The sequence below is a fragment of the Urocitellus parryii genome, unplaced genomic scaffold, assembly GCF_045843805.1.
Source record: "Urocitellus parryii isolate mUroPar1 unplaced genomic scaffold, mUroPar1.hap1 Scaffold_71, whole genome shotgun sequence".
Classification (NCBI taxonomy): domain Eukaryota; kingdom Metazoa; phylum Chordata; class Mammalia; order Rodentia; family Sciuridae; genus Urocitellus; species Urocitellus parryii.
The window spans coordinates 13,989-158,167 of record NW_027554142.1 but is presented as its reverse complement, the minus strand read 5'-3'; positions in this window follow the sequence as shown (position 1 = coordinate 158,167).

The following is a 144,179-nucleotide window of genomic DNA, read 5'->3' as shown; positions in this document are numbered from 1 at the left end:
TCAATTTTTACGTACTTAAAATTTTCCCATGATCTTGCTGATACCTCGTTTTGTTCCACTGATTAAAGACCTCAACATAAGATGTGAGACTAAAACTTCCATAAGAATGCATAACAGAAGCTTCCCTCATTCCCTTGCTAGTTATTTTTTAGATACAAACAAACAAAACCCCTCAGGCTATAAAAGTAAAAATGAACCTTTGAGAGTATATCAAACTAAAAAGCTCATGCACAGCAAAGAAAATAGTCAACAAAATAAAAAAGAAGCCTTTGGAATGGGAGTAAATATTTGCAAAGCCATGTAGGGTTAACATCCAAACTATGTAAGAAATTTCTAAAACTCATTGGTAAAAAAGAAAACAAAAAAAAATTAAACTTATTTTTTAAAAGTGGGCAAAGAAGTTGGACATGATTTCCTAAAACAAATATACAAATGGCCAAGAGGTATATGAAAAGGTAACATCACTAAACCAGGAAAATGAGAATGAAAACCACAATAAGATATTACCTTATACCTGTTAGGAGAGTGATTATGAAAAAGATAAAGAGTTGAGCATTGGCCAGGATGTGGAAAAATGGGAACATTTGAGAAGTTGATATGGAAAATAGTTTGGAGGTTCTTCAAAAAAAATAAAAAATAGAACACCATATGACCTGCAACTTCTCTGTTGAGTGTATATTATCATCTATGGGTCTTGGGTTTGTTATTTCCATTCAGCAAAGAACTGAAGAACAGGACACAGAGATAGCAAGCAAACAGCAGGTTTATTGCAAAAGCGACCGTAACAGACTTCTCAGAAGAAAAGGGGGGAGTTGTGAGTCTGGTGGGGAAGTTTTGGCTAGTTCTTTTTATGGTCTCTGGAATCTCCTTTCTTATCTTCTCCTCTTTCTGTGTTCTCCTCACTATTGTTCATTGGTGTCCCCTGTGTCCACTCATCTATTTTAATTTTTCTACTGGATTTCCTGCTTAGGAGCACTAGTACAGAAGTGTCTGTCTAATTGGGCCCCCCATTTGTGTCCACAGCACTTTCCTTAATCCAGAGTTGACCTCATTGGAAGACTCTCTCCAGACTCCTTTAATCCGGACCTGCCCTGAACTTCCTCACTCACCATCTTGCCCTGGCTACCTATGCCTTTGTACATGCCCTTCAAATACATCCAAAGGAAGTGAAATTAGTTTTTCTGTGGTGATATCTGTATTCCTGTTTTCATTGTAGAATTATTCTCAAAATATGAACACATCCTAAGTTTCCATCAATGAAAGAATGGATAATTGTTGCATATACATGTATGCAATAGAATATAATTCAGCCCTAAAAAAGAAGATATTACCATTTGAAACACCCTGGATAAACCCGGAGGACTTCAACTAAGTGAGATAAGCCAGACACAAAAAGGACAAATTCTCTATTATCTTTCTCATATCTGCATTAAAAAAAAAAGAAAAACCAAATAAAAAGAAACAGATTTGAACAGTGGTTGTTTTGGAGCAGGAAGAGGAAGGAAAGGGTGAAAAATAAATCAAAGAGTACAAATTTCCATTAAGACAGAAGGAATAAGTCTAGAGATTTAGTGTGTAGCATGAGAACAATAGTTAATAATACTGCATTGTTTACCAAAAACTTACTAAGGGAGTAGATTTTAGGTATTCTTACCATAAGTAAAAGGTTAACTGCAAAAGATTATAAATATGTTTATTTGTTTGACTATACTTATAGTTTTACTATTTTTACATAAAACATCATGCTGTATTTCTTAATATACATATAAAAGATACATTTTGAAAAGCTGCACAAGTCAGAGTCATTTAATTCATTGGAGGTGGTGAGATGACTCATAATACAGAACAATGTAAGACTTTTAAATAAATAGGTCTTTAAAAATACTGCTGAGTAATAGCCTGGACAGTAATCTTGTCTTTTAATCTGCATGACATTACCTGGTGTTTTTATGCAGATTCTAGTCAATCATACCAAATGTGGAAGAAGCAGGCAAAGTTTAAAGAGAAAGGTAAGACTTCTATTTACACCACAGGGTTGATGGACATGAAGAGCAGTCTCAATTTACAGATTTTAAAATTTATATTTTAATGATGCTGTATGCTTAGTTGCTTTTTTTTTAAATAGAGCTACCTGCATTTTAACATCTTTACAGATGTGAAGGCATATAAAAATAATATGTGAGACACAGGCATTTTCCTTTACACTTGTTTTCCCTGATGCATTTGCTTTGTTGAATAAGAACAGGGAAAATACCAAAAGTTACAGTGTTCTAAGAGACATCACAAAACCAACTCATAAAGTCTCCAGGGCTGTATTAAAAGATAGCTGATATAAAAAGCAAAGAAATGGAGTCATTATTGCCACAATATCTTCACCTGTGTATATTATGGACCTTTTGAAGCAGGATTCTAAAAACTATAAAAGATAATATGGTTTTCTAAAAAATGTGCTTTCCAGTTTCAGACTAAAGTAGCACTTCTCTTTCATTTCCAATTATGCCACCTGGTGCCATGGCATCCATACCCACTCTTCCCAGAAGCAATGAGTCATTCTTCTTCTTATTTCTTCATCAGGGGCTGGCCTCTCCTAGGTTTACTCTCCAGCCTCACCTTCTGGATTCTCTATTCATTGTGCACCACTTGGATTCCATCTATGGTTAAGATTCAACTGATCCATGCATTCTCTTGATATGTCCTATTCTCCATGCTCTTGCCCTTGGACTTAGTGTCAGTGAATGATTCAGAGCCCAAGACTGTAAGACCTAATTTACACTTCTGAGCTCTCCTGATCTTTTTTTTTTTTTTTTTTGTGCACACCTTACAATACTTTGATGTCCTCTCATAGAAGCCAAAGTCTTGCCTGTGTTTTACAATGTTCTTTCACAGATCCCTGTGGACCCTTCTTCTCTCAGTTCATGGTTTTCTCTTAATTTGGAGGTCCCTGGACACACTGTTCTTCCTTCATTTTCTCATGAGCTAAGCATCAGGGCTTATGTCGGTTCCATTTTTTCAACATGGAACTAGCACAGACTGTCTTCCTATTCTCCACTTCTTCATTTTCTATTTATCCTTGGGTTGTCAGCTTTAAGTAGACTTAAAAGGAGCTGATGGAAATATTCAGTAATTCATACTCTTGAAAAAATTGATAATTTTATGTCTGAACTCTTACTAGAGGTTTGACCTTAAAATACTGCCTAATCCCTAAAGCCCAACCTTCTCTTCCACAAAATGAGAATGATAATGTGAAGTAGCTAGAAGAGTGAAGAATAATAAATAACTCAAGGATTTTCTCAAAAATGGAAATAAAAGCATAATTTGAAAATCTTTCTCATGACCTGTCTAAGCAGCAAGAAAGACATAAACAATATAATTACACCAGAAAATATTTGTATTCACACTGTTTAATATTATTAAAAACATAGACCACAAAATACAGGAATGTGAAGACAAGCTTTCACCAGCCACAATACCCATGGTGCTGTGAAATCTGCAGGGTGATGCCATGGGAAATGACTAGATAGCTAATGGTCAGGATAATTCCTTAAGCAAAACAGAGGGACAGGGGCTCACTGGAAACCTCAGAAAGCCAACTTAAAACTGCAGGCTGATTTTGGAAAGGACCTGCAAGCTCTAAAAGTGAGTGAATGCAGAGAGTCGGTACCAGCCCTAAAGAGCATGAAAAGTTTGAGACACATAACTAGGACACCAAAGTGTTCTTTCAGAAAAATCCTCACACCAGGGAGCTGTGCATTACAGATAAAACAAGAAGTAATCCTGGAGGAAAGGGAAGGAGAGAAACAGGAGCCATCCAAAAGAAAGAAATCATATTTTGAATATCACACTGAAACAATAGAAGTGGGTATTCTAGAAATACAAAAGGAAAAGAAACAACAAAATCCCCTAATTTCTTATATAATGAATAACAGAAATATTAAGATAGAATTTTATATCATCTTATAAGAAAAATATGTGACAGAATATACTTCTCCATCAAAGGAAACTTGCCAGAAAAAAGATGACCACAAAAAGATGAGAACTATAATGTGTTTCAAAGAAAGAGAAACTACATAAAGATAACAATGCTAGATATTAACTATGACAAGTCATAATTGGACATGGGTTAGATCTCAATATACCATTATGAATAAAATTCAAAAATAATTTCAAAATTAAAATTAAGTATGAAGAAACAGAAGAGTGAATAAAACAGCCAAAAAGAGATGAAAAACATAAAAATGATTTGGGAGGCAGTTGTACATTTAAAGATATGCAAGGAGATTTATCATTATATAGTAAGTGTCTCAAAAGAAGAACACAACTATAGAATTATAGTGAATAGTAAATTCTAAGTATTTTTTTCCTGAAGAAAATAGGTTAAAATTACATGTTTTAAAATAGTTTATTACATACTTAAGAAAAATTGTTCCACATGGACCAATATTTAGACATATTTAATGAAATTTGTAGACTTCAAAGAAAAAAGACTCAACCAAACATTTCAGTACAGTTACCACACTGTTCTTAAGTGAAAAAGGTCAATTAATCATCAATATTTTCTTTACTTTTGCAGATAAAAATGTGGTGATACTTTTAATATCCCCTAGAAAAGAAAACAGAATCCAAGGATTTTATATCCATCCAGATGGACTTCCAAGTGTAAAAATGGAAAATATATTGGTATTTATAACTCATAACTAAGGGCATATTGTTCCCATGAGTTCTTCTGGAGACTTCTACTACAAACAAGCTTTAGATCATTAAAGCAAATATATAAAGATACATTAGTATAAAGACATGTATACAGAAAATTAATTTTATTTATTTTTATAAACAATGTTCACTACTGTGTGTGTGTAACTATGTTTGATTTTTCAGTAGGTGGGGAGAACTTTAGGCACTTCCTTAGTGTGAGCACTTCCTTAGTGTGTGCCTTTTGTCAAAGGCAAAAGTGAATTTCAGGAGACACTGGCAGGAGCAGAGTCTGTGGGTACTTGGGATGGCACCAAGTTTGAAGGGAAAACAACAGACAAATAGAGTAACCAGAATAGCCACGAAGAACCATATTTTCAAGTGTTAGGAGAAAACAGGGGGCCATCAGAGATTTTCTGTAGGAGACCCAAAGGCCTACTTTCCCCATTTGGGTGCCCTGTCAGTCATTTGTTGAGATCCCAGGGGCTGACTGGAGTAGAGAATCCAAAATATAGGCAGGAAGCCAAATGGACAGTGGAATAAAGAATATGCAGCAGAGTTTAGGAACTAGGCAAACCAGAAGAGATCTAGTAAGAGTTTCATAAGCAGGTTGGAAGGGTTCTTGATACCCCTTTCCTTTGTGTAAGTACACAAAGTATGTGGAATACCAAGCTGCTTGCAAGTTTCAGAATTAGCTCCAAAATTCTGGATTGATTGGTGTCTAAAAAGAATTGAAGGCATCTGTATTGGCACAGGGTTCTTTAGAGAATCAGAACCAACAGATTTTGTATATATGGAGGGAGGTTTATTTTAAAGAATTGGCTCGTGCATTCTTGGAGGTTGGCCAGTTCTAAATCTGCAGAGCAGGCCACCAGCCTGGAGACCCAGAGGAAAGCTGCCATGTGGGTCTGAAGGCAGTCAGCTGGCAGTGCACAGTCCTGTGAGGGAGGTCCTGTCTGTTTCTATTAAGACTTTCAAATGATTGGATGAATCCACTCCATGCTATAGAGTGTGATCTGCTTTTTTCAAAGTACACTGATTTAAATGTTAATCTTATCCTTCCCTCTATTCCTCCTAATCTCCTTTCCTGCTGCTTTTCCCTATTGTTCACGGTGGGTGGGTCCTTCTGTTAGCTGCAGTGTACCACACTTGTACCTGGGACCTGGGACAGCTTTTCTTTATATCCGGAGGATTTTCCTTCTAGACATTAAGTTGGAACTTGAACAATAACAAACATCAATCAATAATACCAACTTCAAACTTCCATCCTCAAATAACTGATCAAATGATGTCAGTAATAAACAAATGGTCAATGCCATAGGGGAGTGGCACATGGTTCTGGGAGCACCCAGGGTAGGGAGACCCGACCTGGTTTGAGGTGGCGGGGGAAGATATCAGGAAGGACTTTGAATGACACCTGAGCTGAAGATGTCCAACTGAGCTGGGTCAACTATGAAAAGAGCAGCAGAAGAGTCTCAAATGGAACATGCACACTGATCAGGTGGTGTGGTGTTAGTAGTGTCCCAAGTAGTAAAGCCAAAGTGAGGGACCTGAGTTCCGCAGAGGACCCATAAGAAACTGAGCACCAGCTGTTCAATGCACTGCCTGGAGCCTCAGGTCCCAGGCCAGGGTCGCCTCTGCCTGGCAGAGCTGGAGCTCTCTGTGGCTGTGCACTGGCTTTGCCAGGCCTCAAAGCAACAGGAACCTCTCCCAATCCCCCCCTGACCTCATATCAGGTGATGTTGGCCTGCCTGAGACGGGACCCCAGGAGGTGCAGGGTAGCCAGAGCCCATCCTCTACTGTGGGGCAAGTAAGTCCCCTCCAGCTGCTAAGGAAGGTGCCTCTGTGTGGCAGTGGGCGCTGAGTGGCGGCCTGGTGAGAAGCATTGGCAGCTAAAGCCAGAGAGCCTGCAAGGGCAGCTCAGACACCAGGTGGGACAATGGAGCCCTGCAGGTGCGCAGCTCTGGGTCATAGGGTGACAGCTCCATGCCAGTTGGGTGAGACCTCACCTTGTCCTGATAACATGGAACAGAGGCCTTAAGGGGCCCACAAGGTGAGCAAAACCCTGTTGACAATGGGTGGACAGTTTGCGACCTTTGGGCCAGTGGTCTTGATTCCATGAAGGAGAGAAAAGAGTGATTCGTGCCACATTTGGCTAGTTGAAGATGACCACCACCCTAGAGGAGGCACTTACTGGCCATTTATAGAAGGCCTGTTTCCTGAGCAAGCTATGCCATTAACAAAGACCTAACACCTTTGTGCCGACTTTCCGCACTGTCAGAATTTCCTGAATAATAATCAGTTCACAAGCTACACTACTTTCAGGAGATGCAATTCACTGAATACTGGTGGGTCACTGGGCAATCTCAAATTCTTTTCTTCCATTCCAATCATAATTTCTGATATCTGTAACACTCAAATTACACATTGTACTTCACACACACACATACGTCTGTGTATGTGTGTATCTCATATATATATATATATATATATATATATATATATATATAGAGAGAGAGAGAGAGAGAGAGAGAGATAGATATATAGATATAGATATATAGAGATATATAGAGATATAAAATCTCCACTCAAACTATATATCATAGAAAGATTAAGAAAGGGTTAAGGGAGCCACAGAATGCTGTACCAAAAGCACAGGCAGCTGGCAGATATGAATGCAAATACGATGTAGGTGGTCAGATAGGGTTTTAATGAACCAGTTCTTCTGAGTTGTCAAGACAGAGGATCTGGACTGAAGGGAATTTCAGAAGATCAGCTTAAAGGGTCAGCTTGATGTGCAGGCTTGGAGTGAGCCATGAATCTTCTTTACAGGCAGGAGAAACCTCACTGTGCTGAACCCTTCAGGGGCAGAACCAAAGGATCATTGCTGACACGTTTTTTCTTTCCTTGAACAAGACTCAGGAGGGATAACCAGGTGACAGGGTCAGGGAGCCCTCGTGTCCAGTTTTGGGGACTTCCTTCTTTCATGAGTCTCAGGCGAGTGGGTTGTATCCAGTGAGGTTGATAAGCTCCTGTGTTTTAGTTCCTGATATGATTTGGTATTTCCATATAGCCAGGAGCTCCTGATTTAGTTTGATAAATTGGCATGAATAAGTTGTTCATCAGTTTGTACCTTATGGTTTGCAGGGCAGATGGTGGTTGTTTACTTGAACAAACAAGGTGTGGAGTTATGCTTCTTTGGTATTTGGATTCAAAGTGGAGTAACTCAGGGCAAACTACTGAGTTTACAAAAATGGAGTAAAGCAGGGTTAGGCACAGCCTGAAAACTCCTGTTCTATACATTCCTGGAGTAACTCAGAGCTCTGCTCTCCATAGCCTATGTATATGACATGTAAATGCTGTTTTTAACTTTACTCCCCACCTTTTAAGAGAAAACTTCCTGTATCTGGACATTGCAGATGTAAAGAGTTTTCCTATGTATGATAGAAGTGACACTAGCAGTGTTACTGGTCCACATTTGTTGACTGGATCAGAGGACATGGGTTAGAAGCCCCAGAGAAGAATGAAAAAACTGTCCTGTGCCAAACTGGCCATATGTAAAAGATGTTTTTCATATTAAAACCATTGTTGTGTGTGTGTGTGGGGGGGTATGTGTGCATTTTATTCCTCATTACCGAATTTATAGTTGACAATGCTAAGTACTCTTTTGGAAATATCAAGCCTTCCTAGATACTCTGAAGTGCCTGATCTTCAAGTTGAAAGTAGAAGTTGTAAATATATAACACATTTTATAAATTTCCTTTTGTTAAAATCCATTTAAAATGTTGTTTCAAGGGTGCATACACATTGTGCACTGGTTCTCTGAAGAAGAGGAAATGCAGAGTTCTATGCCAGTGTGCTTATGAGAAAAAAGTAACCATTGTTCCTAATGTCTGTGCATTTTGTTTTATTTTGATTTGTATATAATGTACACAAGGGACAAATGAGTACTATTCTACACTATGTACTTTTTCTAGATGTTAAAAAGATTGCCAGTGTATGGCAAGTGATAGTTAACTAGTAAATTTTTACATTTTGTATTAAAATTCCTAGGAAAGATTGTTTTCTGAAAATGTGAGAATGAAAGCCCACTGGGTTGGTGAAGGGTGGGAATGTTCATAGGTAGACCCTTTAAAATTAAAAGTATTGTTACATGTGTATAGTTTATTCAAGATTGCACATTGGACCAATTTGAGTTCTTACTTGAAATACCTGGTCTTTCCAGATATTTAGAAGTGCCTGATGTACGTTAAACTTGAAGGTAGTAAAATGTCACCTTTAAAATATCTTTTTTTTCTAAAACTTATATGAAATATTATCTTTTTGGAATGGAATTATTAAACCACCGTTGTGAGCAGTATTGTACCATCTGTACTTGTTTAGTATTTTGAAGAAGGTTGGAGGGAAGCCATTGCAAAAGGTTTTATGCTAGTGTGTTCATTTTCAGACACCATTTTTTCTGTATGTTTATGCATTTTGTTGTGATATGATGGAGAAATGAGTCCCAAATTTGCAACAAGTAGTCTACATATTAAAGAGGTTGCTAGTATTTGACAAAGTAGTAAAATTAGAACATTTTTTACATTCTTGTTGAAATTCACAAGAAAGCTTGTCCTCTGTAGACCACTTTTAGATATGAATTTGTTCAACCATCTCTAAGCATCACAATATGTTCACTAGACTGGAGATGGAGAGAAGGAAGTAAGGAGGGAATTATTCAAGGTCAAAATGTTCAGATTAGAAGATAACTATATTGTAACCATTAATATGTGTGCTGTATGCATAGCAGACAAGTTCTTATATGAAGTATCAAGTCCTTCTAGATATTTAGAAGTGCTTGATATATTTAAGAGTAGAAGCAGTATAAGAAAAAATTTTGTAAATAGCTTTAAAAACTGGAGTCACTAAATCTACTCTGTAAAAGAGTATACTATCTATGTTTGTTCTTTAGGGGCCACTTCTCACTTTAGTCTCCATAGAGTGCTCGCAAGAGAGAAGAAAGGCAAAATGTCTCCCAATTGCTCCTATTTCCCAAAAGTCTCCCAATTGCTCCTATTTTCCAAAGTCTTTCTCCAGTCTGAAGGGCAAAGAACTCACCGGTCAGACCCGCAGGTCAGGAGGCAGCATATAATCATCTCAGACCTGCCTTGATGTGGTCAGGAGAAAAATCTGGTTTTCGGGCCAGTGTGTCAGGAAATATCTGCAGAGGCCTGCTGTTCACAAACTACTGGATATAGAAAACAGCTGTTGCTTACAGTTCCACAATATGTGAAAATAAAAATGATAGTATATTTCACCCAAGTTAACCAGACTACAATATTAATTTATGATTCTAGATTTAACTTCCTCTAACTTTTGGGTTCTGTTTTAGTCAGCTCTTTTGCTGCTGCACCTAAAAAACCCAACAAGAACAATTGCAGAGGAGGAAAAGGTTGGGGATTCACAATTTCAGAGGCTTCAAGGCAGGGACAGTAGGCTCCATTCCTTGGGGCTCAAGGGAGGCCGAACATCATGGCAGAAGGTTGTTGCAGAGGGAGGCAGTTCACATGATGAACAGAAAGCAAAGAGAGACTCTGCTTGCCATATACAAATATGTACCCTAAAGCCAGGCCCTAGTGACCCACCTCCTTCAGCCATACTGCACCTGCTTCCAGTTACCACCTAATTAACCCCATCAAGGGATCAATTCACTGATTGGATTAAAGCTCTCACAGCCTGAGCATTTCCCCTCTGAATCCTCTTGTATTTTCTTACATGTGAGCTTTTGGGGTATACCGCACATCTAAACCATGACAAGTTCCTTGGTTAGAAGTACAACATTTAATTTTTTTCTTCAGTTCCTCCTGTCCTTATTTTACCCTTCTGTTTCCTTCAGTCTGCCTTCTGTCTTTTTGCCATATTCTGAAAAGAAAAGGGATGGGTACTTGATGCTCACTGTGCATTTTACAGTCCCTGAACTGACCATTGACATCATGTTTCCAAATCCTTTTTTAAAAAGTCATTCTTGTTTATCCTTTGTAAATTTATTTTGTTTAATTTTTATATGGTGCTAAAGATCAAATACAGTGCCTCACATGTGTTAGGGAAGCACTGTACACGGAGCCACAACCCCAGCCCACGTTTCCAAATTTTATAGACTATCATTATCTACACGGATAAGGGTCGCTTATGTGCTCAGGAATGGCTAGAAGATTCTTTACTCCAGTTATTCCTAGGGAATATAAACCTCCTTTTACTTCATTTAATCACCTCAGACACTTTTCCAAAACCGTGCTCCTTTGGGCTTTAGGATCATTGGTGCAATGACAAAACTTATAATCGTGCTCTTAAAGCCAATGGCAGAGAGAAACCATCCCACGCCCTTGGTATAGACCCTCTTGTTCAACTGGATGGGCTGGAAGGAGGCCAAGGGCTCACTTTAATGGGTAGGATGTATCTTCTGGTGATTGATCACCTCCTCTGTAAATTAAGAAGATGACCAATGACTTATTGAGAAGTTTTTCAAGCAGTAAATCCTCTCATTCACCATTCTCTTGGGCAGTAATGGTATTTCTTAAGTCACAGAGAAATACAGCTGAGGTTACACATTCCTAAGAAGCAAAACTTGACTTGCAAAAGGCACAACTGGTAGGATTTGGGGCAATGTCAGCAATGCTGATCAGCAGCCATGCCTTCCTCAGTTCTCATTTAGCAGGCAATCTTGGGGGACCTGGAATGAAATCCGGAGTAAGCCTGTTTGGAAAGCTAAGCTACAGAGAAAGGACTCCTTAAGACACCCTGTTATAGAAATTGAAATGTGCAAGGTTGGTCTTGTTAGGTTTTAATTTGTGTAGAAGAATATTTGGTTGTTGATCTATACAGGAGGGATGGAGAAAAAAAGAAGAGGCAGACAGAAATGAGGTTTGCATACCCTGTTCAGTCCTCCAGAAGACCAAGATTATGGGAGACCTAAATCTTTTAGGTCTAATTTAATAGAGACTTTGTGAGTCTGGGGCTTAAGGAGTGCCATTTATAGTCCAGAAGACAAATGGCTCTGTGGAGCCAGGAAAGGACTATTTTCCCAGTACTTCAGGAAACTTCCAGTCCCCTGGGTAGACTTTGGGACCATTGGTATTCTCTCAAGAACTAAGTGGAGAGGAAAGAGAGAGAGAGAGAGAGAGAGAGAGAAGCAGTATGAAAAGATTAGACTGGACATATGGCTAATAATGGGGCCGTCCCACAGACTCCTATAGATGCTTGTGAGGGCTCTGTTGATTTATTTTATCTACTTTATTCTCCTATAACTCAGCCTTGAAGCCTTGGGTGATATTAACCAAAGTTTATGGCCCTTGAATAGAAAGAGCATAGGCCAAGAGACCAAAGTTCTGATTTCAGGTCTGGCTTGTACTATTAACAAGATGTGAACTTTTTGAATAAATATTTCTCTCTGTAGATTGAATTATTTTTCTTTATCCAAAAATGAAAAGGGGGGATTAAAGATTTATTAGCCCTTTTTAGCACCAGGTGTAAATATTTTTGCCTTCTCAGCCAAAGGACTTTGTGAAAATATTAAGAGCATTCAGGTCAAGTTGTACCCATGCTTAAAACTGTTTGCTCACTTTCTGTTGCCTATGGATGGAACCCATGCCTTGCTCATGGTCTTCAGGTTGTCCTGACCTGGTCTTTGCCTCCTTTGATTTCCACTCCTACCATTTGTCCCGAGAGTCTCCATGCTCCATCTACACTGCCCTTCCTTCTGCTCATTCGGTTTTGAAGTTCATTCTCACCCCAAAGCCTTTGACCTTGCACTCCTCTCTGTCTAGAAGACTCTTTCCACAAAGTGTCACAGAGCTGGATTCCTCTCATCATTTAAAATAGTTCAGATTTTTATCAGAGGGACTCAGAAATAAAATGATCACCCCCACCCAACATTGTAGCTCACATTTCCCTTTTTCATTTTATTCCCAGCATTCTTGATATCCTGTAATTATCTTGCTTGTTCTCTTGTTTATTCTGACTCTTCATTAGAATTTAAATCTTTTGAGAACAGGAAGCTTGGTTGCTTTACTCAGCACTTAGAATAGTGGTTAACCCATAATAAGTATCAAAAATCCTTTACTTCATGCATCAAATAAATGAATAATAAATAACTCAGCGTCCTGCTTATTGACTGGGCACAAGAGTGTCTCACCAGAGCTAGAGTCTATGAAGGCTTGAAAGGGTACCTTTTTGACAACAGCTCAGACTGGGGAATATTGTTTCCTTTTTCTATGTTTAGAGACTGATGTGTAAAAGAAGTGATTTATTCACCAGATTTTAGCCAGAGTGAAGTTTGAAAAGAATATAGAAGTTTTTGAAATCACACAAATAAAATTACCATTTATAGATGGCTATTCTGAGCCTAGTTCTGCATAAAGCACATCATTAATGTCATCTCCTTTAATTACCACAACAAATTATCATGTAGTTATTTTCATCTCCACTTTTGAGGTGAGGAAGCTGGAACTCAGAAGCAGTAGGTCACCTGTCCAAGCCTCATGTATATTAATTAGCAGGCTAGGAAACCCACTCTGTGCCTCTCTACCAGATGGCCTCCCACATGCTTTATAATATTACTGCTACCCCTGAAACAAATTAGTCTTGTGACATTTTAGGTCCATGTAATTGCTGAACCTAAATCTTGAGGAACCTGCTTTGCCTTCTACTTCCTGCAGGCAACTAGGAGAAAGGAGGTGTTGTCATTTAGAGGACATATAAAATCAAGGACTTTGCCACTAATAGTCAATAAAATCTTCATGATGCATTTTCCATAGCTGTTCTGGATAAATTCCAGTTGGAGCAATTAGCTTTAATGCCCTTAAATGTCCCCAACACTTTAAGTTGCTTCATGCACTTCAAGTGTCCACCTAATTTGTAGGACATTAGTGACCATGGACTGTGAATGTCAACTTTCCCCAAACTTGAGACCAAGGAGGAAAAACTAATGTAATCAATATACTGATTAAGCAGGAAGGACAGAAACTCATGAGTAGGATGAAGGTAGAAGGAAAGAAGGAGGAGAAAAAGGAAGATACAACACAATGGTAGAAGAACTAAAGAAAGTATAAAATACAACCATTGAAATTGTAACCACAATCATAGTAACACACATTAATCGAATTTCTAATGCTTGTTATGTTCTAGGTCCTATTCTGTGAACTTTCAAATATTATTTCTTTCATTTTTCAAGGCAGTCCTATCATATTAATGATAATATTTGCATTTTGCAGAGTGAAACTGAAGCATAGAAAATATAAGTAACTTGCCCAGAGTCACAGGCCTATTAGATATGTAAACAAGAATCAGAAGTCACATGCACTGGATTTAGAATCTGCATTTTTAAGCAAAATGACACATAACATGATCACAGGAACAAACTTAGTAGGTACCATTGTATAGAGACACTGGGAGATGGTTGTTTGCTGTGTCTATGATGCATTAAACAAGTCCCCTAGACTCAAATATATTTTATACTGGGCAATGATGAATTAAATCTTAAGAGATATATTTCATTTTGATAAATAAGGTATAATGTACTATTTCAATGCAATCATTGTATAGATTTCTGACCTCATTGAGTAGTTGTGAGTATCTCTTGGGTTAAAAAAAAATCAATGAGAAATAGGGAGAGGCATTATTAGTAGCTCTGAAATGTAGAACCTGGCTTAGACCAGAAGACTAAAGAAGGCTTTTATTTTTTAGATGAGGTCTCGGACTGGCCTCAAACTCCTGGACTCAAACCATTCTTCTGCCTTAAGCTTCCTAAGTTATGGGACCATATACATGTGCCACTATGCCTGGTTTTTCTGAGAAAAGCTTTTTCTTTCTTTTCCTACTGAAATATACAGCACTCTGAGCTAATGGCAAGATGAGAATATGGGAGATGGTGGGTGAACTTGCTGAAACAGATCTATCCTGGTGCAGTCGCTGAATGGGAGACACAGCCAAAGAAGATCTCCAAGTCTTGCTTCTCCAGTATAGGCAATAAATGAAAGGCCAGAAAACCCGGCTTACCAAGTCACATCAGGCATTCCTCTTATAGAAAGAGTGAATAGTAGAGATGAGAGCAATGAATGAACATCTCAGAGATGAGAACAATGAATGAACATAGAACTAAAAGAAGAATGTTGACATTAGTGAGGAGGAACTAGAGATATTCTGTACGTGGAAGAGGACTGGTCTGAGCATGGGTCATGGATTTTTTTTTAACTTATTTACTTTTATGTGGTGCTGAGGATTGAACCCAGGGCCTCACACATGCTAGGCAAGTGCTCTGCCACTGAGCTACAACTGCAATCCTCAGAGATTTTTCTTTTAGGAATTTATATACTTTTATTATTTTGAAATTATTCATTTAATTAAGGCCACTTGTACCTTTTTCATATTGAAATTATCATACATTTCCTTAAAAAAATCAATATGATCAATATGTACACCTTGATGAACTCCTTTGACAGTAAAAATAATTCCAGATAACAATATATGAATGGGCTGCTGTGGTCACTCCATAAACTTATGGTAATGTATTATGGTAAGTATAAGCTCACAAATGTTGACAGATACCTGTTGGCTTTTCTTTGTGTTTTCCTTGCTTTATGTGAACAACATGAATTAATCTATACTTGAGTATGTGTGTTCCAGGTGATGGATTAAATGGAAAAGATGGAATGGAACATTTTTGTTTATTCAATATGTAACTTCTAAATGTTCATGTCATAAAAAAACAATGGGATGATTAAAATCATTTTATTTTACACATATTTTTCATTGTGAAATTTGACTCTTATTTTTTTTTGCACATGTATGACTTCTGACACAGAGAAATTAGACAGTTGGTAATTTAGGAAATTTTGAGACAGCTGTTTTTCATGCTGCAAAACACTCTAAGTGCCCCACCATTGTACAGTAAGTTAGAGGCAGAGTAGAAGCTAGGACTCATTTCCCTGAATTCCAAGATATTCCCATTACATTGTCTTTTTGGATTTATTTACCAAACTTAAAATAGGTGAACATGCCTCATTTATATGACTAATTCTGTAATGTGATAGGAACTGCACTAAGAGATTGGGATACAGTTGTGAACATGGTAGACACATCCCTGACCTTGCAGAAAGAGGTAAGACATTGAAATTCTTATAATAAATGCAATAGGATCTGAAGCAAAATTGGACAAGTCAGAATTATATATTAATAGACTTCTGCTACCTTCAGTGTTCGTAATTGAATGGATGGACAAAAAGTGTAGTTGGAGAGGGTAGGAAAAACTTAATCAGAGTTTTGCTTTTTTTGTATAAAGCTTGAAACTGTTCGCCTGGCATGCGTGCGGCCCGGGTTCGGTCCTCAGCACCACATACAAACAAAGATGTTGTGTCTGCCGAAAACTAAAAAATAAATATTAAAAAAAAATTAAAAAAAAAACAATTTAGGACTATGAAATCCTAAACTAATATGTAGTTGGGAATGGGGAATGAATAAAAAGAGAAGTCATATTATGCACGCAGCACTAAAAAATGCAAAATCATGGAATTTGCAGGGAAATGGATGGCACTAGAGCAGATTATGCTTAGTGAAGCTAGCCAATCCCTAAAAAACAAATATCAATTGTCTTCTTTGATATAATGAGAACAATTAATAACAGAGCAGGGAGGAAGAGCAGGAAGAAAAGATCAACATTGAACAGATACACTAGGTGGGAGGGAAAGGGAGAGAAAAGGGAAATTGCATGGTAATGGAGGGAGACCCTCATTGTTATACAAAATTACACATAAGAGGTTGTGAGGGGAACGGGAAAATAAACAAGGAGAGAAATGAAATACAGTAGATGGGGTAGAGAGAGAAGATGGGAGGGGAGGGGAGGGGGGATAGTAGAGGATAGGAAAGATAGCAGAATACAACAGTTACTAATAGGGCATTATGTAAAAATGTGGACATGTAACAGATGTGATTCTGCAATCTGTATTGGGGGTAAAAGTGGGAGTTCATAACCAACTTGAATCTAATGTATGAAACATGATATGTCAAGAGCTTTGTAATGTTTTGAACAACCAATAAAAAAAGAGAAGTCAAAGGTAGCTTCTCACTTTTCCGAATTGGGCAGCTTTGTTAATGTTGATAATATTCATTGTTGAGAAAATTATGTATCCAATATTGGTGACATACTTGGAGAGGCATTGCATTAGTGGGATGTTAAAATTTTGTCATAGAAGGTAGATTTATTGGATTGTGGTGGTTAATGGAGTCTAAATAGTGGGAATACTCCCAGTGAGTAGAGTGTGGGATGCAGAGCAAAGGAGCAAAACACTACTCTCAGAGCACAAACAAGGGATGTGAAAAGGAAGAAAAAAGGGTACAGGTTAGGGACTAAGAGGGAAAATCTACAGGAGTAGTTCATGAAAGAGGTAATAGTCAACATTGTGAAATAATACAGAAGATAAGAAAGATAAAGCCTGAAAGGAGTCCACTCAGATTTAGCAGAAAATATTACTTTTGACCAAGGAGTAAGAAGTTTCTGTGACATTATGGGGGAAAAGAGCTAGATTACAGAAGGTTTGGTGCATAAACTAATACTTTAGAACTTCTTTTTTGAAGGATAATGGAGAAATAGGAGTTCAGAGGGGCTTAGATTAAAATTCCAGGAAGGCATTATACATATTTAGAGGAGAAGGTAAAGATAAAGAGTGGAGAGATAAACAAGAAAATTAAGGCCTAGAAAAGGCAGGTGGAGAAGATTTTAAAAACATATGTGGAATAATTAGTTTTGGAGAAAGAATGAACACATTTCTTTCTTTCTTTTTCTTTTTTTTAAATATTGTTTAGTTGTCAATGGACCTTTATTTTATTTATTTATATACAGTGCTGAGAATCCAATCCAGTGTCTCACACATGCTAGGCAAGTACTCTACCACTGAGCCGTAGCTCCAGCCCCTTTCTGAACCAAGGAAGAGAAGATGTATGCTTTTGGGGAATGTAGTGTGGCAGTATGTTTATGCTTTACTAAGGACTTCTATTTTCTTTTGGGTTCTAGGCTAGCAGGAGCTTTGAGAATGGGACCTATATTTACAGGGAATTTCTTGTGGAAGGAAATTATATTTGTAACATATCTCATTTCTATGTGTATGTAGTTTCTCACATCACGCAAAACCAATTCTGTCAAAACCAACCTGGAAGACAGATGTCACAACCAACAATAAATGCTACACCTACCATTAAGGAAACTTTCTTTGATAATGTAGTCATTAGAAATCTTTATAAAGATATCTGTGTGTGTGTGTATACATGATTTTATCCTCCTTGATATAGTTTTATGCTTGAGATGATGCTGAAGGTGGGCCATCTACTTAGTAACTTTTTGTGCTCTTCACTTAAATTTTCTGATTCAGAGTTCTTACCAACAAAATGAAACTAATACATGCAGTACATAGATATTATGATCATCAAATTAGAAAATAAATGGAAAATTTTAGTTGGTATATTTCAGTTGTAAGAAAATAAACCTGAGATCAGTCTTAAATAAGAAAGGGAAATTATAACTAGGGGGTGAGGCTGTCTCATGGAATTCAAGGACAGGAAATGTGCTAGGTTTTGGGCACAGCTGGAACTAGGAACTTCAGCACCACCGGAATTCTCTCCATGTTCTTTGAGCCTAATTGCCTTTCCATGGGCACTGCATTCATCCCCCCGCCTTTTATGCAAAAATGTTCCTTCTATTTCTCTGGTACATGTACAGAAAACATGATAACTAATGTATACAGATTTTTATTATATCTCCCTTGGATATTGGAGCCCTAAGGATTTTTTTTTCAGTCTAAAAAATAGGAGCAAAGGAATCTGGTTTGATTTTTGTGCAAACCTCTATCAACCAACTATGAGCAGGGGTCAGAACAATGCTGCAAACTTGTGCTTTCCCTATGGTTGCTATGAGGCTGACTGATGGGGGGAATAAGGAGGATGGGGATTATTTCTCAACAAAGCACAGATTTGTGCAGATGAAACAAAATATGACTAGATAGACAAAGATGGACCATATCAATGGATGATATTGATGTGATCATAATGAAAATGATTGCTTATTGTAACAGTGGACAATATAATCTTTACCTTCTAGGCCCTGAACTTTCCTGGATTGTTTTCTTTTTCATCTCAAAGTAAATGAATCTCCCCAAAGCTTTCTTTTTTTTTTCTATTTTATGTTTCATTGTGGAGTTTCAAAACTGACATTCCCTGCTATTGAACTGACTGCTCCCACAATTCCTCTGTCTCTCTCTCTCACACACAAACATTCCCCCAAAACACACATGTGTACCCCCAGACACTTTTCTGTATTCTCTTCTGATGAAAAGGCTCCTTTTCACAAATGTCGACCACTGGCTAGGGATGCCCTTGGAGCTCCTTGCTAAGAAATGCCAAATTATCCATAAGTGTAATAAGATTATGCTGCCTCACTGGCCAGCAGGGGATCCCAAGAATTTTTCTGCTTGCTTCCTTAATTAAAAATGTAAATAAATTGTAGATATTAAGTGTAATTCTGAAGAAATAAGAATAAATTCAAGGGATTTTTTCATAGAAGGTCTTAATTAAACCTATCACTTCTTAAGTATACAAAGCTCATTCCCTCCTGTAAGCCCTTGGAATCTGTGTGGATTTCACCTGGCATACTCTCCCCTGAAGTTGGGCACAGCTCCCTCCCTCAGGATTTCAGGTGTTTGCTCCACTCTTACTACTCAGAGACAGTTCTTGGTTATGGAGCACTTCTTGCCCATCCTGTTGGTTTTTCTTTATGGGACTCCCCCCGTAGAATATAAACTCAATCGGGGCCATGTTGTCAATGTATCCCAAGCACTTAGGAAAAGTCTAGACACAGAGGAGCATTCAAAACATTTTATTAATGTAAAAATAAATGAATAAATAAATTTGAGTTTTTCAGAAACAATGTAAAAAATCCTGATGATATAGACAAATGACTTGATCTCAAACAGGTTTTTCAATAGGTGTCAAGCCATGTTTAAGGACTAAAAGAGAGCAACCACTGATAATGCACCATTTTCTTTTGACATAGCATGTGCAATAAAAGCTAGCTTATGGAGCCTCACTGGGATTCTCTAGTCAGTGTGCATAGGAATTGGACTGGTATGTGGACCTCTGACTCACAGAAATCTGTGTCCCAAGCGGAGGCCCCATCAAGAGCAGGACCATTACCAGTTACCTAACTTATCTGTTGATTTCCTGAAATGGGAGTTGATTTCCTGATATCATATATATATCAGAGGTGAGTTGCAAGGCCTAAGTAAACTGGAAGATGTAAAGTGGTTAACCCAGAAAATGGTCTAAGGAAGGACTTACTGTTACTCCAATCCCAGGGATGGACAAGAGACCCAAGACTGCTTGCTTTCTCAATGAGTTCTAAGATAGATCTGATAGGCCTCAGAAAAAAGTAGAGGCCAAGTCACTCATATCTTTTGCTTGGCAAGAAAATAGGAGAGGAGAGAAAAAGTTCCTTCTAACCTAGTCATGACCAGGAAAGTACAATGGGATAAAAGATTTGTCATGTTATCTCAAAGGCCAAGCTGAACATGTCTCCTATTTTGGATTGTTTACAGTTTGCCTATACAGGGACTTTGTGCAAATTAGAAAAGGTTACCTTCTCTAGGAAAGTAATTAGAAAAATCTTATCCTACAGTGGGACCACTTTAAGGAACAGGGAGAAAAGCCTCATAGCTTGACAAGCAGAGTCTAAATTTTAGCCGAGGGATGCCTTGTGTGATGTGCTAATCCTGGAGCCTTGCTCAGAGCTGGCATTGATTGCCCCATGGGCCCAGCCTATAAGATACAGTGCCATATTCCAGAAAGCCATCTATTTCAGTGCTTCTGAAAGGTTAGGGTATGACAGGGAAATATAGAAACAAAAATCTTGAGGTTATTCCTCTGCCAATCGTGTCTTCAACAGTTTCCTCTTAGATGGAGGCTCCAGAATTTGTTATGGAGAGAAGCTGCACTTTGTTTCAACAAATAGCTTTTTCCCCCAAAACCTGCAGAGAACAAAGCCTTTCTTTCCTCTCAGATTATGCAGACCTATATTTATTCTGCATTATTTCTTCTTCCATACAAGATGGGAGGCCTTGGTTGGGATATGGTGTTTACCTTCTGGATGCTTTTTGATTTTCTTGTAATCATTTCTACCTTCCCTAGGTCTGCACCTGAAGGTTAAGGGAGTGATTTAGGAGCACAGAAATTTGAGTTCCACTTTAGATATTCAGCCAGGAAATTGTAACTAAATTTGGATAAGAAGAGCTTCTGCTTCTGCATATCTACTACCACTTTTTGATGTCTTTGGGGAATCTGGCAAAGATCTTGTCTAATTTTCTGCAACTTAGGTTTGTCATGATGTGTGATGTTTCTGCTTCTGCTCAGCAAACTTTATGCATGCAGTTGTCAACTATACCCAGTGTTCACTATCTGGCTGAAGGTCTAGGTTCTCCTTTGTTTCTTTTTCCTACCCAATCCACCACTTTTTTCTCTCTTCTTCAGGTAACTCTTTTCTAGGCAGTCTAGTCTATTCATTGCCAATTTATTTGGCATATTATTTAATTTCTTCTTTTTTTGTAAAAAAATACAGCAAATAATACACAAATATTAGATGTAGGCAAGATCTAAAAGATTAGAGAACCTGTATGGTTGAGACAGGCTGATTGCTAACCAAATTGTTTTTATCTTCATAGCTCACTTCCTTGCATCTAATTCACTCTACATGAAGCATCTTACAGGCAGTGGTATTGAGGAGTGGGGGTTTCCTCCATTTCTTTTTTATTCTCCCATCTGCCTGCTATAGGATGAAAATGTTGTTTCCAAATCATGTGGGGAACATGGTGGAATCACAACTGTGGTTTGCCTTGATCGCTTGAGTCTCCAGCTGGTTGAGAAGAACTTCTCAAGAGAGCTACACCATCATGGTCAACAACATTAGACATTCCATGTAGGATGCAGGAAAAATTGATTTTTTTCATAAGACTCTGAGACTTGGGGACAATGGCTACAAAAATAGCCTATTTTACATATTGCAAGTAATTTCAAGGTTAAGAAGGTGAAGCCATGCTATATCTTAGACTTTTATCTTTAATTTATGGAGAAAAATGTAATCCTGACCCATAGAATTGATGAAAAATATCAGTAAAAAGAGATTAATATAGAATAATGCAGGTGCTCTCAAACTCATCTGAGCATTAGTATTTCACAGGTAACTTCAAAAAATAAGGACACCTATATCCCTCCACAGATCCATTAAATTAGATTTATAGGTTAAGATTTGGCATACAGACCTATGTGTAAGCATTTTAAAATAATAAATGAATTCCTAAATGAGTCTACTGTGCATCTGGGATTGGCCACTGCATTTGATGGTCTTCAAAATCAATGCACAGATGCCTCTGGAGTGAAGCAGGTGTACAGAGGGACTTTGCCTCTTACCTCTTACCTACCACACCCACACCAGTACTCCTGTGTCAACAACATTCCATGGAGTCTCACTAATGCTCCTTATTGGGAGAAAAACATGCTTAATGTAAGTTTCACCTTTTATTTTTGGCTTAAGAGAATTACAACCTGGTGACAACGATAACAAACCATCAGCGTCTGACAAAGGTTGAGACTTCAGGGTGACACACTGAAATGTGAAACTGATGTAATTTCCAAGGGCACCTGTTGTCAAGGTAACACATGTGTGGAGAAGGAAGAACAAAAAAAAGAAAGAAAGTAATCATGAAAGTAAGAACAATCAGACCTAAAAGAAAAACATATCCTCATGGATAGAAGGAAATTCTTCACAACTTCTCCATTTATTATTACTCCCTTAAAATACTTAATTACCTGGTGATTCAGGTGGCTAAAGTGAGAGGATCACAAGTTTAAGGCCCACAACTTAAAATGAAAAATAAAAAGAGCTCAGGATGTTACTTATCAGTAAAGTGTCCCTGTGTTCAATTTCCAGAATAAAATAATAATAATAATAATTACTTAATAAAACAAAAACTGAAAAACAAGAAAAAAAGACAGAGAAGGATATAGAAACAACCTTATAAACATTGCAGATCTGGGTGGTAAGTTCAATTCAAGACCAAAAATAACAAGTGAGTGTAAACAATAAGGGCCCGAGTCTATGCACTGAATGAACAACAAAAAGGAAAGATTTAAGCTCATCAGAAAATAATTATGTAAAAGAGAAAAAAGTGGATTGATAAATAGACTCCAATGTAGGGATAATTGGAGCATTTGAATAAGTACAAATTTTTTTGTTCAAATATAGAATAAAACATCCTAAAATTAAAAAAAAAATTCTTACAAATATTGAAAAATTATTAAATCCTCCATGAAATTTTGAGATCCAACATTAAAACAAACTATCCATACTCCTGAAGGGATAGAACTCCTCCAAATTCTGTGAAATCAGTGTCACCTGATACCAAAATCAGATGAGGACACATAAAGAAAACTATACAATATCCCTGATGAACTTTGATGTAGAAATACTTAATAAAATATTAGCAAATCATATTATGCAACATAAAATAAATAAAATAAATATTCAGCAACACAAATAAAATGTTATCAACATCATAGTAAGAAGATTGTACACCATGGCCAAGTTGTTTTATTCCAGAGATGCAAGGATGGTTGAGTATATGGGAAACAATTAATGTAATTCATCACATAAGTAGATTTAAGGACAAAAATCATTTAGTCATCTCAATACATGCAGAGAAGGCCTTTGACAAAATTCAGCACCCATGATAAAAATACTGACGAAACTAAGGATGGAAAAAATATACCTCTACATTGTGTAGGCTATATATGAAAAACGCAAAACCAACTTCATAATAAATTGAAAACTGAAAGCATTTCCTTTAAAAGCCGGGACAAGACAAGGATGTCTACTCTCACTATTCCTGTTTACTATTGTGCTAGAAATTCTAGCCAGAGCCATTAGGCAAGAGAATAAGATAAAAGGGATTTAAACAGGAAAGGAAGAAATCAAATTATCACTGTTTGCAGATGATATGATCCTAGACCTGCAATATCCAATGAAATCCACCAAAAGACTGCTAGGATAAATAAACAAATTTGGCAAAGTCACAGGTTACAAAATCAGTGTACACAAAATCAGTATCTTTCCTATATACCAAAAATGAACCTTCTGAGAAATAAATCAGGAAAACAATTCCATTCACAACAACCTCAAGAAAAAAAAATAAAACAAAAAAAAAAACCCAGGAATAAATCTAACCAAGGAAGTGAAAGATCTTTAATGAAAATTACAGAAAATTAAAGAAAGAAATTGAAGAAAACCTCAGAAGATGGCAAGACTTGCCACGTTCATGGATAGGTAGAATTAATATTGTTAAAATGGCCATACTACCAGCAGCAACATACAGATTCACTGCTATCTTTAACAACTACCAAAGATGTTCTTCACAAAACTAGAAAAAATAGTCCTAACATCCATTTGGAAGACTAAAAGACTCAGAATGGCCAAAGCAATTCTAAGCCAAAAAAGCAACGTAGGAGGTATTGCAATTCCTAACTTCAAATTTTACTACAGAGCTATAGTAACAAAAGCTGTATGGCACTGATATAAAAACAGATACATAGACCAATGGTAAAGAATAGAAGATAGAGACAAATCCATATATGTACATTCATCTGATCCTTGATATAAGTGCCAAAAACATACTTTGGAGAAAAGACATTAATAAATGTTGCTGGGAAAACTAGATATCCATATGTAGAAGAATTAAACTAGCCTCTTACCTCTCACCCTGCACAAATATTAACTAAAAATGCAGCAGGGGACCTAGAAATTAGACTAGAAACTATATAACTCCTATGAGAAAATATAGGATCAACATTTCAGCTTTTATTTTGTTATTTTATTTTTTACCATTTCAGCTTTTGGATAAGGTTAACTGCTTTCTCAATAGGGCCCTAAATTTCAGGAAATAATACCAAGAGTTAATAAATGCGTGGCATCAAATTTAAAAGCTTCTGCACAGCAAAGGAAACAATTAGGAACATGAAGAGGGAACCTACAGAATGAGAGAAAAATCTTTACAAGCTATTCTTCGGACAGGATTATTATTTAGAATATATAAAGAACTCAAAAAAACTTTACACCAAAAAATCAAATAACCAAATTAGTAAATGGACAAATAAATTAAATATACCTCTTAAAGGAAGAAATACAATGGCCAACAAATATATGAAGAAGTATTCAACATCATTAGCAATTAGGGAAATGCAACTTGAAATTATAACAAAATTTCATCTCACACCAGTCAGAATGACAGTCATCAAGAATACAAATCATAATAAATTCTGGAGAGGATATGGAGAAAAAGGAATGCTTTTACACTGTTGACAGAACTGTAAACTAGTACAGACACTATGGCAATCAGTGTGGAGGTTGCTCAAAAGGTTAAGCTTGGAACCACCATGTGACCCAGCTATACCACTCCTCAGTACTCATCCTGAAGAATCAAAGTCATCATAGTCATTATACTACAGTGATACATGCATACCCATGTTTACAGCAGCACAATTCACATTAGACAAACTCTGGAAGCAGCCTAGATGTCCATCAGTGGATCAAGTAAGTGTGATATATATACCCAATGGAGTTTTATTCAGCCATAAAAAAATTGAAATCATGTCATTTTCAGGAAAATGAATGGAACTAGAGATAATGATGTTCAGTGAAATATGTCCAACTCAGAAGGTTAAGGATAATATGTTTTCTCTCATATGTGGAAGCTAGAGAGGAAAAAGGAAAAGGGAGACGAGAGATCTCATGAAAATCAAAGGGAGCACAGAAAAGGAAAGGGATGGGAGGTGGGAGGGAGGGGGCAGTGCTGGGAACTGATATTGGCCAAATTATGTTTTTATATTGTGTATTGTGTGCATGTACAAATATTTACCAGCAAATCTCATCAGTATGTACAACTATAATGCATCAATAAAAAATGTGGAGGGAAATAAAAAAACTATCCATTTGGCCACTTATCATCAAGAACAAAGAAAATATTTCAATCATCCAAAAAATAAAATAAAAAAATTTTTAAAGTCATTACAAGGTGAAAAAAATCATATGGTTCTCAGATTTTTTTAATAGCAACTCTGTTCTAGAGGCAAAAAAATATGTGTGATTCGAGGAGATTATAACCACTGAAGCCTTAATCCAAAATTAAAGGTAATAGGCAGGCAGTGGAAAACATAACTATCACAGGAAAGAATGTATCCATGAATCCTTGTGATTTAAGTTACTAAGAAAAACACTAAGAATTGGATCCCTCAGGAACTGATAAACTATGCAGAAATGGAGTATATAATGAGCTTTCATATATAACTATATTAAAATTTGGTTACGGTACAGACTATTTTTTTTAAAAAAGTTGATGTTGTTAAATAACCATTCAACTTAAAGCCTCATAAGGTGAGGTGTACAGAGGGGGAACAAAACCTTGCCCCCAGTGACCACCTCCTCCAGCCACACTCCACATGCCTATAGTAATCACCTACTTAATCTGTTCAAGTGGATTAATGCACTGATTATATTAAAGCTCTCATAATCATTTCACCTCTAAACTTTCTTGTATTTTCTCTCACATGAGCTTTTGGGAGATACCTCATATATAAACTATAACAGTCATTTTTATAAATAATACATTAAAAGCAAAACAAAGTAATTAATGATGGTTGATGAATTATCTGTATGTATGCTTATTATTTTCTTCCTGTTTCTATATATTTAATTCTCCTTCTTTCTCCTCACCCCAAGTTTCCTTTGATGACATTTAAAATCTTATTCCCATTCCAGAGGCATCTGTTATCACCAGTTTGTCATATTTTCTCCAAGACTCTTTTTCTATGAATATTCTAACATACCTACGAAGAGATTTTCATTTTCACTTGTGTTTACGTAATATTTTCATACTGCATATTTTGTTCCGCTTTCTGTTTTAAATTGCTAAGTTATAAATATCTTTACATGGAAACTAAAAATCTTTCAACTCTAAACTATTTCATAATATAGATGCATCAAAATTTATTTAGCTATTCATCCATTCCTTTTATTTAGTTTACTTCCAAATCTTTGCAATTTGAATAAATGTGAGACTAAGCATCACTGTGAATGTTGTCAAAAGTGTATCTCTCTCTCAGGTAGATACTGAATAGTAAAAATGATAGATATTAGGAACATAGTTTTTCCTTTTCTTTTTTGTCATCTTCAATTGGTTATACAAAGTTTCTTTACAAATTTACATTCCCTTCAGAAAGAGTGTATATTTCTAAGTAAGCATTTCTCGTCTTCAGTGCTAGCCCATATACTTCAACTTGTGTCTAACAAATATGATATTAAGAGTGAAATGATGATCCAGTAAATTAATATTAAGAGTTAACTTCTCTCTTTCTTCCCATCTCTCCCCACCCCACTTCTTTGTCTATGTGTCTCCTGGTGTCATGGGGGATAGAGAAATATTAATAAATAATTGAACCATTATGTGATGAATGTTTTATGGATAAGCAGAGAGGAAAAAATGTAGGGAACAATCAACTCGAATTTTAGAGTGTGTCAATAGGATATTTGAGTCATCGTAAAAGGCAAGAAATTGTTCTCTGAGTGCAGTACAAAGATGGGCCTTCCTGGAAAATATACCAAAAAATATTTTAAAACCAGTGTTTATGATCTCAAACTCTTCTTAGAGACCAGGCAGGTAATATAAGCAGGATAAGTTCTTCAAGGGTAAGAAAAATAGCATAAGAGAGAAGAGAGTGTTCTGGCCTCATTAGGTAGATACTAGGGAAAGTGGAGTGGTGGCAACCCAGGGGTGCCTCAGTCTGGCTGGGCACAATTCAGGAGCCACTTGTCAAAAGAAACTAACTTTATTTTTAGAACCACACAGGCCAAACAAAACAGCTCCTCAGGAAAAACCCTCAGAACCCAACTGCCACCACCGGCTTCCCACAAGCCTCTCACCCCAAACCACAAGCCTCTCCACCTCCCACAATCCTCCTGCTCTTGAGGCCGATTGGCTGGGTCATGTGGGCGGAGCCAAAAAAGTCCCCCAATGAGCAGCTCCGTGGTCTGAAAGGGCAGGGAAACAGCCCAATGAGCATCACCACAGAGAGGCCAATCAGCTAGATGTTGCTACGGCCGCTGTGAGCAAATCATCAGCTGGCAGTCTGAAAGGGCAGGGAAACAGCTCAATGAGCATCTCCAATGAGCATCACCACAGAGGAGCCAATCAGCTAGATGTTGCTGGGGCCGCTGTGAGCCAATCATCAGCCGACAGCTGGAAGTTTGCTGGCAGCTGGAAGTTTGCTGGGGCCCCTTCTGCTGTGGCTCTCAACACAGGGGGCTCAGGCCCCATCCACAAAGGTCAATGTCTATGATTCAATACTCACAGCTCTGAAGCTTTGAAGAGCCATTGTTGTTAGGTATGAGTTTTTTTTCAAGAGAAATTTAAATCCTGAATAACTGCATTATTTCTTAATTTTTAAATGTGGCATTTTGATTCAAAAATATATATTTTTTAAAATACCGTGTAATTTAAAGAAAAATTCAAGAGTGAAAAACTCCTGATGATTTGCCTGGAACTACCTCCGTTTTAAAATGAAAAGTCCTGTCTCCCTGGAAAACCGAAAGTGTAGGTCACCATCACTAACAAAATCCTTCTGTGGCCCACATCTGGCCCAGGGGCTGCCATTTGGTAACTCCAGAAAAATAAAGTTCTTTGTTTTAAGGAAGTGTAAGAGATCCCATCTCCATTATGAAGTGTTAGGAGAAAGAATTGCAGACTGGAGTTGGAGACACTGATAGGACCATCTGTACTTTGACACATAAAGAAAGTAGAACAACGCTTATGAAGAATTAGCCAGCCTGAAATTTCACTGCAGCTTTAAACCTTCCTGGTATCTCCGAGAAGCCAAATTCCACCGCCTAGCTAATTGGTTCATTGCTGAAATAAGGTCAAGAGGTGCATTCTCTGGAGTCCCAGTCAATTACTAGCGCTTTGTATGGTTTTATTTTCCAGTTATTAAGGGCTGCTACCTTGGAATCCTCTATCCTTCTAGTCCCCCTATTGCGGAGGATTCCAGCACATGTCAGATTCTCAAGTACCCTCAACAGCCAGCACTTACGTTTCTCCATAACCCACAAGTTGCAGCAGGAACAATGAGTATTATCTTTGACAAGAACAAAATTCAGCATCCCTATGTAAGGATTTGAGTGGTGCTGATCACCATAGTAACCAGATGAAAATATAATTTATATAATACATTTAAAAATGATGTGGTGCAAAGGCCATGCCTGTGAAGAATAAGGGAAAGAGGGAGGAAGCAGAAAAACATAAAATTTCAGTATTTTTATGGAATAATGCAAATAATTATATTTTAGCATACCAGTGTTGAATTCCTGAGTTTGTTCTGGGGCAGAAGAACATGAGATACAGAGAGGTTATGTCACTTTTTCATTTTCACTCAGTAGCTATAGCTGGGGATTTACACCCTGTCTCTTTAATTCTATACTTTAAAAAATAAGTGTGTGGAGGCTGAGGCAGGAGGATTACAAGTTTAAGTTTGAAGCCAGCCTCAGAAATTTGCGAGGTCCGAAGCAACTTAGCAAGATGGAGACCCTGTCTCAAAATTAGAAAACAGCCGGACAGGGTGGTGCACGCCTGTTATCTCAATGGCTCAGGAGGCTGAGACAGGAGGACCGTGAGTTCAAAGCCAGCCTCAGCAAAATGCGAGGTGTTAAGCAACTCAGTGGGGTCCTGTCTCTAAATAAAATAAAAAATAGGGCTGAGGTTGTGGCTCAGTGGTTGAGTGCCCCTGAGGTCCATCCCAGGTAGTCCCCCAAAATAAAAAAGGGCTGGAGATGTAGCTCAGTGGTAAAGCCTCGTGGGGTTCAATCCCCAGGATCCAAAAGAAAAAAAATAAAATGTTTGCTGTATAAGATAAGATAATTTAATTTAATAACATATAGCCTTTTCTCATTCTCAAAAATATAAAGACCAGTGTAGTATATTGTACTCTGTTTAGTACTCTGCATATTCTGTGCTCTGTGTATTTCCTCCCCAAACCAGCTTTTTCACAGCAATTTTATTTGGAGGTGACCCTAACACATGCTGGCAGTGAAGTGGTGAAAAGTATAGGTGAGGATGCATTGTCAAGCAATGTCACACTGATTGCACATGGCTCAACCCTTTCAGAGAACTTTAAGCACTTTGTTTTTAATTGGTGCATTATAATTATACACAGTAGTGGGATTCATTCTGCCCAACCTTCTAGAGAGCTCTTGAAGTCAGCATCACATAGGTATGCCTGAGTTATTTCATGTGAGGAATATGGAAACGTGTATTTGCATGCTCCTACTCATTATTCCTTGGTTGAAAGTTGCTCCCAGGTGGTACTAACCCTTTTGAAGGATGCCCAGCATACTTCACATGTAAGCAGAGGAAGCATAGATGACCAGAGAACATGTTAGGCAAAGAGAGGCATGCACAAATGGTTGGAAGACTTTACCATGCTTCTCAGCACTGAATTAAATTTACCTCTTCTTATCATTGATGGGAAGAGGGCAAGAAGAGCTGCTGTAGCTGTTGCTGAGACACGGACTGCCCTGTGAGATCTCCCTCCTCTATAAACCCTGGCAAAAACCCTTTCCAATTTTACAATGCTTTGGCCAGTCCAAACTGATAATCCCAAGGAATAAGCCAGGCCTATCTCTACTTACTACCTCCTCATCAGGCTCAGGCTGTTGTAATGACACATTCCTGGTTATTACTGAGAAATACAAAAGCATATTCCAATGAATACCCTAACTACAGTCATACCTCTTCCTTCCCATTTTGTAGCGGCCATCATGATAATTGGGTAGATCACCACTCTCAGAATAGCAACTCCTTTCTTTCCCTGCCTTTCTAATGACATAAGAGATGAATTATCAATGTTGTCTATTTCTTAGGTTTTTTTATTTTGAATTTTTGGAATTTTTTTTTTTTGCCTCACCTTGGAAAATTGGACTTCTTATACAGCAGAGAGCTGCTGTGTTAGTCTCCAATGCATCATTACCAGTGATAGATGGGTTGATTCCCAATTCTACTTTCTGTTCTCCGCACCTACATGTTTTACCGAGTAGGGAAATTATATAATGGCTTTTTTTCTGAAGGTATGAACCAAATTTTAAATAAAACCACCTTAACCATTCAGAGAGTCATCAAGATCTGGTGCCTTAGATGTGTTTTTATGAGATAATTTCAACAATGTACTAACTGGTAACATCTAAGAAATATGGTATACTGTAGGATGGGTGGATTCCATGGTCATTTACATTTCTCATATCTCCTTCCTGGGAGATGAATTTCCTGATACTCAGCACATAATGGGCAGATCCATTCATGAATTCACTTGATATGCTGTGGTTAGGTATTTAATATATACAAGATTAGGTAGCATAGAAGATGCTGTTTCATTTACTCAATCCATTAATTTGTATATTACTACTTCCTTTATTCATTCATCTGATTAAGTGTAATTTGCACCACAAACTACTCCTATGTAGATAGCTTCGCATGTGCTCACCTGGGTAAACCACAAAACATTAAGATACAGACTGCTTCCAGAACTCCAGAAAGTCTCCCATGTTCATTTAAAGTCCATATGTCCATAGAGGTAATATTCTTGAGATAAACATAGCTTATTTTAACCTGCCTTCTTGAGAATCATGTAGGCAAAATGATGTATAGGATTCTATACATCAGAAATTCTATACATCAAATTGATGTATAGGATTCTATACTATTGGATTATTTCTGGTTTCTTTGGCTAAATATAAAATTTTGTGACTTTTGTTCATGTTAGATGCGTATCACTAATTTGTTATTTTTATGAAAATATTATAATTATCCTCCTAATGTGGATGAACATTTGTAATATTTTTTGATTTGTGGCCACTATGCATAAAGGTATATTTTATTTTATTTATTTTCTCATTTCTCTTGGTTATGTTCTCAGGAGTGAAGATGCTGGGTTATGGTATAGGTCTAATTTACCTTTAATGAATTCTCCACAATAGTTTGCACAATGAGTGAAGTAATTGACACTCCCAGCAGTGCTTGAAGGTTCTAGTTTGTCCCATTTCTGCCAGCAATGGCATTCAAGTCTCTGTTTTATTCACCTGCCATAGGCCATTATGCTAACATAGGGCATTTCTAGGATAAATAGTGATGTTGAGCAATTTTGAAATGCTCATTAGCTATTTGGTTACCTTCCTTTATGAAAAAAAAGTTGTCAAAATGCTTCCCAAGTTTTAATTAGATTGGGAGGTTTTATTACTAGCGTTTGAATTATTTATGTATTCTGAATATACGTGTTGCCAAGATATGTTGTGTGATCAAACATATTCTGTAAATCTGTAGTATGCCTCTTCACTTTCTTAAAGATGTACTTTGATAAATGTTGTTTTGTTTTATAAAATGTCTATATTTATTTATTTATTTATTTTTATGTGGTGCTGAGGATTGAACCCAGGGCCTCACACATGCAAAACAAGCGCTCTACCACTGAGCCATGGCTCCAGCCTTTGATAAATGTTCTTAATAGATTTTATTAAATTTAAGAATGATTATTTATCAAAATACATTCTTAAGACTGAAAAAGCAAACCATAGACACTGTAGACTATTTGAATGTTTTATTTCCCCATTTCTCTGCTACATTTCGATGAATTATATTCTTCCAGCCCTTTCTCCTCTCTTTTCCTCCTTCCCTATTTCTTCTTTTAAAGATTTTATAGGCTTGTGTTATTGCCTTTGTCCTTTCAAAAAATGAACTTGGATTTGTTGATTTATCTAAGGAATCTTTTTTTTAAAGGTAGGGGATAGTGCATTCCATTGTGCCTTTAATTTGTAGCTTTCTAATGACTAATACTGTTGACCACATTTTAATGTGCTTATTGGCTATTTTATATCTTATTTTGTGAAGTATTTGTTTGGTTATTTTTTCACATAATAATTATTTTATAGATTGATTTTAATGTAAAATTGGGTTGCTCTTATTTTAAGAATATTCGAAGAGTATACACATCTTGGATATGTATCCTTTGTCATATTTTCTATGCAAGTATTTTTGCCAAGTATGAGTTTGCTATATACATTTTCTTCAGAGTGTATTTTCATGAAAAAAAATATTTTAACTGCATATTGCTTGTAATTTTACTTTTATGATTATTTCTTTTTCCTGTCTTTTATAGTTTGGATGTGAGGTGTCCTCCAAAAGTTAATGTGTGAGAGAGTGCAAAAAGTTTCAGAGAAGTGATTGAGTTGTGAGAGTCTCAACCTAATCAGTGAATTGATTCCCTGATGGAATTAACTGAGCAGTGACTGAAGGCCGGTGGGGTGTGGCTGGAGGAGGTGGGGCATTAGGGGCATGGCCTTGGGGTATATATTTGTATCTAGCAGTGGAGTCTCTCTCTGCTTCCTGATCATGGCTGCTTCCCTCTGCCACACTCACCCATGAGGTTCAGCCCCATCTCCTGCCCCTAGGAATGGAACCTGCTGTTTGTGGATTAAGACAGCTCTTAAACTGTGATTTAAGACAGGATGAAGTGCTCTGAAACTGTGAGCTCACAAGTAAACTCTTCCTCCTCTGCAGTTGTTCTGGTAGGGTCCTTTAGCCACAGTGGTGGGAAAGCTTTGATTAAAACACTGTTTAAAAATACCTAAGGTAAACCCCAAACCATAAATATGTCCTTTGGTTGTTGATAATGTTTAAAATGCTCTATGGTGTTACACAGTTACATCTATTGATTTCTTAAAGTCTGATACAAAACATGGTTTGAGTTTTATGTTTTTCCCAGGTAAACATAATGCACCATTTCTGAAAAGGCTCTCCCTTCTACTTCCACTTAGCGTATTTGTAAAATATCAAGATACTCTGTTAAGTGTATGTTCATTTCTAAACAACATTCTGTTCTGTTTATTTACTATCAGTTTCTACTTCAGTGTCGGCATATATCACTTATAGTAGCTCTTTATTCAGTACTGAAACCTTTTAACTTTGACATTTCCTCAGGATTGCTCTACATATTCTGGGCCCTATGTATTTCCTTATACATTTTTTAGTAAGTTGTCCAAATTCTGCAAAAAATTCTGCTGAGATTTTGATTTTGATTTTGTTTACAGATCAGTTTAGGGACAATTAGATACTAAAATAATGAGTATTGGGCTGGGGTAGAGCACTTATCTTGTACTGACGTGTGCAAGACCCTAGGTTTTATTGTTAAGATCACACAAAAAATGAGTTTTTGAATATATGAGCCCAGTCTATATCTCCACTTCTTTAGGCTTTTCAAATTTTAATTTTCAATAAGTAGCATTTTATAGTTTTTATTTCTAGAAGTCTAGTCAAATTTGGTAAATTTATTCTTTAGCAGAGCACAATAGTAAACACCTGTATTCCCAAGGTGTTCAGGAGGCTTATGGAAAAGGATTGCAACTTTGAGTCCAGCCTATACCACTTAGCAAGACCCTGCCTTGAAGTTAAAAACAACAACAACAACAAAAACCACATATATAACTATATAAATAAAATATTTATATATATACACATATGTGTGTGTATATATGTATGTATATATATGTTTTTCCATTTTCTTGCCTTATTCTAAGATCTCTAGGACAATACCGAATAGAAGTGATGGGAGAGGTCAGTCACCCTTGCCATATTCATGATATTATCAAGGAAATATTCAGTCTGTATTATAAAGTAGCAAGTAAGCTCTAGGTTTTTTATAACATTTTTATAACTTTATGTAAATGTAATTATAAATCATGTACTATTTTTTGTCTGCTTTTCTCCCAGAGTATCATACATTGAGATTTATCTAGGCTGTTGTGTGTTTAGTTAGTTCATTTCTTTATATTTTCAATGTATTTAATTTATTGCTCATTTTGTTTTATGGCTATATATATATATATATATATGTTGATTTATTATATACAACTTGATGTTTTGATGTACATATGCATTGCAGAATAGTTACAACCAGCTAATTAGGAAATGCATTGTTATCTCATATAATTATCATGTCTCAAGAACAGTTAATATTCATTCCTTTTTCATTTTCAAGAATATGATATGTTGTCACTAACTATATCCATGCTAGCTCATAGATCACTTGAACTTATTCCCTCTACCTAACTGTAATTATCTATGCTTTGACCAGAATCTCCCCAGAATTCTCTTCCTCCTAACCACTCTAGCCTCTGGTAGCCACAATTCTATTCTTAATTTCTATAGGATCAAATATTTAAAATCCCATATGTAAGTGAGATCATGCGATTTTTGTCTTGATATGCCTGGCTTGTTTCACTTGGCATAATGTCCTCCAGTTTCACCTATATTGTCAGAAAAGCCTGGGTTTTCATCTTTTTCGTGGATGAACAATATGCATGTGTCTATTTTTTTGGTCCATTCATCAGTTGATAGGCATTTAGGTTGATTCTAGATATTGGATATTGACAAAAAATGCTACAGTAAACATGGGAGTGTAGTATGACAGTATGTCTCTTTGACATACTCATTTTATTTTCTTTAGCTGTCATAAGTGTTAGAATTATGATTTTAACTTGCAACTCATTAATGGCTATTGAAGGTCTGGATTGTTTTCTTGTGCTTATTTGCTGTTTATATAGCATATTTGGTGAGGGATCTTTTCAAATTTTATGCTTTTCATTTGTTTCTCTTATTGAGTTCTTATGTTCCAATTACAAGTCATTTATTTTATATAAAAGTGTGTATATGTGTTCGCACACTTTTCAAATATTTTCTCACAGCCTGTGGGTATGTTTTCTTAATAGTATTTTTGGTAGAGTTTACATTTTTATTAAGTCATCTATATATATGCATGCATATTATTATTTGCATTTGAATTTATAATCACAATATTGTCTTGTAAAATGATCTTTTTCCTCATGAATGTTCCTTTTCTTTGTATTTTCCTATACATTCTAAAAACATATCATTTGCCTAATATTAATATAATCAGACCATATTTATTTTAAGGTTCTTTGTTGGCATATAAATTTTCCTATCCTTTTAAACTTTAATCTGATCTTTTAAGATTTAAATGCTCACTTATGCAATGATAGATGTATGGTCTGGTCTGATAACCTTGTTTTTCATTTGTAAACCTTATTTAATTTACATTTAAGGTAAATAATGACATATCTGGTATTATGATGGTCATCTTTAAATTTTAAAAATTATTTATTTTTTCATGTATTACTTTCTTTTGCTTGATCACCTATTTAAAATTTTTATTTAAGTACTGGTCTCACTGCATGTTACCTGAAAATATTTATTAAAATCCATCTTTCACTCTTATAGTCTATCTTTGGTTAGTACTTTTACCATGTCTCAAGCAATTTGAAAATTATATGAGTTAGAAATACATTTAACTCTCTTGTACCTTTTTTTTGTAATTATATTATACATTTTAGTTTGTTATATGACTCTCAAGATTCTGCAATTTTCAAGGCTGCAGATATTCAATACTTTTATATTTACATTTTTATTTCCTATTATGTTTATTCTTTATTGCTTTACCATTCTTTCAGAATGAAAAGAAGGGAACATTACTACAAATTGCACAGGAATAAAAGAAAAAATCTTTTGTCATGAAAAAGTATGCCAATGTACTTAACATGTTGATTGAGGCAAAGTGAATAATCAAAAACATAAAACTATGTAAGTCTTACAGCAAATAAATAGAACATAGAAGATTCTTGCATTTGTTAATGAAATTAAAGATGCTATTTAAAAAAATACACTTTCACAAAGGAAACCCCAAACCCACATGAATTTGCTGGTGAAATTTTCTAACATATATTTATGAAAAGAATATCACTAATCTTAAATAAGCATTTCCATAGCATTAAAAAAGAAAGGCAAATTCCTAACTTTTCTCTGAGGCCAGCCTAATTATGATTCCAAAATCTGACAAGGACATTGCAAAAAAGGAAATTGCAAAGCTGGACTGGACATTCTGATGCAAGTCCTAAGACAAACAAATGAAGGAGAAGGCATATCATTGGTATAGAGGAAATAAAACTGTCATTATTCTCAAATGATTTGAGTTTCATGCCAAGAAAATCTAAAAACAAATCTTAAAAATATTAAATGTAATAAGAGAATTAAATGAGATCCCTGGATTCAATGTCACTGTAAAAGCATACAACTATTCAACAGCAAAAATAAGAAAAAGAATAAAAAGGCTCAAATTCATTTTTAAGTAAAATTTTATTTTATAAGTTTTAGAATTACAAAAATAGTAAAAAATACAACTTCCCTCTATTATTATTAACATTGGTGTGATATATTTTGTTACAATTAATTAGCCAACATTACAACAATTAGATTAATTAAAGTCTACCTCTTACTCAGATTTCCTTACTTGTTGATGGACCTTTATGTTATTTATTCTTATGTGGTGCTGAGGATCGAACATAGTGCCTCACACTTGCCAGACAAGCCCTCTACCACTGAACTATGGCCCCAGCAGATTTCCTTGATTTTTAAAACTACTTTTTTTGTTGTTTTGTTTTAGATTCCTATCCAGTGTAACATATTACCTTTACATATATTTGTCATTTCTCCTTAGGCTTCTTTGGGCAGCAAATGTTTTCTGGACTTTCTTTGACAATTCAAGAGTCCTGGTCAGCTATTTTGTATAAAGTCTATTGATTTGGAGATGTTTGATGCTTTCATCATGATTAGACTGAGGTTATGAGTTTTGAGGAAGGCAAAACACATAGAGATGAAATGATAGTCTCATCATGCTATATGTAAGAGGAATATTATTGACATGACTTTGATGTTGATGTATGATCATCTGGCTGAGGTAGTGCTGGTCAGGTTTCCAATTGTAAAGTTGCTCACATTTTCTCCTCCCCTCTTCCCATACTATACTCTTTGGAAGAAGGTCACTATGTGTGGATCTATTTGAAGAGTGGGGAGTTCTGTTCAACCTCTTTGAAGACAGTGAATATGTATAAATTATTTGGACTTTTTTCTGCAGACTAGGTTTCTCTCTTCTCTCCCATTTATTTATTCATTCATTTTTGTACCTCACTATGGAATCATGGCTATTTATTTTATCCTTTAGGTTATTCTTCAATAGTATTTTATTTTGTTGCTCATATTGTTCTAGCTTTGATCGTTGGACCTCTTTTCAATTGGCTTCTGTTTTTTGTTTTCACATTCATTACCATTGCTATGTTTGGGTTATTTTTTCTTGTAGTTTAGAATACTAAAAGGTGCTCTAGGTTCATCTTTATATTTCTATTTCCTGATTCATCCTATAATGAGCCATTTCTCTTTGGACATGGTATGAGAAACCAAGTTCTGCCTAATTGCCAGGCTTTTTATTCTGGAATGCTGTTGATAGATCCTGTAAGCTGATAAAGCAAAGAAATAGTGTGTGCACACCTAATTATCTGGAAACAGTTCAATATGCAAACATCTGTAATGATATTAATCTAAACATGAGTTCATACTAATGTCTCTAGCTCCACTGGATTACCACTTAAGTAATTCTAGCTTCCTCAATTTTTGGTTATCTGGAAATTCCCACTTCAACAGTAAGAAATATGATTCCTACTTTTCTTTGTCTAATTATAGTAAATACCTGTAGCTTTGAGTGTAATTGACCTACATCTAGGTGTGGTGTGTACCTGTAATCCCAGCAGTGGGGGACTAAGGCAGAATTGCAAGTTCAAGGCCAACCTCACCAAATTTGTGAAAGCCTTTGTCGAAATAAAATAAATAAATGAATAAATAAAAGGAGCTCTGGATGTAGCTTACTGGTACAGTACCCCTGGGTTCAATTCCCAGTACTGAAAAAAAAGTTACCCAACACCTCCATGAGGAACAACTGTGTGTGTTAGAATGTGGTACCTAACTATGGTTTCTTTCGCCTTCACTATCACACACAATCTCAATTCAAAAGCTACTTAGATTATCATCTTTCCCCCACTCTTTTCAATGAAGTCATTTCACACATTTATAATAGAGTTAAATTGCTTTATTACTTATTTCATTCCATCTTGGGATCCCCAACCTCGTAAATGATTTTTAAAACTCCTATGAAAACATCAAGGTTTACTGATTGTGTGGCAAAATTGTATGAGTTTCACAAAATACATGGTATCATATATCCAGTTTTACAAGGTTATAAAGAATAGTTTCATGCTTACCAAAGTCCTCCTTGACCGACCTTTTAACCCTTCCTTAGGCTTCCCTTCTCCCAATACAGATGCTTATCATTATCCTAACAATTATTTTGAATTTCATAAAACTTTATATGGTAGTTGTTACATTATTAGATTTTTATGGTTAACTTTTTTCTCCTAGCAATATACATTTAATATTCCTCTTCATCTGTGTGTGGCTGGCTAATTTCATTGTGTGAGCATCATGGAGGAAATGATAGTGCATCATTTCTTGTAATCACTGAACATTATTCTATCATAGGTGTGCACCCCAGCTTGCTCATCTTCCTGTTGAAGGCTTTTGGGTTTCTTCACAGTCTGAACTTCATTTTTGTAATAAAAATCAAATCACTTAGGAACAACTCTACTGATACATGCACAAGATCTCAATCTGTGCTATAAACTATGAACCTCAGTGAGAGAAATTAAAGATTTAAATAAAATGAGGGATAGGTCCTGTTTATAGATTGGCAGGATCTATCCTGTAAAAAATGCTAATTCTCCAAAAATTAATTCATAAATACAATGCAATTCAAATTGAAATCCCAGTAGTCTTCCCAGAAATCGATCAGTTCCTTAGAAAACTTTCATTGAAATGTAAAGGGTGAAGTATAATCAAGATAACCTTGAAGAAAAACAAAGTTGATGGGTTTACATTGCAAATATGAAGACTTTATAAATCTAGAGTAAATAATACAGCATAGTTTTGGCACAAAGATATAAAGAAACAAACAATGGAACACAGTTTCTGGAAATAGATCCACAGTTATTTTGTACCCTGATTTATAACAAAGTGGGAAAAGGTGGTCTTTTACATAATGAGAGTTATGCAAATTAGATTTCCATGCTGGAGAAAAAATGAATTTCTGGAGTCCTACCTCAAACCATATATAAAAACAACTGCCAGGTTTTTTTTTTTTGCAACCCTAAATTAAGAAAGACAAATGACATCTCTAAAGAAAAATATAGGAGGAAATGTTTATTACCTTGGAGTTGACTAGATTTTCCTCAACAATGACAAAGCATTAATCAAACAAGAAGGCAGCAATAAATTCTGATTTTGAGAACTTTGATCAATTAGAAGATGCAAATTTCAAATGGAAATGCAGGGAGTAAGAAGATATTTGTGGTCAATGGAGCAAAGGAATTCAGTAAGAAAAATCACAGTCATGGTTTAGAAAAATGAACAGAAAGAGGATTAGACACTTCACAAAGAAGGATGTACTAGTGGTCAATGAAACTATGGAAAGTGCTTAATCTCATTTATCAATAGTAAGATTCACATTAAATCTATGATAAATATCAGTATAAAACCATTGGAATCACTAAGATATTAAAATGAGAAATACCAAATTTTTGTCAGATCAAATTTCTCATCACTCTCACAGTGGGAGGGTCATTTGGAACAACGGCTTTGAAAACTGGTGGATCTATTCCAGTTGGATATACTTGCCGTGTTTTGTACTGACAGTTACACTCTTAGTTCTATACCTAAGCAAAATGTGTTCAAATGTTACAGAAAAAGACATGAGCTGGCAGGTTCATTGTAGTACTATTTTTAATAGACAAAACTAATCACTAGCTGAATGGATAAAAATACTGGGTTCTCCTCTTAAAATGGCACATACTATAGCAATGAGAATGAATTATCTGGGAATGATGCTACTATGATAGGGACAGATTGCATCTTATGAACGTGAATGGAAGGAGCCAGACACAGAAACTTAGCTTTGGGAAGACAGCCTGAGCAGAGTTTCTGGGTATTATGGTGCTCATTACCTATTCTGGTTGGGTTTAGTTTGTAAAATCTTCACTAGTCTATAAGCTTATGTATTATACTACATGCCAAAAGTTTAAAAACATACAAAAAAACTCCCATGTTTTTTCTTCTGTCCTGATTTCACACTTGTGCACTCCACGTCTCTGAGATCTTTGGGTTCCTGCCATATCAGGTATCCATCAACTGTTGCCTCTCTAGTGCCACCAGTTGTCCTCTGTGTTGCTGGTGACTCCCTTTTCTGCACTACTGGCTTTCAGAGTTTCTTTCTTGCCTCTCATGTACCTCATCTCTTTCTTAGTTTGCAAACCGTGAAAGAAATGCACTCTTTTTAGTCCCTCTTATTTTGTTTCCTATCCACACATCACCCAGAGCTCATCTTCTTGGTACTGTTCCTCTCTACGTGAGTGACAGGATTTTGCACATTAGGTAACCCAGCATGCTCTAAATAAAACCACGATGTTCACAATGAAGTCCAGAGCCATGCAAATTGCCATAGAGACACAGAACTAATAGATTCCCCATTGGATTGTTGGGACAGGACTCCCTCCAAGGACCAGGAGGGAAGTAGGTGTTGGCAACACCTGGTTTTACTCAACCCTTGTAGTCTGGTGGAGGAATCCTTCCTTTTGAAGTCAGAGTCTATTTGAATTTGGGAGTGGGTGTGATTCCAGCTCACCATCTCCAGGCCTTCTGATACTTACCCCCTAAGATCCATGTGGTGACAGACGAAGGATGTCCCACTTGCTCCCTCAGGAAGCCATTTCTTCAGACCATGAAATATACATCTGACTCGCATCGTCTCTGCTAACACAATTCATCTTACCCACACTATTTATTAACAATACAATGTGTAATTCCCAAATGCTTCAGATGACACTGTTCTGACTGAAAGTTATTTGAAAGCGTTCTTCAGAAAAAAAAGAAATTCCTCTTGGTTATTTTAATTTTCTTTTATTGCGTCTTGGCAATGTACACAAACATTCATTGAAAAAATGAGACATTATACAGCAGAGATTAATTACTACAATATTAAGAGATCCTGTGGCAGTGCTTTTGGAGCTAACAATGTCAGACTCAGGCAAATTTTGAAAAGATTATCACCCTGCTTTTTATTTTCCTAAACAAAACATAAATTATAAACATGTTGCAAAGATTTTTATTTATTTTCTTTATCATGCATTTTCTTTAGTTCTTTTAAAGAGAATAACTCTTCTGTTAGACAATAGAAAAGATAGGAACTGATGACCTCCTACTGTTGGATCATGTTATTCTAGAACAGAGAAGCTGTTCAAAGGGTCACTACACCAAGTGTCACATGCATATGTGATTTATTTTTTGGTGATGCTCTTTTATTCTTTGGCAGCAAAAGAGAAGCACTGAATGTCTTTTTTAGTGCATCTTTGACATTTTTTTTAAATCTGCATAGTTCTTCTTCAAATGTTATCTTTACTTGTCCTGCATTCTCTTCTGAAGTTTGTGAGCCTCTATGTGGCCAGAGGTAGAAACAGACTGAAATGTAACTGCACAGTGGTTAGTTACTTGCACTCTGGAATCAAATTTATTTTAAATTCCATTTTTTCTGTATTCTAACTGTATGACTTCGGATGTGAGCTTGTCCCTTTTAACTTTAATTTCCTAATTTTTAAGAGTAGGTATTTTAAATGGTTACTATGGGTGATACATGTACATATAAGTATATATGTGTATATATACAACATATGCATGATATATGTAAACATTAAATATAATATTCATCCATGTAAGTATATATGTAAATGGCACATAAATATGTATACAGACATATATTCAAAATATATTAGTGATAATTATCCCTTTTTTGGGGGGTGGTACCAGGGATTGAACTCAGGTACACTTGACCACTAAACCACATCCCTAGCCCTATTTTGTATTTTATTTAGAGACAGGGTCTCACTGAGTTGCTTAATGCATTGCCTGTTGCTGAAGCTGGCTTTGAACTCGTGATTCTCCTGCCTTAGCCTCTAAAGCTGCTGGGGTCACAGGCATGTGCCACTGTGCCTGGCAGTGATGATTATCTTATGGTACTGCAAATTTAGTCTTCCTCAATTTAGAAAGAAGTCTCCATTCGCATGTATGTTTGCCTACACATCCCTAAGGAAACCATTCTTGGTGAGTGATGGAAAAGGCCCTGCATTGATCATGGTTCTCCAGAGATACAGAACCAACAGGAGAGGCAGAGGTAGAGACAGAGGTAGCTATAGAGAGATATATGGAACAGAATTTATTAGATGAATTGTCTTACATGATCTGGAGGCTGAGAAGCTTTACAATAGGCCATCTGGAAGCTGCAGACAGGGGCCTCGCTTAATCCATGTCTGAAGGCCTGAAAATGAGAGCTACTGACAGTTGAAGGCCAAAGACCTGAGAAACTGTGGGGCTTCTGGTTCAAGACCCAGAGTGTGGAGATTGGAAAATCTGGATTTCTGATGTCCAAGGGCAAGAAAAGAGGGTGTCCCAACTTTCAGAGAGAGGTGGGGGTGAGGGCATTCAATTTTCCTCTTTATTATGACTCCTTAACCCATTAGATAGTGTTTGCCCCAACAGTGGGTGAGGGCTGATCTTCCTTACCCAGTCCACTGATTCAAACGCTAATCTACCCTGGAACAATCTCAGAAGCATAATCCAGAAATAGTGCTTTATCAGAGACCTGGACATCCCTTCATCCAGTCAAGGTAGCACCTGCCGCTAGCCCTCGCAGCTGTCCTCAAAGCCATTTTGATGTTAGTGTGTAAACTCACTTATGTCACTGATTACTTTCTTGTTTACTGTTTTAATCCAGATGCCCACTGAGGGGCCTCATTGTCACTGTATATCCAGGTCAAGCTAATTTAAATTAATTTAAAAACTACCTGCCCCTCCACTGATCAGATATATGAGATATTCTCCAAGATTTAAACAAAATGCTATGGGATTTCTGACTTGGCATTACATTTGTTTCTGCATTATGAATCAGTACATTTTTTGCTTTGCTTTTTTAAAAGTATATTGTTAAATAGGTGATGCATTTATTTTGCTTGTTTAAAATTAAATTTACTTTTTAACTGATACATATCAAAAAATTGTACATGTTAAGAGGGTATCACAATGTTTCAATACATGTATGTATTCTGTAATGTTTAAGGTTATCTGTCTCAAATATTACACAATTAATTCTTTATGGTGAAAACATATATATATATATATATATATATATATATATATATATCTCAAATAGTTGTTACCTATAGTCACAATGCCACACCAGAGCTTTACTGCTTTTCTGTGTGCACCCTTTCCCTAGCAATAGCTAACTTGAATGAAACTCAGGGCTTTTATTTGGACTCTGGTTGAACTTTCATGGAGGATTTTTGGAGTTCCAGTGGATGGAGACCCAACAGGGATGACATTGTATCTTGCATGACTTTCTACATCTTTCTGATTCTTCCTTTCTCTACTTACCAATTATATTTCTTGCCACTTCTTTATGGATTATTACCAAGAATTCAAAATCTGCTCTATGATGCAGTTGATCCTTGATCTGATATCATGATACTTTGATGCCTACTCTTCCCTTCTATCCACCACCATTATTTCAGTGTTTCCTTACAAGTGAAATACAGTTCTTGCCCTGAAAAGATTTCAAGCATCAGCTAATATGGTAATTTCACTTTTCCTTTTGCAAACCTATACCATGTTTCCTATGAAACCTGTCACTCATGGATAGAAATATAACCTGGAAAAATGAAGATTCTGGTTTTGGTTTTCTTAGCACTTTCAATATTTTCAAAAGTTTAGTTCTCACTAAATAATTTTTAACTTTTGTGTGATTCTAAAGGGAATATCAACAAGGATTTTATGAAGTGAGGGAGTTGATTTTAAGGTCTCTATCTAAAGCATGTAATCCCAGCAGTTTTGGTGGGTGATGCAGGAGGATTGTAAGTTCAAAGCCTGGCTCAGCAAAATCGAAGCACTAAGCAACTCAGTGAGACTCTGTCTTTAAAAAATACAAAAATGGCTGGGGATGTGGCTCAGTGACTGAGTTCAATCCCCAGTAGCTCCCCCCACCCAAAAAAAAAGTTTCTATGTTAAAATAAATAAATAAAAATAGTTAGAATAGTACCCCAAAGGAAGAGCTAAGAAACAGTATTAGCTCTCTTAGATATTAAAACGTATTTTAAAGCTTCTCTGTTAACACACCATAATTCTAAAATGTGAATAGGCAGAATGATGAAATAAAATGAAAGAGAAAAGAAAAACTACCTAAGAATTCTCTGATATAATTAATGTGGTAACTCAAATTAATGAATCAAAAAGGACTTCAATGGAAATAATGGTGTAAATATTTTAAAGTATACAATATTAGATGTACTCCTCTCATCATATGCAAACAAATAAATTATACAATTCTCAAGGAAACTCCAATTCCTTCCATTTATGGAACATCTTTCCAAATAAATCAAAATATAGATTTGATTCAAAATTGGTAAAGTTAACTATACAGAAAGAAAAGCAAGTTTTTCATGGCAAAATCCAAATAAGCAAAAATTAGAGATAATTGAAAACCTAGGAAAAAAACATTTTAATATGTCAAAGACAGAGGCTAATATTATTAATATAAAAAAGAACTTTCAAATTTGAAAAAATTACCAAAACTTTCATCAAAAGCTAGGCAATAATTGCAAAAAGTAGACAATCAATGCAAACAGGAAATTTACCATGAAGATATTAAAATGGACTTTAAATTTGTAAGGTGTTCAATACAAATTCAAACTAAATTTAGATGTAATTTCTCATCCACCACATTGGCAAGAATGGAAGTTAGTGTAGCTTGGGGAAGGAAATTTGGGAATGTCAAACAATACTACATTGAAGTTTCACTCTTTCAGAAATGACTCTTCCAGGAAATCATTCTGAATTTACTCTCCCAACAATACAGAACTCTGATACAGACATTCCAACGTTGCTTCTAACTGTCATATGCTGGATTTCTAAATATGCAAACTATAGAAGGAAGAAAAGCAGAATAAATTATGTGATATTCAATAAAGATATAATGAAGAATAAAGAAAATTATAAACTAAATAATGTGATTTCCAGTATGAAGAAATCCATATACTGAAAAGTATTATGTCTAGTGCTTAGGAAACTAATAGAGATAAGAGCATTGTGTAGATATCTATATCTGTATTGTATGTGTGCATATCTGAATAAAAGAAATGAAGGGCAGCTAAAACAGAAAATAAGCTAGTTTTTACAAAGTGTTCAGAAGACGGATGGTAGAATGAAGGAAAAGATTATTATCATATAATAAAAAAGTGAAAATATTTATACAAAAGGATACCATAAATATTTTTTGACTTAAGGGAGTATATTAATATTATATATTGTTATTAATATATAATATTAATATATATTATAAAATAACAACAGCAACACACAAACACACACATGTGTGCTTGTATACACACAAATTCCATAAGAAGAGATAAACAAATCTGAAATAATAGCCAAAACAGGATATTTATGAACACCACTTTGTCTGATGTGGTAGATTATAATCTGATACATGGAGATCATTATTTATCCTTTCTCAAATAAAATATAGAAAAGGGTTGAGGATGTGGCTCAGTGGTTAAGTGCTCCTGGGTTCAATCCCGGTTCCAAAACAAAGCTCTCTTATGCCTTCCTTCTGATGTCTCCTCTCTGTGCTGCCTTTCTCTGCCACAGTCATGCTCTTAGTGTCATGAACAGTGAAAGAAACAACCACTGTTGCTGGGCCACTAAAGTCTCATACTGCTTGTCCCTGCAGTTGTAAAATTTTGCCAGTAATTATTCCTGAACAGGTTCAACAGAATCCATGAAATTATATTAATTTCCTATAAATTCATAAAAGCAAAATCATTAAATTTTCTTTTTAAAAATTATTGTGGAGATGTGTTGTTTAACTCTACAATTCTATGATTTAGAACCTTAGAATATTTTTCCTATTAAATTAAAAAGTGAAAAAAAAAACAGAGTTAAAAAAAATCTTGGGCCTGGGGTTGTGGCTCAGCAGTAGAGAGCTGGTCAAGTATGCGTGAGGAGCTGGGTTCGATCCTCAGCACCACATAAAAATAAATATAATGAAGGCATTGTGTCCAACTGTAATTAAAACTATATTTAAGCAAGTACTTTAGGCCTTTTTCAGTCTGTAAACTTGGGATGCATTTACATTTATACCTTTTAAAATTTATTTAAGTATGTTTTGTAGTTTTTATTGTACAAGACTTTCACCTCCTTAATTTTTCACCTCCTTAATTCCTTAGTGCTATGTTCTTGTTGGTATTACTGTAAATGGAATTATTTTTGTAATTTCTTTTTCATATGATTCATTTTAAGCTTATAGAAATATAAATTATTTTTGCATTGACTTTGTGTTCTGCTGCTTTACTGAATCCATATATTAGTTCCAACAGTTTTGTTGGTGGATCTTTAGGATTTTCTGTATAAAAGATCAAATCACTTATGAACAGAAATAATTTTACTTCTTTTTTATCGATTCCGATGTCTTATTTCTTTTTCTTGCCCAATTCTCTGTCTAGAACTTTCAGTTCAGTGTTGAAAAAAAGTGGTGAAAATGGGCCTCCTTGTCCTCTTCCTGATCTTAGAGGAAAAGTTTTCAGTTTTCACCATCAAATATAATATTTGCTGTGGTTTATCAAATATATGACTTTCATTATTTGAGATAGTTTCCATCTATTCATAAATTGTGGGGGCTTTTGTCATGACTAGAGTATAACTTTGTCAAGTGTTTTTCTGCATCAATTGAGATGATCTCATGGATCTTTTCACTTCTCTATGTTAATTTCAACCAAGTACAAAGACAATGCACAAAATGAAAGAAATTATTTTCAAATCAAATATTGATGTAGAATTAATAGAGAATTCGATAAATACCAAGCTCCTAAAAGTTATAAAGAACAACAATAAAAAGAAAACAGATTGAAAAATGGGTAGGATTTTTTTTAAGAGAGAGAGAGAGAGAGAGAGAGAGAGAGAGAGAGAGAGAGAATTTTTTAATATTTATTTTTTTAGTTTTTGGCAGACACAACATCTTTGTTCCTATGTGGTGCTGAGGATCAAACCCGGGCCGCACGCATGCCAAGCGAGCGTGCTACCACTTGAGCCACATCCCCAGCCCGGGTAAAATTTAATTGCTATTTTTCCACAGAAGGCACAGAAATGTCTAATAATCACACTTTACAAATACACACACACACACACAAACAAGTGTTGGTCAGTGTGTGGAGTAATGGGAATTCTTGTACACTGTAAAACTGTACGTTTGCTATGGAAAACAGTGTGGCAGTTCCATTAAAGAAAACAGATACAATTCTACCTCTGGTGATGCATTACTAAAATTGAAAATGGGGTTTCAAAATCATATCTGTATACCTGTGTATTCATAGCAGTATTATTGGTAAGACCTAAAATGTGGAAGAAGCCCTAGGCTCGTTGACCAAAAAATGGATAAATAAGACATGGCATATACACACAATGGATCATTATTTAGTCTGAAAAAGGAAGCAAATTTTCACCAGTGCAAATAAAAATGATGAATCTTGAGGATATTCTCTTTATTTTATCCCTCCTTATAGTTTTTCCCCAAAATATTTAATAGCTTGACCAGGACACCGCTTAAATATTTGAAATGTATTTTCTCAATAATTTTGTTCATATCATCTTATTTAGTCCATAAAACTTTACAATTAGGTATTATTAAGTCACATGTACAGTGGTAAGAAGAGGTTTATAATGTGCCACATTGTCAACCCTAAGTTTCAGCATCATGGAAGTCCCTGCTCCATTTTAGTGCAGGTAAACCATAAAACCAAATCTGCATCTGATAATGGATTACATTATGTCAGAGGGTAGGGGGAAGCAGTTCAGAGGGAGGAAGGAAGGGCAGGAGAGAGATTCACTCAGTTTACCAAGCCATACTGGTTGGAATTTTGGCTGTTTGCAATTATTATATAGTCTGAGGTTACCTCCTTTTCTCTTTCTCCCTCTCTTTCTTTCTTTTCTATTTATTTATTTATTTATTTTTGTGGAGCTCTAAGAAGACTGGGGAGAGAAAAAAAAGTATGAATTGATTTAAAGTATGTGAGTATTTCTGTTTCATGATAGCTTATTTTCAATTTAATCAGTTAAGTATTGAGTTGAAAGAGAACCCAATACTTATTACAGGGATTCCTGAGCCCTAAGTTTTATTTATTCAACTTCTTCCCCAATGTTCTAAAAACTGTTTGTGTTTGGTACTTTCTATCCTGTTCACCTGATCCCAGTCTCTGATTTCCTAATATAATTTACTTCTCACTTTCTGTTTCCAAAATGAACAGTTATATCTCCAGTGCCATCTTAGTTTTCCATCAAACCACATTATATGTTTAGAAATAGACACTAATTATACAACACACAACTCTGTTTTCATATATAGGGAGAGGAGGAGCAGGTGACATGGATCTGTAAATTTATAAAAGGCAGGCTTATCAAGTTGGGCAAAGGTGAAAATACTGATGCTTTGTTTGTTTGTTTGATTCATGACAATGAATCTGTAGAAGACAGATACTATCTCTTATGAATGCCACTACATAGAGAAAATTAACCTTTCACCATCCAATAGTATATAATATACATATGGTCCCCAACTTCTGATGATTTCAATTATTTTTTTTTACTATATGATGGTGCCAAAATACTCCCATGTAACCATTTTGTTTTTTACCTTCACTCTGGTATATAGTAAATCACATGCAATATTCAAAACTATTATAAAACAGTCTTTGCCTTGAACAATTTTTGCCGAACTGTAGGCCGAAGTGTTCTGAGTGTGTTCACAGCAGGCTAAGGTAAGCTGAGATGTTTGGGCGGGTAGGCATATTAAATGCATTTTGATCCATGATATTTTCAATGTATGATGGTCATTTTAGGAGGTAAACCTACTGAAGGTCAAGCAGCATTTGTAATGAGGCTTTAGGATGTCTTTTGGAAGAATTTTCAAGTGATGCAGAAATTTTATTTTATAATCATAGCAGATACTTTAAGGGATACTTTCAAGTTATGTACTTAACTACTAGAAACATCTTCAAACTTTCTGGATTTCTTTAAGTGTATAAATTATCACAGATTCATATTGAGAGGTTTTAAGTATAAGAGACCCAGTTATCTTTTCTTAGGATAATATGTATTTTAACATCCCATCTTCAATAATATGATGTATCAAAAAACTCATGATAATCCTGTGAGTGAATTAGCAAATTAAAGGTTAAAGGTTCTTATAATCAATCAAACTTCCTTCCTAGAAAAACTCAATGCTTTCTTTCCGTATCAAAGATCACTGTTAAGTAAGTCTGAACACCACCCCATAAAATAACACTTTTTACATCAAAACATTGCCCCCAAAATGTTTTCACATTTTATCAGGGAGTATTTTCTAGAAACTCTCATATCAGATTGATCCTTTTTATTGAAATGGGTCATATAGGCTCCAATAGCTTCAACAAAGGATGATAGAATATGTTATTTTTTTTTCAGTCTCTGTAAACAACTAGCTCAGAAGTAAAATTTATAGAGTGTGACATCAAATTTAAAAATTATCAGGCATGGAAAGAGGCAATAAAAAGATCCATAATAAGAAGTAAAATTAGTATAAATATACCCAGAAATGAAAAAAAAAATGTATACTTGATACACAATGACATTGCAACAGTTATTAATAATATTACTTCTATTAAAGTGCACTTTATACTTTCAAGAACTAGGGCAAAGTTTGCATGTATCAACTAGAGGCATGGAAGACACTTTTAAAAAGATACAAATGATATTTCTAGAGATGGAAACTACAATATCTGAAATGGAAAATTATACTGGAGGTTTGTTTTTTCTTTAATGTTATTGTATTTTTTGTACTTTATTTATTTATTTGTATGTGGTGCTGAGGATTGAACTAGTGCCTCACATGTGCGAGGCAAGCATTTCACTAGCTATAACCATGGCCCCTAGGTTATTAATGGTATACTATGACTGGTAAATTGAAAGGCATAGACATAAAAACTCTCTGAAATAAAACACATCAAAAAAAAATCTGGTCACTTTTTGCTATAAGACAATCTTAAGCAATCTAATATACATGTAATTGATGTCGCTAAAAAAGAGAAGTGGGACAAACAAAATAACAGATGAAATTTCCAAACAAAATTACATGTGAATTTTTTTTCAGATTTGGTGAAAACTATAGCTGTGCATCCCCACTAACCTCAGTAGAACAAAATGCATAAATACGAAGAAAACTACACAAAATTACCACATAATTACTCAAAACCAACAATCAAGAGAAAACCGTAAGACAGAGAAACACAAAGACAGACAGACAGATAGACACACACACACCATACATACACATATAATGCATATATATTGATTATATTAAAGTTTGTGTTTTATATATGTGTATACTTTTATACATATATATGTGAGTGTATAAAAATACACACACATACACACACACACACACCCGTGTACACACACATATACACACACACTCACACACACAGGAACTAATGTCAAAGTAGGAGACTTGTTTTTGGAAACCATGCATGCCAGAAAATAGTGAGCAACATTTTAAAACCCTGAAAAAAGTCAGTCCAAATTGAATTCTCTACAATTAAAATATTTCAATAAATAAGGGGAAAGTTTTTGTATGTCCAAAGTTGAGAGAATTGCCAACTAGTTAAATACAAATGTATTATAGGAAATCCATCAGGCAGAAGAAAATTCTATCAGATGTAAATATGGATTAATAAAAAAATACACAAACTATCAAAGCTTAATTCAATGACACACTCATCACTTGATTAGCCTGATACCTATTAAAATTTAATATTTAGTTTAAAAATTTTCCCAAAAGGAAATTCCAGGAACATAGGCTTCACTGGTGAATACTATCAAATATTTAGGGAAGAATAATGTCAATTTATTGAAAAAGAAATGGAATCTAGATAAAAAGAAAAGAGAAAGTACTTTATATTCCCCAAATCATTAAATGAGGCAAGCATTCAACATCATTCTGATACTAAAACTACATAATATTAGAAAATAAAACTACAATTTTCCTCATGGGCACAAATGAAAAATTTCTTAGCAAGATATTAACAAATGTAATTCAACAACAATTATAAAATAAGCTCACATCATGACCATGTATAGTCATTATACAAGATTGCATTAAGATTAAAATAATACAGATAATTTATTATTTTAATTTTAAAAAACACATCAGTGGAGAAAAAAAATTTGAATCTAATCCTGATAAAATCTCTGATTCAAGTGGTGATAGAAAGAAAGTTCCTCAACCTGGTGGTGAGCATCTTTGACCAACCATTGAGCTCTTATTATATTTAGTGGTGAAACTTAATGATCTCTTTACTTTTATTACTAGAGGTTTGAACTAGTATTATAAAGCAGTGAAATGAAATAGAGAAATCTGGGTTGGAAACTTAAGAATTAAAACTGACTTTATTAAGAGAATATATGAATTCCTATGTTGAAACATTTATTAAATCTAAAAAAGGGCTACTGATCTAAAAGATGAGCTTAGAAAGACTTCTTAATACTAAATCAATATACAAAAATATCTAATTGTGTTTTATATAATAGAATGGAAAATTAAAGTTTGACATTCAAAATTCTATTCAGAATGACTGTAAGTATGAAATGCTTAAATCTGATAAAAAATGTGCAAAATCTATACAATGCAAACAATAAAATATAGGTGATTGAAATTATACTAAATAATAAATGAAGAGATATACCACATAAATAAATTGGTATAGTTGATGATGATGTTGTCAAGTCTCTGCAAATTTATCTGTTCAACACAATTCCAGTAAAAATCCAAGAAAGCAAGGGTTGCTAGAAATTTAAAAGTTTTTAATTTTTTTTCCTGAAATTCAGGAAAAATGCAAAGGGTCTAGAATAGCTTGTACACTTTGAAAAGGGGAGACTTTTTTTGTTTGTTTTTGGTGACTTTACATCACCTGGCATGAAGACATTTTAAACATAGTTAAATAATCAATGTGTTAGCTTTTTGTTTCTGACAAAATACCTGAGAACAACAACTAGAAGGGAGAAATATTCATTTTGGATCATAGTTGTAGAAATTTTTCATCTGCATTTCACAGGCTCCATGCTATGGGCCTGTGGGGAGGCAGAACACTATGGTAGAGAGGGCATGGTAGTGGTGAGCTGCCTGCCTCAGAGTTTTCATAATCCAATCATTTCTCCCAAATACACTGAATATTGCTGCACCAAAAGTGTAAAAATTGAGCTTTTGGGGGACATTCTCCATACAAACCATAACAATCAAAATAGTTTTTTGTTAGCCTAAAGTTAAAAAGATAAATAAAGCAAAATAGAAAAAAAGTAGAGTTTTGAAATCGATTCATACTTATTTGTCAATTGATTTTTAGTAAATGTACAAATTCAATGAGAGAATAGTATGTCAACAAATGATTACAGGGTTATGTTCGTGTTTAAAAAGAGAATGTATAGCCCATACCTCATACCATATAAAAATTAACTCTAGATGGAAAATAGATATATATGGGAAATTTTAAAATTATACAAATACTAGATGAAAACATAGAGATAAATGTATGTCAGGCAAAGATTCTTAGATAAAACATTAATAGTAAGATCAATGATAAATAAATAAATAATAGAATCATAGAAGGAGAAAAGAGAGGGTAGGGATAAATGTTTGAAGATCTAATATTTTAAAAGTTATTAAAACTGATAAAAGAGTGGATCCAAGATGGTGGGCTACAGAGAGGCTGCATTCTGTGTTGCTCTGGGACCTGGGAATACTGTTTCTCTTTGAGTTATTAGAGGACCCCTGACAGCTGCTTCCATGTAGGAATCATGGCCACCATGCCCCACAAATCTCCAGGTCTCAGAGTCAGTGCAGGATTCCCAACCATTCACCCATGCATGTCCTCCAGGTGGCTGAGCAGGACCACAGTCATCAGTTCCCTCATAGGACTCCTGACTGCCCACCCACACAGGAACCCCCGCCACCTCTCCTAAACAGACACCTGACGGTTGTCTACACACAAAATCTCCAGCCTCCACACCTGTGTGGACCCTCATCTACCAACATGGGGCTCCCCTGGTTGCCTCCATCTTGGGACACGGCAACCACTGCCATAGTCCCCTACATGCAGTAGCCTGCACCTGGGGACATGGCACAGGTTCTGGAGACAGCTGCCAGCCATAGCACTGCACACCACAGAGCTGCATGTCTGAAGATGAGGCCCACTGCCACTTCCCCTGGACCTGACCCAACAACCCATTGCTAAAAGCAGCCACCTCCATCTTGGGACACATTTGCTGCCATCTTTAGTTGGAGCAAGCCCCAGCTTGGAACACCAGCTGGGGCTTAGAAGAAATATCAAGGAGAAGTATTGGAACCCTGCAGGGACACTATAGGCCTATAGGGTAAGAACTGTAATGCCTCAGATCCATAGTGCTAGAAGGGAAGACACATGAACAACATGGAAAAACAAGGGAATAAAGTGTCTCAATAAACTAAGATCCTACATTATTAGAATCCGTGGTCAGCAAAACAGAAGAAATGACAGAAAAGGAGTTCAGGATGTATATAGTTATAGACTTCTGTGAAGGGTGACAGAGCAAATATAGGCAGCAAAAGACCACTTTGATAAAGAGCTACATAAGCAAATACAGGAAGCAAAAGAACATTTTAATAAGGAGCCAGAGGTTCTTAAAACAAAACAAAACAAAACAAAAACCCAGAAATCCTAGAAATGAAAGAAACAAAAAAAACAAATTAAGTATTCAATAGAAAGCACCACCAACAGATTAGATCACTTAGAAGACAGGGCCTCAGACAATGAAGACAAAATATATAATCTTAAAAAGAATGTTGACCACACAATGAAGATGGTAAGAAACCATGAGCAGAACATTCAAGAATTATAGGATAACATAAAAGACCAAATTTAAGAATTATTAGGATAGAGGAAGACAGAGTTTCAAACCAAAGGAATGAACAATCTATTCAATAAAAAAATCAGAAAATTTTCCAAACATGAAGAAGGAATTGGAAAATCAAATGCAAGAGGCTTACAGGATACCAAATGTACAAAATCACAACATTATAATGCACATTATTATGAAAATGCCTAGCATACAGAATAAGGAGAAAATTTTAAAAGCTACAAGAGAAAAGAATCAGATTACATATTGGGGTAACCTATTAGGATATCTGCAGATCTTTCAACCCAGACCCTGAAAGCTACATGATCCTAGGAAAACACATACCAAACTCTGAAAGAAAATGGATGCCACCCAAGAATCTTATATCCAGCAAAATTAAACTTTAGATTAGGTGACAAAATAAAAACCTTCCATGATAAACAAAAGTTAAAATTAGTTAGAAAGTTAGAAAGCCTGCACTATAGAACATCCTTGGCAAAATATTCCATGAGGAGGAAATGAAAAACAATTAAAATCAGCAAAGGGAGGTATTACACTAAAGGAAAAAAACAATCAAAGGAGAAATCAAGTCAAGTTAAATACCAAAAATACACAAAAGTGATCGGGAAAACAAATCATGTCCAAATAATAACACTAAATGTTAATGCTATAAACATACCAAACAAATGATATAAACCAGCAGATTGGATTGTCATTTGCAATGACATTGCTTGAAAGGTGACCTTGATCAAGGACCAGGGCAGATCCTGGTTTAGGGCAGATCAGGGTTTAGGGCAGATCAGGGTTTAGGGCTCTCCTTGGGTTTAGGGCGGTTCCAGGTTTAAGGTGTATCCTGCTGGGAATAGGGCGTATCCTGCTGCCTCAGCTGCCCCGCCCACTCCTTGAGTTCCCATTGAGTTCTCACAGGATTCAGAGAGTATTTTGGGATACAGAACCCAGTGGAGGTGTGAATTTACCCAGAACGTGTGTGTAAAGTGCCAGTGACAGTTTGAGAATAAAGAATTGCTCGTGATTTTGTGCCCAGCCAGACTGCGGCACAATGGGTTGCAAAAGACATCAAAAAGGAGATTAAAAAGTTCTTAGAGGTAAATGAGAACACTGATACAGCACATAAATATCTCTGGGACACTACAAAGGCAATACTAAGAGGAAATTTCATTGCATGGAACTTCATTCCTTAAAAGAAAAAGTTAACACATAAATGACTTAACATTACATCTCAAAGCCCTAGATAAAAAAGAATAAATCAATACTAAAAGCAGTAAAAGACAGGAGATAATTAAAATCAGAGCTGAAATCAATGAAAGTGAAACAAAAGAAAAAATTGACAAAACAAAAAGTTGGTTCTTTGAAAAAAATAAAATTGACAAACCCTTAGCCATGCTAACAAAGAGAAAGAGAGAGAAAACTCAAATTACTAACATATGTGATAAAAAAGGGAATATCACAACAGACACTACAGAAATACAGAGGATAATTATAGGGTTGGGGCTCTGGCTCAGTGGTAGAGGCCTCACCTTGCATGTGTGAAGCCCTGGGTTCAATCCTCAGCACCACATAAAAATAAATAAATTAAATAAAGGTATAGTGTCCATCTACAACAACAACAAAAAAGACATTTAAGAAAAGATAATTTTATTTTCAAGATGTGTACTCCAGTAAAATAAAAAGTATTGAATGCATCAACAAATTTCTAGAGTCATATGATTTGCTGAAACTGAATCAGGATGATATGCACAGTTAAAGAGATCAATTTCAAGCCATGAAATAGAAGACACCATCAGAAGCCTACCAACCAAGAAAAGGCCAGGACCAGTAGGCACACAGCTGAGGTCTATAAGGTCTTTAAAGAACTAATACCAATACTCCTCAACCTTGCTGGGTTCCCCTGCATGGAGTGGTCTGGCTGAGAAACATGGTGAAAAATCACATGACACAGAAAATAGTTTTAAAGAGCAAGGAGCAGGACAGCTCTTCAACTTTAAGGGTTGAGCTTCCACACTGGAAAGAGAGTGAGAGCCCCATTTGCTTTATTTATGTGGGGGAAATTCAAAGGCTTTCTACAGAATGTTCTTAGCCAATTAAGGTAGGAAGTGAACTGTCCAGTCATGCCCAACCCCAGAGCTATGAGATCAGGCTTCCTATCTAAGTGAAGAGAGAGGTCACATGCATTGTGCAATCCATTAAGTGGGAGGAGCCACAAAATAGCTTGCAATGCCAAACCAAAATCTCCTTGACTCCAAGGCCAAGTGAAGATGCTCAAATAGCTCAGGGGTGGCTTCCCACAACCTCAAATTATTTCATAAAATAGAAGAAGAGGGAACACATTTAAAATCATTCTATGAAGCCAATATCACCCTGATTCCAAAACCAGACACATCAAGAAATAAAACTTCAGACCAGTGTCTCTAATGAACATAGATGCAAAAATTCTCAATAAAATTTTGGTAAGTAGAATACAAAAACATATCAAAAGATGGAGCACCAAGATCAAACAGGGTTTATCCCAGGGATGCAAGGTTGGTTCAACATACAGAAATCAATAAATATAATTCCTCATATTAATAGACTTAAAGATAAGAATCGTATGATCATTAAAATAGATGCAGAAGAGCATTTGACAAAATACAGCACTCCTTCATGTTCAAAACACTAGAAAAACTAGGGATAACAGGAACATATCTCAACATTGTAAAAAACCAAAGCCATTTCACACCTTTGTATTTATTCAAAATAACTAAAATCATCATACTGCAGTGATATAAGTTCATTGATGCTTATAGCAACACAATTCACAAGAGCCAAGTTGTGAAACCCACCTAGGGGGCACATCAACAGATAAATGGTTAAAGAGAATGTGACACAATGGAGTTTTAATTAGCTATAAAGAATGAAATTATGGCATTTGCTGGTACATGGATGGAACTGGAGAATATCATGAAATAAGCCAGGCTCAGCAATTCAAGGATCAAATGTTTTCCATCATATGCTAAAAGAAAGGGAACACAAAGCAAAATAAGGGAAAACAATGTGTGGGGAGCCCTTGAAAATTGCAGGGAAATGAGTGAAATAGGGGAAAGGAATTAAGGGGGATGAGAGAGAGACTTGAAAAGTGAGAAATTACAGAATGAAATTGACCAAATTATGCTACAAACATCTATGAATAATGATATATAATAATAATGAATATCCACAGTGAATCTCACCTTTATGTACATCTATAAAGCACCAATTATAAAAAGTAAATAAATAAGGATGGCCCTTAGAGTAGAGGAAGGGGAATAAGAGGATGGAGGAAGAGAAAGAGGAAGTACTGGGGATTGAAGTGGAGCAAATTTTATTCCATGAATGTATGATTCTGTCAAAATGAATCCCAATATGATATAGAACTATAAGGTACTAGGAAAACATTTAAAAATAATTATTAATGTTCGGGGAGACAAATGTATAATGTGGTTTAAATATTACACCATGTATACATGTATTGAAACATTACATGGTACCCCATTAATATGTAAAACTTTTATGTTTGGCTCTAATTAGTAAATTCTATAAAATTTTAAAAAATGAAATAGTCAAACTCGTGGAAACAGACAGTAGAATAGTGTTTGCTGAGAACTGGGGATAGGGAGAAATGAGGAACTGCTGTATAAAGTTACAGTTGTACAAGAAAAGTAGGTTCTTTTGATCTGCACCCCAAAATCATTGCCATTGCTCAGCAATACTTTTGTACACTTAAAAATTTGCTAGGAAGATGAGTCTCATATTAATATTCTGACCACAATAAACAGAAAAATGGGAGTTTCAAACCTACTATCTTTAATAGCATTAATTGTAACTGGGTAAAGTATTCCAAGTGTAAATTTAAGATATTTAGAATACATACAAAATACAAACTTAAAATCGTATTGCAACAGTTTAGAGATGAAAAAAATGCCCACTTCACTCCATGTAGGCTAATCAATATAGCATTCAGTCAAGGTGTAAGAGGGGTCTGGCGGAGCGTCAGAGGGAGAGACCACACAAGAGACTTACTCCATGCAATTGGCAAAAGGGGATTTATTGGGGATCCATTCCAGGGCGCTGGGGCTCTGTGCTTACTCAAGAAGGGAGAGCAGCCCAGAGCCCAGAGCAAAGGTCAAGCAGAGCTTAAGTACACTTTTTGGAGAGGGCGGTGGGCTTTGCATACATCAGAACAAATCATCATGAGGCGCGGGGAAATTGAACAACAACTCTGAGAGGTGATTGGCACATTCATTGGTGGGAACAGGTCGGGCGAGGGTGATTGGTCATTTGTAAGCAGGTTACACATTCGAACTGATTGGTTCGGGCCCTGTGACGAACTGCACAGGGCCCTAGGCTAAATGGCCAGTAGGGCGTTGTTTTAACTATCTCAGGAATTTCAGGTTCTGGGTGTAACAGAGGAACTTAATAATACCTAATCTTTTACATTCAAGCTTTCCAGCTTAGAAACTTTACCCTTTCAAAGGCAAAGCAGAATAAACCAAAATGTACAATACAAGTTGAATATGCTTTTGTTTATCTAGAGCAATAGCTGCCATATTAAGCTTTGATTAATTTTCTTTCAATACTCATTCATTTTCTTCTTCAGTATTTATTTATTTCGATATTTATTTCTGTGCTCCTTTTAAGCATTTCAACCATCTCATCTCATAGGAAAACCTATGAGATATGTCAAGTAGGCAGACAGGTCATGTAGGCAGAATATTTCCCTCACTTATTTCCCAAGTTTTTTAATAGGTCCTTCATAAATATGATTTATTTTTTGTTCTATTATAAAAATAATTAGAGAAATAACTTGAATTTCATACTGAACTTATATGAGTAGCTCAGATATCATATGGAACTCAGAAACACAGGTGTCCTATCCAGGAGGCCAATCACAGAGTAGCTTTCAAGAAAAAACCTGGCCATTATCCTCTACCACTATCCCCAGATCAGACTTGTCTGTATGATAGAGGACTTAGCAGGAGGAATCAAATCTTATCACATATATAGGAGAGGACTGACTCTTCTTAAGCTTATCCATGCAACTGGTTGCAAATGAAACTATTTTTTTAAAAAGTCTCTGAAATTCTAATTTTAGCAATATGGAAAGAGTTAGATGCTTTTTGAAACATGTTTTTCTTACTAATGCTCTAACATGTATTAAAATTATGCTGACAAAAAATATTGCAATAGCTTTTAAACGAATGATAAAATCCCATGGATAATTTCCTCTAAATAGCTCAGAGATGTGAATGAACGAATCATATATCATTGCAGAAGCAATTTCCCTCTATGAGTTCTACCTGCTGGAATCTCAATTCATTACAGATTGAGTAAAAGCTTTTATTTGAAATAAGACTCTCAAACTGGCTATGGAACAAAACCTACACCCTGAGCTGGCTGGGGATATATTTAGAACTCTCCACTTTCTAGGAGCTCTTGTGATCCAAATGTTTCTCTTTTGTACACTGAAACTTGGTGAAATATTCCAATGACATAAGGAATTTCAAACAAATCTGCTTAGTTTTCATTCTCCTTAATGTGATTGGCTTTTTCCTGATGGGTTGCCAGGTGCAAATGTCTTATCAATATTCCCCTCTCATTTTATATCTGTCTGCTCTTCAATATGGCCCAGGTGTACCTGTGCATGTCAGTTAAACAAGAGCTCTTAACAAACCAAACATCAGACTCTGGGGACTTGCAAAGAGACATTAAATACCACCTGTTACAGTTTGGATGTGAAGTCCCCCAAAAGCTCATGTGTGAGACAGTGCAAGAAGGTTTAGAGGACAAATGATTGGTTTAGGAAAGCCTTAACTTAATCTGGGATTAATCCTCTTGTTGGGATGATGAGATTAACTGGGTGGTAACTGAAGGCTGGTAGGGAGTGGCTGGAGAAGGTGGGTCATTGGTAATTTGCCTTTGGGTGTATATTTTTTATCTGGATACATTTTTTATCACACAAGTAAAATCTTTCTCTCTGCTCTCTGATCATCATGTGAAACTTCCCTTTGCTACACTCTTCCACCATGATATTCAGCCTCACCTCAAGCCTGGAGGAATGGAGACAGGTGTCTGTGGACTGAGAACTCTGAAACTGTGAGCCCCTAAATAAACTTTTCCTTCTTAAAATTGTTCTTGTCAGGTCTTTAAGTAATAGCAATGAAAGAGTATTTACTAAAACACTAAAGATTATTGACTAAAACACAACCCAATTCCAGATAGCTTTTCAAATCTTTGGATTTTTTTTTAAATAATTTTTAACAAAATTATTTGGAGAAATTGGCATTCAAAAGAATCATGTTAACCTCTCTCCTAAAGTTAAAACAAAACTTAAATGGGTAATACTGTTTATCTTTGTTGACTGACTGCTCCCTCTGCTTGATTTAGCTTTCAGCCTGAGGAGTGAATGAAATATCTCCTATGAAGAACTTATGATTCAAGGAGAACAAAAGATTAATGCAAAGTTACAACCTAGAGCCTGTGGACTCAAGATCCCAAAACAGGCCTTCTAATGTTCCTTCTTTACACAAGATTCAAACTTGCAATCACCTTTATGTCGTGAGCGTTGATTTTGAATTTCCACATAGGACATATATTAGTTTCCAGGACTGCCATAACAAAGTACCACAAATGTAATAGATATTTATCATCTGACAATTCTGGAAGCTAACAGTCTGAAATCAGGGTTTTGGCAGAGCTATAATTCCTCTGAATTCTGAGATTAAGACTCTCTCTGCATCTCTTCTGGTGGAGGCCATCAATTCTAGTTTGCCTTGGCTTGCAGAAGCATCTGTTGTTATGTCTTCACATGGAATTCTCCAGTGGTCTTTCTTTACACAGCTATAATAATGAGAACCCCACTCAGACTGGATTAAGGCCCACCCTGAAGAGTATTGACTAAAACACGACCCAATTCCAGATAGCTTTTCAAATCTTTGGATTTTTTAAAATAATTTTTTAATAAAATTATATGGAATTATATCTTAATTTGATTAATTTGCAAAGACCCTATCTCTGATTAAAGTCACAATCACAGGTATTTGAATTTAGGTCTTCAATATCTCTTTTTGAGGACATAACCCAACTCATAATGGATATAAGCCCTATATAGAGGGAGATAGTGCTCTTGTCCTCTTGGGAGTCACTTGTGTCTTCTGGCATATTGTTGATCACATGAATTTTCAAAGCTTGTGATAGAATATTGACTTTGTTGAAAATTGACATGACAGGTAAAAATATCATAGATTAGGAAGCTTCTTTGGACAGGTGAATAACAAGTTTTAGGAATGCTCAAGTATATAATAAGGCTTACTAACTGATTAGAAAATCAGCATCTTGCACAATCTGGGCTTTGGTCCCATCTGTGGAAATTAACTAATTCAAAGAGCTTTTAATAATGTTTCCTCCTTATTAGAGATAATGTCTATTCTGCCTACCTGACTTGGATACTGTGAATAGCACAGATACAATGAATGTGAAAATTGTTTGATGGCATGAAAATTACTAGACATCAGAATTAGTCTGAAGGTCTGGTGCTCTCTAGAGTCTTGGGAAATCTATGGAGGAAGAGTAGATGGTTGGTGCTCCTCCCAGATTCACTTGGATTCCCTTTCCTTGTCTTCCCCAGCCATATTTCAGCTTCTATGATCGTTATTCTTAATGGCTTCCATCCATGATTTTCTTCAGAGTATGCCCTTTGGTACTGGATGCACTTTGCTTTTATGAAGATCCTGAAATTATTTTGGGTCATACCACTCACTCTGTTCTAAGGCAGTTCATCATGGATAAATTCTAGGTAAGGAAATACAAAAATCCTAGTTTTCTTTTATCAAGATTGGGTAAGCTCTCAGGAGCTTAGACCCTGGAAATTTCCATGTGATTAGATTGAGGAAAGAGCTTCAGGGAAAAGTGGGTTCTAGTTTGTTTGTTTGTTTTCTTCCTTTGCTGTATGATCCTCACTTAATTGTTTCACCAGAGACCAAGAACCACTTAAATATGTCCTGTAACTCTGGAGGGTCCTTTAGAAAATGTGACCCAAGACACTCTAAGGGTCAGATTCTCAAGTTGGATCACTCACAGCTGGTGAAGATGGCACTGCAGAGGAGACTGAGTGCTGATAGTCACTGGCAGGCTATATCCTTTGTATTGTGGAGGTTATTTATGTTGAAGTGGCATGAGATAATGATGGAAGAGGTTGTACAGTTTCTCTGGAATGTATGAGGTGCAAAGAAAATAGCAATTATAAGGGCACTGGAGTAAAGTGATTATTATTGCTAAAGCACTAAAGAGGGAAAATGGCAATGTGATCAGTTTTCGATTTAAGAAATCTATCAAATCCTGGTGGTTTACATGGAAGCATTTAAAGTGTTCTCCATCAGCAACCAGAGAGCAAAACATAGTGACTACCAGGACAGGACTTGCTTGTAGAAGTAGCAGCATATGAGAGAAGGCTGAATTTGCAGACTTGATCAGTCCTTCAAACCAATGTCAGGGCCATGATAAGGAATAAGTGGAATATTTAGAATTGGGATGGGGATATTTGGTTAAATTTCACTGTGAACGTTCATCTTTCTCAATTCTTCTGAAGCCTATGGGTCCGGGGAAGCATTGTGCTTCTGTTAATCTATTCTTTATCTCTTTTATTATATGTGCAGTACATATGGAATTCCTTGTCAGCAACATAGCTGCCTAGATTGAACCCAAGAATAACTACATGCTCTATCAGCCACACTAATAATGATCACAACACCTTGCCTAGATTCTAGATCTAAGCCAATTCTCAGTTATGGAACACACCATTTGAAAGAGAGGCAAAGCCAACATAAGAAAAACAATAAAAGATAAAAAGCAAATGGTGCAGCAAATGTAACAGAAGTTATTCTCTCAAAAAAGAGATATCCTTTCAATTACCCAATTGTTGTTCAAGAATACTAGACACAATGGTTGGCTTCACAAATACCTATGGAAATAAAATGGCATAAGGCTCAGTGGCGGTCAATGTTATGTGTCAACTTTGCTGGGACACAGTATCCAAATATGTTAGCATTATTCTGGATGTTTCTATGAGGGTGTTTTGGGTGAGATTAATACTTAAATTAGTAAACTTAATAAAGCAGATTGCCCTCCATAATGTGCATAGGCTTCATCCAAACAGGTTAAAACCTAAATAGAACAAATGAATTACCTCCCTGGAGCAAAAAGGAATTTTCCAGTGATAGCTTTTAGACTTGAATGGCAACATCATCTCTTTCTGGGGCTCCAGCCTGGGTCTGAGTCTGTTGGCTTACCCTGCAGATTTTGGATATCCGATTGATTCTGTGTTTTTAGAGAGCCTGTCTATTAAGGCTCCTTTTAATCTAGCAAAGCAAATGAGGTTTATGTAATAAATAGAATTCAGGCCTCAACTCCATCTTAGCCATTTCACTGGTTTACAAATATTGACTTTCAATGCTGGGAAATTGATGCCATATGACAGTATTTTAGGTTGTTACACAAACTCAGATGTTGGGAAAACCATAGTACCATTAGGGATTCCTGATAAAGAGCACATAGAAGTCAAATAATTAATGGTTTCTGGCTCAGATAGTAACACAATACCTAATTGCAATGGACATAATTAAAAATTGGCAGAAACCTCACATTGGTTCATTGACATGTTGAAGTAAGAGCTATTGTTATAGGAAAGGTGATCCCTATCATGGTCTAGTAGCCCTCAGAAGCTGGTATTTGATTTAATGTAGCTAAATATGTGAAAATATGTTTTAGCTACATTAAATCAAATGACAGAGATTAACGTCATTTTCTAAATAACTTAAAAGGTACAGGAATGGTGGTCCCCATTATTTCTCTTTTTAAATTCATCTGTATAACTGCCCCCCAAACCAGGAAATAGTTAGTACTAACAGACAACCACAAACTTAATTAATTAACAGCTTCAAATGTAGCTGCTGCACTACATATGATTTTTTTTTAAATGAGAACTGATGAGCTCGACCTTTGATATTTAAAATGTGTCTACTGATTAATGTATTATATACAACACTCATCATAACAGGGTATTATCAGAAGAGGATCACACTCATCTGGGATATAAAATGATAAACATTCACTCTATGAGCTAGTTTATACCTCGTCTCTGTTATAGTGTAGCTCAAAAAGGCCTGAATGACTTGGCTTTTCCAAAGACCTTATGGTGATCAACTATATTAAAAATCTTAGACCTACTGAACCTGAAGTATCAAGTTCTCTAGAGGCCCTAGTAAGACACATGTACTACTCATTTAGGGCCTTCCATACTATGTAAGGTTTTAGGGCTCAAGTCATTTGGGACATGAAGACCATCTCTCCAAAGTAAGCAACAAGTTATTGCACTTGGCTTCTTATCACTAAAAAAAGGAACACAGAACTTGTTATAATAATTGAAGTTGCAAATCCTGCATTTAGAAATACTGCTGTTTTATTTACAAGGTGAGACTGATAGCTTCTATTTTGCTGAGGGCTAGAGAAAGAAAGCTCTGCATTAGGTCCAGACCATAATAGAATCAGCCTTATCTCTTGAATAATATGACCTAAAAGATACCATAGTAGTTGATCTACATTGTGTAGATAAAGATAGTGTGCAGGAATGGAGACCCAAAAAGGAAGTCATACCCTTAGGTTCCTGGGGAAAAGTCATGTCTTCCTTCAGAAAATCAGTCATCATTTAATACCAGCTCCTGAGGGCTACTAGACCATGATAGCAATGAATTTACTGACCATGGTAGATGAAGTGAATATGCAACCAGTGCTCTTCATCATGGCTGAGAGCTTTCATACCCCAGATCTTAAGATCAGGCAGGGCCAGTATCAACCTACTATAGAATTTAAGTGGTATATTGAAAATTGGCCCTGAGCAAAACAAAATGGTATAAGGAAGCTACATGAATAGAGGTCTGCTCACCCATGTGACCCACCATCCTCACTATGGTTTTCCCTCACAGCCACAGCTCCTGGGAAAATCTGTATAGTAGATGATTCAACAGTGGAGGAAATGGTCTGTCTAGGTAAGTTGTTCTCAGGCAGCAGTAGATTAATAGTGCCCAGCATCCTACCCATGAATAGCCTTGAAATATCATAAGAGAAGTAGTTAACACAGTGGGTCAAGTCTAGGCAATGCAGTTTGTCAGGGGAAAGAGGGTAGCCCAAGAAATCCTGGATTGTGACAAATGACTCACTTGTTTGCTAAGAGAAATTAAAGGACTATGATTAAATATTCAATAATAAAAAGGTTCTGGAAAAGAAGTATATGGGTGGGTATACAGGGAGGACACAAAGAATAAAATTCTGCATTCTCCATCTGAATTTCCACCAGAAGAAATGAGTTTTGGAAGAGGGAGCCAGGAATGTGGGTGGATTTATCATTGTGTATTCCCTCAAAGGTTGAGAAGACAGGTCCTTCACTTAGCAGTTGGTAAACATATTAGTATACAGAGTACATTCAGCCTTAACATACTGTATGTTCCCAGGGCAGGTATGCCCATGGAAAATTCCTTCCATTTAATGGACTTTCTCATTATACTGGCATTGATGGTGACCTGAAGTGGCAGAAGCAGGGTAGCAGCAAGTAAGTGCCTCAGACAAAGTAAATGCACTACTGCTAAAGGAAAGGTGCAACAAGTACCACTAATCAGGATGATTTGGGACTTCAAAGATCTATGGCTGTGGCTGTTTGATCACAGTTTTCCTGGGAATTATATAGATGGAAGCCTGATGGAATATATTTTAAAATCCACACAGCGGAAACATTTCTTGTTGATTGGCCAAAACTCTGACTTAAATTGCCACAATACAGCCATGACCTCTGTCCTCATTCCCAGATTTAGCCAAGCTCACTTATTTAGGAGGCTTTGTTAGTATTGCTACAACTTTGTACTTTATATTTCAAAATGTATTACTGATATTATTTTTGATTGACAAATTATAATTGTATATATTTATAAAATATAGTGTGATATTTTGACACATGTAAACAGTGTGGAGTGGCTAAATCAAGTAATTAACTTATCTGTCATCTCACTTGCCAATCATTTGTTAGGGTGAGACATTTCAAATTTACTTTTAGTTATTTTGAAATTTACAACATGTTATTGTTGACTGTAATCTCCCTGCTGTGTAACAGGTCTCAGAGCCTACACCTCCTGTGGTATTGCTGGATCATATAGTAGTTCTATATTTAGTTTTTAAGGAGGTGCCATACTGTTTTCCCTAATGATCCTACTAATTTGCATTCCCTAAAACACTGTGTGGGAGTTCCTTGTCAGCATCCTTACCAGCGTTTGTTATTTTTTTTTCTTTTTTGATAATAGAAATTCTGTGAGGTGAATTGATACTATTGTGATTTTTTTTTTTATTGTTGGTCGTTCAAAACATTACATAGTTCTTAATACATCATATTTCACAATTTGATTCAAGTGGGTTATGATCTCCCAATTATACCCCGTATACAGATTGCTGAATCACATCAGTTACCCTTCCATTGATTGACAAATTGCCTTTCTAGTGTCTGATGTATTCTGCTGTCTGTCCTATTCTCTACTATCCCCCCTCCCCTCCCCTCCCCTCCCCTTTTCTCTCTCTACCCCTTCTACTGTAAATCATTTCTTCGATTTGTATTATCTTGTCTTACCCCTCCTTTCCTCTTATATGTCCTTATGTATAATCCTGAGGATCGCTTTCCATTTCCATGCGATTTCCCTTCTCCCTCCCTTTCCCTCCCACCTCTCATCCCTGTTTAATGTACATCTTCTTCTCAAGCTCTTCGTCCCTACCCTGTCCTTGTTTACTCCCCTTATATCAAAGGGGTCATTTGGTATTTGTTTTTTAAAGATTGACTAGCTTCACTTAGCATAATCGGCTCTAATGCCATCCATTTCCCTCCAAATTCTATGATTTTGTCATTTTTTAATGCAGAGTAATACTCCATTGTGTATAAATGCCACATTTTTTTATCCATTCATCTATTGAAGGGCATCTAGGCTGATTCCACAATCTTGCTATCGTGAATTGTGCTGCTATGAATATCGATGTAGCAGTGTCCCTGTAGCATGCTCTTATTAGGTCTTTAGGGAATAGACCGAGAAGGGGAATAGCTGGGTCAAATGGTGGTTCCATTCCCAGCTTTCCAAGAAATCTCCATACTGCTTTCCAAATTGGCTGCACCATTTTGCAGTCCCACCAGCAATGAACAAGAGTGCCCTTTTCCCCGCATCCTCTCCAGCACTTATTGTTGTTTGACTTCCTAATGGCTGCCAGTCTTACTGGAGTGAGATGGTATCTTAGGGTAGTTTTGATTTGCATTTCTCTGACTGCTAGAGATGGTGAGCATTTTTTCATGTACTTATTGATTGATTGCATGTCCTCCTCTGAGAAGTGTCTGTTCAGGTCCTTGGCCCATTTATTGATTGGGTTATTTGTAATCTTATTGTCTAATTTTTTGAGTTCTTTGTATATTCTGGTTATTAGGGCTCTATCTGAAGTGTGTGGAGTAAAGATTTGTTCCCAGGATGTAGGCTCCCTGTTTATCTCTCTTATTGTTTCTTTTGCTGAGAAGAAACTTTTTAGTTTGAGTAAGTCCCATTTGTTGATTCTAGTTGTTAACTCTTGCGCTATGGGTGTCCTATTGAGGAATTTGGGGCCCAATCCCACAGTATGTAGATCATAACCAACTTTTTTTTCTATCAGATGCCGTGTCTCTGATTTAATATCAAGCTCCTTGATCCATTTTGAGTTAACTTTCGTGCATGGCGAGAGATAGGGATTCAGCTTCTTTTTGATGCAAATGGATTTCCAGTTTTCCCAGCACCATTTGTTGAAGATGCTATCCTTCCTCCATTGCATGCTTTTAGCCCCTTTATCAAATATAAGATAGTTGTAGTTTTGTGGATTGGTTACTGTGTCCTCTATTCTGTACCATTGGTCCACCCGCCTGTTTTGGTACCAATACCATGCTGTTTTTGTAACTATTGCTCTGTAGTATAGTTTGAAGTCTGGTATCGCTATACCGCCTGATTCACACTTCCTGCTTAGCATTGTTTTTGCTATTCTGGGTCTTTTATTATTCCATATGAATTTCATGATTCTTTTATCTATTTCTACAAGAAATGCTGTTGGGATTTTGATTGGCATTGCATTGAACTTATAGAGAACTTTTGGTAATATCGCCATTTTGATGATGTTGGTTCTGCCTATCCATGAGCAGGGTATATTTTTCCATCTTCTAAGGTCTTCTTCTATATCTTTCTTTAGTGTTCTGTAATTTTCATTGTATAAATCTTTCACCTCTTTTGTTAGGTTGATTCCCAAGTATTTTATTTTTGGGGGGGATATTGTGAACGGAGTAGTTTTCCTCATTTCCGTTTCAGATGATTTGTCGCTGATATACAGGAATGCCTTTGATTTATGCGTGTTGATCTTATATCCGGCCACTTTGCTGAATTCATTTATTAGCTCTAATAGCTTCTTTGTAGACCCTTTTGGATCTGCTAGGTATAGAATCATATCATCTGCAAATAGTGATAATTTAAGTTCTTCTTTTCCTATTTTTATGCCTTTAATTTCTTTCGTCTGTCTAATTGCTCTGGCCAGTGTTTCGAGGACTATGTTGAACAGAAGTGGTGAGAGAGGGCATCCCTGTCTTGTACCAGATCTTAGAGGGAATGCCTTCAATTTTTCTCCATTCAGAATGATGCTGGCCTGTGGCTTATCATAGATTGCTTTTACAATGTTGAGGTATGATCCTGTTATCCCTAATTTTTCTAGAGTTTTGAACATAAAGGGATGCTGTACTTTGTCGAATGCTTTTTCTGCATCTATTGAGATGATCATATGGTTTTTATTTTTAAGTCTATTGATGTGGTGAATAACATTTATTGATTTCCATATATTGAACCAGCCTTGCATCCCAGGGATGAATCCTACTTGATCATGGTGTATAATTTTTTTGATATGTATTTGAATCCGATTTGCCAGAATTTTATTGAGGATTTTTGCATCAAGGTTCATTAGAGATATTGGTCTGTAGTTTTCTTTCTTTGAAGTGTCTTTGTCTGGTTTCAGAATCAGGGTGATGTTGGCCTTGTAGAATGAATTTGGAAGTTCTCCCTCTTTTTCTATTTCCTGAAATAGCTTGAAAAGTATTGGTGTTAGTTCCTCTTTAAAGGTTTTGTAAAACTCTGCTGTATACCCATCCGGTCCTGGGCTTTTCTTATTTGGTAGTCTTTTGATGGTTTCTTCTATTTCCTCTATTGTTATTGGTCTGTTTAGGTTGTCAATATCCTCCTGACTCAATCTGGGCAGATCATAAGACTTAAGGAATTTATCTATGCCTTCACTATCTTCTATTTTATTGGAGTATAAGGATTCAAAATAATTTCTGATTATCTTCTGTATTTCTGAAGTGTCTGTTGTGATATTGCCTTTTTCATCCCGTATGCTAGTAATTTGGGTTCTCTCTCTTCTTCTCTTCGTTAGCATGGCTAAGGGTCCGTCAATTTTATTTATTTTTTCAAAGAACCAGCTTTTAGTTTTGTCAATTTTTTCAATTATGTCTTTTGTTTCAATTTCATTAGTTTCAGCTCTGATTTTAATTATTTCTTGCCTTCTACTTCTTTTGCTGTTGTTTTGCTCTTCTTTTTCTAGGATTTTGAGATGAAGTATGAGATCATTTATTTGTTGGTTTTTTCTTTTTTTGAGGAATGAACTCCAAGCAATGAATTTTCCTCTTAGAACTGCTTTCAATGTGTCCCATAGATTCCGATATGTTGTGTCTGTGTTTTCATTTAACTCCAGGAAGTTTTTAATTTCCTCCTTAATGTCTTCTAAAACCCATTGATCACTCAGCAACCTATTGTTCATTCTCCAAGTGATGCTTGATTTTTCCTTCCTTCCTTTATCATTGATTTTCAGTTTCATTCCATTATGATCAGATAAGATGCATGGTATTATCTCTACCCCTTTATATTGTCTAAGAGTTGCCCTGTGACATAATATATGGTCTATTTTTGAGAAGGTTCCATGTGCTGCTGAGAAAAAAGTGTAACTACTTGATGTTGGGTGGTATAGTCTATATATGTCAATTAAGTCTAGGTTGTTAATTGTGTTATTGAGTTCTATAGTTTCCTTATTTAACTTTTGTTTGGAAGATCTGTCCAGTGGTGAGAGAGGTGTGTTGAAGTCTCCCATGATTATTGTATGGTGGTCTATTAGACTCTTGAACTTGAGAAGAGTTTGCTTGATGAACACAGCTGCACCATTATTTGGGGCATATATATTTATGATTGTTATGTCTTGTTGGTGTATGGTTCCCTTGAGCAGTATGAAGTGTCCTTCTTTGTCCCTTTTGATTAACTTTGGCTTGAAATCTATTTTATTAGATATGAGTATGGACACTCGTGCTTGTTTCCGCAGTCCATATGAGTGGTATGATTTTTCCCAGCCTTTCACCTTCAGTCTATGAATATCTTTTCCTATCAGATGCGTCTCCTGTAGACAGCATATTGTTGGGTCTTGTTTTGTGATCCATTCTACTAGCCTGTGTCTCTTAATTGGTGAGTTTAAGCCATTAACATTTAGAGTTATTATTGAGATATGGTTTGTTCTTCTATCCATATTTGTTTATTGATGTTACTAACCCTGATTTGTTATCCTATTTGACTACTTTCCCCCCTTTACTGTCCTATCTCTCATTGTTGGTTTTCAATGTTATTTTCCATTTCCTCTTCCTATAATGTTTTGCCAAGGATTTTTTGAAGAGATGGTTTTCTAGCTGCGAATTCTTTTAACTTTTGTTTATCGTGTAAGGTTTTAATTTCATCTTCTAATCTGAAGCTTAATTTCGCCAGATACATGATTCTTGGTTGGAACCCATTTTCTTTCAGTGTTTGAAATATGTTATTCCAGGATCTTCTAGCTTTCAGAGTCTGTGTTGAGAGATCAGCTGTTATCCTGATTGGTTTACCCCTAAATGTAATCTGCTTTCTTTCTCTTGCAGCTTTTAAAATTCTTTCCTTATTCTGTATGTTGGACATTTTCATTATAATGTGTCTAGGTGTGGATCTCTTATGATTTTGCACATTAGGCGTCCTGTAGGCTTCTAGGATTTGGGAATCTGTCTCATTCTTCAAGTCTGGGAAGTTTTCTTGTATTATTTCACTGAATAGACTTTTTATTCCTTTGGTTTGGAGCTCTGTACCTTCCTGTATCCCAATGACTCTTAAATTTGGTCTTTTGATATTATCCCATAATTCTTGGATGTTCTGATCATGGTTTCTTAGCAGACTTGCTGAGCTGTCTATGTTCTTTTCCAGTTGAAATACTTTGTCTTCATTGTCTGATGTTCTCTCTTCTAAGTGATCTACTCTGCTGGTAGTATTCTCAATTGAGTTTTTAAGTTGGTTTATTGTTTCCTGCATTTCTAGAATTTCTATTTGTTTGTTTTTTATTACCTCTATCTCCCTGTGAAATTGATCTTTTACTTCCTGGATTTGTTTGTCAATGTGATCTTTCATTGTCTGATTTTGCTGTCTCATGTCTTCCTTGAGACTCCAGATCATCTGAATCATATAAATCCTGATCTCTTTATCTGACATTCCATCTGTTGCAGCTATTACCTCTTCTAAAGTTGAGTTGACCTGCATTGCTTGTGGTCCTTTCTTTCCTTGTCTTTTCATACTGCTCGCGTTTCTTTCTGCTTGGTGCAACTGTTGTGTTTTTGAAATTTACCCCCTATTTATTTATGTTGCTCTTGTATAGTTGGGAAGTCTCCCTTTCAGGGCGGGTATTGGCTGTGCTCCTCCTCTAATTATGGTGGTCTGTCTACCCCGCTGATCGGTCGCAGGTCTGCCCCCGGTGCGGGCACGGGTGGTGGCTTTGCTCTGCCCCCACTCCAATTGTGGTAACATAACTACCACGCCCTGGGGTTGTTGGTCCTGATCTGGATGTGGGTGGCGGCTCTGCTGGGCCCCCACTCCAATTGGTGTGATGAGTCTACCGCGCTGGCAGACCTCTAGGCCGGTGGGTGGCAGTTCTGCACAGCCCCCACTCCCAATGGGGGTACCTGACTACCTCTCCTACGGGTCGCTGAGCCCCCTCCGGACCCGGGCGGCGACCCTGCTCCACCCCCACTCCAACCAGTGTGACGCGACTGCCTCAGTGTTACGTGTCCACCACGCTGGCAAGCTACCTGGCCTGTCTTGCCAGTTGGCGGCAGGTCTGCCTGCCCTGCTTGCTCGGATGTCAGCTCTGCACAGCCTCTACTCCAAATGAGGTTACTTGGCTACCGCGCCGCGGAATCGCTGGTCCTATTCTAGGCGTGGGCGGCTGCTCTCTTCAGCCCCAGCTGCGTTTGGGGTGTCATGGTACCACGCCGGCGGGTCACTTGGCCTGCTCTGGGCGCAGGTGAAAGCTCCACTCTGCCCCTACAGCACCCCGCCGGACCCTGATTGAGAAGCAGTCACCGCCGGTTCCCTAGCCTTGGGCCAAAGCAGCTTAGGTAGCCGGAATCCCGCCTCTCCGATCCCGATACACTCTCTGCTGGGAGCTGGCTCCAGGGAGCGACCCCCACGGGTTCCCCAGCCCCAGGCCAAAACTGTTCCGGGAGTCAGAACCCAGTCGCCCCAAGCTCAGCGCACGCTCCACTTGGAGCTGGCCTCCACCGGCAGTCTCCGCAGTTTCCTCAGACCTGGGCCAGGTTAGCCCCGGGAACCAGAATCCAGCTGCTCAGTGCCTGGCGCATGCCTTGCCCAGCACGCGCCTCTAGGAGTATTCTCCACAAGAACCCCCACCCCAAGCCTGAGCAAGAAATCTGTCTGCTAGACGCAGGCAAATACCAGCCTGATATCACCTGTTCCATAGTTGAATGGGCTGAGATCAGTAGAACACGGGGATGATTACATCATCTCTCCGAAATGGCGGCTGCTGTCCTCCACTGTGGTCCGACCGGTGTCTGGAACCAAACTGGGCCGCTTCTCTCCTCTGTTTCAAAGCCGGAACTCAGCACTAAGGGCTCCGATGTACCACTGGCGGGAGCCCCCCAGATCCGTATCGCTGTTCCCCCGCTCTGGCACCCTGCCTCTCCCCGGCACGCACCACAGATTCCAGCCTCAGGGCGATTGCCTGTCAGGCTATGCGACCCTCCGTGCGGGGAAATGGAGCTCTCAGAGCCGAACTTCTCATGATGGAAATCTGTCCACTAGATTCTGGAGCACCTCAATTTCACTGGAACTTCCCAAAGATATCCTTCAGCCGTTTTGCATCGTCTTTCTCCCACTTAGTGATGCGGTGCCCTGGGGTGATGCACTCCCTTCGCCGCCATCTTCCTATTCTCCTTGAGTTATCTGTGCTCCACAGGAAGGAGGATTACTTTGATTTTTTCTGCTTGCCCCTCCCCCAGCGCTGGCTAGCCAGGTTTCCTTTTGGCTGCTACTGGGAGGAGGGGTTGGAGGTCAGGTGTCTCTAGTTTCCCCCTAGTCTTTATGGAGGCTCAGCTTGATACTCCCTCTCCCGGCAAGCCTAGGAGAGATTTTATGCGAATTCCCTATGTCTGGGGGGTGAGCTGATTGACACAAACCTGTTTTGATGCTGCACTCTGTGGGAGAGTGGCGGTGTATCCTTCAGCTTTACTGGATGGTGGCCGCTGACTGCCTCGGTGGAGTGTAAGCTGTGGGGGATCGCCATAAGAGTTTAAATCAAACACTTCACAAACTGTCCAAATATAGGCTTCTCATTCTCACTGATTCAACAAAACAATTGTACTTAAATCAGAGGACACTAAGATATTCAATATTTAAAATATTTTAAAGAAGCAAGTTTGAATTTCATTTTAAAAACTGGAAAGCAGTTACTATATAAAGACATGTCAAAATGTGAAACATTGTTCAAATATTAACAAAATTTTCAATATATTTTTCTACAATGAGGGCATGAGAAACAGAAATTTTCTCCAGATTTAGAAATATCACATTTGCTTATATTTGTTGGAGTTAATATTAATACAAACTTAAAACAAAAAGGTAAGGGTTCACTTTTATAAGAGCATTCATTTAGCAATAAAATGACATTTAAGCTTTGTTCACAACGTATGTAAGAATAAGACCTCCATTAAGTATTATCATTATCAATTTTCATCCTCTGTATCCATGCTGAATATCAAGTAGCTGCACCTAGATTTAAAGTCAAATTACCTTTTTTTCCTGTTTTTCCAGAATCCCTTCAGGACTTGGCTTGCCAGGTACTTTTTTGAAGGGGTGTTGGGACAAGGGGGTCAAGGAGCCTAGCTGAAAATTAGCCCCAGCTTCCATTGGTTTTTGCCAAATCGTGACAGAGTCTGAGCTGATGAAAGAAGTTAACTCATCTACATGTAATGCACTGCAGATGAACTCCCTAAGAAATTCTCTCAAATGTCACAGTAAGGATTGGCAATTGTCTGTGAATCACTCTGGCTCCTTTTCAGGCCTTAGCATTTATAGAGAGGATTGGGGGACCTGTAATCAAGTCAGGGAGACCTCTTTACTGGAACAACCAAGTTAGGTGCGGCAGGATGAACTGTGTTCTGGTCACAGACAGCTCTTGGCTCTGCTCAGATCAGGTGTGTGTATGTGTGTCTGTGTGTTGGGGGTGGTGGTGACTAGCATGTCTTGGCCATTGGTTCCAGTCAAACAAAAAGTCCGAGTCTGCAAAACTCCTTTCTTTTAAATAACCTTTCAGAAAACTCCCAAAGAGACTCTATGGTTAACTCTTTCATGGATGTCGCCTGCGGGCTTCCCCACCTCGGGAGATTTTACAGCAGTGATTAATTGGGAAGTAAAACCTAATCAAAAGCATTGCAAACACGTTCTCAGTTAAAGTTAATGGTGAAATACAAATCTGATCGCAATTCTATGTAATTGGAGCAGTTCAATTTCTGCCTACTGGTGCCGCCAAACAACCTCCCACCCCTGGAGAGCGGGCATTTATAAATCTTACATCTTCCTACCTCCAAATTTAAATTCCTTAATGGAATTTAAATTCCCTCCCTCCCTCCCTTGTTTATTCAAAACCGAATCTTTCTTTATCAGATAAGGTGTTTGCACCTAAATCACACAATCATCCCCCCCAGCCCCCCCCACACACACTGTAAATGCATTTTTCCTTTTATAATCAGATCTCCCTGGTGACTATATTTTAAGTTGTGGAACCTATATCAAAAACTTCAAAACCCTACGTCTCCCTACTGCAAAATGAGACCCTTTTGAAGCTGTAACACAAATTCTGCACTTCAAACCTCTGTTTGTGACAAGATATATGGTTCTCCATGCCTTTTCTACATATCCTAAATAAACTGGACATGAATCAGTAACAGTCCTCCTGTCAAAAAATTCAGATGGAGAGACTTTCCCATGTCTTTAGAGGATTCAGGTGAAGTACATATAAATCAAAAGATTACTGGAAGCCTAAAGACTACAATAATGTTATGTATCTCAATTTGAATTATTAGCTATGTCAGACAAAATTATATCTTTTAAAGGTCTGATCTTTGACAAATGCTTGTAACTTCCCTAATTGCAGGAAATATTTGAATAGCAGAATGCCTGCTACTCGTGTACTCCAGTTCAATATTAGATGATCCTTGCACAACATTTTTCAAATTAATATGGAAATCAAGCAATGGTTATTAATTTCTAACTTTAAGTATAGAATTAAAATGAATGTACAATATGAAAACTAAAGGAAAGCAAATAAATTGCTATTTTTTAATTTAGGAAAGATACTTTCCTCAATTCCCCCAATTATACTGTGATTATGCCTGTAAGGGGGGCAAATCACAGAATACAGGATTGTAATTCACAGAAGTCCTGATTGACATAATCATAGGATGATAACTTTAAGAATGCTAATGTATACTAATTTTCCAATGATAGGTATTGTTTTAGCCTAGTTCCAAAAAGCTTTTCCATGCATTTTAGTACATTTTGAATTCTGGTTTCATATGCCATTAAGATAATAGTTAGCAGGTCCTTCCTCCATCATTTACCATCACTTCTTCCTGCTCCTGGGTTGTTCAGTTCCTCAAACGCCCTTCTTCAGTTCTCTGCCTCAAAATCTAAAGAAATGTTTTCTTCTTAATTCAAAAAATATATATTTCATAATGTTTTAAAATCTCACCCTTAAAATTTAAATCTAATGGGAAAACACAGAAATTGTGCCTTAGATGAACCCCTGATGCCTAGCAGACGTTAGTAATTTTTAAGAATCATCTTCTAACCTTTGTAACCTACCTCTAAAAAGGATGTATACTATTTGTTGCAAACTATTTGATAAGAAATGATTCTCTGACACTCCTCCCCTGCAGCATTCATTATACATTTTAGCATAATAAATGTCATCTAAGACTCACATGACCAACTTCAGATTTATGGGAGCACATATATTTATTTTATACCACCATTTTCCTTCAAAATACACATATTTCATTGCTGCTGTGAGCACGTTTACAGAATCTTTTCACAACTAGCTTTGACCAACAACTTTCCAAAATGCAGCTCCACACAGAACTACTTCAAAGAATGAAAACTTGCTAAGAAACAAGCAATAATAGCTATACATATCTTCAAGAGAAAAATCCTCTAATATTTCATTAAACTCCACATCTGCCTGAATAGGTTTTAAGCACAAATTGCAAATTTGAAATTCCAGTCAGAAGATGTAGACCATGCCTCTTGATTTGCTCTGATCTGGTAGAGTACAGCTCCCCTCTCCACAACTTACAAAGCTCCTTTCACCTCTCCTTTCAAAGTCACTGTTGTTGTCTATGCTAAGCACTGGGCATGTTGGCAGTGAGAGTAAAAGTCCACCAAGTGTGAAGTTGTAAATCACAAAGATGTATTTCCTCTCAGTTTCCCTATATAATTGAACAACTGAGTCATCAAAGAGCCTGCTTTCAACACTGAAAGACTCCTGAGAGGATTCCACTTCAGTCAACACTTTAGTTACCACTTCACAACTCAGTGGGGATTAATTGAAAGCTTGCTAGGAGCAGCACACAGCAGGGATAATACAGAAGAGTATTAGGTGGGAGCTAAGATATGAAAGCAACAGTTAGGAACCTTACAAATCAAGGCGGGTGGGTACCTAGGGAAATACTTCAATAAAGGCTTCCCAGTTTTATTAAGAACTATTCTAGGAAAGTGGAAAGTTGGAAGAATGAAAAAAAATGGAGCGTGGTATGTAGGAGGGTTGGGTCTATAAAACTAAGTTGGGAACACTGGAACTTGATTTTTATGTTGCTGGTCATCCTTCCCAAAAGCACCTAGGAAGACACAGGTTTTCAGATTCCCAGTCTCCTTTTTGTCACTTCATATAAAATCATATATATAATTATATACATATATTATAAAAATTCATTACTAAGGTCACTGTTAGGTTGGACTTTACTTCTAAATTTTGTTATTGTTTTATTTTTCTACTGCACATTTATTTAATCAATCCAAAACTGTTATTGAATATGTGCAAGACATTTTGGTAACTTTTTTACTTTTTAGTCCATCTCTTCTCTAACTCTTCAGATTTCCCAGAATTCTACCAAGACAAATCTAACCTTAAAGATGACAGGGTGTCTTTGAAGAACTTAATAGGACTCCATTTCTAGCTCATTTCTATAAATGCACATACACACACACACACACACACACACACACACACGATCTTTCATAATTACTTTCTGTTTCACCTACTGTTAATATATGCTTGTATCACAAGGGTAGGTAAGAAAGGTCCACCATATTGTACCTCTTCCCTGTGCCAGGCACAGAGCCAGTTCTGCGCTTGATGTATATGATGTCTTTTAGTCTTCACTACTTGTCCCAAATCTCATAACTAGTTTATATAAATGAGTCATTTTGAGCCTTGTGTTAATCAGCTTTCGTCACTGTGACCACAATACCTGCCAAGAGCAACTTAGAGGAGGAAAAGTTTGTTTTGGACTCACAGTTCAAGATATCTAGTACATGGTTAGCCAACTCCACTGTTTTGGGATCAAGGTGAACTAGAACATCATAGCAGAAGGTGTAGCAGAGGAAAGCTGTCCCCTCACAGCAGCTGGGAAACACAGAGTACGTGGACTCAGGGATAAGACAAAATCTTTAAAGGCAAAAGTCCAGTGACTTACTTTCTTCGCCCACACACCAGCTGCTGACAGTAACTATACAGAAATTCATTCAGATTTATTCAAATTATTAATCTACCAAAAGGATTATTCCAGTGGTGAATTTACAGCTCATAATCTAACCATTTCACCTCTGAACAATCCTGCATTGAGTAACATGAATTTGGCTGGTGGGGGGGATACCTCAAATCCCAATCAGAACAAGAGTTTATAAAGTTCTTGAGAATGATCTTCCTACTTTTGAAAATGATCTTACTACACTACTTCTAGAGTTTTCTAAGTAGAAACATCTCTGTATCATCATTTGTTTACCATCATCAGTTCTGCTGTCTCCATATTGTTCCTTTCCTACCAGTTGCACATTAATTTAACTCATCTCTATTTCATTTAGAAAAAGATATGGTTAATTAAAGGTGAGAAGACATAAATCATATATATTAGTAATAAATATTAAACTGTGATGGAAGTCACTCTATTTCCATACTAGGCACCTTAGCAGCTACCTGTTGAAAATGATGACCTTGTCTATTTGATCCTGAGTTTCAGCAGCAGCAAGACAGGAACCTAGAAAGCAATCTAACTGGTTGGCTGTAAAGGGAATTTACCAAGCCTCACTCCCTCTCCTTATGCAAAAATATTTACCAAACAAAAATTTGCTTTCCCATTTCAGCTAGCTAGAGATGGACATTAGGGGACTTCCAGAGTGTCTGACATTACCAGTATAGATGGGTTAATGATAAACTATCCTAAAAACACAGCATGGCCATTTCTGAAATATTTCATTATAAAGTTGGAGAACAATAACTGACCTGTAAACATAAACCACATGAATTGGAACCTTATATCAAATCCATATATGACCTTAATTAAGCATATTAAAAGGAGGATAAAACAAAAACCTAAATATTGGGAATTCAGGACTCAATAGATTAAGACCCATTGATAGCATCATAAAAGCATGTCAAGAAGCAGTCTTTTCTGTCCTTATTTTGGAAATTTATTTACAGAAACCATGTAAATCTTACAAGTCATTTTTACTTAACTTAATAGAAAGTTGTAGTAATCATTATGATTTGCATTGAGTGACTTAAAAATTGAAAGAAAAAAATTAAAAGAACAGAATGGAATTGCTAGAACAGAAGGTTAACAGACTTTTGTTGTTTTTTTTTGTTGTTTTTAGAGGTGACCCTGCTTAAGGAAACTCAGCATATATTAAAAACCTAATTTGACAAACAGGTCCTCTTGTGATTTAATTTAATGTAAAACACTCAGTAGATAAACAAAATTTAAAAGATATAAAAAATATGAGAAATACATCAATCAGTTCATATGCCATGATTCTTAAGAAGGCATTTTTTGATACTTTGAACAGAGGGGAATCTGATTAAATTAATTGATTAGCAAATATATGGCACTGGGAAGTATCCACTGAAGCAATTAGAGTTTATCTTTAACTGAAACATATGTCTTTTTTAAAGAAAACTTTTTAAAAATTTCAACAATGTTAAATTATGTGTAATTGTGAGGGCTATAAGGCACTGACACAAAAAGAGAAGATAAAATATTTCAGAATATTTTAAAAATAATTTCTCAGAAATTTCTCACAGATTTAAATACATGCTTATGTTAATGTCATTAAATTTAAAAATCTTCATGTCAACAAAAGATTTACATACCTGTCCTGGAGTCTCATACCAAGATACTTTTAAATTTTATTGGATATACATGTTTGTTAACTCAATAATCCCAATATAAGATTGCATGTGAAGTAAGTTTATTCTTTAAATAAGAATTGGGCCTGACAGGGTTTTATGTTCCAGAATGGCTAGAAAGTTCTAAATCTAGATCTACAAAGAACCTTTTGTGTTTATCTTGTGAATTTTTTGTCATTTGCCTTTTTTTAGTTGACTAGTACAAACAGGCTTCACACATCATTCTCTATTAAGTTATTATCAAATAACTACTTTCAAAGAATAAAACTTTCCCAAATGTTAACACAAATTCTCACTACTTAATTTTGTCTTCTGGAAGAAGTTCTTTTCAAGTAGGCAGTTGTACTACGAATGAAAAGGTCGTGATTACTGTTCATATGGACAATGTCAGGAATCCTGTACAGGATAACTAACATAAAGGAAGTATTTACTAAAATTAAACAGAAATGTGGAACAATTAACAAATAATGTACATTTTCTCTCTCAAAGCTAAAAAGCTGTTCAGTGCTACTTACTTTAAAACTATTTGTTGTTAACACTCTAAATATTATGCAATAAACTTAATAACTGCTACATAAGCTCATTACACAAAAGTCTGATGCAGTCTTGTCAGAGAGGAGACAAACACATAAATTAATAATTTAATTAGAGTCTGGTGAGTGAAGATAGCAATCATGTGGTTTCTTCCTGAACCAAAAGGAGAACAGTGAAATGTGAATTAATTACCACATATAAATGGAAAGTTTATATATATAGATTTGACCTCAAAGAAACAGTTCAAACAGAACCATTGGGTTTCTCAATCATCAGCCAGGTTAGTAATGGGTTTTTCAACATGAGACTCTATCCCAGAAAATCCAAGTCTTTCCCAGCCATATAATGGCCATAGAACTTACAAATCTCACATTTTCCAAAGCAATATTTTTCTAAGACTCCTTCATGAGAAAAGCGGGGATTCTCTACCTTAGTAGTCTTTTCCCTGAATCATATTGGTTCTGATCTGGTTACATATCCAATCCTGGAAAAATCCCTGTGGAAATTAACAAAAGTAAACATGATAAGTCAACACTCCAACAGTGAGAGGCTGCTCTCCTGATCAAATCTGGGATTTGTAAGTGTTAGAAGACCTGGATCTCCAAAGGACAAAAAATCAGAGCATTGTTTTAACAATGGCCGGATCTAGGGTAGCAAATGTAATAGGTATGTACAGAGGATAATATGGGAGCAAAGAAACAGGTCATTTAAAAAATATGAGTTGTCTTTTGGATCTGGAGACTATCATATTAAGTGAAATAAGCCAATACAGAAGAAGAAGGAGGAGGAGGAGGAAGAGGAGGAGGAGGAGGAGGAGGAGGAGGAGGAGGAGGAGGAGGAGGAGGAGGAGGAGACAGAATACTCTCTGATACACAGATGCCAACACACAATAAGAAGTGGAGGGAAGAATAGAAGTTCAGTGGTGTAGACAAAGGGGGAATGAAGGGTAGGGTGTGGATGGGAATAGGAAAGATAGTAGAATGAATTGGAAATAACTTTCCTATGTTCATATATAAATATATCATGAGTGAAAGTCCACATCACCTACAGCCACAAGAATGGGATCCTAATTAGAATAAGTTATATCATGTATGTATAATGTGTCAAATACACCCTATTGTCATGTATGTCTAAAAAGAACAAAATAAAAATAGCTTTAAAAAGGATATCACACTAATAGTAAATAAAAAATGGCTCTGAATCCTGTGCTGTGGTATATAAGTAAGAGCCTATTTCAATGATTTGGCCATTATATGAGTGTATAATTTTGTAATGTCAATCCTTATTTCTTAATTTATAAAATTAAATTACAAATCCGTATTTTGAAAAAAAATGGGATAACTTGTAAACTTGAAGGATAAAAGAGATTGGGAATGTTTGGTAGGAATAGCATGCCTTGTAGAAAGAGGAGCATGGGTAAAATCAGAGAGCTGTGAACTAACATGGTGTTTATATTTTATATTTCTTTATGCTTATTTAACACATCATTGATATATGAACAGGAAAAGAGTGGGCAATGATATTTTGAAAAAAAAGTCTAAGTAAAAACAATCTTTCTTAAAACATACCTTCAAAGTGTATTTCTAGTTAACATGCCTCATTTAGTTGCAGAAAATATTCCCCATTGGTCAGTGATATTCAAGTACTTCCCCTGTTCTTAATTTTCAGAATAAAAATTCATAAGATAACAAAACTCCTATTTAGTTGTTGTGTAGGGGAAATATTTTGATATTTTGATATTTACTTTAAACAAGCAATGCTAATGCAAAAGATTCAATGCACTAATTCAGCTTGGGTTGCAATTAATGGCAGCTCAATTTAACTTAGGTTGTATTTGGATTGAAATATTTTTCTTCAGTTTGGAGGGTTCAGGGAGCCACCTGTTAACTACTTGAGCATCTTCATTTGGCATCTAGCAAGCGAATCTTAGTTTTGGTTTTGCCAACTGCTTTGTGGCTCCCTTGCTCAATGGATTGTGCAATGGATTGCACAATGCTCTGCCTTCTCTGGACTAGGAGACACTCTCTTGGCTCCAGAGTTGGGCATAACCTGTTAGAAACTGGACAGCCCACCTCCTACCTTATTTGTTGAAGAACATTCCATGGAAAACCTTATAAATAAAGCAAGTGTGGCTCCATAACTCTCTTGCTTTTTAGTGTAGAAGTTCAATCCCTAAGATCAGTGAGCCATCTTGCCCCACCTAAATTTACTTTCTGTGGTTTTTTTTCCCACAGTTTTCTCTTTTTTAACTTTTATTCAGCAACCAGCAAACTCCACCAACAGGGATCTTCACTCCCACTGCCCATGCAGTACAGGGACGGTAGGCTGGGGATTTTTAATACAAATTAATAAATTTTACTTGGAACGGATTTATTTGGGTCTCCCCCCACCTTATTTTTTGGGGGGAAGAGGTTTTTCACTTGGGATCTTTTGAAAAATTGACTCATTTCCTCTAAGTTTTAAAGTATCAAGTTATTTGTAGTCTGTTCTTCTTATTCTTTAAGTGGCTGTAGGATTTATCATAATAGCAACTTTTTTATTACTAATATACATGATTTATGTCTTCTCACCATATTTACTAGCCTTGCTAGAGGTTTGTCTTTTTTTTTTTGATAAACCAGAGTTTTGTTTCATTGATTTTTCTCTAATATTTTATTTTTTATTTCATTGATTTTTTCCCTTATATACTTTATTTTCTTCTTTCTGCTTATTTGAGGTGAATTTGATCTCCATTTTCTAATTTCTTAAGGGAGAACATTAGCTCATTAATATGAATATAAAGGCTTCTTTCTTTGGATGCTATAAATTTTTCTCTCTGCTCTACTTTAGCTTCATCCTATTTATGTTGCTATTTTATGTTCATTTTTCATTTTACCTGCATTTTTAAAATTTTCTTCCAAACTTCTTTATCTCTTAGATCATTTAGAAATATGCTTTTTTAATTTTGCAATGTTTAGGTTTTATTTGATGCTTTTTCTGTTATGAATTTGTACTTTTATTCAATGTGTTCAGAGAATATATGCTGGGAGATGTCAGTTATTTTAGATTTGTTGAGGTATATTTTATGATCAATTATATGATCTGTCTTAGTTGCTTTAGACATATGTAACTTATAATAGTCTATTAATGTTGAAGTTTTACATCTTTGAACAAATTGATGTGAAAGAAAACTTCTTCCACTTAGGTTCATTTTAAAATGTAATTTTCTTAAATATTTCTTCTCCATACATTGGGCACCACATTAGATGTTATGATTTTTCTTCAACAATCAAATACAATTTTAAGAAACTCACAAGGAAAATAGTGTATTTATTCTTCTTTTTATCCACTCCAATGTTCTTATTTCCTTCTGAATCTCCAGGATTTATTTTGTTATCATTTTCTTTTTCTTTATAAAACTTCCTTTAGCCATACTTCAAGGGTAAGTTTGCTAGAGACCTTTGTTTCTAGCTTTCTTCCATCATGTAGAATTCATAGGTGACAGTTATTTTTTTTTCCCCATATTTGAAATTGGGTGTGCCCTTTCCTTATATCTTTGAATTTGTTAATGTATGTTTTTCACCATATTTGAGGAGTTTTCACCCACTATTTTTTCAGGTATCTTGTCAGTGTCTCTCCTTCTCACTACTCTCCTTTGACTCCAATATTATTCACAATAGCACATTTGTCATTGTTCCTTGGGTCACTGAGATTCTGTACTTTTTCTTTTCCAATCTAAATTCTCTCTGATGCTCAAGCTAGGTAATTTCAATTGATACGTTCACTAATTTCAAATTCATTATTCTATCCTCTCTCATCTTTGCCCTACTCTTGAGACTATCCAATGAGTTTATTTCATTTATATTTTTCAGGTCTATACTTTATATATTTCTATCTGTATCTTTTTATAAATTTCATATCTTTGAAAAATTTTCTGGTTTTCCATTTGTTTCAATAGAATTTGCAACTATTGGTTAAAGCATTTTGCTTTGTTTCAATAATCTTTGTCAGTTAATTCAAACAACTGTTTACCTTGATCTTGGTATCAATGTATGTTGATCATTGTTTCTCACTTTGGATATCATTTTATGACTGGTTCCTATTTTTCTTTTTGATAGAGACCTGTTGTTGAAGTATATACCTTGTTAGGTGGATATGTAATTCTAATTTCTCAGTTGGATTCTGCCAGCTGAACTTGGGGCAGAAGTGGAATATTTTCTCATACCATCACTATGTTTATGAAGATGGTCAGGTTGGATGTCAACTATGCTTTTTAGAAAAACTGGAACACCCTTCTTTTGAGTTGAGAGGACATGAAATGAGATCCATGCTGGACTCTATTGGCATCTAGGAGGGAGAACATGAAAGATTAACTCAAGACCTTTAATTCTTGAGCGTTAGGTTGGAAACTCAGCCACACTGGAGCCCTCAGACACCAAGGGAGGAATAAGGGCAAGAATGCTACTAGCTTCTCCTCTCCATGCCTCACTCACCCTGGTTATTATTAGGTAAATTAGGAGGTTCCCTTCCCATTGGGCCTAAGCTACACCATGGACTGGTTAGGTGTGGAGGGTTTGCTCCACCCTGAAACTACAGGGAATGAGGTTATAGTTTATCCACTGATGTTTGGCTGCAGCAGGATGCTTATTGCCTAAAATGTGTTCCAGTGTTAGTGCACTGGTTTCCTAGTCCTTTGGCCAGAGAAAATAAGACATTTTCTTGAAAATTTCTGTCCGCCATTCACCCTCCCAGGTTGAAGCCTTCTGCAGGGCCCTATCTGGGATGTATGAACAGTACATCTATAAACCTTTAGAGTATTTCTTCAGTCTTGAGGTCCCTAGGCAGTACAACAACTGTTTGTTTGTCTTTAGAGTCTTTTAGAGTCTTTCTATAATTACTTTTTTGAATTGTGATTATGTTTAGGGATTTTTCATTTGTGAGAAGGTGAACCTGGGAGCAAGAGGGTCACTCCATCTTCCTTAGAATGAGAAATCTGTTGACTGCTTTAAAACAGCTAATTTATTGATTTTGGGGACAGAGAATGCTAAATGCCTACCCTGACATCAGCTGACACTATACACCTTTGGAATGGATCCCCGAAAGTTGGGTAGGCATCTTGCCACCAGTAAATATAGACAGAATTTCTCAGCCTCCTCCGTAGCTAAAAGCCACATAGTTCTATCCAAAGCTGTTTGAAATAGAGACATTCACTAAGAGTTCCTTGACATTTCTAGAAAAGGTAAAGGCACATGATTCTGCCCTGTATTCTTTCTCTTGCTGCTCGGATAAAGGCCTGGATGACTAGAGCTCCGCCAGCCATCTTGTGATCCCCTCAACACGTCAATTATTGAGGATGGCAGCACAGCATGACGGGAACATGAGTCCCTGATGATATTAGGTAGTCATTTCAGTTAGAAAGAAATACATTTATAAAAGAATCATACTTTTTAAATGTCTGCAGATGCTTTGGATTTTAGTGACTCATGTATTACAAATAGATGATGGCAGAAATAATGCAATGTGACTTCTGAGACTAGGTAATAAAAAGAAGTTCCCACCTGGCACTGTCTCTGTTTTTTCTCTTTATTTCTCTCACATTGCTTGCTCTGGAAAATCTAGCCACCATGCTGTAAGAACACTGGAGAGACATAAAGAGATAAGAACTAAGACTCCCTCACAACTAGCTAGTACCAACGAGCCAGGCAGGGGGTTAGCTCCCCTGAGATTAGATTCTACAAGTCCAATTAAGCTTTTCCATGATAACACTTCTGGCCAAGATCTTGCCTGCAAACTTACATTGGGTCTTTGAGTGTAAACTGACCAGTCAACTGCTCCTAATTCCTAACTCACAGAAAATATGAGTAGTAATAAACATTGAGTATTGCTTTAAACTGCTAAGGTGGGCATAATTTGTTATGCAGCAAAAGATAAATAATATCCTGGTATCTTGTTAGGTCACTGATGTGTGTGTGTGTGTGTGTGTGTGTGTGTGTGTGTGAGCGAGAGAGAGAGAGAGAGAGAGAGAGAGAGAGAGAGAGAGAGAGAATCTGAAATTAATCTGAACTTAATCCAAGGAGGAAATGAGTGTACTACAAGGACCACGGGAGGCAGCTGAGCTTCAAAAATAATGAACCAAAGTTGGAGAGCCACCCTGGCAATAGCAGTTCTGTGTGCTCTAAGTGTTGACCTGACCATGGGCAATATCTCCCACAGGGTGGAACAACTTGGAACCATCAATAGATTTCAAATTGTGCATTTGTTTTCAAAGACAAATTAAGTCCTTTGAGGAAAGAAAGAAAGAAAGAAAGAAAGAAAGAAAGAAAGGAAGGAAGGAAGGAAGGAAGGAAGGAAGAAGAAGAAGAAGAAGAAGAAGAAGAAGAAGAAGAAGAAGAAGAAGAAGAAGAAGAAGAAGAAGAAAGGAAGCAAGGAAGGAAAGAGGAAGAAAAGAAGTTAAAGACTCCAAATGGACCAGTAAAGAAAAGGAAGTTCTTGAGGTGGATGGGGAGTAATAGAAATCCCTTGTGAAAGCAGGTAAAGAAATGTGGGATTCATGGGCTCAGATGCATCCCTTACACTTGCTCTTTTACCAGGACTTAAGGTGGGATTTCATACTTCATTCTTATTCATTAACTACCTCCTAACCTCAAAGAGCATATTTTTTTCTAATCCCCAGGTAAACATGAAGAGATATTTAAGTCATAGAGAAAGAAAGTGATGAGGCTGGGGATATAGCTCAGTTGGTAGAGTGCTTGCCTTGCATGCACAAGGCCCTGGGTTCAATCCCCAGCACCACACAATAAATAAATAAATAAATAAATAAATAGATAGATAGAGAAAGGAAGAGGGGTCTCCATTCAACCTATGCAGCATATTCCCCAGGAAACCTCCCTCAATTGACTTCCCCTGGATTGAGTATCCTTATTCCTTTCTATAATTTCCACATTCAGGTGCTTGTTAACCAGCACCCAAGAACTTTTCTTGTTGTATTCACCCATTGTGTAGCTTCTGGGGTGGTATGTAGCTTGTCTAATGATTTTTATACTTTGTACACTAAGTATGTGATTATGTAATCAGTGAACAAATCTGTGACTAGAGAGGAAATAGGCTGAATTCATAATTTGTAAAATTTACATTTAGATGGCATATAGTTTTCTTTCGTTTTCTTTCTTTCTTTCTTTTTTTAAACCATTTCTACTGTTGCCCTGTGTCTTTACCTAATATGAATAGAATGAAAAAGCTCATCTTTCTTAGTAGCAAATAGCAGCATCCAGAGAGGTGGAGGCCTTTCATATGGACTCTGGGAGAGCCAGAAGTTCAGTCTTAAAGATTAAGCTTCCCCAAGCACTGAAACACCCAGGACAATGCTTATGAGAATCCTACTACTCTACTCATCTCCTTCCTCGCCAGAAAAATGAACTCTGAGTTGCTGCATGACATTGTCGCAGAGTCATAATTGTCTCACTGGTGGAGCTTAACTTCACAGAGGCTGAATAAGCAAGTCTCTGGCTTCTGTCTTGGACAAGCAGAACTTGGAGGAAAGTTCCTCAAATGGAAAACTGTTCAAAAGATGCCAAGAAAGGGAGGCAAATATCCTTCTAGTTAGTCTGAGGATCCTAAATACTATTTTAGAGATCATGTACAGAGTAGTAATTTGACATTTTTCTAGTCATTTTTCATGGAGTCATGGAATAGCTGAAAGAATACCGGGTCTAAAAAAAATTTTATGTAGGTAAAAATTGTGAGTCATGAATGGATAAGTAACCAAATGTAATGTGTATTCTAGCCTAGAGTTTTTGAACCTATACATTTTTAATATGACTAGGCAATTTAGAATATTTAAGTCCCAAAGAAGTAATTACTATTAACTCTACTCTTTCTCTTTGTTAGAATTTCATTTTAATGACATTGACTGATATTCAGTCAATACATGTGTACACACGTGCCCACACACAGACACACACACACACACACACACACACACACACACACACACAATCTGATTAACCTCCTCAACTTTCTTAGTCAAATAAAATTCATTTTAATGTCTGTCCAAGAATAGTTTTTGAAAAATTAAAAAGGCAGCCCATTTGATATTATTTATAATAATTACTTGATTTTACTTACTGTCAATTGATAAGATGTACTTTCACTTTGGTGTGGCATTTCTGAAAATTGGAAAGAATCCCTCATGACATTCTCAGAGACTTACTGTTAATTATTCAAATTGCAAGATATATATTTCCTCTAAAAAAGTCTAAAAATTGGAGGTAAAAAGGAATTTATTATAAGATCTAGAAAATACTTCAGCTTTTGAAGTATGGGTTGGACAGATAAAAGGAAATAATTCCCACCAAACTCTTTAAAAAGTGAAGAAGCTGATGGCCAAAATATAAATATTATACCAAACTATGAAGCATGTTTGCAAGAGAATTCCATAGTTCTGAATTGTTCCTAACCCTTACATAAGAGAGAAAACACAGACCGGCTTAACCACAGTGAATCAGAGATGCATTTATCTCAGGTTCCCAGGGACACTCAAACAATGAAGGTGAAGGTCTATACATAGTAAGAAGGACAGGGACAAAATGAACAAAAGGAAAGATGACAGAAAACTGTAGAAATCAACAATATTTATAAAACAATTATATGGTAAGGGGCTTTGGATTGCCTAGTCTATATATGTTGTTACATTAAACAAGACTTTTCACTGCAAATAACCCACCAGTAGCAGTTTTGTTCTCAGCTGTGTCTTCTTATGTAAAAAAGTCAACACCAACGTGATCCTTGTTTCCTACTTACAATTAGATAATTGAACTAAACAATGTATTTTCAAATAAGAAATAAATACATTTTATATATACTTATTACACAGTAACGCAAAGCCACACAGTCTTGAACATCCAGACACAAGTTTCTCAAACAATAATAACCTTTACTGCTTCAATATTCTTACTGCCTTCATTTTTCTACATTGCTCTTTCCAGTTATATTTAATTTCTTGAAGCAAAGGATGACCAAATACATTTAATAACTAACAGTCTTGCCATGCAGCTTAAAACAACAATAACAATAACAACAACAACAAAGACAAAACACTTAAGTTGGCTTTTTTTCTTAAATTGATGAATGTTCTAATTTCAAAAGATAAATTATTCCTCAAAACATTGTATGAAAAGGAGTTCCTTTTCTCCCTTTGTCCCCTCTATGCTTTATTTATATCTCTTCCTGCATTTTAAAAAATTTGCTTTTTTTGCTCCCCTGTACCTATAGTACATGTTTGAGGCTCATTTTCATTTTTCAGTTTTGGGTGTTCCTTATTGAGCCTCCTTCCCTCCAGCTCTTCCCCACACACCCTCCTACTCCACCCACATCATCCAGGCACAGGTGTACTATAATTTTAATTATGCAAATATCACAGCCTTTGCCTTCATTTAATGAAGTAAATATTCTTCATTGATGACTCATGTAAGAAATTGTAATTAATTTTTCTTTCTTCTTCCTTTCTTTTTAGATATTAAACTCTTAATTTTTTACCAATTCTCTGTGAGGATATACAGAGAAAAGTTTTTCCAGTTTTAGCTTTCTGAAGAAATCTGATACAGAGCCACCTGGTAGCTGGGTGGCTTGTCTTTTGCACATAGTACACATTGTCATTCTGAAATCAGCTTCATCAGCCCCTTGAACAGTCTTGCTGCCTTTTTCCTGAGATAGCCCTCCCATTTCCTCACCCAGGTCTCTCTCTTTCCTGGTGTTTGCCTTTGTTTGATGCAATTTAACACCTAGTAGATTAAAAAAGTTGGTATGTGGATCAAAAAAAATCACCTTTGAGACCATATTCAGAGTAATGATTTGCAAAGCAAGAAATTTTCTTAATTAACAATATTTCATGAGTCATTATGCTACTTTTTGGTTCTCTTATATAGAAGGTAATTTCTGAATGTTATGTTGACATTTTCCCCTTCTATTTATTAAATCTTCACAGTCTTGCTCCCTTCATGTTACTTATATTAACTTTTACCTTTTTATATTCGATATTTTTTTCATATACCAGACTATTTGGGGCCATATACTGACTATTTTGAGAATGTATACTGACTTCTGTATTATGAGCAGCCATCCAGCATGATATGATTTGACTTGGGAATAAACTATACTAGTATCTTAAAAGCATTCTCTGACGCTGCTTAGTTAGGGATAGAAAACTCTCTGGAATTGGAAGGTTTCTTTTCCAGAGGTGAAGGCATTGAGTTAAAGTGCAATGGATGGTGCTAAAAGGGAAAGCTATTACTTCATTACACACACACATTTGTTCAATATCCCTGTTTGGGGAGGCAACCATTGATTCTTTTATGCTCAGAGATCTCTTATTTTTGGATTGTGTGTTTTATCCTCTCTAGAAAGTGAACTCTGCTTTCACAGAGGTCAGGAAATGTCAGTTGGAATAAGGAGAAGAATTTGAATGCTAATCGCTTCATACATGGATTTTCAGCCAATCCTCTTTATGTTAATATGCTCTTGCCCTACACAAGTTACTACTGGATAACTACTTTTGGAGTCTGAGAATCATGCAGTGTTAGCATGGCTTATTTGGCTGTCTTATTTACCTACTCAGAAAGCTGTGTTCATGGATCCCTCATTAATTTCTCTGACCATCTAATATCCATTATGAGCATCTTATATCTCAATTCATCTGCCCTAATCTTTAGATTTATGCATTTTTAAAAAACCCTTTATCTTTATTTTGCTGTGGTTTTGAGATAAGGTTAAGTTTAGTGTGTGCATTCAACTTACCATTTTTCCTGAAGCCTTCTCTTAGTATAAATTAATTTTTAATTAAATAAAATATTTAGGGAGTCTTGAGTTTGAATCTCATCTATATTTATGGAGTAGTTCCAAATCTATTCATTAGTTCTTAAGGAAATATGATTTATAATGCTCCAGAAATAATTATAATACTGCTGATATTTCAAGTTGTCAATACTGAAAGTGAAGTCTCAAATTAACTAAAAAATTGGGTAAGCTCACATAGGCCACAATATGGGAAACAGAATAACCGGTATTGTTCATCAGAGCCAAGTGAGTAGTGTAGCTTTGGGTGAAGCCTACTGACAATGTATTTTATTTGATATTTTGGCAAAATGATCTTCCTAAAACACTGGAAAATCTTTTATTATGAAGGAGAATCCTCCACTTTGAAACCAGCTATGAAATGACTCTTACTGTATAAAAGGAAATCATATTGGGTATCTGAATATTTACAATTAAAATTGTTCAGCATTACAATTGTAAGGTAAGAAAATAGATGCTTTCTCCTATGTGAGCTCCTCTGGAAGCTATGATTCACTGCTGCTACTATCTAAATAATTTTCCTACTCTTTGTTATACTCTTGTCTTAGAATTCTTTGAAATGTTGGTATGGGTGACAATTAACTCAAAGCAGACCTTTGAATTCACAAATTTTGATCAAGAAATGATAATTCATTAAATTAAGTAAAACAAAAGAAGGATAGATTTGCTTTAATGGAAAAGAGGAAGAGAAGGGCAATGGATAATGAATTTAAAAGCTACATCTCTATTTCCCAAACCAACAGTGCTGCATGCATGTTACATAAAAAATTCATCAATGAAGAAAACACAGAACATGTTACATCCTCAAATGTTGAAGATTAGTATAACTTAAAGCAATTGGTAGATTCCGTTTGGAAGGGTTGAGAAGGAGTGTAGGAGTGCATTAGAAGTTTGGAGTTTTGTGGCTTTAAAGCAGACAAGGGCATATATCTTTTATGGCCATGGACATTACTGATCATGTTTATGGAAAATATAGTCATTTAACGTAAGTATTTATGAAAGGAACAAGCTTCCCCCCACCCCTGGGAGGTACTGGGAATTGAACTCAGGAGCACTCAACCACTGAGCCACATCCCCAGCCCTTTTTTGCATTTTCCCTAGAGACAGGGTTTCACTGAGTTGCTGAGTGCCTCATTTTGCTGAGTCTGGCTTTGAACTCACGATCCTTCTGTCTCAGCCTCCAGAGCCACTGTGACTATGTGCCACCATGCCTGGCAGGGAGAAGCTTTTAAACATACTTAATATTGCTGAAACATTTATATAAAGATTATATTTCTATATTATGGTTTTTCCAATTAGGCATGTTTTCTAATGTTTTAGGGGTCAGGGCAAAAGTACAAATAAAGGCCCACATGTCATATATCTAAAATTGGAAAGTTATTAATTAAGTTATGCCCATTTCAGTCTATACACCAATACTTGTAAAAATATTGCAAAGCTTGCCAGAGTACGGCAGCAGTGAATGATAGATGCCCAAGAAGCTCACATAGTAGGATCTATTTTTTACCTTACAGTTGTACTGCTGTGCAACTTTAATGACGAGAATTCAAATGAACAATGTGATTTCTTTTTCCCCACACTTATTCAAATCTCCTATTGGAATCTGCTTTATAGGGTGGACAGTCCTTATGATCCTCAGGACTGAAAGAAGCAGTTCCATTCTAGCTGCCCTGGCCACCAATCCTACCTTGAGTGTGGTGCCAGGTGCAGTAGAGGGCAGCTAGGACAAACTGGATGGCTCTACCTGAACTGGAGAGTGACTGAACCTCGAGTTGGGTATTAAGAAATCAATTTTCACCTACATCGTTCAATGTTAAAAATAGTACCCATTAAAACAACTCAAAAATGAATCACCCTTTACAAATTATAAAAATGATGAAAGAGCAAAGAATATTTGCTTAAAAGGAGAAACAAAATGAAAAGTCAAGAAAGTTTTGAAAATTAAAAAAAAATATTGAACTAAAATTAGATAAAATGCTTAAGGTTAACTAAGTTGCTTATGAAATATTAACTGAAGTTGAAGGCAAAATATATAAGGGTATGAAAGTGCTGATAAACAAATTTAAAGTTTATAAAACATATCAGTTGTCACTAAGCTTGACTAAACACACTACAGAATCTCAAAATGAAAGTCTCTAGTACAGTAGTACATAATAGAATCCCAGACATAAGCATGTCCCTTAATGCATTTCCACATTAATCATGAATTCAAAGTTCTCCCACAACACCCCTCAACCAATCCAAGGGAGTGGCCCACATGTTAGCCAAGACAAGCATTCACCAATTTGACTATACTGCAGACAAAGTAGTCAAGCAATAGAAAGGAGGAAGCATCAAAGGGAATTTCTCTTCCTTAAAAAAGAAAAGGAAAAAGGAAAGGAAGAAAAAAAAAACACTTTCCAAAAGTTACATACTAAACTTCTGTTTTACTATCATTGGGCAAAATTTATGCATGGGTTCATGCTCAGCTGGGAAAAACAAAAACAAAAACAAAAAAAACTGAAGAGTGTATTCTCTTAGCTTCAATAATGTCCTCAGCAAAAATCATGATGGCTTTTATTATGGAAGACAATGAAAATGCATACTGGGCATTATCTACCTGTCATTGAGTATCTATATGATCATGTGTTTTTCTCTGTGCTTGGAAAATACAGACCCCTTAAAAAATGAGCCAAACTTTTCATGCCTTGGTTTGAAATTGTGTTTACTAAGCAACATGGCATCCTCCCCATCAGGCACAAGGTATAGCTACTCAGTCTTAGCAATGAACTACTAGACAGGAACTCTGTCCTCAAACCATCCAATGCACAAGGATGGGTGAGTAAAAGAAAAAATAAATAAAAAATTCCCATTTGTAAAATGCAAATGCAGTAGTATTCATCTGTTAATACCATTGGTCCATCAGGAATTCCCAGCACTACAGATTTTACCTTGATGAAAAACTGAATTGAGTAGTCAGTATGATCATTGCTTTCTTCTCTCTGGGAAAAAAATACCTTGTTTATTTTCTTCCATATTTCTTCCCTGTCCTGTATTATTGTCCATTATCCTCTATGATCATCTCTAAAACCCAAACATTCTTATCATTTCTGATTTTTCTTTTTATGTGTCCTGTTGTTTCAAATATTCGTCCCACATGGAGATCAATTGACACAATAGTTTCTAAGGAAGGCTTCCCACTTTTTACAGAGAATTGTTAACAGAATTTTAAAAAGACATGGAGCTACAGTCTTTACCTTTTCTAAGGGGGCTGCTGCATTGCAGTTTGTGATGACTTCATTTTGTGAACTAGAAGTATCTTGCCTTTCAAGTGTGTGAGGCTCCATGTTACTGAAATCTCTGTCAAATGAGACTGGTGAACAAAAATCTGCAAAGTTGGGAAAACATACAATTTTTTTAAAAAGTGTGCCAAAAGAAGAGATAGTTTGCTTTACTGAAGCTTCTTGGTTTAAGATTGTCCCACTGGTCTAATTTTGCCTGTTTGCTGTGTTTTTGGTTTCCCCAGAGACCATTGCAAAGTCCAATGTTGTGGAGCTTAACCCCTATGTTTTCTATTAGAAGTTTCACAGTTCTAGAGTTTTTAATTAACATTTGTGTCTTCAGCTAATTTTGAGTTGATTTTTGTACAAGGAATAAAGTAGAGACTCAATTTTATTTTTTCATTTATTTATTTATTTAATTTCCTATTTTTCTTTCTCTCTCTCTCTCCTCTCTCTCTCTTTGTGTGTGTGTGTGTGCGTGTGTGTGTGTGTGTGTGTGTGTGTGTGTGTGTGTGTGACTGGATAACCAGTTTCCCCATAAATATTTATTTATGAGTCTAACTTTCTTCATGGTAAATTCTTGGAATCTTTTTCAAAGATCAGTTGACAGGTCTGGAATGACTTTGTTTTGGGCTTTCTGTTCCATTGGACAAATTTTGCACAGAAAAATAAACTACAGAATAAAAAGACAAGTTATGCAATTTGAAAATCACATATGTGTGATCAGGGCTTTATTTCGGAAATGCTTAAGGAACTTCCATGGGTCAACTGGAAAATAAATAAAATAAAAATTTATAAACCTCAAGTAAACCAAGTAAGAAAAGGGCAAAGGAATTGGACAGATATTTCTTCAAAGAAGTCATACAATTGGAAAACAAGTATATCAAAAGATATTAAACATCACTCGTTATTGGAGAAATGCAAATCAAAATAAAATGATCCCTCATACTTACCAGGATGGTTATTATTAAAGAATAAAGAAGCATTGATGAGGATATGAAGAAATTGAAACACTTGTACACTGTTGGGAGAACTGTAAAATGGTTCATCTGATAGGGAAAGCAGTATGGTAGTTCCTCACAATTTTGAAATAAAAGTACCACATGATCCAGGAATCCCACTTCTGGACATAAACCCAAAGGAACTAATATCAGTATCTTTAAAAAGTATCTGCACCTCTATGCCCCAGATAAGCATTATAACAATAGTCAAGATGTGTAAACAAACATGTTTCTATTGACAAATGAATGGATAAAGAAATTGTGGTATATACATACCACATGGAGGAACATTCAGCCTTAAAGAAGAAAGAAATCATGTCATGCACATCATTATGGATGAATCTGGAGAAATCGAGAATAAAATAGCTCTTACCAGATGGCTGGGAGATGGGAATATGTGGAAATGTTCAACAGATGTTTTTATAAAAGAGAGATCAAGAATCTTAAATGTGGGTCCTTGAATATTATAGTTTTATAATGAATGAATTAAGTATCTCAGAAAAACATTAAAAAATGAGCCAAAAATGATTAAAAGGAATTCATGGAAACAGTTTGAAATAGGTAAATAATGTTAATAAATACTTATGTAAAATGGAAAACTACTAGATAATATAATGAAGAACAAAAGAGAATAATGTCCAAAATGGTGCCTCTGTTTGAATAGATAAGTTCATACTATGAAGGAGGCATGCTAACAATACAGACACAATTAGTCCAATCATAAGCAAATAAATTTTAATTTTGGAAGAGTTAAATTATTAAAGGCTTATATAATTTGAACACAAAAAATACTGCGTGATATAATTTACACATATAATCTAAAAATGTCAGTCTCCTTTAAACAAGGAGTGGAAATAGAGTTAGCAGGTGTTGGAATGGGGAAAGGAAAATGCCAGTTCAAGGATGCAGTCATACAACAGGATGAATAAAATAATAATATGGCATGGCGTTTTCTAATTTGCTAGGACAGAACATTTGAAAAGTTTTCACCACAACTTTTTAATCACTTGAAGGGATGGTTATATTAATTAACTTTATTTAATTATTACTTTATTATATTTATAATATGCACTCCCTATATTGATATAAATATTGTCAATTTCCAATAAAAACAAACTGACTTTGTCAGCTTCTCATTGGAGTTCTATCAGTTTTTTTACTGCTTCAAATCTGTTAATTTTTATGTTTTGAATTTTAACTACAAATGAGCCAGCTCTGCAATACCAAATGAGTTAACATGCTAATCCCTCTATGTTCCCTACTAATAAAATAGCAAGTGAAAACAGATAACTTCTAAGGGTCTTTCCACATCTAACATTCTGCGATACTAATTTGTAATGAATATTTTTTAAGTACCTTTGAGGACCAATTATTCACAGTCAATTCTTATCTCTATTATTGCCAAATTGAGACTATGCATAAAACAAAATAAGGATTAAAATGTTCTTCCTAGTGGTGAAAACTTTATGTTTCCCACATGAATTAAACTTAAAGAAAAACATAAAAAGAAAGGCTGTAGAGCTCCTACTTTCTTTCTCTGGGGCTGGGATCAGATTTCAAGAAGATCTTCCATGAAGGACATCATTTCTAATTAGAACAGGGATTATTATTTTTTCCCCTAGAAGGTACTGGAATTGGAATGTTAAACTCCTCAAAATTGTTCATCTCTTTTCTATTATTATAGTTTTTAAAATGCAATTTTAAATGACAGCATAGTATTACAGTATATGACTATACTACACTTAAATTAACCAATTACCCACTGTTATAAGTTTACATTCTTGATAATTTTGATTGTGTTAACATGAATAATTTTTTTTCATGGTCTCTTATCCCAGGTAAAATTGAAAAAGTTCATATTTTTCTAAAATTAATAAAAAATTTATGTACTAATTTATTTTTACACAAACCACATTTATTAATTTAATTTGACTAGAGCTACCCTATGAACATTTCATTGATAGTGATCTTATTATATCATAGAAATTTAGTCATTCCTAAAGTTCTTATGAGACTGATTTAATTTTTACAAGTAGACAAGTTAAATAATGCTATGGCTTTTGTATATTTTTATTTGTGAAAAACATAATCAAGTTTAATTTTTAGTTAACTTTGAAATGTCTTCAAAAGACAGAACTAATACAAATAAACCTTTCTGCAATATCTTTAATATATATTGTGCCACTTATGTCTTGTCACAAATGATGAGTATGAATATTTGTGAACGTATATCCTTTTTATATCTCATAAAACATATTTCAAGGTTTAAATATTTGCTGTAAAGAGATGTAAAGAATATACCTACTTAGATTAAAAGTACTACATTAAAATAGCTAATAAAAATGTTTGAGAACTATTAAGTACTACCAAATATCAATTAGAAGAACATCAGAAAATAAGTTAAAATTTCACTTGTTCTTATTGTTTCTAAGATATTATGTCTCATTAAATCATTAAATCTGTCCTGTAATGCTAGGATTAGTCTTATTAATTTGATATATGTATTTCTCATTTTGGCACTGGGAACTGACCGAAAGGTATGTTATCACTGAGCTACATCCCCAGTCCTTTTCATTTTTACTTTAAGACATAAGTTCAGATTTTAAAGGATTAAAATGTTCTTCCTAGTGGTAAAAACTTTCTCTTCCCCACCCAAATTAAACTTAAAGAAAAACATAAAAACTCACTAAGATGCTAGGGTCTTGCTAAGTTGCTCAAGCTGGCCTCAAATTTGGGATCCTCCTGTCTCAGCCTCCTTCATCACTGTATGTGATGTTTAAGTATGTGCCACTATAACCAGCTTGATAACAACTTAAAAAAATATTTTTTAGTTGTCAATGGATTATTTATTTATTTGTGGTGCTGAGGGTTGAACCCAGGGCCTCAAACATACCAGGCAAGCACTCTACCATTGAACCACAATTCCAGCCCTTTGATAAGAATTTTTTGAGACCAAAATATACTAGATAAGAATAACTATAACTCATCCTTTAAATTATATAATTTTCACTGGAATTATTATATTCAACATGATTATCTTAGGAAATCAACTATTAATGAAATAAAGAACTTTATTATAACCAATACGTCATTGCAAAATGGAAGTTACTGTTTTCAGAATACTTCTCAAATGTAATAATTTTCACGAATTATAGGCCAATAGAAATTACATAAGACTATTATTAGCTTTTCAGAGGATTTTAACATTTCTAATAGAATATCTTATTGATCACTTAAAATCTTCATTGTTGCTAAATACGTTCTGAAGGAGTTTCCTTTGTACATTGAGCATAAATAAACTTATGCCATTTTATAATTACTTTTCATAACTTGCTGGACTACCTACCATATGTGCTACCTTAACAATGAAATGTCACCAAAGACATGAATCCCTGGTTTTAAATTCTGTAAAGTAATGGTGTCTTGAAATTGTCAAAATATGTCATGACAGAGTGCGGATCAGGTTTTCAACCTCTTCCTCACACCTTTTCAGTTCTCAATGTGCACTTATAGGTTTGATTCTCAAATCCTTTTTAAAATCAATTCATTGCAAATTGGTTACAACCTGGCCACTTGTAGATTTCACATTGTTTACCAAATCTCAAAAACTGTATTTCTGCAGCATTACACACTACAGAAAATACTTCTTCTTGGCTCATGCAAAACCCAGCCATTCTGTGTCTTCTCCACTCTTGAACTCCTCTTTACCCTCTTTAGTGGCTCCTCCACCTGCTCCAAAATGCTGATGTTACTTAGCCTTTTGACTCTACTCTTTTTCCTCCTCTCCATAGATGGACATTAATTTCTTATTCAATATGGACTGTAGTCTCCTGAATAGCAAACATACACCTGCACTACCTGTATCAAACCAAATTTATTAGGTTCGACCTTGGACTTCTTTTACAGTATTTTTTCCTTCAAATAACAGAATTTTCTTTTGTGAGAAGTTCTAATTTTACAGAAAAATGAAGCAGAGAATTTTCAAACATTCCTTCCCGACATTCCCCATTTTCCCCTGTTATTAACAACTTTCATTAGTCTGGTACATTTGTTGTAATTAACCGACTAATATGGATACATTATTATTACCTGAAAAATCATAATTGACAATAGGATTCACTCTCTGTGTTGCGCCTTCTGTGGATTTGATGAATGGGTAATCTACCATGAAAATATTGTACAAAAATGTTTCACACTCCACAATCTCTGCGCGCTCCCCTTTCCTACCCACCCCTCCCTTCAACACTGTGGCAACCATTGATCTTTTGACTCTCACCATAGTTTTGCATTTTCAGAATGTCACACAGCTGGAATCAAAAAGTGCATGCCCTTTCCGGGTTGCCTTTTTTCATTTTGCAATATGAATTTAAGATTCCTCATGCTTTCTTGTGGCTTGATAATTCATTTCTCTTTATTGCAGAAAAATATTGCCTTTATTTATCTATTCATCTATCCAAGGTCCTCCTGATATTTCTCGGCTGAACAATTACAAATAAGGCTGCTATAACATTTTTGAGCAGGTTTTTTTTTTGTGTGTGGATATTAATTTTCAACTCATCTGGTAAGTAAGGACCAAGGAGTATAATGGCTGTATCTTGTAGTAAGAGGTTTTGTAGGAAGCTGCCAAACCATCCTCCAAAGTGGCTGTATCATTTTACATTCCCACCAGAAATGAATGAAGGTTCCACACCTCAGGGTGTCTTTAAAAGTTGTCATTTTTTTAAGTTGTGGAAACAGTTATATAAATTCATAACCCTTAACGAAGATTAAATACTCCTCAGAAGATTAAATATTCATTGAGTTTCAGTATATACATACTCTATGTAGCCATGAACCCAATCCAAATTTAGAAAAACACTTAATCTCTACAGATAATTCACTATGATTAATTTCCTGTTAATTCCCACCTCTCATAACAATCTATAATTTTGATTTTTGTAATAATAAGTGTTTAACTTTTCTAGAACTAAGAAGTAAAAAATATTTCATATAGTTTGGCGCCATTTTCTATATGGATTTTTTCCTCGACATTTTTATGGGGATTTGTTCAAGTTTTTGTATTTGAAAGAGCTTACTAATTTACTAATTTTTACTGCTGAGTAGTATTTCTCTCTGCACATATATTTTAATCTGTTTACCTACTTTGCTTTTCCTGACCATTTGAGTTGTAACCAATTTGGAGTTATTATGAATAATGTTGATGTGAATAATCTTGTGAGATTCGTGTGTGCGTGCCCATGCTCACATTTCTCTTTCAGAAATATCTAAGAGTAGAATTCCAGGTCACAGGGTAGATTTGTTTGTTTGTTTAACACTCTAAAAAGCTGGAGAACTCTTTTCCAAAGTGCTTGCTAATTTTTCACTCCCACGGTAAGTGTTGGAGTGTACCAGTTGCTCCGAAGTCCGTGCCACATTTTCATGTCATTAGTCCTGACATGTGGTGGGTGTTTAATGATGTCTCATTGTGGTTGTCAGGATGACAATTTAACAATTACTTTAGCTCATAGGTGCCCCCTTTGAGCACCTCCTGCGACACAGTAGTTCCCTGATGCTTTACAGAAGCAAGTCCACCCTGCCCTAAACCACACAAGGGTCTCCTCCAGGGATTCCATAGGGCATCATGTCACGTTGTCATGTGTCCCTACTTCCAGTCTCATATTTATTCTTCACTCTCACTCCTGTTCTGTCTTACATGTGCCACTTAAAGTTTCCAAGTTCTCAGGACCTTTGTCCTTTTGTATACCAATTTCTTAATATTGAAAGTCCTTCATCCTTCCCCCACATCAAAAAATAATTTTTAATTAAGTAACTCAGAAATCTTGTTTCTCTGGAACTTTCCTCATTTCCTTGATGGAACATTTGATTCATTTATTTCCATTCCCAGGATAAATTTTATCTCATGGCCATGTTTTAGTTTTAGCTGTTACATTTTATTTTAATTATCATTATATTAAAATCTTTATCAAATGACTGTGATATCCATAAGACTGGTATATATTAACCTAAACTTCAGAATAGTAGCTGTCATCGACAACTAGTCATTAAATGAAAGAACAAGTAACAGGCCTTCTATCTTCTTTAGTCTCCATAATGGGAAGTATGTCCCTGTGTTTCACAAAGAATAAAGAAGAAAAAAATTTGTTCTTACTTGAATGATTTCTGAGTGTTGCTCTGTCTTTAAGGTGGAAAATATCCATTCTTCAAAACTTTCTTACTTTTTATCAGATTCCATGTGTTTGCCATAAATTAACTTCAAAAGACAAAGGGTTCACTTAAATGGGACATTATTAATGAAAACATGATTTTAGATATTTTAATTGGGTCACTCTGACTAAAAGGATCGGTAATAATTCACTAAATTATGTCTTTAGGGTCTTAGGCTTCTTATATATTGCATACATGCAATAAGATATTTACATAAGTGTTGGTTTCAAGGTATTTTCAATATTGGGACTAAGAAATTTCCAAAAAGTTTCTTGGAAATTTTGACCCAATTGATTTCCTCATAAAATGTCACAGAAATTTCACTTATTTTTATCCTTTAAGGGTTAATTAGTAAAGAACAAAAATATATATATATATATATATATATATATACTTAAGTTAAATAAATGTATTGATATACTGTTTAAAAACCTGGTGATCTGATCCTAGGGGATTTCATGGACTGAATAAATCTTCTACCGCTTTTTCTACTGGTATGGTCTGGCTCCCAAGCAAAAAGGTCACAATGTCAGATACTAATTCATAAAATCTGGTAACTTTATACTAATCAATGAGACCCGAGAGTCTGAGAATGACGGTCTGGAGAAGACATTCCTCTCTTAAAGAAAGGAATCTGTGAGCTAGACTCTCTTGTTTGACTGCCTGGCCAAACTGAATGGATGTTCTGGAAGGAGTCTGGAACCCATTTTTCCAGTATAAACTGAAGTATAAACGTACAGTGTGAGTATAGCTCACCTCTCTCCTGTGGAAACTTCTCTATATGCAGGGATGTATCTCCAACTAGGGATTTTTAGGCCACCCTTGACTGGAACAGTGACTCAAGCTAGAACAATCAGATTCCGTCCCACAGGAAATGGGAAATGGCATTGAGAAATTTCTGCCAGTCTGGGCTGAACATCAAAATGGGACTCTAAACGCAGAGGTTGAAGCTGAGAATGCCAGTTCTGTAAAAAGTAGGTCATCACAGAAAAAAAGAACCAGTGAAATAGATACACAATTGCTTATCCGGCTCTCATTTTTGCCATGGTGATTATTTCCTTCTAATGTAACATATGTTATACAATAAGATTATTGTTTGTTTTCTACAAACAATATAGTTAGAAACTTAGCTCCATTTTTGACAGGACTTTTTTCCCCCTTGATATGTACCAACTGCTAAAAATAGTGTCGGACACATAGAAGTTATCCAATGAATAATTTTAAAATAAATGAATAAATATTGGTTTCAAATTGGGTTCATTTCAAAACAAAAGAATTATTCCATGGGATATAAAAATCTTGCTTTAGATTTATTGTCTAATTTCTGCAGAGTCTAAAAATTTTCACAAAGATTTGGATTTAAAGAGTTGCAGTAAAGGAAACAACTTTGAAGAAGAATTGAATGGAGCTATATGATAAGTTTAGAAATAATTTGAAAAGTACAGGTCAAAAAGTCATCAAAGTCACAAGTTCAGAAATTCAAATATAGTCATGATTGAAAAACAAATGAAAAATGCTAAGTAAAAAAAGTAGCAATTTTTTTTAGATATTAAATTATTCTTTGAAATCAGGAGTTGAGTAAGCAGAAAGAAGAATGTACTTGGACCATGTTAAAAACCAAATCAATATCTATCAATAGAGGCTATGTAAATTGGAGTGTTATTTAATTTAAAAGTGAAATTTGTTAGAAGGAGCATAGAAACCACATTAGTGAGAACATCAAAGCCTTAGCTTTTTTCCCTGTGTCTTTAATTTGTGATTCATCTTTTTAAAACTAATATCACAACCACTCCCCAAATTAAGCAATTAAATAAACAAGTAATGTACTATAATTATCGACTTGATGGAGCAAAATCTTAAACTTGATTAAGCAAAATATTTTAATCTTTTTCTTTTTAATTCTTCTGGCTGGAATGCTACTATTTTATCTCTGCATACCCAAAGGAGAGCATATATTCGAGCATGGTAAATCAACTAGAGCTGAGTCTGCTCCTAATAGCCCTGGGAATTTGGATAAGTTACTAAACATCAAAACCAATACCATTAATCATATTTCACAGAAATACAATGTGCCCTTGTTGGATTTCATAAAGAAAATTTTTTTATTGTTACATTTCTTTTTAGTCTTTTCAAGGTCAGAATAAATTCTGAGGAAAACAGGTGTTCTTGTCAATGACAGTTTATTAGACTAGACCATAATCACATGAGATCAATACAGTACAGCTTATTCAAAACTATGATATAGATGACTCTATTTAGTCCAAACAATAAGCCAGTCAGGGTCCATGGAGTTATTTTTGTTAACTCATTTTACAGTTAAAGAAACTAGGGTTTATGAAGCTCAAGCAGCTTGTACAAATTCACAGCATATGATACACTCAAGGAAATATAACAACTTTTTTTTGGTGGAAGGTACTGGGAATCAAATCTAGGGGCCTTTTACTACTGAGCTATATATCCAGCCCTTTTTAAATTTTTTTATTATTTACTATTTATTTTTGAGTCGGATCTTGCAAAGTTACTGAGACTAGCCTTGAACTTGTGATCCTCCTTTCTGAGCCTACTGAGTACCTGCAATTACGAGCATGCACCACCACTCTTTACCACTGTCCACAATGTGCAAGTTTCCCCCCCAAAGTGTTCATATTACTTAGCAGCAAACTCGACTCTGATTGGTTCCTCTGGATGTCAAACTTGTTTTTTTTTCCTCTCTTAAAGTCCACAGAATAAGCAGAACAATTTCCCTAAAGTATATGTCACGTCCTTATGTAACACTCTATCAGGTTTCTACTGCAGATAAACAGTAAGCTGTACGTACTAATTCTTGTCTCTGTGACCATCTGTGAAGTGTCCACCCACCTTCTCTTCCACTATGTCATCCTTCCCCCTTCCACTTTATTAAGAACACATTAGTCCACTTTCTGTCTCTCCCAAATGAGATGCTCCTGTCTCAAGCCTTTGCATATATTGGTCTTTCTTGGGATCCTCTTCACCAGGTCTTTTTGTGATTGCCTCCTATTCAGTATTTGAGTCTCAGCTGAAATGTCACCTCGACATAGGGTTTTTCACAGCCCCCTTGCCCAAGCAAATCTGCCCAATGGGCAATTGCCTTATACTTCGACTTCTTCATTGAGTTTTTAACTATGTAGATATTTATATGGCACATGTACCCACCCCCATTAGAAAGTCAGTGATTTGGGATCAGAGAGTCTATATTGTTCTCAATTTTATTTCTACAATTTATAATTTAGACTAAGTGATTAATCAATATGAGTTACCAATGAAAACAGAAAACACACACACACACACACACACACACACAAACTAGCTTCCCCTAAATTTGTCCATCATCCAAGCTACAGGTGACTCTATGTCTTTCATTTCACTTCATTGTCCCAACTCTCTCACCCGCTTCACTACTTTACTAAACACAGTCTAACTTTTGTCCATACTGCCCTGTTGGAACTGTCTCCCCAATGTCACAGATGACAGTGTGTCTCCTCTCCTGACGTCTCTGAGGCAGAACAAGAACAGTTGACTACACCTTCCTTTGCAGGCCTATCCTACCTTGGGTTTTCATAATACATGCAAAAAATCACCCTTCTCTTAACATATGCCATTTTTTCTTTCTACAGTTTCATGGCACCTGCTTACTTTCAAACTCCCACACTTTTTCCCAATACCTCTGAAGCCTTCCAAAGATTTCCAGGCAACTTTGTTATTCTTTCTTTGATGTTCCAATTGCTCATTACATATGGAACAATTATTTTTTTTTCTTATTAATCATTTGTCTGTCTCATTCTATCCTGGAATGAAAACACCTTGAAGGTAGGGAAAACTCTTTACTCGTGTTGTATCTTGGTGTCTAATATTAGGCTCTTACTTGAGGAATTAAATATGCATGTCTGACACAGAGCATGATGATACCACATGAAAGGATGAGGATCCTCACATAGTGTTTTGACAGCTATTTGTACACACCCTGACATCAGGATGGAACACCCTTTAATGTGGGATATGGTCAGATGGCCTGCAGAGTAAGAAAGTTCTAAGTATCCCAAAGTGGGCATCTCATAATCATATAATTTTATACAGACAGCTGCTCATATCAGCTTTAGATAATGCTCTTCTTAACTTGTATAAGTAGACATAATATAACTGAGAATATATTCTTGGGGCCATCTACTGATAATATTGTAGCATGTAATAGTAATTTAACCAAAAAGAGAATCCTCAAAGGAGTCATTAGAAATTGTCAATACATAGCTGTAAAAGATTTAGTGATAACAGCAAGAACTTTTGGGTTAATGAAGAGAGATTCCTTCTGCAGTCAACTGTGACTGAGAAATGGTTGATTCCCTTGTTGCTATTGTGCATTGGCAGAAAGCAATGTGAAATGGGAAGTTTGTATGTTTTGGAATTCCCTTGTGATAACAGTGGATTAGTGTAGGATTGGAAATTACTGCCAGCTTCACAGAGGACAAGGTAAAGTGGGCTGCCTCATTTATATCCAGCAGGAAAACCAAGTAACATAACCTTTGGGTAAGTATTGTCTCTTATTATCAGGAATCTCAATATTTTTACTGTTCTTAGGACAATGATTTTATTTGAGGGCATCTGTCAAAAGTAAAGAGAATAGCAAGAACAATAGCAAAATATTACATTTAAAATATTTATGACAGCATCACCAAGAGCTTCAACTAAGTGAAATATATGCAATTAGTTTTAAGAGCATAGTCATTACTTGTGCTTCTGATAAAATGCAGGGATATTTTATCAATGTACCCTGATTACAAACAATGGGAAATTGTTCTAAGTCCTACCATGTATTTGACCCATAGGATGTCACTCTGAAATTAAGAATGTTTTCAAAGATATTGAAAGAACATGGATTTTAAAAGTGGAAAAATGAAAAAAATCATATGCAAAACAATAACAACAACAAAGAAATTGGCTATACTTTGTTAATTTAGATAAAGTGTGATTCCACTTTATCTAAATTAACATAGGTAATTAAACTAACAAAGCAAGGATAACATTAACTCAAAGGATAATGGTAATATCATTAGGGGTTGATTCGTTTCTGAGTTTCTGTATTTTAGTACATTTTTTAATGAGGATGGTGTTCAGTGCAGGGAAAAATTTTCACTGTACTTTGATATCAAGAGAGATGGTGATTCACTCTGTGGCAGAGAAGCCTTGGTGAAAAAGTAAGAACTCACTTGGTTATGGTATTTGAAGGCAAAAAAATTCTACTCTCTCCATCTGTGATTTCTGGAACTCTAAGGGAATCATTTGGAAAAACCAAACCCAGGAAATAGAAACACAGCACCTTTCCATTAGCAGGTCTAAAACATAGTGACCTAAATGTTGCAGATAACAGATTTGATATTGAGAATGAGTTTATGAGACAGGCACTGACCAGGGAAAGAAGAAAGATGAGGAAGGTAAGAGCAAGGATGCTTCTAGGAGAGAAGAACAGAAAGGGGCAGGGGAAAGGAAGGGAGGAAGAAGGGATAGAGGCAAAAGGAACAGAAAAAGACCCTTCAGACTTTAACCTTCACCTACAGAAAGATGTAGAGTCATGCACATCGGCCTTTCTAAATGAATTTCGTCATTTCTGAATCATGTTCATTACTCAGGATTCCAGGTGCCAGGCAAGAAGTTGTATGATGAAAAATAATAGTGCATTTCCTCCTAATACTTTCAGTATTTACTTCTCCAGTCTTGTCAATTTCATTTTTATCCATATATTTTTAAGTGTTGTTGTCACATTTTTTTTTCAAAACTGACAGCAAGTTTTTCTTGATGAGATTTTTTTTCTTAACAACTAAAAATTTTAGTTTTAATTTTACACATTTATGAAATGCAATGTAATCTGATTAATATATTCAACGTGTAACAATCCCATCAGATTAGTTGCATTTCCATCTCCATTTCTCATATGTTGGTGTTGGGAAACCTCTCTTTTTTTCTGGTTCTTATAAAATACATAATAAATTTGTTGTAAACTCTAGTTACCCTACTCTTCTGTAGGATACCCAGCAGAAACTTACTTTCTAACTGCATTTGTCAATGACACAGATATAGCCTATGTTAATATTAGTAAAATGTATTGACAGAGAATGTGGAATTTCTATTTCAGTGTGCAGTTTTCATTAAGAAATATAGGTAATTAAAATTAATTTTATTTTATTATAATCAAATCATGGTAAAAATTGTTTTTCTGGCATTTTATATCTTTTTTTTTGTTCAGTACCTACTATTCTAATCTTTATGGCCATTCTAAAATCTGAGACTCATTGTTGCTTTCACAGAAAACATATATTCTAGTAGCTGTGACATTGTGAGGAAAATAATCACAGAAATGTGAGTCAGAAAACCTGAATTCCAATGGAAAACCTGTGGATCTTTAAGTTAGGTTGGCTTCTGAGAAGAGAAAGCTCATCAAATATTATTGAAATTTAATAATTAAACCTAAGGGCGAAATGAGTACTTGATTAGCAACATTTAATAAAAATACACAGATCATTTAAAAAATCTTAACAGTACAAATTAATACTTAGAATAATGAACATATGATTATATCTGGCATTAATTATAAAGAGCAAGTCTTACTATAATGAGAAGAAATTATAAAGGCCCTCATAATGGCTTATTATGATGAAGATGATAATATAGCTAGTGCTAGTTTAACTGTATTTTTCAAAGTCACTTGGACACAAATTTTCTATAGAGCCTGAACATTTCTTAAATATGCTATACTATCAACCATTATTGTATGTTATTTTAAAATTTTAATGTGTGGTTATTGCATCTTCAAAATATGTGTTGTCAAGTAATTTGACATTTGAGAACTCCATAAAACAGTAATTTATCTTCTACCAGGTCCATAATTACTCAAAAGGCCTGCAATGGAATGCTTATTATATTAGATATAAATAGTGTAAAACAGTTATTAAAGTCATAGATACTAGAAAAAACTAAAATATAATTATAGTTTTTTATTATTATTTTTCAGTGAATGTATTGAGAACCTCAGGTTAATTGACCTACTCACAGGTGCACAACTAGTAAAACTCAAGTGCTAGAAGTATGTGTGTATTTTCTCATTAAGTCAGTGTTCCTTTCCCTGGTCCTAGAACTTTCTACCTACCATCAGCTTTTAAAGAAAAGCTAGAGAAGTTATTACAGATAGTTTTTCCAGCAAATATGACTATACTTATTATTTACAATTTTTAAACAATTGTTGGCTTACTTTAGTGAGGATCATTCATTTGACACAATTTATTCTAAATAAATTATTTTAAATTGCAGTGGTTATACAACACCAATAAATTTGCCATTAATTGCTCCTCTTGGAATACACTGATCCTATCCACAAAGAAATTATTGATAGTATTTGTGATCCTTGTTTTGAAATTCTTCTCTTATTATCATTTTTATGTATCACTATTAATCAGAGAAATAGGTCATGTTTATATTTAGAATAATATGGACTCATACTCAAGTGAGTACTTGGCTTATTTCTATTCCCACTCCCTAACATTTTTAATTCCAGTTTGGTCATAATGATAAATAATGATTCATGATCAAATATTTTCATCATCCCTGAAATACTCAATACTAGCATCACACAGGGAGAATAATAAAATTTTATTTTAATGTAAGATAAATTAAGGATATCTATTAAAGTGCCTAAATTATATAAAATTCATGGAGAGACAAAATATTTACCAACTGCCAAAGTAACATTAACAACTGACATCATCATACACCTCTAAATATAAGCAGGAAAATGGTACTTTAGAACATCTTCATACCCCAAAAATAAGTGAAAAGAGACTTCCCAAAACTCTTGTTATTGGTGGAAATATTTACTTGTTCTCAAAAAGAAAGTTATTTCTTATGGTACAATTTTAAATTTTCTAACATTTTTGCTACAATTAGCTTAATGAAATAAGTGCTTCCAGTGGAAAGGATCAAATGTTTAGAATTTTCTAAATTTAACATTGAAAAATAGTATTATGTAAGTGTCAATAGAACAATTATATTATGAAAAAAATATTTTAAAAAATAGTCGTACACAAATCATTGCCCTTTTGCTGGTGTATTTAGTAAAAGAGTGCCCCCTTGTGATTTCTAAATCTTATGCAGCAACAACTTCTACCAATCAGAGACTTTTTTTTCAATTTAAAAGAAAACATCTAGCATCCTCAGAGTACAACCAAACACTTTGTTTTTGCACATGAAACTACTTTAAATTTGTTTTTCTGGAAGCAAAATAAAGTGCTTCATGGGGATTTATGAGAAAGCAGTTTTAAGAACACCACTACTAGGCGTCCCAGGACTGTAGCTGATGAAATTCATACATGCTGCTGTTTTCCATTTTTATACACAGGTAGTGGCTCTCTGGACAGAGCACATTTCTTTCAGAGAATAAAACTTCTGAGGTTAGGTTGATTGGACTTTTTCTGACAGTGTGGCATGGTTTTGAGGTACTTTGTGCTGTCCTTCATTATGAACTTATGAACATGATCAAAGAGGCCATAGGTCCCTCATAGTTCTCGGTGGAACTGTCAGTGTTACCAACAGGGAGTTGTTTGTGTAGATGGAAAGAGCAGCACAGCTTATGTTGGAACCAGGAGAAGCAGGATACTGGAAACTTGTGCTCAGGCAGATCTGAAATACTTGGGAACATCTCTTTGTAGCTTAAAAACTGAATGCTGTATTGATGACAAATTGTGAACTTAAGCTAATGGGAGATTTGGGGTTTAATGCAAAATTACAAGGTTAATTTTACCACTGTTTACACTTAGTCAATAATTCTGAGAAGTGTAGCTAATGTTATAGAGCATGGTACTTTTCTTTATGGACAAGGAATATTTATATGTAATAGCTCTGAAGCAATTTCTATGCACTGACATCCACTTCTTATCATAAAAAATAATTATCTCTAAATTTATTCAGTTAAAATATAATACTGAAGGACAAAATGTGGGTTTGGGTTAAATAAAAGCAATGAGCATCAGCTTTTCCAGTAAAAGCCAAATTGTTAGAGGCAGACCAACAATGTTAGTTGTGATAAGTATTGGGAATATAAACAACTATATCAATGGGAGGTATTCTTCAAAATGTTTATGTTTCATGGCCAACAGTGGATAAAACTTTTATAGGTAAAAGTACAAGCAAGAGGAATCAATTCACTATAAACATTGCCTTTAGGCATTAATTCCAAACAGAAATGGGTGTAATTTTACCCCTAAGGGACATCTGGCAAAGTTTGGAGACATTTTAGTGATCACTAAAATGGTCACAAATAGGACTGAGGTGCTACTGTCATCTAGTAGGTAGAGGTCATAGATGCTGCTAACATAGATGCACAGAATAGCCTCCCCCCATAACAAAAAATTGTCAGTAGAGAGCCAATTATAAATAAGATCCAAGGTGGAAAACTTGTTCTAGACCTAGAATTTTAGATTTAATTGACCTATATTGGGTTTTTCATGGGTGGATTTTATATGCAAATTATCATAATTCTTCATCTGGAATCACTTTGAACTTCAATGTGTTATGAAGAAATTTACTTACAGGTAACAGCACTCCCTTGAACTTAAAAAAATTCCTACCACTTTGTAAAATCTTCTATAACAGTGATTTAAAAATTATGTATAAAGTAAAATTATTAATGAATATGTATAATCTTGGGCTTTTTCCCCCCTCCTTGTATTCCATCCCAATCTCTCAATTTCAGGGTCATATATTTGGGAGTAGGCCAAGAAATCTACATTTAAGGAAAATATCCTGGTGACTATCATCCAGGAGTTTATAGATTACATTTTGGAAAGCACTACTGTATATTTCTTTAAAGATGGCCATCAATCAGAAAAAAGTATTATTTATCTGTGAACAATTTTATTCTACAAATTTAAGTTCTAAATATGAGGTCTGCTTAAACTTATTTTCTTCTTCTTCTATCTGCCAGAGAAAAGTTTCCAAATCAGCTTTACCTTGAATATGGGAATGTGTGTAGAAGTGCAGATAGATAAAAGTAGATTTTAATAAAAGTGTTTCTTATTACATTTGAGCACAGAGAATAAATCACTTTTGGTGTGCGTTTTTATTTATTTATTTATTTATTTATTTATTTATTTTACATACATGACAACACTGGAATGCATTACACTCATTATTACCCATTTACAGCACAATTTTTCATATCTCTGTATATTAAGTATTTTCATGCCAAATTATGCCATTATACATGTATTCTTTTTTTGCATTACAATTCTTAATACACATATATACCACAATTTTTCATATCTCTGTTTGTATATAAGGTATGATGACACCAAATTCAAATATTCATACATGTATTTTGTATAATGGTGACCATCACATTCCACCATCCTTGCTAATCCCCTTCCCCCTAGTGTACATTTTTAATGGTGAAACATTATGAAATTTTGGGGGAGAGAGCAAAAGAATTTTGTGAATCATAGATCAAGGAGTAATTTTGAGTACTTTCTAGGTATTAGAATTTAAATTATTTTAATTAGCCATTAATTACTTATATTCTTAATTTACTAGCAGACCATAAAATAAGACAAATGTCATTAATCTCTCCACTTAATTAATAAAACATGAAATTACAGAATTTACCTGTGAATCTGTAAGAAACAAATCATGTCTTTATATCTCGCAAGTAAGTGTTTCAAAATTTCATTCATATACTCCTCACTGTGATACATCAATTTCATTTGTACGCAAACCATACAACTTGGACTTTATAAACATGCAAAACATATTTTAAAAATCAAAGAAAAAAAGACTAATAGAACTAAGAACTGACTTTAAGAGGAAAATCACCCTCTAACTGATGAGAACAATTGACCTACTGTGTCTTCTCAGTTGAATGGAGCCTTAAAGATAAACAAGAAATCATTTTGAGCTTTGGATTAATCAGCATAATAAATCTTGAAACAATGCCATTACAAAGGAATTTAGCCTTCACAGTTTACTGTATGATTTAAGGTTCCATCTGACAAATGTGTTAAACTGAACCAAAATGCAAATGCCTAGAATTCTAATCAACTTGTGGGAAAACTATTACTAAGAATACCCCTTTTGCAAAAGAATTATCAAAAAGAAAAGGGAAAGAAAAAAAGAAAAAGCCTTCTATATTATATGTGCTTCCAAAGACTAGCTATCCTTAAAAAACAAACAAACAAACAAACAAACAAACAAAAACGGTGAATTATTCTCAGGAAGGAATTTGGACAATCTAACCTAAGCACTTTAGAACATGGAGTCATGAAACCATTACACAATTATACATTGGGCTAAACATTTACTTTTCTAAGGATGAAATTTTTCTGTATTTCAAATTAAAATTGGTAACATGATGTTAAATACTGTGGTTATTAAATATGGGAAATAAAATTCCCTGAAATTATATTCCTCTCACTTAACAGCTCTCTGTTAGCCAAGCCTGAATGTAAAGTTTTGTTGGTCCATGTAAGGCTATTGAAAGAAATTGATGAGAAAAAGGTGACACAGAAATGAAATTTAAAATATAAAAGCAATATCTTTCAGTACTTTATGGCTCACTTTTTGACTTCATGGATATTTATTATATTTATCAAGTTTGGTTATCATAGACATTTATATGCTTGAATAATTATATTCTGTTGAATATTTGAATTTTATATGAATATACTTCAGAAAAAGAGTGTAGTGATTAATGTGTCTGTTAATTTTGTTAGGTTTCCTTATCTAAATTTGTGTCCAAATCTTATTTTGGCTGTTTCTCTGAGAATGTTTTGGAGATTCACAGTTAAATTGTTGCTCTTTGAATTAATTAAATTTACCTGCTTTATATGGGTGAGCATCAGTTATTCCATTCAAAATCTGGATAGAAGCCCCCTGCAGCCCCAGCCCTCCAGTCTCACAAGGAGTTCTGTCAGTAGGTATCTCTGAGACTTGAACTGCAGTCTTGGTCCTGGATCTCTACCCTGTAGATCCAATCTATAGATTTTGGACTTCACAACCTCCATAGTAATATAAGTAAATTCCTTAAGGTAAATATTTTTCCTCTAAATGCACACACATTCTATTAGTTCTGTTTCTTTTTAGGACCCTGTGTACTGGGAGATTTGAATTTTTTAAAAAAGTTATACCATTTAAACACAATAAATTTCTAATTTATTTTGTTTTTAGCTTCAAAAATATTGAAATAAAACACATCAAAGGAAAGTACACAAATACAAGTATTCAGCCTAGTGAATTATCTCTAAGAGATTATAGTCTTTTAAATGTTGCAATTACATGACAAAAAATTATCAGGATTAGAAAATCAGCCATGAAGCTAAAATATGTTTTAAACTTATATAGTAGTAAAACATGAATAGAAGCTATAATTTGAAGCCTTTAATTTAAATGAAGCTGAACAAAAAGTAGATGTTAATGTAAGAAAAATTACTACAGATAAAGAAGTACAATTTACTATGCCAAGAGTTTTAATCTGCCAATAATGTGACAATTCTACTTTTATGACTTGAAAGATGTAAAAGAAAAATGGCAGAACTAAAATAAGATAGACAAAATTACTAAATACACTTGATGACTGTAGTGCATTTGAATGGCTGATAATATAAGCAAATTAACTTAGTAAGGATATAAAGCTATAAATAATAAAGTTAATAATTTTTCATAAGTAACATATACAGAATACTGAACAAAAAATCATAAAATAAACAACTAATGTACTCATATCTTATATACTTAGCAATATTTGAAAAAATTGACCATAAGTTAGCATATTATACAATCTCAGCTAATTTTGAAGTCTTAAAATTATATAGTCTTTATTATGTGGCAGAAAGGATTTTATGTTAGAAATTAAAAACAGAAATATTTAAATAATTCTTACATTTAGAAATTTAGACTTAATAAGCAAGCCAACTATCATCAGCGACAATTAGAATATATTCTAAATTATGGCACATTACATAAATATATATGTACAATTACATAAGTATAGCTAAAGTATATCAAGCAATAACTTTGTAGGTTAAAAACATTGCAGGTACTTAAATATTAAAAGTTTATTTGGAAAATATTTTTCTCAAGAAAATAATGAATAAAAAAGTGAAATCCAAAGACAGAAAATTAGAAATAAAGGTGGTAGTAAATTTTTGTAAAATATTTACATATAGGCGTGTATGTTTGCACATGTGTGTACATGTTTTAACAAAGAAAAATGTTATTTGAAAAGTCTAATCAACCTGATAGTATCCAAGGAAAAAGTAGAAATCAGAAATTGCAAATACTAATGACACGATTAATGAATAAAGGAGACATTACTATAGATATTACAGATAAAAAGATATTAAGGGGATATTATAAGCAGTTTTATGCCAGTATACTTTATTATTTGAATAAACTGTAAAAATCTTAGAAAAGTGTAACTTTAGAAGACAAAAGGAAACAGAGAATCTGAATAGCCTATATTATTGAAGGAGTTGTATCTGCTATCTAAAACACCACCACCAAAACTTTAAAATACCTTCACACAAAGAAAAATCTCTTCTCTGATGTTTTCAGCAATGAATTTCAATAATAATCAAAAGAGAAATAATGAAAATCTTATACAAAGCATCTAAGGAACAAAAAAATCATGACGATTTTATCATCATTTTTTTCTTATACACCAGAATCTTAAACGCAAAACCTGAGGATTTAACAGAAGAGAAAATTACTCTTGTCGACATGAAAACGAAAAATTTGAAATAAAATTTTAGGAAACCAAATCCAGTAGAACCCTGTGTACAGGGAGATTTGAATTTTCAAAATAGTTATACCTTTTAAACATAATAAATAAACCAACTCAATTGTAAAATACATATATTTTATAATTCAGTTGGGTTTAATCTAGAATTGGCTTAATCTTTTATTCTTTTATTTATTTATTTATTTATTTATTTATTTGTTTATTTTTGAGAGAGAGAGAGAGAGAGGGAGATTTTTAGTATTTATTTTTTAGTTTTTGGCGGACACAACATCTTTATTTGTACGTGGTGCTGAGGATCGAACCCAGGGCCGTGCGCAGGCTAGGCGAGCGCGCTACCGCTTGAGCCACATCCCCAACCCAGGCTTATTTTTTTAAAATCAATTATATAATTAAATTAAATAAAACAAAAATTATACAATCATCTCTATAGATGTAGAAATGCATCCAAATCAATTCATCCTAAAAGGCCTTAAACTCACTATGAATGAAGCAGGTATTCTTGTTTTTGATGTTTTAAGTTAAATTTGAGTTTAGTTATCTATTACAATTTTGGATAATGTATATGTGCTATAGTTGTCTCATAATGTATTATAACACTTTCATTTAATAACAATATTTGACATCTATTTCCTACTAAAAAACAGATACAAGTTAAATATCTATTATTTAAGTGCATTCTTTAACTGCTAAAATATCTGTAAGATATTTGCTCTAAATAATACTAAGTAATGTAATTCTGAAAGTATTTTCTGAAGTTGGTAGAGCAGGATGCTAATATCCTCACTTATTTTCAGCTTGTTCTATTCCTAACCCATGCATTAGAAAACAAAATGAAATAAAAGTTATAAGGACTTGAAAGATTTTCTACTAGAAAAACAAAAAACAAAAAAACCAAAAGAAAGACAAAAACAGAAAATGAAATAGGTAGATGGGCAGAAAAGCAAGCAGGCATATTTTAAAAGCTAATATACTAGCAGTCAATACACATAAAAAGGTGCTTTATTTAATTTGACATCCATGAAGTGAAAGCTAAACATACATGCAAATTAAAAGTAATTTCAAAATAAGATTCAACATTCACATTCAACAGAAATGAGAAAGAATGACAATAACAAGTATAGCTAAAGGTGGGGACAGTTCAGGATTTGCACAGTTCAGATTTCTTGTATATATCTGGTAAACAGTTTAAGCAGATATGACTGTATATTTATCAAATAATATTGAACATGAATATGAATCATGACTTAGAAATTCCTCCTGTATGTAGGTACTCAACAAGAATGTTTGTACATATATTTTTATATATATATATATATATATATATATATATATATATATAGAGAGAGAGAGAGAGAGAGAGAGGTACATACATATATATAGAGAGATAGATGTATATAAATATATCTCAATTCATGTATATGTGTATATATATTTAATAGCCAAACTCTCCTAGATCTAAACTAATATATATATATATATATATATATATATATATATATATATATATATATGAAAATTTTCAGACAAAGAGATTATGATGCTAAATAAAAATAGAGGTCAACAAACAAAATTTTGAAGAGTCTAGAATTGAAGAAATAAAAAAGGTAATTTTTCTATATTTAAATATTTTAAAAATTAATTGATACCTAATGGAAAATTTCCTGCATTGCATAGTATGAAAACAATAGCAAAGAGAATTCGAGAGGCAATGGGTAGCTTATTGCATTGACAAGTAATAGCTTAAAGTAGTGAAGATTATGATTAAGGATGTGTATGCCAAATAGAGGAAAATTGTTAAAAATAGGAATGAGTCATAAATAATAATCTAATAGCAGAAATAAAACAGTTGAATCCAACTTTTTTCCCAGGGAACGATCACCAAGATAAAAATACTTGAGGCCATAGAAAAAGTATACAAATTCAAAGAACTGAAATTATATAATGTGTATCCTTTGATTATAAGGTAACTATGCTACAAAACAATAACAAAAATCATCTGGAAAAATCCTAAAAATATTTGGAAATTACCCCACTTCTAAGATGGGTGGGTTGAAGAAGATATCATAAAAGAAAGACAATATTTTCATTGAATGAACATTAAATATTGAAGAATACACATAAAACAGGATTTGGCAGAAATATATATATATATATATATATATATATATATATATATATATATGTATATCATTAACTGCTTTGCATTCAGACCTATATACAGCTATGATCTTATCTTCCATCTCAAGAAAATAAAAACAAAACTAAACATAATTATTAAAAGATACCATGCCACTGTTGTCTCGATATTTTTGCACAGTTCCGATCATGTCACTCAAGAGTCTTTATGAAACACACTTGAAAGCTAGTGTCTCCAAAAAGATAAGAATGTGATTCTGCAACCTATACACTCATAAAAATGAGAAATTATATCCCATCTGATTGAAATGTATGATATGTCAAGATCACTGTACTGTCATGTGTAACTAATTAAAACAAATCAAAAATTATATAAAAAAAGATAAGAACCTTTGGAAAGACCTGGAATCATACAACTACCTAATTCCCCTGCTTGAATACCTTTGCTCACATTCTGTGTTAATAAACCTACAGACACCTTTCTTCTCTCCTGGAAGATGTTTCCAGACTATTTTATATGGAGGGGAGGATGATCAAGTGTACCAGAGGATTATAAAGACAGTTTTTTCTTGATTTCAGGATTTCTATCTTGTGGTCCATCTGGTCTTGCAGCAGGAGCATCAGTGCTAGGAAACTGCTCTGGGTGTTGCTTTCAACTTGAATAAAAATGCCACCTGTGATCAAAAGGCATGTGTTTTTCTGTCAGTGTATATAAAACTCTAACAATCTACTTTCTTTTTGTTTATTTTTTATTTGTTCTTAATAGTTATAAATGGCAATATAATGTATTTTGATGTATTATTCATATATAGAGTATAACAACCAAAGGCCAAATGTTCTCTTTGATAGGCAGATACTAACTCATAATAAGAGGGGACAGTAGGGAATAACAGAAGAACTTTGGCAATCTACATTCTTAGGAGCAAGACAGTCTCAGAAATTCCTCAGTGTTTGCTTTTTTATTGTGTAACTGATTTATACACACACACACAAAAAGAATATTTTAAATAAATAAAACATACAACTTCATGAAGTGAAAGTAAAAACTCAATAGAAAAACTTTAAATATATAAAAAATTAATAATATGCTGGCTAGAAAAACCAAGTAACAGAGAGAAGAAACAAATTCCAAATATTCTAATTAAGTTAAATTAAAAAGATTTGAGGACATATTAAATGCAATTATATATCCCAAATTTGACAAATTAGATTAATCAATTTATTAAAAGACACAAATTACAAAGAAATCACTCAAGAAAAAAAAGTCTATCTGAATAATGCTAGGTGGAATACTTAGACTGAAGTCACAGTTAACCTTAAAACAGACACACACACACACACACACACACACACACACACACACATACACACAAACATGCTTCCAATCTAATATGAATATACTTTTGAAATGAGATCTATATTGAGCCCAGGACCTTGTGCCTGCTAGGCAAATGCTCTACCACAGACCTTCAGCCCAGCCTAAAATCTGCAGTACACTTAAGGCAGCAACAATGCAAGTTTTTCACACTCCTTGACTGTAGAAGGAAAAGGATTCTTCTTATTTTATCCGTTCAGTATAACCATTCTCTCAATAATAGAAAAAACACTTTGATCAAAAATAAAATTAAAATAAATACCCATAATCAATAAAGATCAGAAAGTCCTCAATAAAAAAAAAACTTAGGAATGGAATACAGCAATATATAAACTGGATGATATATTGGGATCAAACTAATTTATCACAAGTAAATTCTTGTTCAGCATTTGAAAATCCATCACTCTAAGGACAAATTTCAACTATTATTCATGATAAAATGTCCCATCTGTGGGAGAACTGGAAACTTCCCAACTTGATAAAGGGTATCATAAATTAAAACAAAACTTGTTGTGTACAATTGCACTTATACATGATGAAGTTCTGAATGCTTTACATCCCTGAGACTAGGAACAAGATACTGATCCTCACCAGCACCACTCATTTGGTATTATACATGAGGGCCTACTCAGTGCATGTGACCAGATCAAAGATTAAAAGGTGTAAATATTGAAAAGAAATGAAAGCAACATTAGATAAACAACAGACTATCTACCTAGGAACTCCAAACAGGAAGTTCAAAAAAAGCTACTAAAAAAAAAACTATTTGTAGGGCTGGGGTTGTAGCTCAGGTGGTAGAGTGTTTGCATAGCATGTGTGAGGCACTTGGTTCAGTCCTCTGTACCACATAAAAACAAATAAAATAAATATATTGTGTCTGTATACAACTAAAATATATTTTTGAAAAAAAAGGATTTCTAGTGTACAACCAGATATATGAAAAATTATGCTCCATTGTGTAGTATGAATTGTTGTACATTCTGCTGTCATATATAATAAATTAAAAAAATGTATAATGACTGAGTTCTGTTTGGAAACACAGGGAAAAGCCTGCATGCTCTACAGGTAGGAATGGTCACCCAGAGGACATTCAACCCCCAAAACAGCAGCCAATGATATATATCAGTGGAGAATGTCACAACAAAAATGAAATAAAATCTAGGGATCCAATCAGATGCAGAGAATATGGAAAGAGAATCATGCACAAGAAAAGAACTGAAAGATTGGTGGTTTGTGATGCTCAATGAAACATGGAAATTCAGAGGAGTGTCTTCCTTTGTACTTGAATTTGACCCTTTAATGTTTCTCATTATTATATAGCTTTTCATTGAGCAAACTTATCTTATGAATACAACTATATACATATGATTAAATTGTATTTCATTTTCCAAACCAAGTTGTGTTTATTTATCAATAATTTGTGTAAAAATTTTTTTGTTTAATTAAATGACTTAATTAAAAAAATGATTAAATAAAAAAAACAACAAACTATTTCTAGAACAAATGAGTAAGTTTATAATGTTCATGGAATATAATACTAATATACAAAAAATCAGTTGTATTTTTATTAGCAGTGGACAACTGGAAATTGGAATCTAAAAACACATTTTATGATTTATAATAATAAACAATAAAATGCATATTAGTCTAATCAATATGCATAATAGTTCTATGTTAAAATTGATACTCTTTCAATTTCAAAAAAGAAATAAAAGTAGATGTCTTATGGTCATGGATTAGAAATCTCAATATTTTTAGGATATTAATTTTTTTCCAAATAAGTCTAAAGATTCAATATGTCAATCAAAAACTGAAATTTCAGAAAAAAATTATAGAAATAAACAAATTCATTCTGAAATTTATATATAAAAGAAGAAAATTACAATAGCCAAAACTATTCTTCAATAAAAGAACAAAACTGAAACCCTGACAATATGTAAATTTGTCACGGTCACTGCCAGGCTGGAAATTAAGACAGGACCCTGAAGGCCAACACAATGCAGCACATGCTGAAAGGCTTATTACTGACCACAGCCTGAAATGCACTTTGATTTGATTTGATTTTTTATTTTTTACTTTTTTTACATTTTAAAAAATAAAATGGAAATGAAAATTATAAAGAAAAATGAGTCCTACAAAGCCTAAAATATGTATCCTGCAGTCCTTTACAGAAAAAGTTTGTTTGGTAGAAGCAACATAACACACACCTCAATCAATGGAAGTAAATGGATAATACAGGAATAGGTACAGATAGACTCAATTGTTTGCAAGGAATGAAGCAAAGACAATGCAATGTAAAGACCAGTGTTTTCAACTGGCTATTCACATATCGGCAAAAAAAAAGAAGAAAAAATTTAAGTCCAATTTTACTATAGTCCAAAATATAAAAGTGAAACCTAAAAAATTTGTGGAAAAAATGTATTAATAAAATTGTGACATTGCTTTAGGCAAATGTCACTTGAATAAGTTATCTAAAGCAACCCAAAACAGAACAAGCAAGACAAATTGAATATCAAAAGATATTATCTATAAAACAAGGCAGCAAAACTCAGACTAGGAGAAAATATTTTGAAGTTATGAATCTTATAAAAGACATCTCCTGAACATGTTAAAATATTAGAAGTAAATATAACAATTAACTAGAACTAAACGGACAAAATTATGAATCCATTGTTTATTAAAGAACCTGTGTACATGACAAAAAAATCTATGTGAAGGAGCTAACATGTATGTCATTAGGAAAACATAAATTGAAATCCAATGAAATTCCTCTATATATCAGTTAGAATGCCCCAAAAATATAAAATCTGACAATTCTAAAAGGTGAGGAGAATGTGGTAAAACTGGAAATTATACATTGCTGGGGGAAGGGCAAAGTTGTAGAGCACTTTGAATAACACTTCAGCAGCAATTGCTTAGCAAAGACCAATGCAAAGCAATCAGCAATCACATAAGTAATTCTTTTATATACCCACTATTGTAGCATGATAGACAAATGAACACATAGATGGATAGATACATTAATCAATCAATCTCCATGATATTTGGGTAAGCAAGTATGTCATTATTATGATCTGTAAGTATTAGAAGCATAAAGAGTCCAGAAAATATCTATACAGAGTGCTATTACATTTATCTTTCATATATACTATTATCATACTTAAATTCAATATTTGTTAGATTTAATTTGTACTTCTCTTTGGTTGCAAGAATAAAAAAAAAGCCTTGCCATTTATTGAAACAGAAAATTTTAGGCAAAGTTTTTCTTATAAAGAGGGTCAACATGATCATCATTTAGATAAAAGAATATCAGTTAAGTTGTCTGTTAGTGCTAAAATAGATTTAATACTGTTTTATATGTGTACAAACCTAGATTCAGTAGGACTTCTGAAATCCATACCTTCTAAAAATCATAAAATAAATTGAGGAGTCCCCTTGGAGTCATAAATAATATTGAAATGGCACTAGTATATAAAAGGACTTGTATGGTTGATCTTGTACCAACATAATATCACATTTCAGATTTTCTAATGTTTCTCATACAGAGGAGAAAAGATTTGTGTTTCTTTTTTACACTTAGACATAACCTTCTTCTGTGGCCCATTCAATATTTTATTTTTGAACTCAGTTTTGAGTAACAGGCATATACCAGCATGTTGGGTTTCCTGTTTTCAAGGACATGACATTTTGTGAGTCTTGTTTAGAGTCCAGGCCAGCAGTTTTGTGAAATATAGTCTTTAATTTCTGGGTCACTGGTTGGAATTGGGATCAATAGTGAAGTAACCGTTAAGGCCTACCTGAGAAAAATTCTTCCGTCAAACACATTTCTATTGAACAGAAGAAAAGGGAGGACCAACACAGGTCCCCATCACCCCAGTGAATGCTCATCAGTAACTGCCATTCCTCTCATTGGTCTTACTACAGCTATCAAACTCTAGCTGTCTCACCACACCATAAACATCATCTGCCCAGCTTTATTATGTGGTAGAAATGCACGACGGTATGTCTGATTTCCTCATGAGATTTAATTTTAAGGGAATCAGAATCCACAATGAAAGTATGCATTTAAGTAGATAAAAGTGTTTAGGAGAAGTGACAGATGAAACCATTAAGCATAACAATAAAAGAAGATAGAAATGATGATTCTCAGTTAAAAGTATTGAAATTATTGAGTTCTTTATATGTACAGCGTTTTTCATATTCTAGAAGTATGCAAAGAGAAAAAAATGCAGAAGTAATTAAAGTATACACAGGAGAAGAATGTTGACACGAAAAGACCTCAGATTCTTTTATTCACAAATATTTGGATATTGAGGATTATTTATATGGGTCGTAATGTATTACTGACTGAGAAGTTAATGTTTACATCAATTATATCTAGATTTATCTATCTATATATAAAAACAAGTGTATATTTTACTCAATGTGTTGAAAGGAATATTGAGTTTTACTTACATTTAACTTATGTTCTCACAAAAAGTAAATAAGACAGAGAACCAAAATCTCCACTTTGTATTAGGCTCATCCTGTAGTATCTTAGTTCTTACTGCAGGAAAAATAAAACAATGATTAAAAATTAACCTAACTATTAACTAAACTTATTCAGTAATTTTGAACCATAGGAAGAGAATTTTATTATCTACAGAGAAATAGGAAAGCAACATTTCCATGAGAAATTGAATATATAAATGAATGTCAAATAAGTAATGCATTTTGAAGACACCAAATTGTAAACAGAAATTAATAAATGTATTCTGTGCGGTTAAAAATGATAAACTGCTTAATTTCCATTTAAGTTTTTCTTTTTTTGGAAAATATTTAAAAATCTATATACATTCAAAGAAAATTGCAAAGCTTTTAACAAAATCTTCTGTTGTATTTTTAGATTGAGATGTATAAGAGAAAGAGAAAAAAGAAAAGAAGCCTATTTCATAAGGTAAACCACTTCATATGGACAGAAGAAATTCTTACTTTACAAATTGGATAAAAAATAGCCAGAGGGTCATGAAGACATGTAAATTTTAAAACCTCACTATAGTGTTGTTATTAAGAATGGAAGCATAACTCAGGAAAATGGCCATCCTAACCTATAGAGGAAATTTAGCCTAGAAGAGGCGTGGCCTTGAGCAGGGGTGGTAGTGTCAGTGTGCTGCCTTATTAGCTGTGTGGTCTTGGACCAATGGTTTCATTCCTCTGTGCCTCATTTCCTCATTTATAAAATGAATACAATAACACCTAGATCTTTGGTTAATGGAAAATCAGAGTGTGTGTGAGGAGGGGGTTAGAAAATAAAGATTTTCATGAGAACAACAAACAAAGAAAAACTACTAACCCACTTGAATCTAATGTATGAAATAAGATATGTCAAGGGCTATGTAATGTTTTGAACATCCAATAAAAAAATTTTAAAAAAAGAAAAACTACTTCAATATTTGACAACAACCATGGCTTTAAAAAGTACATTGCATATTGTTGCAAGAAAAGGCAACGTGGCACTTTGCCTTATAATGTATCACATAATTAGCAATGACAATTTAGTTACTAGCTCATAAAATTCAAAAAATTTTAATTTAAGTGTATTGATGCTGAGGCTAAAATTTGAAATACTTTGATATTTGGTTTTATGTATTGCACTGAGTCTTTGATATGGTTTTCCCACCAGGAGCCTTTGTTGTTAATTGTTTAGTGTCCTTGCTGCTCAAAATAGACATAGTCAAGTAGATTGAATGGTAAATGGTTGAGAGTAAATGCTTGATTTGTCTCTGGTTGCTGTTACTGGTGTTGTAGTTTCTTTCAGAAGCTTTCAGTAGTTTGGTAGTAAAAATGCACTATCAAGAGACTTCTGCTGGTTCATTTTTTCTTCTTTTTGAATTTCTGTTTTCTCAAAGCTTTCTCTTTTTTTAACGTAATTTTCTCAAAAATAAGCAGGAATTTTTTCTTAAGAAATCTTCCCTGTGAATCTCAGAAACTAATCAATGGAAAGACATTTCAGAAACATTACTTTACAAGTCTTAGTTTCTGCTTTCTGATCTGTGATTGAAATATTACCTTGTGTTACCTATTTTCAATTAACATATGGACACTCTTTAGACTTCCCATTGAGTTTTGACAGCCTTGTTCTAGAACATATACAAAATGAGGTTAGCCCAATTATGTATAGGGGACTTAGTTAAAAGACACAACTGAGAGTGAACTTCCAGTCTCCACTGCCTTCCTCTGTACTGATGCATGTACTCATACTTCACTTTCAAATTACCACAGACCATACATACAAAGTGGGCAAGCGGGGAGCACACGAGCATGAGCAGCTCTTTAGCAATGCTTCCTCCCCACTCCAGCTGTTAACTACTTGAGCTGCATTTTGGAATGCACAGCTGAGTGGAACTGAATACGCAGGATTCACCCCAGAAGCAACTGAGAAACCATAAATTTTGCTGAGAATCAAAGATTATGGAGGTTGAATAGATCATATATCACAGAGCAAAATTGGGAAAAAATTTGAAAAAAAATGAGGATAACATGAATACTGAGAGAAAAATACTGCCTGCAGAAAAACTGGAAATAATCAAATCAAATCCTTATAAATGAATACCAAAATTATATGGCTTAATATAGATGGAAAAGCAAATACAATTTAAAATGTTTTTAAATGTTAGTGATATATCTATGTGTGTGTCAGTTATGTCAAATTTGGAGACTTCTTAAAATATTTCCTGTAACTTGGAGAAGATGTATTACCATGTTTTCTACATGACAACTGGGCAGATGCATTGATCTGGATATATTAATAATTTAAGCAAAACAAAACAAAAAACACCTTAACAAGGACAAGTGCAGATATCACCATATAGAGTTGAAAGAGTTCATTTTTCAAGTCAAGAGTCTGCCTAAACATTGTGATAAATATTTTAGAAAGCAAGCAGTGAACTGATAACTTTTAGATTAGATGTATTAATATTTTGCAGAGCTAAAAGTACATGGGCTTGGCAAGGCTATTGGGTATAATATCAATATAAAAACTGAACTGTGATTCCATATAATATCAAGAAAAAATGAAATGGAATATAGCATTGGGCTGGGGATGTGGCTCAAGCGATAGCGCGCTCGCCTAGCGTGCGTGTGGCCCAGGTTCGATCCTCAGCACCACATACAAATGAAGATGTTGTGTCTGCCGAGAAATAAGAAAAAATAAATAAATGTTAAATTCTCTCTCTCTCTCTCTCTGTACCCCTCTCTCTCTCACTCTCTCTTTAAAAAAAAAAGAATATAGCATCAAAACCACAAAAAAATTGATGATATTTAACAAAATGTGTGCAATAATTCTACATAGAAAACTATACAATATTGTTGAGAGAAATGAAAATCCAAACAAATGGAGAGAAAAAGGTGATTATGAACTAGGAAACTATAAACTATTAGTTATTAATTTTAGCTGACTATAGAATTAATGCTATTCTAATCAAAATCCCAAGAGTTGTTTTTTGTTTGTTTTTGATTGTTTTTGTAGAAAGTGATAGAATACTGATAAAATTGATATGGAAATACAGAAAACCTCAGAATATTTGGAAAGAAGAGTGATATTGTATTACTTTCATTACTTGGTTTAAAGACTTACTATAACTATTGGGTAATTAAAACAATGTGTATTGATGTTAAATGTGGGCAAACATATTGACAGAATGGAATAATGAGTTAAGAAATAAGCTCATACACATGTGGTCAATTGAGTTTCAATAAAACCACCAAGGCATTTTGAAGGAAGATAAATGCCTTTTTAACAAGTATTTCTTGAAGGTTGGGGAGGTAGCTCACTGATAGAGTGTTTGCTTAGTATGTGAAAGGTCCTGGATTCAATCCCTAGCTCCTGGCTGCCCTCAACCAACCCAACAACAACAACAAAAAAATCTGAGACCAAGTATTTCTTGGACAATGAAAACACCAAAACAACAAACATGAGAACTCCTGCCTCACCTAATATTAACAAAACATTTTTGAGATAGATAGCAGACCAAAAAAATGTGCAAAAAGAGCATAATTCTATGGTAGCATTGTCAAAGGATTTTTTTAGGGATAATAGAAAATAATTGGCTGTAAAGACAAAACATGGAGAGATTAATCTTTATCAAAGTGTTAACTTTGGTTCATAAAACACATGTCTTCTTGTTTATTTATTTATTTATTTATTTATTTATTTAATGAAAGAGCAGTCACAAAATGGAAGAAACATTTGTAATTCCTCTACCTGGAGAAGTTCTTCCCCCCCCCCAGAATATAAACCAGCTTACATAAATCAGTAAAATCAACCTTAAAAAATATCAAATAAAAAACTAAAATTGGCATGTGACTTAAATTCTTTTCAAAATATATATACAAATAAGCAGTAAGCATAAACAAAAAACTCTCAATATCCTTAGCCATCAAGACAATGCATATTAAAAAGATAGTGATGATTTACTACAAGGAAGACAAACAACGCCAAATGGGAACAAGGCTCTGATAATATATGAACTTTCAAATATCGCTATGGGGCAGGTAAAATGGTACAGTTCCTATGGAAAGTAGTTTGACATTTTGTTAGAAAGTTATAAATACATCAAACACATGACCTAGAAAAATGAAAACATATGTACACAAAAGAACATAAAAATGTTTACTGCAAATTTATTCAGAATAGTTACAAACTGGACAACCACCAAATGCATGATTAGAGAAGAATAGATGTTAAAAGTCCTGTCAGATGCTTATAGTTAAGTACTACTCAGCACTGTACAAATACAATGACTGATATGCACAACAAAAAGAATATTTTTAAAATATGTGAACAGAAGGAAACAACATAAAAAGGGACACGCTTCATGAATTCATCAATGTGAAGTATAAGAAGAAATTTATTGATAGAAAATTTGGTGATAGAAATCAAATGAGCAATTGCTCATTGCAGCTCAGGAGTGCCTGAAAATGGGTCCCAGGGAAATTGGGGGTCATTGTTTTATATCAAGATCTTAGATTTGTGTAGTAACACATTTCCAAACTTGTCTATTCTATATCTTAGAATTGTGCTTTTAATACTCAATTATGTTTTAACTCAAAAGCCTAGTAATATGAATTTTAAGTGATTGTTTATATAAAGTCAAAATTATATTATCAAAATACTTTTTATTTTCAATTAATAAATTATTTAAAAGCAGAGTATTAATTACACAACTCTCTGCTTTATTTATTTCAATTAGTTATTTGCAGTACTGGGGATTAAACTTAGGGATTTTCTACCATTGAGCTACATCTCAGCCCTTTTTATTTTGAGAGGGTGTCTCTAAGTTTCCAAGGCTGGCCTAGAACTTGAGATTCATCTTCTTCAGCCTCTGGAGTCACTGGAATTAGAGGCATTGGCCACCATGCCCTGATCTCTGCTTTATATTTTTAAAAGACTATACTTAAAAACTATCCCATGTCTTAATAAAGATGGGATCAAAATTAGTCTGTGACTGAGTTTTCTGACTATAATTGGACCCTTGTTGACCAAGATTTTCTTTTCACTTTATTCTCTTGGAGTGGAGTCCCGTAGTCTCTATTAGAAATGCTAAAACTTAAAGAGGAGAATTCACAATTTTTACGGAATTTTTAAATATTTGCAAAACTTCTTATGTTTATATTACTCTCTGTTCATGCAGTTTTTATATAGCAAAAAGGTAACCTGGGCTGTGCACTTGATACTCTAGGAAGCTCCAAGGCACTCTATACAATGTTACCTTCATCTCTCCACCTCTGCCCTAATGGAGCCTCACCACAGGCACAGGATATTTACAGTATTGCCTGCATCAGCACTTCTATTTATTGAAAAGGACATTATACTTAAATTACCATGACAGAGTCTCAACTCCATTTGAACAAGTTACAGGACATATATGCATATATGTTTCAAATAATAACAGCCTATAGTTGTATTAAATATTTTTTGACAGTCTATACATTTACTAGCTGTTAGGAAAAGCTTTCCTTCTACTCCATCTCTATTGCCATGGGTCTGTGAATTGACTGACAGTAGATGAACTGGAAAGAGAGACAGGTTTTTTCACATCCATAGAAAACACTCAGTAGTGAATAACTCACGGAATTGCCATAGACAAGTTTTATAAAATGCTTTGACAAAACATGAGGTTCTTGGCTTAAAAAAAAATGGAGGGTGCTGATGAAGTTTGTTTGCACAAAAATTTTGACATGTTCTGGTGCCCAAGATGCATCACATTCCTTACTGGAGACCGCTGTAGGGTGAGTGTGTGGGGCCAGGTGAGGAGTTAAGCTGCTCACCCTCATAAGATCCTGCTTTAGTCGTCTAAGGGAAGTACAAATTTCTCTCCATCTGCTATGGGGTTTTTGGTTCCTTCATAGCCACTTTCAACAACCTGCTCAGATCCTCTTAGCTTTGCTCCTACACAGAGAAGGGTGTTTCTAGTAAACATCTGGGACCATTCCCCATCTCTCTTTCTCTTTCTCCCTCCCTTCCTCATTCCTTCCCTTCTTTCCATATCTCCTTTCTTCTTTCCTTCCTCTCTTTCTAGACATAGGTGAACATCTGAATCATGCACAGGACAAGCAGATAGTTAATGGCACCAGAAGCAGCCCTGAAGGAAGGCAGACAGGGATTTCATGGATAAATATATCACTTCACCACTCTGCTGAATTACTTTGTATTGTTTTCCATGCTCTTTACAAGAGTTCTCCTGGGGGATTGAACTCCCATTCCCAACAGTGGTAACAGGATTGGTAAAACACATTGACTTTCTTCTCTTTCCTTTTAACTTTCTTACTTATGTTTGCTCCCAAATGAGCTATATCTTCATTCAGTTTTTATCACATGGTCTGCTTCTGTTATATCCCAACCAAGCACATATGTCTGAATACTTTGCAAAAAATAGTCAAGTTAGAATAAGCCAGTAATAGTAATATCATTAGTATATTGTGAAACTGAAGAGAAAAAAAATGTCATTTGAGATGTTCTTCTGAATTTTCTAAGTGAAGAATTTAATAAAAAGTGGTAACACTCAGGAATTTACATGCTATACATTATATGTCTACTGAGAACATAATGTAGTGTTCAATTATCTCAGGATTAAAGCTTAAATTGCAGTTTAAACTCAGACTGTTTCATGCTATGGTTTACAAGTGACTAAAATTTGTCTTTTGTAGTTAATATTTTGAACAGAAAATGTTCATATTTTCTAGTTTATCTTACCTTCTACTTACATGGTATTATTTACTCAATGCCATGTAAGTGCTCAACAATTTGAACAGATATAATATATAAAATGGTGATCAGACATGTAAATTTTCCTAGAAGCTAAATCAGAAGAACTTAGGAAAAATCATCTTCTACAAATGCCAAGCTTCGTTTTGCTGATTTCGAATTACTTATTCTCATGCAGTAATGGCTTATGATTGTCTCCCCAATTAAATCAAGCACTGATGAAGTCAAATCAAAACTAAGGAAGTGAGGTGGTGGGGATGAAGAGGCAGACACAGGGACTACCTTTCAATTTAAGGAACATTTTCAAATTGACAGATTCACTAGCAAAATACTGTTCCTGAACAACATGTTCTAGATTTAAATCCTGGAATCATTTGTACCTCATCTGATTTGTAGATGATAAGCTAAAACATGTGGCTAAAACTGGAAAATGATCGAAATTACAAATTCAGAAGAGAATTGCTAGGTTTGACTTCCATGTCTTCTGTTTTTTTTTTTTTTTTTTTTTTTTGCAGCATTGGTAATCAATGAATTTAACCTGTTCAAACCCAGTTTCTTCTTTCTTCTTCTGTAAAATAACTACATAAAATGGTTGTGCACAGAAGGATTAGATGAAATAACATTTGCCAGTCACTTAAAATAGTGCCTGAGAAATAGTAATTTTGTTACTTCTAAATAGAATAAGCAAAAATAATAATGAAAGAGGTAAAATGTCATATCCCCTAAAGTATAATATGCAAATTATAGAGAAAAAAATTAAAACTTCATTTTACATTGCACTATGATAGAAAAGATATTTCAGTAATTTTAACATTTACCCAAAAATCTATGTTGACATTGAGCTTCACAAATGCTTAGCAATGATTTCAATACTGTTTGCAGAAAGAACATTACCAAAAACTTCTTAAAATAATTAAGTAAACATGAATTCAAAGTAAATTAAAATAGACAGAATTAAGAATTTGTATCAAGACAGTAAAATTTTAAATTAACCAAGTTTGTTGCTTATATAGACTTAAATGTCATAGTGAAGACTTTCTCAGTCCTTTTGGGTCCTATAACAAAATAGCAGAACCTGGGAAAATTTCTCACAGTTCTAGAGGCTGGGAATTAGAAACCAAAGTGACAGCAGATTCTGTGGCTGGTTCACAGAATTATATACCTTCTTACTATGTTCTTATAAACTTGAAGGTACAAGATGGCTCTTTTGGTCCTTTTTTAAAGGGCACTAATCCATTCACTTGGGCTTCACCCTCCTGATGCAATCACTTCTCAAAGGTCTCATCACCTAATACTTTCATATTGATCATTAAGTTTTAACATATATGAATTTTGTAAGGGTACAAACATTTAGAACATGGCAGAGACTTATTTTAATTTTATTCAGATATTTTTTGGCTGTGACTCAATTCATTTTAATTATTCTTCAGTAGATAATTAATTTTATGTGAAGAACAAAGGGAGGAAGTGGTCTATGGTGACTCCCAAGGTTCATGCTTGAGCCAAAAGATAAAGAGACTCTTGGTAACATAGAGAATGCAGATGCTGAGAAAAACAAAAAGTGCATTTAGTGTTCACTTGTGGGACATGAGATGCCTTTAAAGACTGCCAGATTAAAAGGTCTCTGTGGCTGTTTGAAGTTATTGTATAGCATTTTATCAATGCTATTCCAAGATGGTGTGGGTTCTAGAAGTGAGAGTATTCATAGTCAAAAAAATATCAGATGGTGTTGAATGCTATAAACCTCTACAATTTCTGTGTGGTGTATTAACACACCAAGGGCTCTGAAAAAACTTACATAAAATAAGTTACACATGAAGTCAGATAAGACCTATTTAACTTACAAAATAAGGAGTTGGCAAGACCAGGGTGAATTTACTTTTCTGAAATAGATGAAATTTTTTAAATAAAAAACTTTACAATAAGCCATGAAAGCAATAAGAAAATTCCCTCTCAAAATGATATTACCAAACATTCATAATTCACACCAATAATTTCAGTCCTTGCCTTAGAAGAGTTCTTTTACTTTAGTCAAGATGATGGGGAAACCCTACTATCACTATAAGTTTTTGAAGGATGATCAAAATGTATATTTTTCTCAGCTAAAGTTCAGCTTTATAGAAGAGCTCTGTGGCTTTTACATAACCTCTTTAAACAAAACTATCCTCATAGTCCATTCCCCCACTGGAAACCTGTTAGATGAGCAGGCACAATACTATTCTTTAGTAGCAAGATTGAAGATTTAGTAGTAGGCCGGCACAATACTCATGGTTTAAGATTTCTCACAAAAATTATGCACACATTACATGCTCCCCTCATAGCTGCAAAGTTAAATGTGTGTTTCCTAGAGCTCTCTACTGAATGACGCTTCATTCACCTCCATATTGCATATAGTGGTTCCTAAGTCTTCTCTTCAGGGAGCCATGTTGTTAGGTGACAGATTTTAGGGCAAAAAAATGGAATATTTAGTGGCATAGGAGAAAGATACAAATTACTTAAAAAATAATACTTTAAAAGTAACTCTGTAAGATGTACTATTTAAAAATACAAATAAATGTGATAATGGAGCAAATAAATAAATAAAAACAAAGTGCCAATGGGTGAATTGGTAAACTTATATTTATTTGTGAATAAATTATTAAATACAACTGAAGAAGAGCTGGTAATACAAAACAAAGTATAGAGAATTCTTTTTATTTCACAATTTTAAAAAAATTATTTATTTTAATTTATTACACCTGATAGAAGAATGCATTTCAATTTTTTAAATCATCCCCAGAAATGGAGATAAGAGATATGTTTGCTTGTCCAGTTTAGATCATTTTGTGTCAGTATTTTAAAACTACACGTTTGTAATTCACAGATGATAATAATTTAGTAATCTTGTATCACTTATAAGGTTCCATTTTCTCTGAGTAGAAATAACTGCTGTCAGAATTTTCAGTGTTCTGAAAGTCTTTTGAAGTCCATCGCAGTTTGTCATGCATTTGTAATCTAACAAGTATGATGGGAGTTATATGAACTATCTATGGGAAATAAATTTTTATGAATTTTCATGTATTTGCATCAAAACTGTGTCTTGATAGATATATTCTACCAAGATAATAACATCATCTTTTCTCATTCAATTTTGCTATAATACTCCCATCTTCCATGCATGCACTCGTGTACACATGCATGCTCAGACATACACACTCACACAAATGAAAAAAAAAAAAACCTTCATTAATTGTCAAAAATCCAACACCTGATATTTCACTTTTTGTTTAAAACAGAATTAATTTCATAAAGGAGATTGATATCACTGGTACAAAATTCATTATTCATTTAAGAGGGGCAATATATCTTATGAACCATGAATATCTAAAAGCCTATTCTCAAATTTCTACATTTAAAAATATATTCTAATATTTTTAGTTGATAAACTATAAATTCAAGGATTTTCTTTTCATACTCTAATGTTAAAAAAAAGGCATCTTTTACTCACTGCCATTGTGGGCCTTTAATATCACAAAGTAAAAATAAAAGTGTTATCTGTAGGGTGCCATTTATGCACAGTCAGAATATAAAGGGAGAAACAGGGAACTATTACAAAGCTAAAAGAAAAAATATCCTGGTTCTAATGGATTTTTGATTGCCATTTTCAATATTCTTGCTTTACATTTCCTTCTAATATAAGCATTCCTTTCTCAATAGGATGCACACATAACTGAGCAATAACAGTAATGATACATCCTATAATGACTTGACACAAGTTCTCTGACTAACAAAATTGAATTTTGGTTTCTAATATGACTAATGTATGCTAATATGATTTAAATTGCAGAGAACTGAGAAATGGTTGATTTTATGCTGCTAGAAAAACTATTGGTCTTAATTTCACAGAATGAACTATTCCTGTGTTCTAAAAATCCTATATCCAAAGTGCTTATATGCTGAATATATTTTAAGAGGAGACTAAGAGGAGACTATTTCAATATACAATTTTAAGCTGACTTTAACACACATTTGTTGTATCTATAACTTGTAATTGTTTACATATTTTTTCTGTTTCAGTATTCCAAGCAAGGAATTGGGGATTTAATTCTATTTAGAAAAACATTTGTCTTATTTTAGTCTATTCATGGTTGTTGTCTTCCATCTTAAAATATCAACCTTAAAAAAGATCAATGTTTATTAAATATTTAGTAAAAAGTCATCCTTTAAACAGAATTTTCCTGAATCACTTTAGTTTAAAAAATAAAATTATTTAGGTCTTGAGATAAATTTCAGAGCTTCCCTTAACAACACACCCATGATTTAATAATCCCACTCACAGAAAAAAATTGCTTAGATTCCTTATGTTATGTATAAACTCTTCATGCTCCGAACAAAACACATGTCCCCTGGTTGCATCCTCTGCAGAGATTGAGAACAGTTGGCCACCAGCCTTTCTAATAAGAACCTTTGAGTACTTGAATTTCATTACTAAATTTCCACTTAGTCAATAAAAGAATATATTTGTAAAAGTTCCTGTTGGGGCCTCTTAGGCAGCCCAATGTTATTAAAATAACAGCATTTCCTATGTACACAACAGAAAATACACTTGGATTAGAACTTTTGTAAAAGGCTGGTCTTGCCACTGTTGAGAAAGCTTGTTAAGGAATTTTACCTTTAAAGTAACACCCTTCAGGTTCTTTATGTATTTTTGTCATTATTGTTGTTGGGTTTTTATTTTAATTTTAATTTAATTTTATTTTTTATTTTTATTTTTTATTTTTTTGCTGAGGCTGGCCTGCCTCCCAGGCTGTTGGGATTATAGACATGCACCATTGCCCATTGTCTTTATGTAGTTTTGCTGTGGACATTTGTTCCTCTTGCACCAACCATTTGTCTTTATCTTGTTAATATTAACTGCTCCTTTCCTTCCGAATCCCTCCCTCTCCCATTCTCAGCCACAGGTTTTGGGTGGGATGGACTCCATTGTTAACTCCAGGTGAACCCTAAGTGCTCAATTGGTCCTATTTCATTCCCCTTTAATTTACCAGAGCACTACCATCTTAACTGATGGAAAGAATGTATCCACACTGTCTTCATTAGGTGAGTAACACACAATGGGGGAAAAAGTGTTTTCTCTGTTGCCTGAAATAGCAGCAGAACAGATGCTCTCTTTTCCAAATGGTTTATGCACTGTGGCTACTAGGAGAATAGCCACACTGGAAATTAAGCTGCTGAGGGGGCACAGAGCATAAAACCAGGGATCTCCTGATAGAATGAACTGACTTAGGCCTGCTGCAGAACTGGTACATTACTATATACACACATAGCTTGCTTTCTTGCTTTCTTTACTGGAGGTGGGAGGCTACTGGGGATTGAACTCAGAGGCACTCAACCACTGAGCCACATCCTCAGCCCTATTTTGTATTCTTTTAGACACAGGGTCTCACTAAATTGTTTAGTGTCTCACCATTGCTGGGGCTGGCTTTGAACCCAGGATCCTCCTGCCTCAGCCTCCCCAGCCACTGGGATTACAGGCGGTTGCCACTGTGCAGGCCATGTAGCTTTATTTGTATAAATTATGCATACCTTTATATTTTTTGTTGTTTGGCTTAATTGCAGTTTTTGTAATAAAACAATTACTAATTCATGAAATATTCTAGTTAAACTTTTTAAATTTCTAAAATGTTTAATTGATAACAAGAGCCACCTAATAAAGGCTTGAGGGAAATAAATGTTTAAAATACATAAAAATTAATGAAAAAATATAGAACTACCATGACACAGCAATCTCTCTTTTGGAAATGTACCTGAAGGAAGTAAAACCACCATATCTCTCTCTCTCTCTCTCTCTCTCTCTCTCTCTCTCTATATATATATATATATATATATATATATATATATATATATATATATATACATATACATACACATACATATACTATTAGTACTCTTTATTATCAGGAAATATTTCTTTTTTCTTTAACCATAAAATCTTTAAAAATAATAAATATGATTGAATTCTCCAGAAAAACAAACTTTAATTCCCTAAAAAATGACAATCTTAAATATTGGATGTGCTAAAGACCTTTATGTGATTAGATGCAAATAAGAAAGCAATTAAATCATTATTCATCAGTACTAATGAGCATGTTATCCAGGCCTATTCTTCAATTAAAAGAAAATAAGGGCCTAACATGTGAGAAAGAGTGATTGTAAGAACAGAAATGTAAGTAAAAGTCATGTTGCACTGAGTGACTGGTGGGACCCACTGATCACCCCTTCCCAAATCCTATCAACGGCAACACTATCTGTTCAAGTCACTTCACATTTTATATTACTAATAGGGAAAAAACTCTTGAGAGTCAGGTGTGCATTTTTCTAAGTGAACGTTCTTCCTGTCATCTTTTATAAATATTTTTAAGGCCTCTATGACCTTGTTTTCTCAAAAATGTTCTACTATCTCTAAAAATATATTTAAAATTCTCCCTTAACTCTATTGTTTCTGTAAACATTATTTTCCCAGGCATATTATTTTGCTATTATCACTATCTACCCCAACTGTAGCTCTCCTTTTCTTTATAAGATCTAGAGATCTCTCCATGCTTTATAAGATCTAGAGATCTCTCCATGCATTGACCTTTATCAAGCTTTCCCATATGCCCACCACTCTTATGTCACACATATATGCTATTTTCCCCCATTAAATAATGTTACATAAAATAGTGACTAGGATAGACTTGCTGATCAACAATCATGTGATTGCCTTTATTTCATATAGTACCAATATGCACTATTCATACATTTATTTATTTAGCAAACATTTATTATTTTTTTGGTATGGGCAATGCTTTTGGAATTGCAGATATAATTGGAAATTAGAAATTTTAGGTAGTTTTTAGCTGAGTGGTTTTGTTAGCATTTTGCTAGTTTATATTACATGGAAACATTCCGATATGGTGTTAATATGTTCAAACTAGATTGTGTGATCTTGAATAGTAGGGATATGTTTATTTCATTTGCATCATGGGGCAAAATCTGGAGGACTCTATTGAGAAAGTATTAGGAAAGAAGGAATCTGAAGATAAGTTGTAACTGGAATTAGAGTGGTGAAAAATGCTGCATTAAAAAATCTTGATTTTGCAAGATTGGGGGCATGTGTTTTAGCTGGAACTTTCGGCAATACATTCTGGAAGAAAAATTGCTCCTTATCTCTTTGTCCTGACATCACTTTGAATATTGAAATGGCGAATTCAAAAACTGCTGATTTTCTTAATTTCCTCAGGTAAATGGAGTTAATGTTTACTTTCAGATTATGTAATACATATTAAATAATTTTAATGCTTTCCAAAGTTAAGGCACTCAACAAATAATAGCTATAAAACATTACATGATTTGTCTTTGGTGTATTGGGGAAAAATGAGCCACTATTTCTCTATTCAGAAAATATTTTTGAGTGCACAATAAGAACAAGATACAGAGATATTGGGATAGTAGTTCACTAAATTTTATAATATTTTATAATTTTATAATATAATTTTATATATTTATTTATAATTTTATATTTTATTATATAATTTACATCAAAGGCATAAATGCTTTAGAATGCAAAGTATATTTATGCTTTAGAATGCAAAGTATATTTCTTTCTTTTTTGACACCTCATTAAACCTTCATCATGTAATTTTATTTAAACACACTAGCCATTGGTCCTCATCAGACATGCCACAGTGTCCAACTTGCATACATTCTTTCCCATAAGCATACTCAGTCATAAAGCCCAGGACAGTCAGTGTCAACTCTGTGTTCCAGACCTTAAAACCCATGGCATCATTTTCTGATAGTTTTATACAAAACGCTGATTCTGATACAATCAAGAACAGAAAAGAAAAAAACATCTCTTCTCATAAAGATGATTGTATTCTCCCAAATCATCTGCCACTGTCCAGCTCCCTGTTGGGCCACATGAGGGCATGTGAAAACAATGACTATGAGACAGGTTCCACAAGTCTCCAAGTTTTCCAGGAAGACTGAGCTGTGGTTGCTCTTTGTAAGGTGGATTTGCAACTTTCTTCACTTCCCTATTTCAACTCCAAATTAATTTCCTGAGCTCCAATCCTTATTTATGATTGGTTTCTGAGGAAAACCCAGGCCAACATAATATAAGATGATTTCTGGGCAGCACTAAAGTGGCTAAAGAAGTTTGCTAAAGAAGGCTATGGTAAAGTGGAGCTTTTGAAAGAGGACTCATTGTTTGTACCAGCTTTTGGTGGAGGATTAGATTTTTGTACTGTGTAGGTGCACTGAACCCCTTAACCTGAAGCCTAGTGGCTGAAAACAACCCTTACCTATACTTCTCACAATGCTGTGTCCAACTGGTTGCTCTGATGCCTATTGGGCCTCCTCATGCAGCTTCCCTGGGGTGGGGGGAGTGTTAGACCAGGACGCAAGAAAAGACCACTGACTCCAATTAAAATCAAATTAAAGCAAGCTTATTATTTCGACCAGCCGGGCTGCCTTTCCCTCCCAAAACGGCGGGAACAAGACAGCCCTGAGGCTTCTTTGTGGCCCAGTTTTATAGCCCAAAAAGTTACACAAAGGGGGGGGGGTTACAGATAACAACATTCTGAAGAGCATAACACAAGTTTACATTTTTGCTGGCCCCGGCATCAGAATTTATGGAGATCTTAGAGACTCAGAGAGGGTCGTTGTCCGGCCAGGGAAGGCCAGAATTTATGAGGTGTCACTAAGGTTTAGGAAAGGGTTGTTATCTGGTCAGGGAAAACCAGACCTGGGTGAGTTCAGGGCACGGGCAGGCATTCCAATCAGCTTTACAACATCAACTAATGGCCAGGCCATACAGACATCCTGATATTTTTACAGAAAACAGAAATGAATCCTTCATAACTTGTGACAAGCTGGCTTCTAATCTAATGAGATAACTAGGCTAGGTATATCAGGAGGTCACTGCATGAGTAGCTTAGCAGCTGAGCCACCCTAAAATTCAGTACTGGCTCTTCTTTTTCTGGGGGTCCAGAATTCCTCAAGAGCTGGGGGCAGTGGGGAAGGAGGTTGTGAAAAGCTCTGAAAGCTGGTGAGGTCTAGATTCTGAAACTGCCCCACATAGCTTCCTGTCACATCTTATAAAAGTCAAGGCAGTTGACCAGGACAGCTCAGCATCAGAGGTGGGGGCAAATCCCACTGCTATTGGCATAAGGTTCACAAAATTACAGCTATGTTTTTTTAAAGACAACAAATGGAAACTTTTGAAAACTTGATATTTCATATTAATTCCCCACCAGAGAAAAACCAAAAGCACACATATACCAGTTCTCTGTCCATTTTAAAGAAAGTTGATCTTCTGTGTTACCTTAGAATCAGGATGGTCTGATTGAAACAGCTTCCATTTTTATGGGTTTAATTCTACATACTGTTTAACATAAGTAAACAGGAAAACCACAAGATAAAAACATTTGTCCATCTGTACCTTTTTCAGTGTTAGATTCTGTATTTATTAAAAATTGCATTTTTATTCAATATAACATGATTTTTACAGAAGTTAAGGCTGAGAAACTTGAAATATATTAGTTCAACAGAAACCTATAACTTTTGGAAAATATTTTGTTTGACCTCAAATGGAACATTACTCATATGAAAGAATGCATAACAAGATGATAGTACTTTTCAAGTTTTATAAAAAGCTTTTTATTTTAATCAATTTGTCATTCTGTCTCTGATTACATTCTTTTAATCTGAGGAGGTTAAATGCAAATAGTTTTTAATCTTCTGCAATCATGGGTAGAAGGAGCTTCCCTCAAAGAAGAAAGCAGATATTATTTTTGCTTAATTAATGTGCTTTAAAAATATGTTGAAGCATATGAGCATTTTGTAAAACTAATTTAATAATTACTGTAACTTAATAATTGGCATCAGTTAAATCTACTCAAGATACATTTATTATTTGATAGAATTTTTGTAGTGAACTGATTTTATAATCCCTGTTGTTAGTTCAATTGGGCTAACTTTAAAGTGAAATCAATGAAGAATATTTTATTACTTTTATTTTTATGTGCATTCATTATTTGCTTCTGGAAGAATTTAGAAATTCCAATTACATACGTGCCTAGCACTTCAGTCTGTAATTTTTGATGGATAAGAAAAAAGCAGGACTTTTGGATATGTACACAAGTTACATAAAAGAAACCTGGCACAGTACCTGAAGTTCAGGAGAACCAAGGTGCTGCCATTGGATGCCACACGGAAACCTGTAGAGAGAAATAGCATAATCAAAGTATGCTCAGATGGGAGCAGGGACCGTCATGGTGAAGTTCATGGTAGGGGGTTATATCAAGAGCTCATTTATCACACACCAAAGTAAATGAAATAAAGTCCCAGTTGAAGCAAGGTTATAGAACTAAACCCAACTTGGGGGTGACTGTCAGGTAGAATCTTTGTTCAACTGTATTTTGCCCTGCTGTTGCTGGCCTTTGAAGATGGAGAGGACCATAAGTAGGGATTGGAGAATGGCTGCAAGGAGCCAAGAGTGACTGCTGCCCAAATACCCAGGAGGACACGGGAACCTTAGTCTCCAACTGCAAGGAACTGTATTCCGCCAGTCCCAAGAATGGGCCTGGAAGAGGACCTGATGTTCCTGAGGGAAACAGGCCAGCGGGACCTCAGTTGTTCCTGCTGTAACTCCTTGAGCTGGGAACCCAGTTGAGTCCTGCTAGACGTCTGATGCACAGAAACTGGGAGGTAAGGAGTGGATCCTTTTTTAAGTTTCTAAGTTTGTGATCATAGGTATGGAAGCAACAGAACACTGATATAAATTCTGGTACCAGCCATGCTACCATAACAAAACCTCAAATATGTGCAAAGTGTTTTGGAATCTGGTGGTAAACTAAGCCTGCTGGAATTTTGAGGAGAATAATAATAATTTTAAAAGCCTTGATTGCTTTAAAGACTGCTATAACTATGGACCCTAAAAGGACTGCAAGGGAGTGCTCAGAAGAAAGAAATCCTCATGTTACTGGAACAGCAGGAAGGGAGACCCTTGTTCCACCGTGGCTGGAAGCTTAGGAAAATGGTTCCCTGCAGTCCTTTAGGAGGTAGGACCTGTCATTGGTGAGTTTACAAGTTGGGTTGAGGAGATGTCTAAGCAAAGTGTTGAAGTGAAAACTGTTTTCTTCTTTATATTTATAGTAAAATTTCGGGGTGGGGAGAGAGAGGGAGAAACTGAGGAAAGAGCTGTCAATGTGGGAAATCCTCATCCTGTACAGATGGCAAAAGGTGCTAAAAATAAGAGATAGCTGCTCTGGAGGTTAGCACAAACAGCTGAAGGTATGCAGCAGTACAGCCCTTTACTGCAATCTCAGGAAGATGGAAAGGTCCCAGCACTCAACACCAGGGGTTCAAGTTATGCCTGTGGGTCTTCTCAGTCCTTTCAGAGAGCCACCAGGGAGCTTCTTGGAATGATCCTTCAGCCACCCCAGAAGAAGCTGAAAATGGAAAAGGAATGACCTCAGCAAGATGTGAGCACATGTTCTGTCTCATGAAGCATCCACAGGGACCCACAAGGAACTGGGCTGTCTCATCAGCAGGAGAGCGGCCCGTGGGAATGGACAGGGACAGACCTCAGAACGGGGGAGATGCTCAGAACTATCAAGATCTCTGGCAGGAGGGGGCTGGACAAGCCACATGGCTACTAACACAAGCTCCCTTCCATGCAGAAGCAAGAAGACATAGTGAAGCTCCCAGAGGGCAGAGATAATCCAGGTGGGATCTTCCCGGGCCTGGGGACTTAACGTAGAGTAATTCCCCCATTGGATTCAATTTTACCCATGTTTAAAGAAGAATGCCAGTGACTGTCAGTTTTGAATCCCCATGTAACAAATTAGCACAAAGGTAGTGACTTAAAACAGCACAATTTTTTTTGGAACCTGTTGAGAGCCACAGCTGAGTCAGAATGACGCCTGGCATATTGCCAGAGGGAATGGTTGAAAGGTGCTGCCAGCGAACAATTGAAATGATGATTTGAGTTAAGCTGTATATAATAGTTGTGGTGCTGGATTGATTGAGTTGTATATGGACCCTGTGGGGGGGTGGGAATAGGGCGGCTCCAGGAATCTGCCTCAGGCGCCCAACACTTTGTAGTTATGTTGCAAGGCCCTTCTTTTGGAATTGCTTTCAGAGTTTATTGGAAATTTTTGAATGGTGACAGTCTTGTTCTCTAAAGATTAATTAATTAATTTTCAGCAGTAACTACATTTCCTAAAAGCAAAGTATGGTATATAAATTTGGGCTCAAAATTAGACAAAGGTTATGAAAGGACTAGAAATCAAGTAGACATAATTTCCCATATGGCTTTTAACTGACTGTAAAGAAAACTCAAGAAGAACATTTAGAATAGTTGAAATCAGTTGTAACTCCCCATATTAACTTTGCTTTTATAATTAGTTTGACATTATCTTAAAATCTAAGTACTTTCATATCATATCAAACATTTTAGCAGATAACACTAACTTGAATCAGTTACTCTTAGTTTCTTTACCTACATTCATTGTATTCAAATAATAATAATAATAATAATAATAATAATAATAATAATAATAAATGTGTTAGGCACCATTCTGCTGCAAAGGTGTTTCTATCAAAATTTCTGTGAAATTACAAAAGGAAAGTAAGCTTTTACCTTGTAGGTTGAGTTCTGTTGCCTACTATATATAAAATGTTTTTGTTCGAATGATATAAAGACTGTTCACAAAAAAAAACCTAAAATGCCTGCAGATGATGGAGAAATTGAAATTCTCCATTCCAAGGACCATTAATCTAATTTTCTTCTTGAATTCATGTCTCTTCAAAAAGGATAGTTTCTCATTGAGTCTCTGAAATGCAGTGTAGCTGTCCTCCCTAATTGTTAATTTCTTGCTTATTAAACTTTTCCAAGAATTAATCTAATTAACACTGAGTTTACTTTTTAAGACTTGTATTGTTTCACAAGAAAAAGACATAAAATTATTTGAGGAAAAATGCAGGCATTTCTTGTTTTTTACCTGGTG